The 109,606-nt window shown below is 41.9% G+C and overlaps 4 protein-coding genes and 2 non-coding genes across 14 annotated transcripts; 4 read left to right on the top strand and 2 right to left on the bottom strand.

The window, feature by feature from the left end:
- Positions 1 to 266: 266 nt before the first annotated feature.
- On the top strand, positions 267 to 49,047 carry PPTC7 (protein phosphatase targeting COQ7). Its single transcript, XM_029058824.1, has 6 exons — positions 267 to 520; positions 29,156 to 29,335; positions 36,425 to 36,623; positions 41,381 to 41,504; positions 42,995 to 43,124; positions 45,071 to 49,047. Exons 1-6 carry the CDS (start codon positions 286 to 288, stop codon positions 45,127 to 45,129), a joined length of 927 nt encoding a protein of 308 aa, XP_028914657.1. The 5' UTR covers positions 267 to 285; the 3' UTR covers positions 45,130 to 49,047.
- A 1,473-nt stretch (positions 49,048 to 50,520) lies between these two features.
- Positions 50,521 to 76,222, bottom strand: RAD9B (RAD9 checkpoint clamp component B). 6 transcript variants are annotated; one of them, XM_029058819.2, is made up of 11 exons: positions 76,079 to 76,222; positions 71,803 to 71,873; positions 68,970 to 69,119; positions 68,696 to 68,810; positions 64,614 to 64,713; positions 62,865 to 62,971; positions 59,541 to 59,647; positions 57,304 to 57,368; positions 56,540 to 56,662; positions 55,216 to 55,450; positions 50,521 to 52,235 (listed from the first exon to the last, which is right to left on the bottom strand). In XM_029058819.2, exons 1-11 carry the CDS (start codon positions 76,110 to 76,112, stop codon positions 52,104 to 52,106), a joined length of 1,239 nt encoding a protein of 412 aa, XP_028914652.1. In that variant the 5' UTR covers positions 76,113 to 76,222; the 3' UTR covers positions 50,521 to 52,103. The 6 variants fall into 6 exon arrangements, with proteins under 6 accessions (XP_028914652.1, XP_039766390.1, XP_028914651.1 ...); XM_039910456.1 differs by lacking the exon at positions 76,079 to 76,222 and adding an exon at positions 73,787 to 73,861; XM_029058818.2 differs by lacking the exon at positions 76,079 to 76,222 and adding an exon at positions 73,511 to 73,592.
- LOC114809372 lies at positions 66,060 to 66,199 on the top strand. The gene has a single exon (XR_003757159.1). It is a non-coding gene; the product is annotated as a small nucleolar RNA SNORA7 (small nucleolar RNA).
- A 123-nt stretch (positions 76,223 to 76,345) lies between the features above and the next one.
- VPS29 (VPS29 retromer complex component) lies at positions 76,346 to 84,260 on the top strand. 4 transcript variants are annotated; one of them, XM_029058827.2, is made up of 6 exons: positions 76,374 to 76,443; positions 79,816 to 79,827; positions 80,804 to 81,138; positions 82,373 to 82,564; positions 83,083 to 83,318; positions 83,770 to 84,260. In XM_029058827.2, the coding sequence occupies exons 3-6, from the start codon at positions 81,115 to 81,117 to the stop codon at positions 83,885 to 83,887; spliced, it is 570 nt and encodes a 189-aa protein (XP_028914660.1). In that variant the 5' UTR covers positions 76,374 to 76,443; positions 79,816 to 79,827; positions 80,804 to 81,114; the 3' UTR covers positions 83,888 to 84,260. The 4 variants fall into 4 exon arrangements, with proteins under 4 accessions (XP_001505645.2, XP_007653506.1, XP_028914660.1 ...); XM_007655316.3 differs by lacking the exon at positions 80,804 to 81,138 and having other exon boundaries at positions 76,367 to 76,443; XM_029058825.2 differs by lacking the exons at positions 76,374 to 76,443; positions 80,804 to 81,138 and adding an exon at positions 77,220 to 77,447.
- Positions 84,261 to 90,386: 6,126 nt separating this feature from the next.
- LOC114809550 lies at positions 90,387 to 90,524 on the bottom strand. Its single transcript, XR_003757327.1, has one exon. It is a non-coding gene; the product is annotated as a small nucleolar RNA SNORA7 (small nucleolar RNA).
- Positions 90,525 to 94,079: 3,555 nt separating this feature from the next.
- On the top strand, positions 94,080 to 109,386 carry GPN3 (GPN-loop GTPase 3). The gene is made up of 8 exons (XM_016225489.2): positions 94,080 to 94,179; positions 97,544 to 97,652; positions 99,667 to 99,834; positions 100,287 to 100,411; positions 101,767 to 101,882; positions 102,213 to 102,309; positions 108,121 to 108,249; positions 108,931 to 109,386. The coding sequence occupies exons 1-8, from the start codon at positions 94,132 to 94,134 to the stop codon at positions 108,991 to 108,993; spliced, it is 855 nt and encodes a 284-aa protein (XP_016080975.2). The 5' UTR covers positions 94,080 to 94,131; the 3' UTR covers positions 108,994 to 109,386.
- Positions 109,387 to 109,606: the final 220 nt, after the last annotated feature.

The following is a 109,606-nucleotide window of genomic DNA, read 5'->3' as shown; positions in this document are numbered from 1 at the left end:
CGGGGCCGCGGCCGAGGTCAAGCCGCCGAGCCGGAGGGGCGGCCGGCTCTGACCCCCTTCTGCCTTCGGTCCTCGCCCGGCAGAGCGTGGGAGGAAGGCGCGGACGCCTGACAGCCGGGGAGGGCGGCGGCCGGAGGGGCGGCCCCGGCTCGGCGCTGCTCTGAGGAGGAGCGCGGCGGCGGCCGAGGAGAAGAGCGCCGGCTCCGGGCCTCCTCCTCGTCGTCGTCGTCGTCGTCCTCCTCCTCCTCCCCGGGCGCGGCGGCGGCGGCGGCGGCGGCGGCGGCGATGTTCTCCGTTCTGTCGTACGGGCGGCTGGTGGCCCGCGCCGTGCTGGGAGGCCTCTCGCAGACCGACCCCCGAGCCGGGGCCGGGGCCGGGGCCGGCGGCGGCGGCGACTACGGGCTGGTGACCGCCGGCTGCGGCTTCGGAAAGGACTTCCGCAAGGGCCTCCTCAAGAAGGGAGCCTGCTACGGGGACGACGCCTGCTTCGTGGCCCGACACCGCTCCGCCGATGTGCTCGGTGAGGGGGTGAGGGAGGGGACCCCGACCCCCTTCCTTCCCCGATCCCTCCCCGGGGATCCCCCCCCTTTCTCCTCCCCTCCCCCCGGGACTTTCTTGCTCTGGGGGTTCCCTTTTTTTTCATTTTTTCGCCTCCCGTTGCTCTGGAGCCGGCAGAGACCGGAGTCGGTCCTTCCACCCAGCCCTCTCCCCTCCTACCCTGCTGACTGATAGCCCGGCGACTTGCTCGCCCCCGGGGGGTCCAGGTCGCCCACTCCTCCATCCCGGGGCCCTCCCCGCGAGCAGATGGGATGAGAACAGTGTTCTTTGTCCCTGGGGCTTATCCGTCATTTTGGGGACTGGAGGGGGGGAGGGTGTCTCATTCAATTATTTAGCTCCAGGGACGTCCAGTCGTTTGCAGGACACTTCTGGGGTCACTTCTTGCCTTTCCATCCTCCCAAGCTAGGATCGGCGGTGAGGTCCACAACGTTGCGTTCATTCCCTAGCGGGAGAAGCCACAGGCCGGTAAAAGATGCACAACTCTGTCTATACATACGTACATCTGTATGCATCTTGTACGATTTCCCCCTCCCCACGTTGTCAGGAAAATGGGGGAAGGGAGCGGTTCAGAGTAATTTAACTCCCAAGGTCATCTGGGACCCTGAAAACATGAGATTTTACCGAAAGGAAGAGGTTTACTAAATAGTATATTGAGGATTGCCTCCGTTTTAAGTTCAAGCTGGGTAGAAAAGCCACTGAAAATTACCTAGGTTCCACTTTACAATCGCGGGAATTATAGATGCCCCGGGCCTGCTCCTCTCTCACCTGTAACTTCAAGGCCTAGTGCCATATCCATGTGCAACCAGAAACTTTCCCCGAATTTTTTGGCCAGGCAGCTTGGGATATTTTTACGATACTCATATGTGCCATATGTTTGATTCAATATCACTTTATTTTGAAAATTGAAGAACTTTCTTACCCAGTGAAGGTCACAGTGACATTGAGTTTGAGTTCGGAGGTCAAATCTGTGGTTTCAGCTCAGAGTGTGAGGTTGGGTTTTTAATGTCCCTGACTGATGAAAGAACGTGCTGTTAGAGTAACTCTTACTTACAGAGATGTAAATCTCATCTCAAGGGAAAAGTCACAAATTTTCTAGTTCCTCTTTAGAATCCAGGGGCTGGAGCTCTGACTTTTTAAACAATATTTTGCTGCCGCTTCATTTAAACTAGTAGTGATAAACGGTCTTAAACTGGTGGATTGCCTGCACGTGAACAGTTAGCAAAATGCATGAAAAATGAACCTTTCAATAAAAATATTAATTTAGATCATCTGGCTGTTTTACAGGGCCATGACAAAAATTTTGAGTGGCTATATTTGAGAATTGGTAGAAGAGTGAACTGTCAGTAGCTGTTCAATTTATGAGTGACCCATTACCTAATGTGAAAATCATTACTTAGTGTTATGCAACAGGTTACCGTTAACCTTTAAGGAAAAAAGACCCCCAGACAATGTAGGAACTTGCAAAGAGATACAGAAATCCGATCTGAAGTCAGCTAGTCTCCGAAGCTACATCTTTTCCACTAGGGCTATTAAGGAGTCCTCTTCCAATTAATTGGCTACTGCTCTATGTTGCTTTTTGAACATATATGTACTGCTTTTCCAAGTTGTAGCCATCGTAGGTTAACAGGTGATATATAAGGGACTTGAATTTTGATATTTTTTAAAAAATCACTGTACACTGTATAGGTGTCTTAATATTGGCTTCCATTTCTTTACCTGAGCTTCAATATTTTTGCAACCTTTTTACATTCACCAAAATAATTGGTATCTAAGTGCTTTCTAGGTACAAAGCACTGGAGTAGATACAGTATATGCAGATTGGACACAGTGCCTTTCCCCAGTGGGGTTCAAACAGATGAAACCGAGGCATAGAGAAATAATAATAACAATTCTGGTATTAAGCACTTACTATGGGCCGAACACTGTTTTAAGAGCTGGGGGTAGATACAAGGTAATCAGGTCAGACACTGTGACCCACGTGGGGCTCACAGTCTTAATCCCCGTTTTACAGATGAGGTAACACAGGCACAGAGTAGTGAAGGGACTTGCCCACGGTCACCCAGCAGATATGTGGCAGAACCGGCATTACCCACGTCTTCTGATTTCCAGGCCCGGGCAGTTTCTGTTAGGCCATGTGGCTTCTCACTAGACCTCGCTGCCAAGGTCACAGCAGGCAAGTGGCAGAGCTGGGATAGAACCCCGGTCCTCTGACTCCTAGGCCCATGTTCTTCCCACTGAACTCCGAATTAACTTGAGGTTTCTGAATTTTTAACTTTTACAGAGTGACTAATATGCTGGATAAATTAGATTTTAGTTGAGTAGAGTTTTCACTGGGGCTCCAAAAGTGCAGTTACGGTTCATGAGTCAACCCCCGTCTTTCAAAAATAAAATTTAAAACCCCATGAATCTCTTATGTCCTGTCAAAAGGATTTAAGAATTTTCTAACTGTAATTGTGTCCTATCTTGAAATAAGAGAATTGTACGTTTTGGAATTTGACTCTCTGAAATAAGCATTATCATTAGCAAAAGTAGCAAAGAACCATTAAGGTATGGGTGAGCACTCAGTCAACTCCAGAAATGCAGGGTGTTAAGTGAAAGAGCATTATCTAAAGGGGCTTCTCCTGCCTAGCCTGTGCAGAGCCACCTTTATGCCCGAGCCGAGTCTGGAGGTGAAACTGCCTGCCTGCCATATTGTTATTTTGTACTCTCCCAAGTATTTAGTAGAGTGTTCTGCCCACAGTAAGGACTAAATAAATACGATCAACTGACGGCTGGGGCCCCTCTGGATAGGTGGCTCGTGCTCCACTCCCAACTGTGATTCCCAAGCCCCTAGGCTCTCATCTCCCATCCCAATCACAGCTACGACTCCTGCTTTACCTCCCTGGTCGCTTCCCACCCCACCTGCCGTTGAAGCGTTGCTGTGGGCTGCTTCATTCAGCACACTGGGATTGGAAGAGGCCAGGGCATTATTGTAAAGTCAAAGAAGAGCCATAGAGTAACCATCCAATCCGGGTTATCTCTTACCGGTATGCCGCAGTCTCATTTGAAGATCATTAGCTGTATAAAAGGTATCTGTCTATGGCCTGAATCAGTGGTTCACAGGCCGATTATAGTTGTTAACCTTTTAAAAATCTGACACTATTTTTTGTATGCCTTATCCCCCAAAATGGATTTACTCCTAACAGATGATCAAATGGGAGAGTGCACTAACCAGGACTTGTGGGGATTTTCTTGGGAAATCCAGCTGCCCGTTGTGCTTGCTAAACTTCTGACTGCTAGGTTAGTGGAGAAGTTATAGAAGGGGTCATTTGAAGGGTAGAAGATCTTAGGGAGGGGTTGAAAAAACAGGACAAGTATTTGCCAGTTTGAGAGGAGCTTCATGGCAGCTTGAAACCAGAAAGTGCCAGAACTCACTCCCTATTAGGTATTAGCTGAAGCATGTCACTGTGCTCTGGTGTTGAGTTCTTTTTACAGTCAAGAAGCCTCTGTGAATCATAAAGTAGGAGAGCTGGAAGCCACCAACTCCGGAGAGATGATCAAATAAACCATCCAAGACAGAAAGTTTTCTCTTCTTTTATAAAAAGCCATTAGAGCAGAGAGATCTCTCCCTGATAGCCTATACCAGTTTTATCCCCTTGATACTGGAGAGATTCTTCCACACAGCCTCAAATCTCCCCTGTTTAGTATAAGACCATTCCCTCCTGAACTCTCTGTCCAGATTCTCAAACAACTGGCTGGAACACTCATCAAGTCCTTCATATTTTTGAAGTCTGTTACTGTTACCCTTCATTCTCCAGACTACATAATCTAATTTCCTCAACCTTTCTTCAGTGTCTCTCTCTTCCATATTTCCCGTACCTTTATAGGTCTTTGGCCCCTTTTAGTTCTATCGTACTAAGGAGTGATAGGGAGAGGATGTGGGCCAAAGAAGGTGGCTTAGAAGATGAACTGTCATCAGAGTGTGTGAATTAGCTTTGCTCTCTTGCTGGGTTTGCTGTGAATGGGTGAATTTGTGCAGTGCTAACTTTCTTGTTTTGCACTGATTTGAGAACATCAGCTCACAAGCTGTAAAAGTGACAGTAAATGTTGGTTCTTGATATTGCAACTGAATTGAAATGTTCAGGCGTGATTAAGAAGAAGCTCCATATTATCTACCTTGAGTCTTTCAGCCCCTAGGGCTAATATATTTAAATGGCGGGGAGGGATACTCTTATTTTAAGATATTAAAATGCTTCAGTAACTGCAGTTGTTCACCTTAGTCATCCAGGACTTGCTATTTTGGAGTGGAAGTCAAGTCATTTTTTTTTCCCCAGGTAGAGATAACGGTTTGTTTCTTTTACATAAAAAATTGCTTGTCCTTGTCTATTAGTCATTCGGGGACTAAAGTGTGCCAGAGTACGTGGCGTTTTTGTTTTTACAGAAAGTCCTTATGGGGTTTAATTTAGGAAAAGACAGTCAATTTGGGCTAATTGTACCACACCCAACACAACCCCACCCATCTCCTGGAAAATGGGCTTGGGCAGTTGCTCTTCCTTAGTTCAAACCAGAGTGATCTAGAACTGGTACATTTGCTTTTTCTCCTTCCACCCTGTGGTTAGTTCTATCGATTTTTTAATAAAAAGTACAGTTCTTTTATATTAGAAGTGTTAGAAGTTAAAAATAATGAAATAAGAAAACAGCCGTTCCCATTCCCTTACTTTTGATGTTCTCCTTTCTCCCTTTCTCCCTCCATGTTTTCCTAGCGTCTGCTACCAGTTGCATGACTCATAATTGAAATGCAACAAATCCCTCTGCGTCCTACAACATCAAGAAACTTGCTATTCCTCTTTTCCATTGTGGCAGGATAGTATTCTCATAAAGCACAGAAGATTGAGTTGGAAACCATTTGTGCAAGCCTGGAAGGTGTATCATTTAAAAATCTTTTCGACCTCTAGAATAATCACGCGAAGACGTTTTTACACAATGGCGTGCTCAACCATTCTGACTCACTGTGAGTGAGGCTTATAATTTTGCAGTACTGAATTTCACTTGTTTGGCGGTTAGTCTGAGTTCAAAGACAGTCATTGTGTAAGGTTTGGAACAATCTGAATGTTTAATAAAGAAGTTTATTTGAGAGGTAATTAGTGTTGTAAGGTAGTACAAAATGGGCTTTTCGCCTTTTTTAATATGGCAGAATAAACCAGGTCGGTGGTTTTAAAAAAAATCATACAGTACACTCACAGAAAGGCTGCTAGTCACTTCACTGGATTGGAACCTAGTAGAAGGGGAAAAATAAACAACAAACTAGAATGATGAAGTGTCAGCTGTGTATCTGTTAAGTGAATACCATTGTCTAGTTGACGGAAATATTAGGGGTTAGGCAGTGTTCTACTTGACGAGTTACTGTGTGGCTGTTTGTTTGAATCCTTTGTCATCCATCGCTATGACTACTGAATTTTTTTCCATTTTATTTTTATGGTACTTGTTAAGCGCTTATTAAGTGCCAGACACTATACTAAGTACAAGCCCTTAGTACGGTGCTCTGCACAAAGTAAGCACTCAATAAATATGATTGAATGAATACTGAAGTAGATACAAGCTAATCAGATTGGACACAGTCCACGTCCCACCTAAGGCTCGCAGTCCTCATCCCCATTTTACAAATGAGGTAAGTGAGGCACAGAGAAGTTAAATGACTTGCCCAGGGTCACTATCCACTAGGCCATGCTGCTTCTCAAAGTTAAAGTTCAGTGTTGATAGCTTTTCTTAAAAGCTTTATATATTTTTTATGTAAAAAAATTTACATTTCTTGATATTTTCCTGATTTAAAATACTTAAAAAGATTGCTTGTTTTAGGAAATTTGGCTGTAGGAGAATAAACCAGCTGTTTCTGACTTTCTAAACTTTTGCCCTGCTTTACTGTAAGCATGCAAAACCTAACCTGAGTATTTGCAATAGTATCCAGATGGAGTTTGTCCTATGGGATGACTCAAGAAACATGTCAGGATATTTGAGATTATGACCTTCAAATGTAAACATTTTTCTTTTGTCAAGTTCAAACTAATGTAAAATTGACACATTCCTACAGAGACCTTATTATTGTAGGGCTTTACGTGGTATCTGTTTGAAATAAACCAAAAGGAAATCTACTCTTAAAGTAACTCATTTTTCATTCATTCAAGAGTACTTATTGAGCGCTTACTATGTGCAGAGCACTGTACTAAGCACTTGGAATGTACAAATCGGCAACAGAGACAGTCCCTGCCCACTGACGGGCGTACAGTCTAATTTTCCATTAGGGTGGATGAAATTAGTGGAAATTAAAAGAGGGTTTCTAAAATTTGCTTTCCCCGAAACAAAGAATTCTTCCTTGAGTGAAGATTATTTTAATTTCTTTTACTGTAAACAAAAGATTGGATTTTCTTGGTAAAATATTTTGCACCAAGTTGTTGGTAAACATTTCCTGTAGTTTTGGTTAGTGGATTTGATGAAGAAATCTCTGAAAGAGTAAATTAAGCTTAACCCCAGAAAGCTATACTTCAGTGTGAGAAAAGTCATTATCTGATATCACTTCCCCGTGAAAGTGTTTGATTTGAGACTTTCAAAAAGCCCGTGCCTGTTTAGAATGCCCTTTGTTATGCTACAGAAAGTTACTAGCCCTACATATACATATATATATATATACATATATATATATACATGTTCAATAAGCAGGCTTAACAAATGGTTTTTGTTTTAGGATGGGATTTTATCTTGGCTTGTTATGTTTCAATAAAATAGTTTCAAAAAGTTTTTCACTTACTAAGCAAAATATTTATAATAATAATTGTGGTAGAGCGCTTACTATGTGCTCAGCATGGTTCTAAGTGCTGGCTTCTATACAAGACAATCCGGTTGGACAGAATACCCTTCCTTCAGTGGGCTCAGTTAACAAAAAAGGAAACTGAGGCACAGAGAAGTTAAGTGACTTTGCTCAGGGCAGCCATGTCACCCAACAAAGCCTGTTCTTCCCCGAGCTGTTCCTTTTTGTGGTGGCTTCAGCAACCCTGCTCTTAGTCCTGCTTCAAGTAAGACTGCTGCCCCCGACACCAAGCTAAGCCTGCTTCATGGGGTTTCCTGTTGCTTTTTGGCTTAGTACAGAGCAGTGTACTAAGCACTTTGGAGAGTACAACAATAAATGGACACATCCCCTGCCCACAATGAGCTTGCAGTTTAGAGGGCAAGACGTAGAGAAGCAGTGTGGCTTAGTGGAAAGAGCACGGACTTGGGAGTCAGAGGACATGGATTTTAATCCTGGCTCTGCCTCTTGTCTGCTCTGTGACCTTGGGCAAGCCACTTCACTTCTCTGTGCTTCAGTTACATCATCTGTAAAATAGGGATTAAGACTGTGAGCCCCAGGTGGGACAACCTGATTACTTTGTATCTATTCCAGGCATTAGAACAGTGCTTTGTACATAGTACCTGCTTAACAAATACCATAATTACTATTAATATTATTATTATGAATAAATAAATTACAGGTATGTTGCATAAGTGCTATGGGGCTGGAAGGGGATAAAGTCAGGGTGATGCAGAAGGGAGTTGGGGAAGTGAAAAGGAGGGCTTAGTCAGAGATGTTCTCTTTGAGGAGATGTGCCTTCAGTAAGCCTTTGAACCCCCAGGAGAGTCGACGTCTGTCGGGTATGAGGAGTAAGGGTGAGACGTCGACGGCGAGATAGATGAGATCAAGGCACAGTGAGGTTAGCATTAGAGGAATCGAAGTGTGCCGAGCATTCGTACTAAACGCTTGGGGAGTACAATATATCAGAGTTGGTAGACATAATCAGGTGTATTGAGTGCTTACTTTGGGCAGACTACCGTACTAAGCGCTTGGGAGAGTATAATAAAACAGTTGATAGCAGAGTTGGTAGACATGTTCCCTGCTCAGAAGGAGCTCACAGTCTAGAGGGTGCTTTTCAAGCATCTAGTGCAGTGCCCTGCACTAAGCAGACCTGCAGTAACTATTAATAGAACTGGATGGTCAGTTTTCAGTGAAGAAGCAAATCATTGGTATTTATTGAGCACTTCATGCAGAGCACTTTACTGAGCAGTTGGGAGAGTATAGTACAGTTGGTAGACACAGCCCTTGCCCTCAAGGAGCTTACAGTCCAGTGGGGGAGACAGACAGTAAAATAATTAACCGGTAAGGATAACGAGTCCAATACAAGGCTTTGTATTTAGATGCTATGGGGGCTGGTGGGTTGAGTACCCAGGGACTTAGGGAGTGGGATGAAGTGTGTGGGTGAAGCATTAGGGAGGGAAGAAGCAGGTGGGAGATTGGCAGTATAGTGAGGAGAGATTGTGTTGGAGATATGATTTTAGATGGACTTTGAGAATGGGGGTATTTCTCTTCGGGGTTCCAGGCAGGAGGAAGGTTGTGAGCAAGGGGTCAATTGCAGGTGAGGCAAGAGTGAGAGACAAAGTAGGTTGGTATTAGAGGAGCTGGGCTGTAGCAGGAGAGGAGTGAAGAGGAGAAGTAAAGGGGAGAGAGGTGCTTGCCTTTTCAAAGCCCTTGGCAAGGATTTTCTGATTGATGCAGAGATATGTCTGAGGAGCAAGGAGATGAGCACAGAATTTTTTTTTCTCCCAGGAAAATGATACTTAGACTGTGAGCCCCACATGGAATAGGGACAGTGTCCAGCCTGATTATCTTCTATCTACCCCAGTACAATGCTTGGCACGAGGTGTGTGCTTAACAAGTACCATTATTATTATAATCATTATTACCCAAAGAGTGAAGAATGTACTGGAGAGGGGAGATCCTGGAGACAGGGTGCTCAGCGAGGAGACTGATGTGGAAGTTGAGAAGGGATGTGGCAAGGGGTGACCTGGGGGGTAACAGTTTGGATGGAGAAGGGCCAAATTCAGGAGATGTTTTACAGATAGAAAGGATAAGATTTAGTGACTGACGACTGTGTGGGTTGAAGGAAAGAGATGACTCAAGGATAATGCCAAGGTTGCAGGCTTGTGAGGCAGGAAGGTTGGTGATGGTGTCAACAATGATGGGGAAGTTTCTGCCTTTCTCCCTGCTGCCCACTGCTCTTGCTGTTGGATCATGGAAGACCTCTAGACTGTAAACTCCATGCTAGATTCTAAGCTCGTTATGGGCAAGGAACGTGTCTCCTAATTCTGTTGTATACTCCCAAGTGCTTAGTACAGTGGTCTGCACATGGTAAGCACTCAATAAATATCATTGATTGAGATGAAGTCTGAAGTTAAGCTAACTGAAACACAGAGAGCAATGGGATGGCTCAAGTGCAGTGTGAAAATAATGATGGCACTTATTAAGTGCACACTTTTTGCCACATATTGGGGTAGATAGAAGATAATCTTATCTGGCCCAGCTGGGACTCACAATCCGTGAGCTAGGAAAAGGAGGTATTTTCTCCCCCTTTTACAGATGAGGAAATGGAGGGCCCAGAGAGGTTAAGCAACTTGCTGAAGACCATATGACAAGTTACTGGCGGAACTGAGATTACAACCTTGTTCACCTGACTTCCAGTCCCACATTCTTCCTCTAGGCGAAACTCCCTTCCTGTGCAGAAATTGAAAAGATATAAAAGTTTGAAGTGCCAGTTGAATAAGATGCAGAAAGAAGATGGATAGGCCAAGTATCTTGCTTGGCAGGCAGCAGAATGGGCAAATCTCTTGCCTAACAGATTAAAGCCTAAGAAGGAAAAAGAATCTTCAAGGGAGACAGTACAGGCTGGTTAAAGATAAATGTAGCATTCTCAGATTAGAATGGGATGTTTTCAGTTTTTGTTTGTGGAGAAACAAAGATGAATCAGATAAATGGATATTGTTTAACACCATCATCAGTAGTATTTATTGAGTGCTCACTATATACAGAGCACTCTAGTAAGTACTTGGGAGAGCACAGTACAACAGAGTAGGTAAACAGGTTTCCTGCCCACCATGATCTTACAGTCTAGAGGAGGAGATAGTCATTAATATAAATAAATAATTTATAATGTAGAATTTAAAGATATATACATAAGTGCTTTGGGGTTGCAGGTGGAACAAATATCAAATGCCCAAAAGTCATGCATCCAAGTTCATAGATGACACACAAGGGAGAGGGAGCTGGATAAAATAGGGCTTATTTATAATTACCATTATTAACATTAATACTTAAAATTTTATGGCACTTGTTTTTCCAAAGGACTTTCACATTTTCATTTTATCCTCAACATCCCTGTGAAATAGTGAGAAAATTTATTTTCCCATTTAACAGGTGTAAAAACTGAGATTGAGAGGTTGTGACTTGACCAAGGTTTGTTAGGCTTGGAGAAGAGTTAGGACTAAAACCCAGGTTTTCTGACTCCCCTTGTGTTCTTTTGACTAGTTCTCATTTTATCTATAACAGCATAGTAAAAGTTAATAAGTCCATCATGAAACATTTAATAATTTAGATAAATTAGCCAGCATTATTCCACATCAACTTAAACAAGCTTATTTGCCATCTTTTAGCAGAGTTCATGTCCAAATCAAAACTCTACAAACCCAGTCCCTGTCCTCCCTCTGACTTTCCCCGTCACTGTAGACAGCACTACCATTCTCCCTGTCTCATAAGCCCCTAAACTTGGCATTATTCTCAACTCTTTTTTTTAAAAATGGTATTAAGTACTTACACTGTCTCAGGCACTGTTCCAAGCAGTGGGGTAGATACAAAATGATCAGGTTGAACATAGTCCCTGTCCCACATGGGGTTTATAATCTTAATCCCCTTTTTACAGATGAGGTAACTGAGGCATAGAGAAATGAAGGGACTTGCCCAGGGTCATGCAGAAGACAAGTGGTGGATCTGAGTTTGGAAGCCAGGTCCTTCTGACTCCCAGGCCCATGGTCTACCTACTAAGGCCGTGCTGCTTTTCTACCCACATATTCAACATGTCCCCAGATCAAGTTGGATCTGCTTTCACAACTTGCTAAAGTCTGCTCTTTTTCCTGCATTCAAACTGCTGCTGCACTTGTCCAAACACTTATCCTCTCCCACCTTGACTACTGCATCAGCCTCCTTGCTGACTTTCCGTCCTCCTCTCTCTCCCTACTTCAGTCCCTAGTTCACTTTGCTTTCCTAAAAAATTTCAATCTATATTTCCCCACTCCTCAAGAACCTCCAGTGGTGGCCCATTCACCCCTGTATTAAACAGAAACTCCTTGCCATTGGCTTTAAAGCCCCTTGCCCCTCCCATCTTGACTCACTGATTTCCTACTACAGTCAAGCACACTCATTTTTCTTCTCTAACACTAACCTATTCATTGTATCTCAGTCTCGTCTATCTCACTGCCGACTCCTTGCCAACATCCTCCCCTTGGCCTGGAACTCCCTCCTCCCTTCATATCTGACAGATGGTCACTTTCCTCACCCTCAGAGCCTTATTAAGATCACATCTCTTCCAAGAGACCATCCCCGAATAAGCCCTCATTTCCCTTACTCTTTCTGCCTTCTGTGTCACCCTTGCAGTTGTGTACCCTTTATTTACCCCATCCTCTGTCCCTCAGCACTTATTTACATATCTATAATTTATTTTAATGTCTCCACTTCTACACTTAAACGCCTTTTGGGCATGGAACAAGGAGCGTGGCATAATGGAAAGAGCACAAGCCTGGGAGTTAGACCTGGGTTCTACTCTCAACTCAGCCACTTGTATGCTGTGTGATTTTGGGTAAATCACTTAACTTCTCTGTGCCTCAGTTCCCTCATCTGTAAAATGGGGATTAAGGCTGTGAGCCCAGTGTGAGACAGGGACTATGTCCAACCTGATTATCTTACATCTACCCAATGCTTAGTACAGTGCCTGGCACATAGTAAATGCTTAATGAATACCGTAAAAAAAACAAAACTCTGTTATATTGTACTCTCCCAAGCAATTGGTATAGTGCTTTGTACACAGTAAGTGCTCAATAAATAGAGTTGATTGACTAATTGAATTTTTGTAACATTTTTGTCAGGGCTAGTAGTAGAAGAGTAGAAGATCAGTAGAAGTAAGTTCTGTGATTGCTTTTCAGTCTTTCTTGATTTGTCATTCAAATCAGGATTTTGCTTACCTAAAAATGGCATTCTTAGTAGTCTCAACCTATTTTTAATGGAAACGGTAAAATCCAAAACACAGGTTTCCTGTATTTGAAATCCATCTGTGATCATTTAATGTTGTCCGTGATTAAAAATGTAAGCATATCTGGTTGACCATCCCATTTTTAAAACTCCCCTTTCATTGCAGTGCATTTTTAAACAGGACTTGGATTTTCATATGGACTCTCCTGTCATGACAATACAGCATAACTTAAGAACTTAATGTTTCTTATTGACTAGCACAGGGACTCTACACTGTGAAAATGGCTGCTTCATCTTGGTTCCCGTCCATTGAGAGACCCTGTTATCAGTATCAGTATAATGTCATGAGCACTTTAATGCCTACCTCAGCCCCACAACACTTAAGTTCAGATCCTTGGACTCTGCTGTTTCTCTGTAATTTATTTTGATACATGTCTTCACCCACTAGATTGAAGCTCCTTGAGGGCAGGGATTGTATCTTCCAAATCTATTGTACTCTTCCAAAGACATAGTAAACTGCTCAGTTTATAATACCATTGATTGATGATATTATTTAGGATAAACACTATATGGTAGGTGCAGATTTCTAATGGTTTGCTAACCATTAGGTGTCAGTTCCTTGTGGGCAGTCACCCCTACAGTTTTTTGAGCTGTATTCCCAACTTGACTCATCACAAGTCTTGGAAAAGATCCAAAATTGTGTCTTTCTGGCCTATTTAGCTCTTGGTAGCTTGCCTCCTCCCAGCCCCTATCCCACCTATCTCCCTGCACCCTACTACCCCATCACTCAACATATAAAGTTAGGACTTGCAACTTTTTGGCCTTTTAGAGTTCCTACCCCCAAAGGGTGACCTCTTTAGTTAGGCAGTCCTGACCCATTCCTGACTTAACCATTAAACAGGCCCACCTACTTTACTGCCTGGCAATTGAGATGGTGGGTGGTACGTGGGATGGGAATAGTGATCAACACCGTAATCAATCCCTACTCTTCCCACCCTGTGGCATCTTCACAGAGCCAATCATTGGGAGAAGTGGGGAAAGTAGGAGAGGAGCAATTGTCCTGTGTTGGGGAGGGGTCGGGGTCAGATTTATCAGTGGAACTATTCCCCATTCCCCCTGGCTGAAAGAAGTGTTTACTGGGTCCTATTGTGATTTTGTGTAGGAGGCGATACTAGATGTTTGGAAATATGCCAAAGTAAAGGACACCATTCCTGTTCTTGGAGTTCACAATCTAATGAAGGGGACTAGAGGATGTAAATTGCTGAGTATACAAAAGGCAAGTAAGGGCGAAGATACAGTTCATTAAGGAAGCCTAATGGAAAGAGTGTAGGACTTGGAGTTAGAAGACTCCTGGGTTCTAGTCCTGGTTCTGCTGCTTTCCTGCCATGTAATTTTGGGCAACTTCTTTAGCTTCTCTGTGTTTCAGTTTCCTCACTTGTAAAATGGGGATAAAGTACCTGTTCACCCTCCCACTAGACTACTGAGACCTGTGTGAGACAGGATGCGTGTCCAATCTGTCTTGTATCTACCCCAATGCATGTAACACAGTGCTTGGTTCTTGATAAATACAATCATTATTCTTATTTCATTACCTAAAAAAATAGCATGTAGATATGAGCACTAAGGTGGTTGGTGGCCCAGTAGGATCCATTTGTTTTCCATTGACATGGCTCCCACTCTGGCCCAGGCATTTGGCTGATCTCTCTTCCTCCATGGGGAAGACTGGAGAGTCTCTCCCCTGACAAGTCCATACTTCACTCTGCTCTCTGATCATTATTAAAATACCGTTTGGCACATGTCTTCTCAGGCCTCCAAAGCTTCCAGTGGTTGCCCATCCCTCTCTGCATCAACCAGAAACTCAGGACTATTGACTGTAAGGCAGTAGATAAGCCCTCACCCCCTTCTTGCCTCCTATCTTCTCCCACCACACCCCAGTTCGCATTCTTCATTCTTCTTAAGCCCACCTACTTATTCTCCCTCATCCTCCTCACTCAGTACTCCATGACACCACTTCCTCACACCATCTCCCTTCATATCCAAGCGCCTACACAGCACACAGTAAGTGCTCAATAAATACGATGGAATGAATGAATATCTGACAGGCCAAAGCTCTCCCCATCTTCAAACATTCCTTAAATCATATTGTCATGAGCTACGGCTGGGGAGCGCTCCCCCACAGTATCAGTTGCTTTCAGCGGAAAGCTTTATTTTATTAAAACAGGGGTTAGGTGTGCATGCACCGGCACACACACAGCATAACACCTATAGTTACCAATCCAACTGGTTTTCCCCAAGTCTTGGTGAAAATGAGCCCATGTTGGAGGAGTTTCAAGTCAGACTGCTCACAGCTTGTCAAAGGTGTCTTAGTGCATGGCTTAGGTGGTTCCACGAGGGGCAGAAGGCCACTTCTTTCCCCCTTATATCCATTGTTCTTGAGGGGAGGTTGCAGCAAGGGGCCTGCTCAGGATTGCTTGCTGTCTTCCACTTGTTACTGGGTAAGCCAGAGGGGAAGGCAACTTCCTTCCCCCACCCCCCACCCCTCTCATTCCCCCACAGGCATAGCCTCATCCAGCAGTCTTTTTCCCCGCCCAGCAGAGCAATTTAACCCCTCTTTAAGCCCTCTGCAAAGCAGTTCGGTTCCTCTCCAACAATTCAGGCAGGTCCTTAGAAGTCCTCAGAAAGATAATACAGTTTCTCCTCTAAAATGTCCTTTGGCCTTGTTGCTCCCCGTGTCAAAGCATACAAGATAGTCATCTTGTCACCACACATATCTTCCCTAACAGGTCTTCCTGGTCGATTTCCAGTGTCCCCATTTTATATCTGCACAACTTCCACCTCAGTACTTTCATATCTCTTTAACACTGAATATCACATTGGCCCCCAGCACTTATGTATATATCTTATAAACTTTATTTCTTCCTCCTATGTATAATCTATTTTAGTTCATGGTCCATCTCTCTCCTCCCCATCCTGTCATAGTTGTCATCCACCTCCCCTCCAGATTGTAAACTCCTTGAGGACAAGGATTCTATCTACTAATTCTATTGTTCTCACAAGTGCTTAGCACAGTGCTCTGCACACAGGCCCTTAATGCTCGTAATTGATGATCTAGAAGAAGGACTTTGAGAGCCTTGGGCCTACCTGAAGTTCCATGGGAATCCTCCCTGCCATTATTGGCAGACTTTTTTGGTAATAACATTTTGCATCTGCTTTGTTCCTGTCATATTTAGGATACATTTTCATTCATTCAGTCATATTTATTGAGTGCTTACTGTGTGCAGAGCACTGTAGTAAGCACTTGGAAAGTACAAATCAGCAACAGAGACAATCCCTACCCAACAAAGGGCTTGTGGGAGAGCTGATGGTAGGAGGTTCCTGGCAAGTATGTAATTGGCAGTGTCCCTAGAGTCCAGTTTACTATACTCTCATTCCTCTGCTTTGACCTTTTGGAATCACTGACTCAAAGTTGCCTTTCACAAAATCGTGTTTTTTCCAAGTGAAGGAGGAGAGTCCACTTTATTTAGACAAAAAATAAGTGTCTTTTCAATTAGCCAAATTTTGTAAAAATTGTTGGTTCTCTTAGGCAATCTAGACTGCTGAGTTATGTTGTTATACTTGTTTATTTTATACTCTTAAAATACAATTAGTGTTGCTGAGTTGCTTTGTAATTAAATTGCATGCCTTCCCATAATGAACTGAGCCACATCTTTTGTATTAACATAAAAGTGCCAGGATACTTAGTGCTAATTCTAAACATGACTTTTGACCTATTCCAGAGATTGATATTTTAATTCGGACCAGCTCTTGTATTTATAGAGGGAAATGAGGAAACCAGGGAGAAGAAACCTCCTTTTTGGAATCCAGTCAGAAATACAAGGCGTGTTTGTCATAAATAGGTTAACCTTTAGGTGCTGAATTCTGAGTTGATTCTTGTAAGCAGAAGGTAGGGTTGACACTGAAATGCCAGTTGTTACTGTGCCAACTTAAAGGTCCAAGGGTCATATACAAGTGGGTGACTCAGCTTCAACTATAACTACCATTATTGATTTTAATTATCCAATACAATAGTACCAAATCCATTTCCCAAATATCCTGGTACACCCAGTTTTGTCATTTTGAGTATTTGAGGAACCCCTTTTGACTGGAAGCGATTAGAGAATGTTCCTCTGGCAGCAAGAGCCTATTGGGGCTTGACCTGCCCTGTTCATAGAAGGAACTGTTTCTGCATTAGAGCCTGTCGCCGGGCCGGGTGAGTACTACCGTGCCGGTTTTCCTTTACCCCAAGTTTTGCAAGAATAGAGCCCTAGTGATGTAGAAGAACTGGGAGTGTCTCCTAAGAGATTATCCTCAATTTTGCTCCAGGCTTTTGTCTTTTATGAGATTCAGCTTCAACCAGTGGAAGGAACCTAGGCCTGGGAATCAGAGGATTTGGGTTGTAAATCTGGCTCTGCCAATTGCCTGCTATGTGACCTTGAGCAAGTCACTCAACTTCTGTGCCTCAGTTTCCTCATCTGTAAAATGGGGATTCAATTCCCTGTTCTTCTTTCTACTTAGACTGTGAGCCCCATGTAGGATTATCTTTAATACAGTGCTTGGCACAAAGTAAGCACTTAACGAGTGCCTGAGTTGTTGTTAAGTTTGGATGGGCACTAATCTCCCTCCATCACCATCAGTAGAAATGGCGTTTGTCAAAGGCCTCCTTGGGCAAATTATAAAGAAGAAGCGGCATGAGAAGCATCTTAGTGGAAAGAGTACGGGCTTGGGAGTCAGAGGAAGTGGGTTCTAATCCCAGCTCTGCAACTTGTCTGCTGTGTGACCTTGGGCAAGCTCCTTAACATCTCTGTGCCTCAGTTACCTCATCCATAAAAATGGGGGTTGAGACTGTGAGCCCCAAGTGGGACAACATGATTCCCTTGTATCTACCCTAGCACTCAGAACAGTGCTTGGCACATAGTAAGTGCATAACAAATACCATTATTATTATAATTATTATAAAACTAGCACCAAAGAGAATTACTAAAGAAAAGGTGAATGCTCCCTGTTCTGCTTAATTTTAAGCAAATTTCTTCCAAAACTTATGCTGAACATTGGTTCCTCTCAAGATGTTGGAATGGTGAGTTGATCTCCTGAGATCTTGACTAATTCTGACGGCTGGGAAACAGGAAGTTTTCCTGCTCCATCTGGGGTTTTCCCCTGTCTCTGAGCCAACACACCTTAATTAATTTCCTTCTGCTTGTGGAGTACAATCAAACTGCCTCTTTCCTTAATTCTCTCCTGATTCAGAGAACACTTCCTTTACTCTTCCGGTCTTTCGTAGGTAAAAAGCTTGGCTCAGTGGAAAGAGCACGGGCTTGGGAGTCAGAGGTTATGGGTTTGAATGCCGGCTCCGCCACTTGTCAGCTGTGACTGTGCACAAGTCACTTAACTTCTCTGTGCCTCAGTTACCTCATCTGTAAAATGGGGATTAAGACTTTGAGCCTCACATGGGACAACCTGATGACCCTGTATCTACCCCAGCTCTTAGAACAGTGCTCTGCACATAATAAGCACTTAACAAATACCAACATTATTATTAAAAGCCTCCATATTTGGGGAAGGGGCAACTTCACAGTATTCCTCCCCCCAGTTGCAAGAAAAGCAAATTAACTCATTAGTCTATGTTTATTTCTCATCTAGTGATCAGTAATGCCACATTGAGGAAAGAGATCTGTTGAGATCTTGTTGCAAGGCAGAGAAATGACCTTTTCAGTGTCTTCACTTTCAACAATTCATGACCTCTGAGGAATTAAAGCCAGCAGTCCACATGAACACCAGGACATCTCTGTCTCTCAGTTTTGCACGCTACCAAAGTTACAGTTGAACTTTTAGCAGATGATTCCATTCTGGAATTGTGGTGCCTAAGCAGAAGAACTCTACTCAGATTGTGGCCGGGTTGACCTTGAGACTTCACTGTCTTCTCACTTTATTTAATTTTGAATTTGCTCTGAATACTGTAACCAACTTTTAAATGGTACTTAGCAATCTGAAGATTACCAGGCTCCGCTCCTAGCCAGTGTGGCCAGAGCCGTTTTGTTGAAGGTAACGTAGTGCTTTAAAATGTGAGGGTGAAGCAGTTTATATAGCTTTTACATCTGCTGAACTGTAATAGAGTCGTAGTTTTTGGCTGAGAATCCAGAACCAAAAATGGTAGCTGTTCCTGCCATTTTTTTCTTCTTGCCTTTCCCTTTACTATCTTACAACTCTAATTTGGTGTGCTTTAGACTTTCAATCATACAAGTGGATTATGCCCATTCTCTTTTGATTTTTCTCAGAGTTTGTGTGTGCTCATCCTTGGATTATGTTCTGCTGTGAAATTTTTCTAAGCATCCTTGATGTAGATTTAGTCATTGAGGGACTTGAAGATGACAACTTTGTGTGATTAATGCACAGAGGAGGTAGCCAGGCAGGATCTCTGGGGAAATTTCTTTGGCAGTGGGAATACACTATTTTCTTGTTTTTAAAACAAGAGGAAGGAAGTCTCTGTATTTTTACTTCTAGAGAACTTAACTCGGCTATCAATCAGAATAGAATTTCTGAAGAAGTTTCTGTTTTTTCCATCTCAGTGATACTCTTTTAAAATATATACCTTTTGGTACAATTGTCTGCAGGGAAAACCTTTCACAGCCTCTCTTGCGTGAATTCCACCTGTCCCTGAAGTGCTCTTGAATATTAGTATCGCTCATAGATAAAGAAATGCTTGCATAGGTAATGGTCAGAATTGTATCCCCGTCTCTGGAAGACCATAGAAAAACAGTCTTTATTTGTTCCTGCTGGACAAATAAGACAGACCTGGGCAATCCTGCAGATTGGGAGCCTGCAGAAAAATGAATAGAGAGCCCCCTCATAGATTGTGAGCCCCTTGAAGGATAGGATCCTGTCTTATTCCCGTTTGTATACTCTTTCCCAACACAGTACAGTGTTCTGCATGCCATAAGTGCTTAATAAATGATATTACTACTGCGACGACTACACATCTCACTTCCTGTTTAGTCACCTAAGCAATGTCGTAGATGTAAAACAAATATCTTCATGCTTAAGGGCTTCTGACATTTTAAGATTAATTCTGGTGAGCTGGCCAAATTCCTACTCAGTTAATTGTTCTTTTCACTCAAGCTCTTCTCTGAAGTTTCGGTTGGCTATCAAGTGCCCATTCCACTTGACAGGAGATTGCATTTCCCTGATGGCCAAAGTGATCCCTTTAAAACGTCTTCACCAAATGTGAAGTTTAATGTTTGTCATGTGCTTTGAGATCATCAAAGTTGCAAGAGAAGAGCCTGTATTTGTTACACATAATACTACCTGAAAACCATCTGTCTCTTACCTTTAAGGTGTTTTTAGAAGAAACAGTAGATGCCAGAGACCACAGTTGAAGGTGCCAGCAAGTAAACTTGAAATTAAGTTTATTTCTAGAAAATGGGACTGCTGTTAACACCTTTGGGGTGGGGTTGCAGGGGAGTGTTTTGCTGAAAGGATGAAGTTAATAAGCAGAAATTATTAAAGAGCCTGATGCTGGGCTGCATTTAGTTTGTCAGGTGTAGTGGGAAGGAGGCTGATGTTTTTAGCTGAAATTCGAAGTTATTTTGCTGCTGAAATTTGAGTGTTTTAATCCTCTACAATACATGGGTAGACCACTATGTTTATGTGGAGGATTGCATTCGTTTTAAGTTGTGTGTAATTCTCACTGCTAATTAATTGGTGTTTTATTTATACCCTTATTACTTTGGCAGACACTGCTTTTGCCTTGAAGTGAAAGCATTTTCAAAACTGTAATTGGCTGTGGGTATTAGGTAAAGAACACGTGATTTTTAACACATTTTAAATGCCGTTTAGACGTATTTAAAAAAAATAAAGCTACTGTACTGTCTTAATCTGAAAATGGCTGTAACGAGCTCGCAATTAGAAGTATGAAGACTAAAGATAGTTATTGTGGATTTAAATTGATTCATGCTGCAACAAACTCTTTTAAGGGTAATTGAATTCATAGTGTGAGGGGTATGTGCTGCTACATGGAGAATGAGCAAAGGATATTTTTGTTGGAAAAGTTTCTTGAAGGCAGTGATCATGTCTTGGACTGCTGTTCTACTCTCCCAAGCACTTAATGTGGTGCTATTTACACAGTACGCACTCAATAAATGCTATTGATCGAAAGACTGATGGATTTCGAAATTAGTATTAGTGTTTGCTGAAGGTTTTAGCGTGGGAACGGTCATGAAGTTTCATATAGGGCTCAATAACCTCTCGTCTGCAGGATTCAAGTTAGATTCTTTTTTTAGGACACAAAATCCCTCCTTTTACAGAATCTCCAGTGGCAGTAAACCCATATTGGCAGGTGAAACTTGTCCAGATTGCTCTTTTAACCGGAAAGATAATGAGGAATAATAGAAATCAATTAATCTAATTGCTTCGCTTAATTTTTTTTTGACAGGCAGAAGGGAATATTGGTAAGAAAGCCAAGGCCAGATACAGCTAGTAATTTTGATAAAAGACAAACTTCCTTATAATGGGAGCTCCAGAGAATATATAAAATATAAAATATAATTGATATTGCACCTGTTTTCAAGTTTGTGTGTTAATGTATGCATTTTAAAAGCCAGTTTTCTTTTGGTGTCTAGGGTTTATGTGCTAACTCTTAGGCATCTGAATGTAAACCTTTGCTAATGGACACATCTAGTTGGACACATCTCTTCTCATTTGGCATGCCATAGCTAGATTAATGCTAGACGTTGCCACTTTACAGTTCTGTTCCCACTTAGAGTGAGGTGAATAATCCATCCATAAATCAGGGGTATTTATTGACTACTTACTGTGCGGAGCCCTGTATTGAGTGCTTGGGAGAGTACCATAGAGTCAGTAGATACAATCCCTGCCCTTATAAGGTCAGAGAGACATTAAAATAACTTACACATGGGTATGGCCATAAGTGCTGTGGTGCTGGGAGAGGGGTAAATATAACTGTGCTTAAGGGGTACAGACCCAAATACATATGACATGCAGAAGGAAGGGCTTCGAGAAGCATCATGGCATAGTCAATAGAGCACGGGCCTGGGAATCAAAAGGTCACGGGTTCTAATCCTGGCTCCATCACTCTCTACTGTGTGACTTTGGGCAAGTCGTGTCACTTCTCTGGGTCTCAGTTCCTTCATCTGTAAATTGGGGATTGAAACTATGAGCCCCACATGGGACAGGGACTATGTCCAGCCCAATTTGCTTGTAGCCACCCCAGCGCTTACTGCAGTGTTTGGTACATAGTAAGTGCTTAACAAATACTGTCATTATTATTAGGGAAGGCTTCTTGGAGGAGATATGATTTTAGTCTGACCCTGAAGGTGGGGAGAGTGGTGGTTTGACAGCTATGAAGAGTGGTGGTCTGACAGCTATGAAGGGAAGAGGGAATTCCAGGCCAGAAGGAGGAAATGGACAAGGGGTTGATGGAGAAAAGGACAAGATGGAAGTACAGCGAGTAGGTTGGTACTGAAGGAACAAAGCATAAGCCGTCTTTGGGCAGGGACTGTCTGTATCTGTTGCTGAATTGTATATTCCAAGCCCTTAGTACAATATTCTGCACATAGTAAGCGCTCAATAAATACTATTGAATGAAAGTCAGGGTTGTACTGGGGAGAAGCATGGATAGGCTGGAGGAAGAGCTCGTTGAGTGCCTTAAAGCGGATGGTAAGGAGTTTTTGTATGATGCTCATTTCTACTTTTATTTTAAAACAGTGTTGAAGAGATTCAAAATACCCAGTCCACCTCCCTTGAATTGAGCAATTTTCTGAAGATGCTTAAGATTTGTTGCCACTAATACCAAGATTTTGGCCACTGGCCAAGTTGTTTTGCTATCTCTGGAGTCTATTCCTGATAATAATAATAATTGTGTATTTGTTAAGCACTGATTATGTGTCAACCACTAGTGTAGATATTAGATACTCCCTCACTATAAATAATAGGCAGCATATAGTCCTCTGACTCCCAGGACCGTGCTGTTACTACTAAACCTCGCTACTTGTCAGCTGTGTGACTGTGGGCAAGTCACTTAACTTCTCTGTGCCTCAGTTATCTCATCTGTAAAATGGGGATTAAGACTGAGCCCCACGTGGGACAACCTGATTCCCCTGTGTTTACCCCAGCGCTTAGAACAGTGCTCTGCACATAGTAAGCGCTTAACAAATACCAACATTATTATTATTATTACTTCTCACTCGGCTACGCTGCCTATTATTTATGGGGAGCATTTGCAAAGCGAGTCCACTGATGGTGAAAATAAAGCATGCATAAAATGATTTTGGAGGACATGTAATATAAAGATGTATCCCCTATTGGAGGTCAAGAGGATGCCCAGTCCTGGTTCTCCCAGAGCTAGATAGAGGTCTAGTTGAGAGAAGATGGGCAAGCAACTAAAAAAAAACACAGAAACATGCTTGCAACTATAAATATGCACCCATTTCAAATGGGGAATTGTGCATGGAGTTGGAATTGGAGAGGAGTAGTCATGTTTAAAGCCTAGTGGGATTTCCAGAATGTCAACCTCCCAGCTCCAAGGTTCTGGCCTCTAAACCACATGCTGCTGAGTTTGCTAAGTCCCTGGAAGGACAGTTGCTGTAGGAGATTGATTAATTCAATGACATGAAAACCTGAAGCCACAACACTCCCTCTGACTGAAGGGCCTAGGATGTAGCTGAACTCTCCTTACCTGGTGGAGTACATTTTCATTTTTTAATTGTATATCTATAAATTCCCACACACAAGTAACCAGTACTACATTGTTCTAGGCAAAGTACAGGTGTAGATCATGCTTTTTAAATGGTATTAGTGCTTACTATGTGTCAAACACTGTTCTAAGCACTGGAATTAGGTACAAGTTAATCAGGCCAGATTCAGACCTGTCCCACATGGGACTCACAGTCAAGTCAGAGGGAGAACAGGTATTCATACAATCGTATTTATTGAGCACTTTCTGTGTGCAGAGCACTGTACTAAGAGCTTGCAGGTATTGAGTCCCTATTTTACCATTGAGAAAGCTAAAGCACAGAGAAGTGAAGTGACTTGACCAAGATCACACAGCAGGCAAGTGGTGGAGCCAGGATTAGAAACCAGGTCATCAGGTTCCCTGGTTTGTGCTTTATCCACTTTGCTGCTATTTGTCAGGATGCCACACTTCCACTCATTGTAGCTGGGGTCATCCTTCACTCGCATTTATTCATTCATTTGTAGTTACTGAGCGGTCACTGTGTGCAAAGCAGTGTACTGAGTGCTTGGGAGAGTACAATATAACAACAAACACACACAGTCTTTGCCCACAGCGAGCTCACAGTTTAGAGGGAGAGACTGAAATTAATATAAATAGATTACAGATCTATATGGATATATACATATATGCTGTGATATTTACTTTAGTGAGGAATCAATGGAAGGCATTCTGCACCATAAATGGAACTTCTTAGGATGTTCTGTATTATTGGCAGTGATACATTCAGGCCTAGGGGTAGGACTATTTCTTCCCACAATGGAAGTGTAAAAGCTGCTTGGACTCAGAGTAGGGAATTCAGTCATTCTAGGGAGAGGGAACCTACCAAATGCACTTAAGAGTTCAAACAAACAATTTTTTTAGTATCCAAAGATGGCAAGCATGAGGACATTGCCAAGGACATTAGCCCTCTCATGGTTACTTTCTGTTGAAGTACACCTATTGGGTGAGGCTGAACGAGGAATACAAGTTGACCATTGACCTCTTGAATTCAGGCAGGATCGCCCTTTCCCTCTTTTAGGATAGTAGTTCTCGGGATCATTTCTGCTTTCTCCTTTTCCTCAGGGCAAGAGCAGAAAACGTAACTTCCCTTAGCAAAATCAGAGCCAAAAGATACTTTGGTTTGCCCATCCAAGACAACTCTGGGGGCTTAGTTCCACCCAGAACAACCCGGTACCCCTATGCAATGTATTGAATTAATCCCTTTGCCTACTGAGGAATGTAGTTTCTCCTTCCCTTATAACTCCTTATAACAGGAGCTTTGGATGTTTAGAAATCACTCAGATCTCACTAAAGGTTAATGCAATATGGCACAGTCAAACAAATTGCTTAAAACAGGTAAAAATGGTTAAAAGAAGTTTTGCAGTGATCTATACATGTAATAAATGCATTTTCTTTTGTAATAATGATGATATTTGTTAAGTGCTTACTATGTGCCAAGCACTGTTCTAAGCACTGGATCCTTCCCCGCACCCTCTCCTTGTCATACCCATTTTCTTTCTTTTATGGACAGTATCCAACTCATAATAATTGCACTATTTCTTTAGCACTGGAGTAGATTCAGGGTCATCAGATGTGACACAGTGTCTGTCATTCAAAACGTTTACAGTCTTATTAGGAGGGAGAATAAGTATTGAATCCCCACTTTACAATTGAGGAAACAGAGGCACAGAGAAGTTAAGTGACTGCCCAAGGTCAAACAGCCAGTAAGTGTTTAGAATCCAGGTCCTCTGACTTCCAGACCCATGCATGATCAACCAGCACACACTGCTTCCCTACTCCTGCCATTACATTTAATTAGGACCATATTTTTTTCACTTATTATTCACTTACTGAATGTTAAAAAAAATGTTGCATAATGTAGGAATATTTTATTAAAAATGTTGTTCATATTATCTTGGAACTCTCTACCCTACAACCCATTAATTCCCATAGAATCAATGGTTACTCTAGCCATTGTCTCCTTCGCAGGCTCCTCCTCTCCCTCCCATCCTCCAACTGTTGGGGTTCCCCAAGGGTCAGTTCTTGGCCCTCTTCTGTTCTCCATATACACTCACTCCCTCGGTGAAGTCATTCACTCTCACGGCTTCAACTATCATCTCTATGCACATGATACACAGATCTACATCTCTGCCCCTGTCCTCTCCCCCTCCCTTCAGGCTCGTATCTCCTCCTGCCTCCAGGACGTCTCTACCTGGATGTCTGCCTGCCTCCTAAAACTCAACATGACCAAAACTGAGCTCCTCATCTTCCCTCCCAAGCCCTGTCCTCTCCCTGACTTCCCTATCACCGTGGATGGTACGACCATCCTTCCCATCTCTCAGGCCCGCAACCTCGGAGTCATCTTTGACTCGGCTCTCTCGTTCACCCCACACATCCGATCCGTTCCCTAAACCTGCCGGTCTCACCTTTATAATATCTCCAAGATCCGCCCTTTCCTCTCCACCCAAATGGCTATCTTACTGTTACAGGCTCGCATAATATCCTGGCTAGATTACTGTGTCAGCCTGCTCTCTGATCTCCCTTCCTCCTCTCTCTCCCCGCTCCAGTCTGTTCTTCACTCCGCTGCCCGGCTCATCTTCCTGCAGAAACGCTCTGGGCATGTCACTCCACTACTTAAAAACCTCCAGTAGTTGCCTATCAACCTCAGCACAAAACAAAAACTTCTCACTCTAGGCTTCAAGGCTCTCCACCACCTTGCTCCCTCCTACCTCTCCTCCCTTATCTCTTTCCACTGCCCACCCCGCACGCTCCGCTCCTCTGCTACCCACCTCCTCAGCATCCCCCATTCTCGCCTACCCCGCCGTTGACCCCTGGGCCACGTCCTCCCGCGGTCCTGGAATGCCCTCCCTCCTCACCTCTGCCAAACTAATTCTCTTCCCCTCTTCAAAACCCTACTTAAAGTTCACCTCCTCCAAGAGGCCTTCCCAGATTGAGCTCCCCTTTTTCCTCTGCTCCCTCTACCCCCGCTTTACCTCTCTGCAGCTAAACCCTCTTTTCCCCCCTTTCCCTCTGCTCCTCCCCCTCTCCCTTCCCATCCCCTCAGTACTGTACTCGTCTGCTCAACTGTATTTCATTACCCTGTTTATTTTGTTAATGAGATGTACATCACCTTGATTCTATTTATTTGCTATCGTTTTAATGAAATGTTCATCCCCTTGATTTTACTTATTGCTATTGTTCTTGTCTGTCTCCCCCGATTAGACTGTAAGCCCATCAAAGGGCAGGAACTGTCTCTATCTCTTACCGATTTGTACATTCCAAGTGCTAACTACAGTGCTCTGCACATAGTAAGTGTTCAATAAATACTATTGAATGAATATAACACATTTTTTCTATAACATAGGGAAGCTTCTTGAAGAAGTAGTGTGTCCTAGTGGAAAGAACTCAGGCCTAGAATTCAGAAGGACTGGGATGTAAACAATCAAAGTTTTTTGAGCACTTACTGTGTGCAGGGCACTAAACTATGTTCTTGGGAGAGTACAGTACAACAGACTTGATGGGCACATTCCCCGTCCACGACAAATTTATAGTCAGTCAGTCATATTTATTGAGCTTTTACTGTGTGCAGAGCACTGTATTCAGCGCTTGGGAGAGTACAACACAATAAACAGACACATTCCCTGCCCACAACAAGCTTATGGCATAATGGATAGAGCTTATGGGCCTGGAAGTCAGAAGGTCATGGGTTCTAATTCCAGCTCCACCACTTGTCTGCTGTGTGACCTTGGGCAAGTCTCTTCACTTCTCTGTACCTCAGTTACATCATCTGTAAAATGGGGATTAAAACTGTGAGCCTGGACAGGGACTGTTTCCAACTTGATTTGCTTGTATCCACCCTAGTGCTTAGTACAGTGCCTGGTACAAAGTAAGCGCTTAACAAATGCCATTATTATTATTATTATTAGAGAGACTAGAGTACAAGAGAAGATGAAAACCCTGCCCACAAGGCGCTTATAGTCTTGTAGTCTTGTGTACAAAGCAGTCTAGAGGTTCTAATCCATATCTGCCACTTGCCTGTTGAATGACCACCGGCAAGTCACGTAACTTCTTTATGTTTCAGTTTCTTCATCTTTAAAGTGGGGATTCGATACCTGTTCTCTCTCTCTCTCTCCCTTAGACTGTGAGCCCTATATGGGACAAGGGGACTGACTGTGTCTGACCTGGTGATCTTGTATCTACCCCAGAATTTGGCACAGTTTGGTGCTATAACATTAATTAATATCATTATTATTAACTCAGCTTCGGCTTAACGATAGAACTGAGTGGTTTTCCTTACAGGGTATATTAGGAACATTCAGTCATTATCCCCCCAAGGTCTGATTTCCATTTGAATTATTTTTTGTATAAGTGTTAATCTCTGTTCTTGACTATGCATAACACTCATGATCTGAAGTTCTTTTCTCTAGTGAGTAATACTTAAAGATATAAAATAAAGTCAATGTAAATTCACACCTATATTGATATGAAGTGGAAATTAAAGATAGTGCAGGAACAGATTTTCACGGTATTTGTGATTTAGGCCAGATTTTTAACATTTGGCAAAAATCACGCATCTGTGCCATCCAATTGCCATTTAAATGTTGAATTCTTGTTCATGGCAGATTAATTTTATATAACTATGGCTGAGAAGCAGTGTGGCCTAGTGTAAAGAGTTTGGGCCTGGGAGTCAGAGGACCTGGGTTCTAATCCTGGCTCTGCCACATGTGCTTGCTCTGTGACCTTGGGCAAGTCACTTAACTTCTGTACACCTCAGTAACCTCATCTGTAAAATGGGGATTCAGTACCTATATTTTTCCCAGTTAGATTTTGAACCTTAGGGGCTGTGTCTGGCCTGATTATTTGTATCTTCCGTAGTGTTTAGAGCAGTCACTGTTCAGCAAATGCCAGAGTTGTTATTATTAGAACTGTTATTGTGTTCAATAGCCTTTATAATTGTTCATGAAATATAGGTCATATCCAGATTCCTTTCAAAACTAACTTTTCAGAAGTAAAATGTAACTGAGAATCACTTTGAAGAGTATGCTTTTTAGGCTTAACTTTTAGACAGACTGTAACCCTCCCCACAACTCCCTATTATGTAACTTGTTCTCCAGGAGATGACAAAAATGTGGGTGGGTTTTCAAATCCGGACCTAGATTCTTTTAAAATAATTTTATAGCTTTCAGTGTCCTCTTGCTTGAAAAGATTCTAGTGGTGGGATCTTTCTGTTTTACATGGACTGTTTTAAATATACATATAGAAAGCAAACAGGTGCTTAAAAGGTTGTGCACTATTTTAGGAGAAATCTTATTAATGTTGATGGGCTGTCCCAAGTCTAGCTGTATCCTGCTGTCAGATTACATAGTTTGTGCCAAGGACAGGTCTAAATCTTGTCTCTGTTTCAGATTTATTTATTTTTTTAATGTGAAGGGCATTTGTAGATGGAGTCAATTTGCATTTACATATAAATTAATTTTGATTCTTTGATTAGAGATCTGTTGTTTTTTAAACTTGTCTTTGAGCAAATTATGAATATGCTCCCCTATAGTGGCTTTACAAAATGGTCATAACTGCTTGGTAAAAAAACAAAACTGAATGGTATCACCTTGATTCTTAGATGGACTGGGCATTTCTTTCTACCTTGCTCATGGAGCATCTACAAAGTATATTTCATTGCAGTAAAATGACTTTTTTCTCTAGTAGAAACCTTTCTACTTAGAGTAACTATCTTTTCTATCTCTTTTTTTTTCTTCTTTTAGGTGTAGCAGATGGTGTAGGAGGATGGAGGGATTATGGAGTTGACCCGTCTCAATTCTCAGGAACTTTAATGCGAACGTGTGAACGTTTGGTAAAAGAAGGACGGTTTGTACCAACCAATCCTGTTGGAATTCTCACCACAAGTTACTGTGAGCTGTTGCAGAATAAAGTACCTTTGCTTGGTAAGAATAGCTGTTCCTTACAGACTTAGTCAGACTTAGTGTATTTTCTAAAACCACCAGGAATAAATTGTAAAAACAAAATCCAGACCACTCATCTAGCTTTTTTACGCTCCCCTTGAATGCCCCTGAAACTTGGCAGAGAGATGTGACTTTGTACTGAGAGGAAGAGCTATGTGAGGTCAGAGTCAAATTATTGAAAATCCAACTACCTGCCTGAATCTGAAAAGCTACTTTTAGAACGAGGAGAATCCAGATTCTGTTGTCCATACCTCCCATGGAATGCATAGAGACTAAGACAATCTGTATGACTTTTATAAACTCTGCGTTTTTTAGTTAGAACCATTTGATTCTCACTGAAATAACCTAACATGGACTGGTTGAGAAGCAGCAAAGCTTAGTGAATTGAACATGGGCTTGGGAGTCAGAATGACCTAGGTTCTAATTTCAGCTCTGGTACTTGTTTGCTGTGTGACCTTGAGCAAGTCACTTGACTTCTGGGCCTCAGTAAAATGAGGATTAAGGCAGTGAGCCCCATTGTGGGACTTGGACTTTGTTCAACATGGTTAGTTTGTGTCAATCCCAGAGCTTAGAACAGTGCTTGACACAAAGTAAGTGCTTAGCAAATACCATTATTATTATTACTATTATTGGTGTCTGAGTAAGGTTTCTTGATGTCTGTATTTGAAATTCTGAAGCAAAATTCCCTATTTCTGATCTATTACAGGAGTATTATTCCCTAGAGGTACAATGTTTATTTCATGACTTACTGGGAACTTACCCAACAATTGAAAGAGCACTTCAGAAAAGATATCATTAGCTTTTTGCTAATTGCTAACATCTTCTTATGACTCTGGAAGGCTACCCTCCCACAATCATTGTAGAAATGTAAATGCAAAATCATCTTCTGCTCATTGCTAATGGATGATCTCCAAATTGCAAAATATTTCCCCTCAAATTAAAATCCTTTAGGGAGAAGGGGTTCATTTCTAAGTGCTGTCATCAACTTCCATATGAATAGTACCAGGATATCTGTTTTATTTTCCTTCTGTGCAAAGGAGGGCTCCCTTTATACTGTTTCATGATATCCCTTTAAGATTCATTTTTTAAAATCTTCATTTGGGCAGATGTAATATAGATCATGGAGTTGGCATGGAGGAATTCAGATTCTATTTTCAGCACCTCTGCTGCCTTGCCGTTAGACCTTGAACAAAGCATTTAACCTCTTTCTCCATTTCCTCATTAAATGGAATTTCAATAAAGGCTCACAGGTGAAAGGTCCTTAAGTGTAATACTAGCAAACAGGGTTCCATTAAACACAGATACCCTCACTGAATTTTGAACTTTAATTCTTTGTTTGGAAATAAGTAATTATTTAAAGGAAAAGCTAAAAGTGTCTTTTAAAATTCTACCTGTAAGCCTTGAAAAAATTTCTTCTAAAGCAGCTTCTCCTTATACACGCCTCTAATATGATGATGGTATTTATTAAACATTTATTATCCATTAAGCACTGGGATAAATACAAGGTAATTAGAGTGTGTATGGTTCCTGTCCCACACAGGGCTTAGAGACTAAGAGGAATGGAGATCTGGAATCTTATCCCCAATTTACAGATAAGGAAACTGAGACTGAGAGAAAGTTTGAGTTTAAGTTGCCCACAGGCACACAAGGGGCAAGTGGCAGAACCAGGAATAGAATCAAGGTCTCCTGTGTCCAAATCCTGTGCTCTTTCCACTAAATCACATTGCCTTTTATTTTTAAAGGTAAGGATTTCTCAGAGAAAGCAGATCAAATATGACTAAGGCCCTGTTTGTTCAGAACGGAGTGTAAATGAGTATGCCTTTAGAGAAAGCATTACTAGTTCATTCAGTCATATTTATTGAGCACTTACTGTGTGCAGAGCACTAAGCACTTGGAAAGCACAATTCAGCAACAGAGAGAGACAATCCCTGCCCACACCGGGATTTCAGTCTAGAAGGGGGGAGTGTACTAGTGTACTTACTAGTGTAAGGAACCTGTCAAATGATGGAGGAACAGTAGCAGTGAGGATAGTAGATAGGTCAGGGCCTGTGGTGGCGAGGGGAGTAGTGGGGAGAGGAAAGGTGCAACAAGAGGGATATTGGGAGAATAGAAACATCTAGCCCAGGGGAGCTTGGGAGGAGAGTCAAGAGGGCCAGTTAGAAGCTTAGTCCAGGCCCACTTTGGTAGCAAATTCCTCAGTCCCCTTGATCCCATTTCTCTCCAAAGCCCTTGTACTTCCCCTTGTAGGGAGCAGCAGGATGTTGGTCTTTTAGACTGAAAGCTCATTGTGGGTAGGGAATATTTCTACCATCTCTGTTATTTTGTAGTCTCCCAATGCTTAGTGCAGTGCTCTGCTCACAGTAAGCGCTCCATAAGTACCATTGATTGTTTTATCAGAAACTTGATGGAGCCAAGAGTTGGTTGGTTTTAGTGTCAATCAGAAATCCCACCTGAGTTAATATAGATTTTATTTGGTCCTATTGCATACATACTACATGGCTTTGGTCCCAAGGTGCGACTTGAATGAGTGTTTTTCACCCGCTGCCTCCACTTCCTCTCCTCCACTTCTCTCCTTGATCCCCTTCATTCTGGCTTCCACCCCCTCCACTCAGAGGTCACCACTGATCTCCTTCTTGCCAAATCCTAATCCTCCTTGACCTCAAAGCTAACTTTGACACTATTGACCACTCCCTTCCCCTGGAAATATTATCCAACCATGGCTTCACTGGCAGTGTCCTCCCGGTTCTCCTCCTCCTGTCTCTCTGGCCACTCATTCACAGTCTGTCTCTCAAGCTCCTCTTCTGCCTCCCACCTTCTAACTGGGAGTCCCTCAAGACTTAATTCTGGATCCCCTTCTAGTCTCCATCTATATCCACTCATTTGGAGAAGTCATTCGCCCCCATGGCTTCAACTACCATCTCTATGCGGATGATTCCCATATCTACATCTCCATCCTTGATCTCTCTCCTCTGCAGTCGCATATTTCCTCCTGCCTCCAAGACATCTCTCCTTGGATGTCTCGCCAACACTGCAAACAGACCATGTCCAAAACAGAAATCCTCATCTTCCCACCCAAATCCTATCCTCTCCCTGATTTTCCCATCAATGTAGACAGCACCACCATCCTCCCTGTCTCTCAAGCCCATAACTTTGTTATTATCTTCATCATGTCTCTCATTCAACCCACATATCCATCAGTCGGTCATTCAGTCTGTCACCAAATCCTGTCAGGCTCAATCTTCACAACATCCATTAAAATCTACCCTTTCCTCTCCTTGTAATCTGCTTCCACGTTAATCTCAACACATCCTATTCTGCCTTGATTAGCTTCCTTGCTGATAACCCGGCCTCCTGTTTCTCCCTACTTTGGTTCCCACTTCGCTCTGCTGCCTGGATTAATTTTTCTACAAAACAGTTCAGCCTGTGTTTCCTCACTACTCAAGAAACCTCTAGTGGTTGCCCATCCACCTCGACATCAAACAAAAACTCCTTACCATAGTCTTTAAAGCACTCAATCACCTTGCCCCCTACTACCTATCTCTGTTTTCCTATTACAACCCAGCCTGCACATTTTGCTTCTCTGATGCCAACCTGATCACTGCACCTTGATTTCATCCATCTCATCACAGGCCCTCCACCCCATCCTGCCTCTGGCCTGGGACGTCCTCCCTCTTCATATCAGACAGATGATCACTCTCTCCACCTACAAAGCCTTATTAAAATCACGTCTGCAAGAGACTTTCCCCAACTAAGTCCTCAGTCCATCATCTCCCACTCCCATCTGCATTACCCTTGCACTTGGATTCACACCCTTTATTCATCCCACCTCCAGTCCTCCAGAACTTATATCTGTAATTGATATTAATGTCTGTCTCCCCCTCTAGACTGTAAGCTCCTTGTGGGAAGGGACCGTGTTTACCGACTCTGTTATACTGAACTCTCCCAAACACTTAGTATAGGGCCCTGCACACAGTAAGTGCTTAATAAATATGATTGATTAAGGTGGCTTCTTTGCCTAAACAATTGACATGTGAGACTAGAGTGTAATGCACTAACATGAAATATGGTAATCCTCATAATTGTAATGATCAGACCAAACTAAGATGGTCCTTGTCTATTTGGTGCATGAAAGCCCCACCTGTTCAAAAAAGAGAAGACAGTCAAGGTGGGGTTCCACTTCAAGAGATGAGAAACATCTCCAAGGGCTGGCTCAAGAACAGCAGTAACAGTAGTATTTATTGAGCGTCCACTTTTTATGATGTACTGTACTAGGCCTCAGGCAGTTCAGAATAAAGAAGTGACATATTCTCTGGACACAAAGAGCTTACACACTGAGACAAAAACATTTATTACTAGAGTGGTCAAATTAAATAATTAAGAACACATATATTCATGGGTGCTAAGGGTGGGTTTAAATTAAGTTTGTGAATGTCCGATTGTTGAGACATCTTGTCAATTTAAGTGGTTTTATTTTTTCCCCTCATTCTTAGTCACTCTTTTCTTTAACCTATTTATCCTCCTCAGCAGCAGAATTTTGTTCCTGCTCTAGGTCCACCGAACACTCCTTTCCCTTCCAATGCCTGAACCAAATGGTTGATCCACTAGGAATAAGAAAGGTGTGTTTGTTGCTGATTCCTAGTAACTTCCTCACAGTATATGATAATGTGAGAAAAACATTCTTTCACTCCAGCATCATTTTGGGGTTAGCCCCACTCGTAATTCACCTGACATTTCTAATTGGATCTCAATTTGCAAGTAGTGATTCAACTCATAATGAAAAGTGTATGTCTTTGAAAGCTAGTGGACACTGCCAAATCTAACGAAAAGGCTATATGTACTCAATTCCTTACAGATTTTGTAAATTTCCCCCATCGGCTGCCATTTCCTATTTACTTAACAAGGAATGGTAATTGTAGTAGAAATCCTTTCCGAAGTAGGAGAATATTGCCAAGTGTGTCCCTTGGAAATATTGTTGTGACATATATAGAATTGTTACTCCCAATTCTGATTTTTAAATGTGGTTGTAGGTCCTTCTGTCTCAAATCTTATTCAGGCAGTTGGGTAGCTAAAGATGGTAGGGAAAAGGCAACCCTCAGCTGGTATTTAAATCTAACAGTTTTACCTTATCTTAACAACAAACAGACCAACTGAATTAGAGACCAGTATAACCCACATTTTTACCATTTTACAGGTATCCGCAGCAACACTGTGGATCGGGTGTGGGTTTAGGTTGGGTGCCGATAGTTAGGAAATAGATTCAGTAACTAACTAAAAGGGCAGCCACTGTCAGAATGCCTGTGGTATGTATTGGCCGGGAAATATAGAACAGCCCATTACAAGGTCCTGTCTCTTCCATGTTTTTTCCCTTTCTCTCTCCCACTTCTGTCCTAGGGGAGGATGATAGGATGTCTACCCTGCAACAAATATCCACAGTTTACCCTCCAGAACTCGTGGATATTGGCTGTAAAGTTGTGGATCAGACTAGATTAGTAAATTTTTGTGGGGGGCTACAGGGTGTGCATCTTCCTCAAATGCTGTCGAGTCACTTCCAGCCCATAGGGTGTTACATGGGCATGCCCTCTTCAGAACGTCCCATCTTCTGTCATAAAGTCGATCTGGTATGGGTATCCATAGGGTTTTCTATGAATCGATGCTTTAAGGTGGCAGGAGAGTTTGCATATGCTGTTATAGCTTAGAGCTATGCCGTATAAGGCTACCCATCATGAAAAGCTGAAGCATCAAAGGCGATTTGCCTGTGCTAGGCAGCGGGAAAGAGTTAGCAAAAACAGGAAGGGAAACAGAGTGGGAAAGAGTTAAAGGCAGGTAATCAAATGATCAAAATGTAGATCAAAGACAATGGGTTTGTACTTCCCGGAAGAAGGCAATGGTAAACCACTTCCATATGTCTACCAAGAAAACTCTATGGATAAACAGGGTGTGACTAGGTGCTACATTATAGTACCTGTGCAGTTCTCAATCTTTAAGTTCATATTTATTAACCTTTCAGAAATATGTCAAGTAGATTTTAAGAAATAATTTTCAGTTCACTACAAAAATAGTCCTATTTGAATGCTATTTTCATCTGAGTTAAGTGAAGTCATTTTTTTTTGGAGGGGTAGGAAGGAGAAAGGAGGGTAAAAAATTTGATCACTTTTAATAATAGTTTGTTCACATTGTTATGTCAGTGTAGCTAATCTTTTCAGTGTAATTAGTGTCCCTCTGTCTACATTGTAAGTATTCATTTCTTAAACTATTCTGCATTAGTTTTAATAATACGACAATTATTAAGCACTTACTCTGTGTTAATCACCAAGGTAGATACAAAATTATGAGATCGGACACATTCCCTTTCCCATACAGGGCTCACAGTCTTCTCTCCATTTAGCAGATGAGGAAACTGAGGCCCAGAGAGGCTAAGTGACGTGCCAAAGTTCACACACAGTCAGTGGCAGAGCTATGGCTCAACCCGATCGCCTGACTCTCAGCCTCATGCTCTTTCCCTGCTGCCTCCCCTATTGTCACATACAGTTAGCAAATTAAGCAATATATAAAAAGTTAAACCTTTTGGAAACATTAACAAAGCCTTTATTATTAAAAATAATAATTGCGGTATTTAAATGCTTATCATGTGCCAAGCACTCTTCTAGGCACTAGGGTAGATCCAAGGTGATCAGGTTATCCCACATGGGGCTCAGAGTCTCAGTCCCCATTTTCCAGATGAGGTCACTGAGGCACAGCGAAGTTGTGACTTGCCCATGGTTACACAGAAGACAAGTGGCGGAGGCGGGATTAGAACCCTCAACCTCTAACTCCCAATCCTGTGCTCTTGCCAGCAGACCATGCTGCTTCTCTTTTGCTCCTACTTTTGAATAGTAGTCTTTCTTGCTAAGCAGTATTTATCCTTTTGCCAAATTGTAGACATCTGATTATAGCAGACAGGATAGAAATAAAAACAATCCAAGAAAATACCAGTGGTGAAAAATGTTACTTCTTGAACAGCATTAATAAAAGGAATGTCCTGAGAAATCTGGATAAGGAATGTAAGTGGAACTTTTTTTTTTTTCTTTCCAGGAAGCAGCACAGCCTGCATAGTAGTTCTGGATAGAACAAGTCATCGTTTACATACAGCAAATTTGGGAGACTCTGGATTTCTGGTAGTTAGGGGAGGAGAAGTAGTACACCGGTCCGATGAGCAACAGCATTACTTCAACACTCCATTCCAACTCTCAATAGCTCCTCCCGAAGCAGAGGGAGTAGTCTTAAGTGACAGGTAAGTTAATTACCGCTATGTGATGAGAGAATCTGGAATGAAGAACTGGGAGTCAGGAATTTTAGATTAAGCTCCACTCCACTCGTATGAAAGAGAATAAGTCTCTTCTTCAGTGTTCCCCCTTTGTAATACAGTGTGATAGGCCTCTTTCGGGGCTCCAGGAAATTATCTCAGGTAATTTTTCTCTTTATAGGACTTCACTGTTGTCTCTTAATAATTACTGGTTAGATATTTGAACTACGCTTATACCCTTATACAAAAAAGTCAGTAAAACATATTTCTGTAGTATAATTTTAGAGGTTTCTTCAATTTAACACCGAGAGGTTTGGATTTGGGTGCTGGTGAAGGGAGTCAGTGTGCTAGCTTGCTGTACCTCATACAGTTTGTACCCTGAAATCTTTTAGTTGATTTCTGCTTTACTATAATAATTTCAAAAATTCAGGGCACATTATGTGTATTAAAGCTGAATTTTAGTATTGCCATAGTATGCCTAAGTATGCCTTGGAAAAGAAAAAAAATGGCAAAAAAGAATAGCAGGACACTCACAGAAAATACCTTGATTGTTTCTCATTAATAGGAGTGTGCTTTATGAGTAAATGCTGATATTTTTCCAAGTTTCCCTTCCCCTAAGTCAACTTCGCAAAAAATTCAACAAGAAAAAACTGGAATTTATTATCTTATCTTAAACTTCACTGTGCAAAGGCTAAGGCTTGCTAAGCCATTGCCTAAACTTCACTGTGTGGGTGGTAACAGCACCTCACTTGGACATCAGTTCCAGAGTTGACTGAGGCTGAAGTTGAAGTTGAATGTCTCCACCCAAACAGCTACCTTACTGCTACAGGCTCTTGTTATATCCCGGCTAGACTACTGTGTCAGCCTTCTCTCTGATCTCCCTTCCTCCTCTCTCGCCCTGCTCCAGTCTATTCTTCACTCCTCTGCCCGACTCATCTTCCTGCAGAAATGATCTGGGCATGTCACTCCCCTTCTTAAACAACTCCAGTGGTTGCCTATCAACCTCCACTCCAAACAAAAACTCCTCACTCTAGGCTTCAAGGCTCTCCATCACCTTGCCCCTTCCTACCTCTTCTCCCTTGTCTCTTTCTACTGCCCACCCCGCACGCTCTGCTCCTCTGCCGCCCACCTCCTCACCGTCCCTCGGTCTTGCCTATCCTGCCATCAACCCCTGGGCCACGTCCTCCCATGGTCCTGGAATGCCCTCCCTCCTCACCTCTGCCAAACTAATTCTCTTCCCCTCTTCAAAACCCTACTTAAAACTCACCTCCTCCAAGAGGCCTTCCCAGACTGAGCTCCCCTTCTCCCTGTACTCCCTCTACCACCCCCCCTTCACCTCTCCACAGCTAAACCCTCTTTTTCCCCCATCTCCCTCTGCTCCTCCCCCTCTCCCTTCCCATCCCCTCAGCACTGTACTCATCTGCTCAACTGTATATATTTTTATTACCCTATTTATTTTGTTAATGAAATGTACATCGCCTTGATTCTATTTATTTGCCATTGTTTTTATGAGATGTTCTTCCCCTTGACTCTATTTATTGCCATTGTTCTTGTCTGCCTGTCTCCCCCGATTAGACTGTAAGCCCGTCAAACGGCAGGGACTGTCTCTATCTGTTGCCGATTTGTTCATTCCAAGCGCTTAGTACAGTGCTCTGCACATAGTAAGTGCTCAATAAATACTGTTGAATGAATGAATGAATGTCTTGTAGAGGATTTGGGCAAATTGGTATACTGCCTTTGGTAATGTTTATCAAGCCAGATCTTAAATCCAGACTGAAGAGTAAAATCTGTTGATTTGCAACAAGTAAATGCGTTCTTCTTTTATATCTCTAAGACCTGCTGGCGACTCTTAGGGAAACATTTGAGTTTTCTGACTTTTTCAAACTGGCATATAACCGTATTTGGAAACTAGGAGACTATGAGGAAGCAGAGTGGCTTAGTGGATAGAGCACAGGCCTGGGAGACAGAAGGACCTAGGTTCTAATCCCTGCTCTGCCACATGTCTGCTCTTGTGACCTTGAGCAAGTCACACTTAATATCTCCGTGCTTCTGTTACCTCCTCTGGAAAATAGGGATAAGAATTTGAGCCCCATGTGGGACAGGGATTGTGTCCAACCTGATTAACTTGTTTCATCCCCAGTGCTTAGAACAGTGCTTGGCTCATAGTAAGCACTTAAGTACCATAATTACTATTATTAAGTATGGTATTAGAAGAATAGGCTCTTCTAAACTCCAGAACTAAGTGATTGGTCACAAGGTTAGATGGTGAACTTGGCTAATGAATTTGGGGGTGGTGAAGATAGTGCCTTGGTTTCATTCATTTTGTTGCACCTGTTTCCCCCTCTTCATATATTGAGAGACACCTTAGCCGTACTGCTGCTCTTTATCTTTGGGAGCGATCTCCTTGGGAAACCATGCCATCAAGCCAAGGTTGCTTTCCTTGGCATACATAGTAGGCTAGCAAGCTAGCATGTGATAGCAGCTTATGTTTCAGTGTAGTCGAAAGTTTCCAGCAGCACAGTATGTTCAATCAAAATGGGCAAAACTACATTTGGCCGAACACCAAGCTCAGAGACGGGAGGGTTAGGAGAAGAGAACAAACTGTCCAATGGTAATAGGCCTTTCACCGGCAGATCAGTAAAGGACTCCAGTGGAGGGGAGACAAAAAAAAAAACAACCCAGTCCCAAACCACACTTTAGTGCCAGTCTGGTCATTGATCTAATTTTTTTTGAAATCCAGTTTGTTACAAAAGACTAAGCAAACATGAAATATCAGACTTTTTCTCTTTTAATTCCTCAGGGTGAGTCAGCCTGCTCCAGGGTAGAATTTTTTATTGCGGTAAACAGTTGGACATTCTTTCCAAAGTTGTCATTTCATGCAGTTTTATTTGAGTACAATTTCACATCAAATTAGGACTTTTCTGTTAATTTTAATAGTAATCATTTTAAATACCCTATATTGCTCCCGCTCTTAATTGAACATCAAATAAATTCAAATGCAACTTGGTCATTCTGTACATTCAGTAGCTAACTTTGCTCTGATCCTTCCTCCATATTTCAATTGAGAAATGGGTTGTGTTGGACGCTTTTGTTGTTGAAAAGATATACCTGGGTAAGGATTTATTTGCAAGGGGCTATTTACAGTAAGTAAAGGAGACCAAGGAAAGATGAACCCAAAACATCTCTCTGTACTTTGTGTAAATGTCAGTACTTTTTTTAAGAATTCTTGTCAACATAGTATACACAGTATTATATCCAGTCTTTTTGTCTTGACCTTCAAGGCTCTGTACTCTATGTCCTTGCCCTTTAGTTTCCCTCCTTCGGATCCCTTTTTTCTGGCTAGTTTCCTAACCAGTCAGTCCTTTTATTTCCCACTCTCCTACCCATTAAGCTCTAGATAATGTCTTTATTGTTGCTTTTTTCAAGTAACTTCTGAAATCCTACTATTGTCTTGCAGCCTTTCAGCCAGAGCACATCTGTTTCCGAGCTAAATCCTTTTTCATCTAAAATATACTTGCATCCATGTGAAGTGCATTGTGGGATTTGTGAGCTTTGGGGTACTCTGTATGTTGTGTAACCCAATGTAGTGTAATAACAAATAGGGTATTGAATTTTCTTTGCTTTTCAACAGATATGTGATTTGAATAAGAATTGTGGTATTTGTTAAACGCTTACTATGTGCCAAGCACTGTACTAGGGTACCGTTAGTCCCACAAGGGACAACCTGATTACCTCGTATCTACCCCAGTGCTTAGGACAGTGCTTGGCACAAAGTAAGCGCTTAATAAATGCCATTATTATTATTGCCAGAAAATCAGTTTGGACACAGTCCCAGTCCCACAAGGGCTCACAGTCTCAATCCCCATTTTCCAGATGAAGTAACTGAGACACAGAGGAGTGAAGTGGCTTGCTCAAGGCCACACAGCAGACAAGTGGTGGAGCTAGGGTTAGAATCCCTGACCTTCTGACTCCCAGGCTCATGCTCTATCCGTTATGCCATGCTGCATCTTATTGTAGATTTGAAATGCTTAACTTAGAAATGCTTGTTTAAAAAACTGAGTCATCTAAAATAACATTCTGAGATCCAAATTCTGTCCCCTACTCCCACCCTTCAGTGAAGTTAGTGGGAGTTGAACATGAGTAAATGAGATTGGAATTTGGCTCTCAAAATTTAGGAAACACGAAAGCAACACTCATTTTTACCAGGAATTTAGAAGAGCACTAGAATGCGATCCATCTAAAGCAACCCTTTGTTCTTTTGGAATCACATGCTTAATTGTTAAATTAGTCTTGTTAGATTTTAAATTGGTGTGCTCTGAGCTTTATGCTTTCTAAAAAAATTTGATTTGATTAATGACTGAATCTTGAGCTCTCAGTATCTTATTAAAACACTACAGTTGCAACTGTTTACCACCCGTTTTTACACAGTGAAATCTTATGTAATAGATCAGAGGAGTATTGGTAGAACCTTTAACTCAATCAGTGGTATTTTTTGAGCACTTAATGTGTGCACAGCACTGTACTAAGCGCTTGGGAGAGTACAGTTCAGTAGAATTGGTAGACATGATCCCTGCCCTCAAGGAGTTTACTTCAAGGATTGAATCAAAGTTTCCAGGAATCTGTTGACAGTTAGGAATTTTTTATAAGTATAATGGTTGGTTTTCACCAGTGGAATCCTGGAGAATAGTTTCGATCATTCTCCCCGCTCCAGGTCTCTAATTGTTACTGTTTAATTATTTTCACAGCCCAGACGCTGCCGATAGTACGTCTTTTGATGTCCAGTTAGGAGACATTATCCTGACAGCAACAGATGGACTCTTTGACAATATGCCCGATTACATGATACTTCAGGAGCTGAAAAAGTTAAAGGTAACAGAAGAGACTTATCCAGTTCAATGCAGACTCTCTATCGGTTTTGACCAAGGTGATTGTATCCTCTCTTAGGCCTAGAGAATTACGGTTTTTCCAATTCTTGAAGAAAGAAAATGTATATTTTTGGAAATACTAAGTAGAGGGAGTGAATCTAATGACTAGATATTGGCTTGTTTCACTAAACCTAAGAAAACCATGCGAAGGGCAAGGAAACACACTTTCTGCTAACCCTTAGTAGTAGAGTTGGAAAGTGTTAAGAAAAAAGAATGAAAGAATTTTCTTTCCCACGTATTTCTCCACACATCTCCTTTTCTCGTCAGCATTGGTAATTGTATAGGGGGTGAAGTCTAAGAGCTGCAATGGAACCTCCACAGAGCCTATAGGATTCATCCATAATGTGCATCAGCGTGGCTCAGTGGAAAGAGCCTGGGCTTTGGAGTCAGAGGTCATGGGTTCGAATCCAGGCTCTGCCACTTGTCAGCTGTGTGACTGTGGGCAAGTCACTTAACTTCTCTGTGCCCCAGTTACCTCATCTGTAAAATGGGGATTAACTGTGAGCCTCGCGTGGGACAACCTGATGACCCTGTATCTCCCCCAGCACTTAGAACAGTGCTCTGCACATAGTAAGTGCTTGAATATCAACATTATGTAGACAAGCCTTGTAAATAAATACCAAACTTTAACCTGCTCTGAGTTTTTTCCCCCTTCCTATTGCTGGTAGTAGAACTAATAAAATTACCAATCCAGTAAACTCTGGTTCTAATACGGGGGTTTTTTTTTTAGAACAGTGCTTGGCACTTACTAAGCACTTAACAAGTACCATAATAATTAAGGTGGAGACAGTAGTCCTTGACTTATTTTTACTCCTCCCCCAACATGAAATGTTAACTCGCCATGGTGAGTGGCTATATCCTCGATTAATATGGGCTCTTTCAAAGTAGTTTTTAGAAGGCACCTCTTGATTGATATGTAATGAAGAAAAGATGTTGGGAATTCAGCAAGTACCTAGAAAATAACCTGGTAGAATTGAAGGTGACCTTGTGGATCTGAAGTGTGTCTCTTGTTCTCCTTTGAAGCTGTATGGCTGACCTGGGCTAGCATGGATAGAAATAGTTTTTCTCAAGCCAGAACATGTGGGAAGAAGAAAGATTTTGAAATCCCAATGACTACGAATCCTCCCTTTATTGTTCCAACCAAGGTTTTCCAGCCAGAATGTCTCTAGGGTAGAAGGATTTAAAAAAGAAGCCCAAACTTAAAGGCAGTAATCACAATACCCATAGGGTTTTTCAGTTAACTTCTTCACAGCCAAAACATTCTTTTACCTCAGACTACTTTAAAGATTAGTCAGGAATGATGATTGAATATTTTCTTGGCTTAAACAAAGAGTCGAAGGCTTCCTCAGTGTATCAAAGTTTAAGTTACATTCCCCCCCCCCAAAAATTATTTTTTGGGGGCCATCACTAACTCTAATTTTCCCTTTGTTGCAGAACTCAAATTATGAGAGCATCCAACAGACTGCGAGAAGCATTGCTGAACAAGCTCATGAGCTGGCATATGACCCAAATTACATGTCACCTTTTGCACAGTTTGCGTGTGACAACGGATTGAATGTGAGAGGTACGTGTTCTTCCCAGAGCATAAAAATCTGAAGCTGCTACAGCCTCGGGGACGGTGGCAGGTCAGAGTAGTCATGGCACAGTGCCTTCCGGGTGGTAATGTGTAGGCTACCATCATGGGGCTTGACTGCAAACATGACTCTAAGGCCATCGAGACTTTACTGGAAGAAAGCTAGGCCATCAATGTTTGGGAAGTTGAGGGCAGGAGAGTTGCTGTCTCTTCAATAGATGTCTTTCATTAATGCCCTTGGTTGTAGAAAGCAAGGTTGACCCGACTTACTTGATTGCCACAGTTTGCTGTTTTGGACTTGAGCCTGCAAGGCTGACTAGACATCCAGATAGTCTACCATTGTGTCCTTCCCGGTTTTGACACTCCACTGGCTCTTTTGTCACCCCAAGCTCTAGTACAGGCATGTCAAACTTATGGTTGTTGGGCTTGGCCGTTAGGTTCTGGGTGGGCGTTGGCAGGGGTAACCATTCAGCTGCAGGGATACCCATGGAGAGAGAGCGAAACACTGAAGCTACCTCTCCCAACTACTAACTCCGGCCTGGAGGTGCTTAAACTGTTTTGGGGGCTGTTCAACTGTATTTGAGGCACCCCGCAGGGCACTTCCTTCACTGAAATGTTCTAGGGAGCAGCCCCTGGCAACAGCAGCCTAGGTAGTCCAGAGCAGGAGCCTACAGCCCTACCTACCAGCAGGGGAGAGATGATCTTAGCTGCCTCTTTTTATCCACTCCTGCCACCCAGTTGACCCAAGGGGAAGATATCTGAATCTGTGCACTCCCCTTCCCTCCTGCCTGGCGAATGCCCCTCGATTTATCCCGAATCCACAAGTTATGAATAAAACGGATCTATTCACCAATTACACTTCCCTTTGTTCCTTAGGTTAATAATTGTACTAGTAATTTGTGTCTCTTAAATTGGAGCCCCAATAATTATGCTTAACCACCAAGGTGGCCTGTCCACAGGCTTGTGTTTGACCTGCCTGCTCTGTTATCACCATTAGCCTGCTTATTTGCTCCTCTTTGTTTAAAAAAAATAACAAGGTAATGGTAAATTGCCCTTGCAGGCATTTGGATCCTGTAATTGAAGGGTTACGTAATTGTATCATCATGACACAGTAGCTCTGTCTTGGAGGAATTCGATGTGTCAGGGCATGCATGTCAGGGATGGATGGCCTTCCACAGTAAAAAAAAAAAAATAAAAAATAAAAAAATTCCACTTGAATGGGGCGTGTAATCATAGCCGCTTTGCAAATCAAATTCAGATTTGTTTAGTTTGTGAATATTTTAGTCTATATTATAAATCCAGATGGAAGCAATATTTGTTTTTTTAAGTTGAATGGACGGGGGTGGTGCATCTATATAAATAAGGCACTGGGTCCTGAATGACCAAAAAAAAAAAAAAGGCTGTACTTGCAAGATCTCTTTTAAAGTAAATATAAAGTTTACGGATGCAGCTATGGTAACTGCTGCAACTTTCTGTACCTGTGGGAGGAGCAGTTAGGTTATCCTCATCTCTGCTGCTTCAGGGAGGCACTCGCTGGTTATTGGGAGTGCAGATGTCTCCTGTCATCAGCAGTCTCTTCCTTGGGCTCTCCTGAAAGCCTTGGAGGTGGTGTCCAAGTGCAAGGGATAATATGCACAGGGGTACCTGTTGTCATTTCCATGTGATGGCACTGCCTCTCCTGCATCCCAGTTTGGCAGAGACTCTTAAAAAAATGAAAATTACCCACTGTCCTGCTTTTGAAAGCTCAGTTAAGCATCAATGTCTCTCTGTTTTAAAGCAAAATCTTGTAGTTGTCTTAATCAAATATAATTGATGTTGCTGCTCTTCTTAGTACTGAAAGACAAAATGTGCCTCTCCATTGACATTTTGGGCCTCATTGCTTTATTAAAGTATCTTCTGTAACAATCAATGAAATATAATTTTCTTTTACATTTCAGGAGGAAAACCAGATGACATCACTGTCCTTCTTTCCATAGTAGCTGAATATACAGACTAACTCACCAAAATGTCCACTTTTTTCTTCATTGTCCCTGAGTTCTTCCCTCCATGTGTACTGTTCCTGCTGGCAGGACCACATTTTTCTTTGCCGTTGATCTCAGTAGCCAGTGATTTAAGCCTGTTGCCTGTCTTTTTAAAGACCCAGTTGAGACTTTAAGAACCACTATTGGATATACTAGCTCACATTTGCCAGCAAGAATTGATGACATTCAAGACTTGAAGTTTGTCCTGCATTACTAATAATCCTTTCCAAGGGAGGAACCTTCAGAGCCATACAGGGCTGCTACATTTCAGAAATCACTGGTTGAAGTATCAAAACTGAATTATGTTGGTAGATTATTCAAAACGAAATATATGTAAAAGTGATTAAAACAAAACACACCCCAAATCATATTCTACTTCATCTACTAGAAAAGTCCATTATTCATTGAAGGAAATGTTACAAATATGCCATCATATGCATAGTCTTGTTAAGATAAAAGGGTGTATGTGTTTTTCTGTTATAAGCTTCAATTTTTCAGAGGCTTATAATTGTGCTGTAAAAATAGTTCTGGGTTTACCTTAAGATACTGAAGTGTTGAACCCAAGAGCCCTTTTTTATTCCAAAATGAGCAGAAATGATGAGTTTATGTTCTAAGGGTGCAAATGTTTTGTGCTTTTAAAAAATATGCTTGTGTTCCTATGGCTAAGATTTTGGCAGATCACTAGTCTAGTCCATGGGCTAGTGGAACTGATTTCTTGGAATGTGCAGTGAGGGGAGAGAGACAGTTTTTAAAGAATAATGAGGAAATGATGATAAGATTGTGACAACTCCCGAAAGCCTGGAGATTTGAAGTTGTAGCTTAAAAAAGGAAAAAAAAAATATTCAACCCGCTTCATTATATTACAGAGAAGAGGGATGAAAGGAGAGAGAAGTATAATGATATAATATCTTGTGAACTTTGGACCACAGATAAGATGGGTAAAGAACAGACAGCTGTAACTTTGAATTTCCTTGGCTTTCAATTGACATCATAACCTACATATTAATGGGATTCTAATTTTAAGAAAATATGCTGCAGCATCATTCAATTTAAACGTGACCTGACTTTATCAGAAGAGAGTACTTCTCCTTGTGCTGTGGCAGCAACACTATATCTGCAAGTGGAAAAATTAGTAATATTTGCAGGTGTAGTAAATGACATATAAGGATTACTGAATCAAGCTTAATAATGTTTACAATTATCCAAGAGCCATTTTACAATCTACCATTTCCTTAAATTACCTGAAATCGAGTTCCCCATTATCATGGCGCTCCTTTATTTTTAAGGCTCATGTAAAAGGTGACTGCTGTAAAGATATATATTTTTGGTCCATTTTGCCCCCCTTAACTTCTTGGTGGTAGAAAAATATATTATTCTTAGAAATACTTAAATTAAAGCCATGTTTTATATATGTCAAATACCATTGATGTTTAGATGAGGATGCAGTCAAGACTGATTAGTAAGGATTGACTTTAGGAGGATATTGAAAGCCTTTCTCTGCAAACTAAGATCTTACTACCTGGTTTGTTGTAGTAAAACTATTATGTCTGAGGTTACCTCAACCTGTTTTAGAGGATTTTTTTTTTTTTTGGTGAAATTGTACTGTATATTTGCATAACTGTATGTCAAAGCTTTTGTTTTATTTAAAAATCATTTAACATGTACCATGTACATGTCATTACTATATTTCAATGCATCATGCTTGTAACAGGCATTTCATTTATGATGAGAATGAGTTATTCATTTGTAAACAGTTCAGTAATTTATCTACTATTCCTAAATTGGCATAATTTTAGCTATATATTTTGAATCACCTTTAATTACGTGTCAGAAGGCCTTAACTACCTTAACTTGACAAAATAGAATTCTTTGGTAAGAATGTTGGGAGTGGGAGAGCGAAATCATGTTAGTGTGATTAAAACATTGAACAGCGAGTGACATGTGGTGGATAATTATTTTGCACAATGTATTTGCAGACTCTGGGTAATAATTGTAAAAGTAAATTAAGTTGCATCCAGATGGATTTTTGGGAGGAATATATATGTATTCCTCTAGATGTGTGTATATATACTTCAAGAGGACACCACTGACCGTGAATTTCATCTATGGGTGCACGAGGAAGGACTATATTCCTCCTTAGGCATATGACTTCATTTCTTTTGTTTTGGTTTTTGTTAAAATGGTATTCTTCAAAATATTTAACCTCAACCTGATACCCTCAGCATTAATTTTCCAATGCCTACAGTTTACATTTTTAATGAAAGCAGAGGTAGTAAGTCATTGGTTTTCCTCTGTTCTCATCTAACCCGGCACAATCTGTCCAGAACTATACTGATATTTAGGCAGATGACTTAAATTAAAATCTTCCTTGAATAACGGCTCTTGCAAAATGGACAAACAAAATCCCCTTTTATATTTGTTCCAGAAAAGGAAGGAGCAGAAAGGTTGTAACGTGCAGTTGTCCTGAGATTTCACCTGTAGACCACAAATCGTTTCGTCATTGTAGTCCTTCACCAGCCTTTCTTATGTCGTGTACTATGTTTTGTAATTAATACGTCGTATAGGGGGCTGTGGATCAATTCAGCGTACGGAACAAGTGCTTTCCCCCATTCTGCTCAGTTGTCACATGCTTTGGTCGCCCCTCAATCCAGAGTTTTGGAATCCTAAACGGTGAAATGGGAGCCTCTGTGTTGGGGACTGAGCTGTTCCACCCTTGGGGCCATCTGATTCTAACCCTATTGTTTGTGCTAATGATGTTTGAAACCAAGCGGGATAAATAAAGCCATTTGCCTCCTGGGATGGATTTTTTATAACAAGTTAAAAAATTTGGATTTTTAATTTACGAATGGCAAATTATCGCTCACTGGATGCACCAAAGACCAGTAACGTTTATAGCTTTTTCCATCTATATTTATAAAGCAATACTGTATTATAAAGAAGTAATATTTTTTATCATATGCTTGAGAATTTTATTTTGTTCTGTTTGATGATGTGCACTCTAAACATATCAGAACCTTATTTCTTCCTATGAACTTAAGCTGCCTGCGCACAGAAAAAAATAATTGAATGGAGATAGGGGAGTCTGTATACTTAGGAAAAGAAGATTGAGCTACGGTTGAGGAAAGAAACGTAATTTGCCCTGAGCTAGATAAATTAATGACATGACGGGCACTAATTTACCAAGAATCTATTCCAGGAATATTTGTTTTGGAGTTAAGCTTGCATGGATTTCAGCCGAGCTTTACTTGCCAGAGAGATTTTTGCTCTTTGCGGTAATTGCTCTGCGGGGGAGATGAAACAACATTAAAGCCCTAGCTATTAAACCGAGTAATAAGACTGCAGTTGTGGGAATTTGCAGAGGAATATCTGAGAGAACCTGAATTTAAGTAAGTAGGGCTGAGACTACAAAATGTCTACTTGTGGATAAGTTCACGGTTCCTTGTTACCATCTTACTAGCTATAATCAACAGAGTTGCAGCATCCAGATTCCCTGAAAAAATGTGTCTCGCCATTAAATATACGAAAAGGGATTTAAAACGGCAAAATTCAATACCGGACTGATGTGTTCAAAACACTAAGTGGGATAAGAAAATTTAACAAAGATGATTTGAATTACAATCATAAAACACATCAGTGAGTTCTCAACGGAATCAGCTGTGTCCATGTAGAAAATTCAAATTGTGTTAGGTAATTTGTGGCAAAAATAGCTGAAATGATGAAGCAAACCTAAGTGTTAACTAAAAAGGATGCTTTTTTGTGACTGTTGTTACTTGTCTTACCTAAGAGGTAAATTATTTGAATTGGATGTCTGAAATATAACTTATGCAGGAATAGTTCTGTAAATACATTTAAATAAACTGTAAAGCTATTTAATAAAATAGTATTTATACTAAGTTGTTTCTCTTTACATTTGCATTCTAACTGGTAATGCTTCACGAAAGGCCAGTGACACTGGAGGATATGTTATTTGTCCTCAGTGAATTGATGACGTTGATGTGTCCCCCTCTTGCCGGTTGCTGCTAGGGTTGAGGCCATTGGGGAAGGGCTGCTTGAGACACTGCCGGGGGTCCAGATCCCAGAGCTTCAAACCCTTCTTCCTCTCTCCTCTACCGCTTTCATCAACTAGTTGAGCAGATTGATCGATTGGTCGGGGGAGGGAGGATTGACGGAAGTGGGGCTGTGCCACATCACAGAAAAGTCCGGGCACGACCTTCCTTCTGCCATATGCAGTATGAAAATGGTTTATTGGTCATAATGGAAAATGAAATGAAAAATGTCATAAATATAATGGTGGTATTCATTAAGTGCTTTCTATGTACCAAACAGTATTAAACACTGGGGCAGGCACAGGTTGGACACGATCCCTGTCCCATGTGGGGCTCATAGTCTGAGTAGGGAGAACAGTGGGCAGGGAATGTCTATTTTTATATTGTACTCTCTCAAGCACTTAGTACAGTGCTGTGCACAAGGTAAACAGTAAGTATGATTGAATGAGTGAATGAATATATTGAATCTCCGCTTTATAGATGAGGAAACTGAGGCACAGAGAAACTACATGACTAGCCCATGGTCAAATGAAACAGGCTGCCAACCTATGGTAGAACCCAGTATATATTTACATTACCCTATTTATTTTGTTAATGAAATGTACATCGCCTTGATTCTATTTAGTTGCCATTGTTTTTGCGAGATGTTCTTCCCCTTAACTCTAATTATTGCCATTGTTCTTGTCTGTCTCCCCCGATTAGATTGTAAGCCCGTCAAAGGGCAGGGACTGTCTCTATCTGTTGCCGACTTGTTCATTCCAAGCGCTTAGTACAGTGCTCTGCACATAGTAAGTGCTCAATAAATACTATTGAATGAATGAATGAATGATTCCCAGGCCCAAGCCCTTTCTACTAGGACCACGCTGCTTCTCAGGAACGTGGTCTTTTATTCATGTTATAACTCCTAACACTTTTTCTGGTTTTAATTTCCCATTACACCTCAGCTGCCTTCTAAGTCTATCACCCAAGTGAATGAGCTAATACCTACTCACTTTCTAACATGAATGCAGATGGTATATTAGATGAAGTACATAAGTACTTCACTTTCATATCATTGTGGTGTCAAGTGACCCTTAGGAGAGCCTTGAGCTGCGGTTTCAAATTTGGCCATATGTTACTTTCTAGTAAACCACTGGATTCATTTTGGAATACAGCTATCACATGTGACTTCCTATAAATAAATAGCCTAGTTTTATGCTGCATTTTGAATACATTAGCCACAGAAGTACCAGTTCAGTTATTTCAAGTCTAGTGATGCCTTCCAGACCCCAACTGCTGCTTAGATTGGCACCATTTTTGAGGAAATGAAGAAGTTTGAAGTTCACAAAAACAAAATGGTTTATTGTAACATTGGCCTATGTCCAATATATTCCATTTTTCAAGAACATCCACAAAAATCCAATATTTAATGTTCATTTACAAAGTTCTGTACTTTGCTATGACCTTTTAGAATCCAGAACATGCATTGTCAAAACACTAAAATTAAACTATTAGGCCAATAACCAAATGCACTTTGGCCTCAGAAATCTATTCCTAATTATCATAGCTTTCCAAATCACTCTAGCCCATTTTTTTCTGTAGCCTTCACAGCTGAAGTACCTGTTATGTTTCTTTGTTGTGACTGTTGGTTCATCAAAGCCCTCACTCTGATATATTAGCAAAGGTTTAGTTTGTCAGATTATAAACTACGATAAATAAGTTTGGGGAAGGGAGATGCCAACAAAGAAATATTACATTACAGAATGTTTTGCACCAGAATTATGATGACAGGGTGGGTTAGTTTCTCAATGGGGACAAAGAACGAATAGTTATTGTCCTAACCATTCCTTTCAACTTCTAACTCAAATGCACTTTTCATTGTGGTAGCTATTATTGCAGTCTTTGAGTACAGTCAGTGCTCCTAGGCAGCATGTTCACACTATGTGTGTTGGTAAACTGTAATGAAAGAAATTAGGAACACGCTTCCTGACAATGTGTCTGTTCTGGATGGGGCATGATCCAGAGTCAGAAGAAATTGTGTACATGTCTGTGGCATCGGCCAAGGCATATGTTTTCCTTAAATGTAGTATTTTACAAAAAAACCCTCCACCCACTGCATTATAAGAGGACTGACTGTTCAGGAAAATACATTTCTTTGGAATCCAATTTATTCCTAGTGGACCAGTGGTCTTCATTTTTCCATCTTGCAGTCCTTGAGAAAGGACTAAATAGAGGCTAAAACTTTGTCATCTTTAAAATGGATGCTTTTTATTGTCTTGAAGTGTAGTGGTCAGTGTGAAAGAGCTTGCTTTAAAAGCATGTTCCCTCAGGACTTAATTTTAAAATATCCCAAAGCAGGTACAGTAATAGAAGAAGAATCTGCATTACAGGTTACTTCTTTAGGTAATTCAACTTAAATATTTGCTTAACTACAAAGGGAATCCACAAATTGCAAAACTACCTTTTGTTGCAATAGATGCTGGCTGTACGTCAAATGTTTGTACTAATTCCCAGAGGTTGTAATATCTGGAGAAATTTAACATGCATTTATTAAACTGACAAGGAAAACAGTCTCATTGTGAAAGTGTCCTGAACTAAAACAGGCACTGTATGGTGTTTTTTTCCCACAATCGAAGAGGGAATAATTCATGTTTATAGCACCCCTGTCTACTCACTTAAGAATTAGAACCTCCCCCAAAAAAGTTTGAATCATTTTCTTACACTGTACAATACTCATTTCTAATCACAACTGTTTAAAACGGTAAATATCATAAAGTGCTTCAGACACAAGGGGTTCCACACTTCTGTTTTCCTGGAAAGTGCAGGCAGATTCCTCTGAATTAACGATGTCAGTAGATGTTTGATGTGAAGGGCAGCTAGTTATGATCCTAGTATCAAAGCTCGCCTTGCTACATCACTGAACATTAGAAAGTTTGGGAGAGCTGCCCATTACTGAGGTCATCTTCGTTGTCACTCGGTGTTACCAGACTACTAAACTCAGGGTAGAAGTTATTTTGCAGCATAGGTGAAATTGCTCCAAAAAACAGGGATTGGAACTGGAAGAAACAGATGCATAATTTACTTCAAAGCCAATGTTAATACTTCTTAATCAACCCTTCTCATCCAAAGTAAGTCTGGTGGATCACTTAGACTTTGGTTAGACTACTCTGTTGCCATGAAGTGTCAGGCAAAGACTGATTTAAGAAAGCTCACAATCAGGAAGTCATTGGAGAGTAAAAATGCATAGGATAAGTGATTGGATGTCAAGAAATCAAACCGGGAAAACTGTTTTGAGTGTCCAAAGCAACAGAGTGCTTGGGAGAGTACAATCCAACAGAGTTGGTAGATACGTTCTCTGCCCACAGTGTACTTACAGTCCAGAGGGGTTGAGGACTGTAATCATATTGAAGCGTGGTTCCCCCTGGCAAATGGAAAATTAAATGGACAATGGAGACAAGTAGAATAGGGGGCAGAGAGTAACTGAGGCCTGTGAAGGATGATCTGAAATCCTCCCACCCTCTCATTTAATCCTTGCAGAGCAGCTCCCTGCCCAATTAAGTCATTTGGTGATGCCGTTGTTTTCAGTGCCAGGGAGTCAGCTTGACCAGTCAATAGTAAAGGAATTTCCACTAGCACTGTCCTTCCTGCTGGAATGTTGGCATAAGGAGTTGCTCCTTAAATCAGGTGGAAGGAATGAGTTGGTAGATTAAACCATCAGTTCCAGCCAAGTCTCAGGGTGTTCAGTTGCCCGAGCCCTACTCCACCTGCCACCCTGACCAGAGGATATGTAAAGCATTTGTTTACATATCCCTATACTCGGAGGCTTCCCCCCACCCTACCCCCTTTTATTCAATGGTACTAGTTAAGCATTTACTACATTCCAGGCACTGTACTCAGTAAGCACCGGGGTAGATACAGGCTAATCAGGTTGGACATGGTCCCAGTCCCACATGAGTCTCACAGTCTAAATTAGAGGAGGAGTTAATCCCCATTTTACAGATGATAAGCACAGAGAAGTTAAGTGACTTGCTCAAGGTCACACAGCAGATAAGTGGCAGAGCTGGGATTAGAGCCTAGGTCATTTGACTCCTGGGCCCATGGTCTTTACACTAGGCCATGCTGCTTCTCCTAATTCATTTCAATCTTTCTCCCCTAGTAGATCATAAGCTCCTTTAGGGCAGGATTGTTTCTACCAACTAATATTAACGTGTGGTATTTGTAATTGTTAATGATAATTGTGGTATTTGTTAAGTGGTATGTGCCAAGCACTTTACTAAGTGCTGGGGTCGATACCAGTAAATCAGCTTGGACAGAGTCCCTGTCCCACATGGGGCTCACCGTCTCAATCCCATTTTACAGATGAGGTAACCAACGCACAGAGATGTGAAGTGACATGCCAAAGTGACTTGCCGAAGGTCATACGGCAGGTAAATGGCAGAGCTGGGATTAGAACCCAGGACCTCTGATTCCTAGGCCATATGTTTTTCACGCTTTTCCCCACTCCTCAAAACCTCCAGTGGTTGCCCATTTTTCTCTGCATCAAGCAGGATCTCCTGACCACTGGTTTTAAGGCATTCAATCATCTTTCTACCCCACTATCCTCTTCTCCCACTACATCTCAACTCACACTCTTCGTTTCTCTCAGTACAACCTACTAACTATGCCTTGTTCTCTGCAGCCAACCTCTTATTCTCTTCAGCTGGAATTCCCTTCCCATTAGACTTGTGCTCTCTGCATCTTCACAGCCCTTTTGAAATATCTCCAGGAAGTCTTCTCCGATGTATAAGAATATTCATATTCTGTTACCAAATCCCATCCATTCTTCCTTCACATCTCTAAAATATGCATTTTCCTCTCCATCCAAATTGCTACCATACAGGTCCAAGCACTTTTCCTATCCCACAAGTGCTCAATAAATACAAGTGATTGATATTGCATCAGTCTCCTCGCTGATTTCCCTGTTTCCTGTCTTTCCCCACTCCAGTTGTCATTTCACTCTGTTGTCCAGGTTATTTTCCTAAAAAAAACATACAGTCCATTTGTCCCCCCTCCTCAGAAACCTGCAGTGGTTGCCAATCCACCTACGCATCAAACAGAAACTCCTTCCCATCAACTTTAAAGCACTCAATCATCTTTCCCCATCCTCCCTTACTTGGCTAACTTCCTACTACAACTCAGCCCACATACTTCACTCCTCTAGCACCAACCTACTCACTGAAGGTCAATTTCATCTCACCACTTGACCCCTTCCCACATCCTCCCTCTGGCCTGTAATTCTCCCCCTTCATTTCTGGATCCCTGGCAACGTTTCAAGATCTCTAAGTCCTTCTTTTTTACATCATTTCTAACCCCCACCCCCTTCTGGAATCTCCCATATTCACAATGGGAAGCAGGATTTTTCTGAAAGAATATATGTGTCAATTAATTGGAGAATAAAACACACACATTTGATGTGACTAGAGATGTTAGTTTGGTTTCTATGTGCAAGTGTGGGTAATGGCAGGCAAGAAGGGAAAAAATGGACTTTAGAATGGATTGCCACAGTGAATTTTACCAATATAGTTCTATTCACAAAGCATGGAGAATTTCTTAACTAATGGTCATTAGAATGGATTGCCACAGTGAATTTTACCAATATAGTTCTATTCACAAAGCACGGAGGATTTCTTACCTAGCATTCACTCGGCAGGCTTTGAGTCTAAGAAGCTCTAGCTACCAAATCAATAACATGCCAGAACTTAATTGAGTTTCATCTGGGTAAATAAATTATTATAAAACACTAAACAAGGAGGTATGGTAAACATTGCCCAGGAAGTAATAAAGTATCAAGAGTGGACTGCTCAGTATTGCACTTTCTCATCTCTTTTCGATCTAATACTGCATTTGATTTTTAAAACTTGCAGAAAGTTTGAAATCATTCTGTTGCAATGATACCCATGGGAACAAAAATAATTTGAAGTTACTTGGGGGCAAAAGTAGGGTTAGAATAGAAAGTCTCAATATGGAATTAACCTTGGCTCAAAATTCTCCCTTTACCTTTCCATAACCTGAAGCCTCTGACATCATATCCTCCTCCAGGTCTTTATTGTGGTCCTCTATTATTCTGGAGTCATGTGTTTCAGATCTTGCCACAGCAGCACTTCTCAAACTTGCCAATTCTGGGGCATCACTCTGCCTCTCATTATAGTAAGGCCTCTTTGACGCAGCCCCTTCTATGGGAGGTTCTTGCACTGTGTGCTCAACCTCTGAATTGGACTTTAACAGATGTGACCTGAGGAATAAATAGACATTCAACTCGGAATTTTTGCTGGCCCGGCCTGACGAGAGAAGGGGATTTTGTCTCCTTCGGGAGTCCTTGGTTCTCAAGAAAGGAGGAGAATTTTAAGAGTCAGGTGAAAAATGTGGAGACAGAGCAGGGAGAACTTGAATTTGTATTTGTGTGTTTAGACTTACTTGGAGAGAGTATTTGGGGATTTGGGGAAACAGTCTAACTTACTGAAACATTCCCGTTTAGTGCTGCATCTTACTGGGGATTTGTTCATTTACCATAGTTGGGCATAAATATAATTTGGAACTATCTATATGGCCAGCTGAGAAAATGTCCTGTGCTTATCTGGGTCATGATTATTTATTTTAGAAAATATTTTTGTTCCATGTAGATAGAGCCAGTGACTACCCCCATCTCTCAGAGAAGGATGTTGCAACTGTTCAACAAGGAAAAAACCATAGAGAAACTAGTGAGTAAGGAATCCTGGAGAAAATTCATAAACAACATTGAAGTGAGTCACATAGTTAACTAAGGCCATTCTGGTACTAAATACTGGGGAAATAGTTGGTCGGGGAGGGAGAGGAGATACTTGACCTTGGATCACTTTTCACATCCAGGGGCACTAATCTTTGCTGATTTTTCCAGCTTCAGCTTATTTTTTTCCAATTCTATATTAATTTGCTCCTCCTCTGCTCCTAAATGAATGTCACTGAAGAGTGACAGAAGAAAAGCGTAACTTCTTTAACGCTTTAGGAAATCCAGAAATATCAGTTTTATGACAAATAGTCACTTAAAGGCCAGGGATCTGCAGAACCTCATCTTCTGGGAGCTGTGATGCTGGGAAAATAAATCTAGGCTCCTCAGGGTTCATGTGGACTAGAAGGAGCCTGGGAGAGTGAGATGGCAAAGGGGGCAAAGAAATCCAATTGTTATGAACTTACCTTGAGGGAGAGCCACCACCTCGCCCTCTTCAACTTGTACAAAACTTGGAAAATCAAGGCCTCCACCTCAACTTCAACCACCTCCCAGGAAGGGTGTTCAGTGGATCACTGATCCCTGGCCACTGCTTGGTTGCTGGGGCAACGACATTACCTTTTCAATCTTTGTGAATAGCAGAGAGATTGTGGAGAGGATGTGATATTCTGAACAGCAGCTAAAGTGGCCAGAACAAAGCTGGCTTCTAATGCCATATCGTCAATACTGAAAACTACGGGCCTGAAAATGCAAATCAGAGTATGAGTGACAGGAAGATTCTTCGATATGTACATAAAAATTTGACTGCTTAGAGACAGGTGCTCAATTTTGCCTATCAATTTAGGCAAAATTTTTGTCTATCCGAGAAGCAGTGTGGCTCAGTGGAAAAAAGCACGGGCTTGGGAATCAGAGGTCATGAGTTTGAATCCTGGCTCTGCCACTTGTCAGCTGTGTGACTGTGGGCAAGTCACTTAACTTCTCTGTGCCTCAGTTACCTCATCTGTACAATGGGGATTAACGGTGAGCCTCATGTGGGACAACCTGATTACTCTGTATCTACCCCAGCGCTTAGAACAGTGCTTGGCACACAGTAAGCACTTAACAAATACCAACATTATTATTATTAATTTAGCAAATTTTTCTCTTTAAAAACCTGCAGGAAACTTTCTTTTACAAATCATTATTTCCACCCCTTCAAAAATGCCACACGACATATTTTAAATAACGAGCTATGATGGAAAAATGTCACATAGATTCATATTGAATAGGGTAACCAATATTCTACTGAAAGGAGTTTAGCTTTAAATGCTGAGTTTTCATTTGGGGCAGATATTACCAAAGTAAATTAACATGATGCTTCTTAAAGTCATAGAGCAACCTACTTTCCAGGTAGGGCAAAGTGAATTGTAACAGGAGAACTTGTAGCCTCTGAAAATGCCAGGAGTCCCTAAAGAAAAATGAGAACTTCTATGAGAACAAGAAACTCAACCTCCCACCCAACAAACAGGGCAAATGTTTCTAAAAATGCCTTGAATCTCTAAAGAAAAATGAAAATGTCAATGAGAAGAAACTAAATATAAAGCCTGGCTGGTATGGGGCAAAGGAAATTTCTGTGTCCATTCAATACCCTCCCCCAAGCAAACAGGGCAAAAGGCCAAAGATCCTCTAGCAGTCACTAAATTCCTGGATATCTCTAGAAAGGGGACTAATGGACCTTGAACGAGATAGTGCTTATTTCCCCTCTCCTAGCAGCCACCAAACCAGAGTAATTCTACCTACCCTCCATCAAACAATATAATCAACTGAATTATATACCTCCTGGAAGGGAATACATGGACATAACTAAATTGTGATAGTTATTACATATTTCCCAGGCCTAAGCAATTTAAAATATAGCATTTTCTGAATGTAATGGGTTTTTACACTTTCAATATTAACATAATAAAAATATATAACTGAACAGATTTATAATCTTGTATTGAAATACATTTGTGTTCTGGATTTTTCAATCCAGAGCATTTACTGACAAATGATAAAGGCCGACCTGTTTTATTTTTTATCAAAACCAACTGGAAAAGACAAAAAAAAGATACTGTGTCAAAACTGACTCAATTCTAATAAATTTCAGGAATAAAACACAGCCAACTTCATAAGCACCCACAGGTCCTCCTGAGTGTAGGGGCTAAAGGTTATTGAGCTTTTAAAGTGAGGCGAAGGAAGTAGGACGGGGTTTGGGAGTGCCGGGTAGGCTTTAAAGAGTTAGCAGGCCCTTCTTTTCAGTCTTGCTTATAAATTCTCAGGGCTTGTCAGAGAACTGGAATGAGAAAGGCTGAGAATACAGCCCCAAAAGTCATGGAGGGTGGAAACAATAGTTTTGTTCCAACAACAGAAAACCCAAGGGGGACAATAACCCCCATCAAGGTGGTATCTCAGTTATTCAGGGACTGATCACCTAGGCTCTTTGCTTCTCCTTCTGTGGCTCAACTTTGGGGTATTTTCCTGCTCACTTTTGGTGATAGTAGCAGTGGCAGTAGTAGGACCTGGGTCCCAATCTCTGATCCACCACTTGTCTGTTGTGTGACCTTGGGCAAGTCACTTCACTACTTTATGCCTCAATTACCTTATCTGTAAAATGGGGATTAAGACTGTAAACCCCATGTAGGCCAGGGTCTCTTCTGATCTGATTTGCTTGTATCCACTCTAGGGTTTAGTACAGTGCCTAGCACATAGTAAGTGCAAATACCAAATTATTATTAGCAAATACCACAATTATTATTATTAGTAATAGTAATAGTAGTATTGGTATTTATTAAAGGTTCACTTTGTAAAGAACATCTCCAACAGTGGATGATCAAGAGAATGGAAAGGAGACAAAACTCAAATCAGTGAATTTGGGTTTTGTAACACTTTTAAAATATTTTGGGACTAGGAAGTTTAAAATAATAGTTAAAATGAAGTCTTCTATTAATTCATAGATTTTATTATTCATGTTATCCTTTTCTCCAATTACACTGGCAATCAAGTTAGCTGCTCATTTGTTTTGTGTGATGAAGACTGAACTCTGTCTGACTAAAGAGAATTAATAATATAGTCTTTGTTAAGTGCTTACTTAAGTATTGGTCTAAGTGCTGTGGTATATACAAGTTAATTCTATGAGAAAAAGTTCCTGTCCCACATGAAGTTCACAGTCCAAGCAGGTATGGAATCTCGATTTTGCAGTTAAGAAAACTGAGGCATAGAAAAGTTAAGTGACTTGCCCAAGTTCACAAAGCAGGCAAATGGAAGAGTCAGAATTAGAACCCAGGACTTCTGGTTCCCAAGCCTCTTTCCACCAGTCCATGTTGCTTCCCAGCTTAATGCATCCTCAATCGATGAGTGGTAATTATTGAGCACTGAGTGCAACACACTGTCTTAAGCATTTGGGAGACTACAACAGAAACAAGGCACATGTTTCCAACCCAAAAGGAGGATTTAATCTAATGAAGAATTTACAATCTAATAATTCAAGAAGGGTTATTATTGAAACCTGCCAACAGTGAGGCGTCCTTGGTCAAAGCAGCATGAACCAATAATTCTAATGATCAATTTTAGCATGAAGCAAATACTTCAGTATCTTTACCCTCAGTTGTTTAAGGCAAAAGGTTATGTTGCAGTCAACTCCAACTTGAAAGTAGTCAAACTCATCTGGATTAAGACACATCTCAGTGTGCACAGTCTTGGTGAAATCTGTTCAAATATTTGAAGAAAAAGCACAGATAAAAAAAGTTATAACTCCAATTGTTGCACTTAGATTTCAATTATTAAAGTATCAGGAGTATCAGAATCCAGGGATCAGAGCATTCTACTCATCCTCTTCAAGACCAATCAGCAGGGAACATGAGAGTCTCTTTTGTTGCCCATGCTTTTGAAGGCAGTAGCATATGCATGCCCCAAGTGCAAATCGATCCATCAATTGTATTTATTGAGCACTTACTGTGTGCAGAGCACTGTTCTAAGCACTTTCATTCATTCAATCATATTTATTGAGCGCTTACTGTGAACAGAGCACTATATTAAGCACTGGGGAAAGTACAATACAGCAATAGAGACAATCCCTGCCCACAATGAGCTCTCAATCTTGGGGGGGGCGGGTGGAACAGACATCAATACAAGTAAACAGATATCCTTATAAATAAATAAAATCACCAATATACACATAGATGCTACAGGGCAAGGAGAGGGGGGAAGAGCAAATGGAGCAAGTCAGGGTGATGCAGAAGTGAGTGGGAAATGAGGAAAAGCGGGGCTTAGTCTGGGAAGGAATCTTGGAAGAGATTTGCCTTCAGTAAGGCTCTGAAGAGAGGAGAGTAATTGTCTGGCAATTTGAGGAGGGAGGACATTCCAGGCCAGAGGCAGGATGTGGGCTAGGGATTGGTGATGAGACAGGCGAGATCGAAGTACAGTGAGAAGGTTAGCAGCACCAGAAGAGCAAAGTGTGCGGGCTAGGTTGTAGAAGGAGAGAAGAGAGGTGAGGTAGGAAGGGTCAAGCTGATGAAGTGCTTTAAAGCCAACAGTGAGGAGTTTTTGTGTGATATGGAGATGGATAGATAACCACTGGAGATTTTTGAGGAGGGGATGACATGCCCTGAACATTTCTGTAGAAGGATAATCCAGACAGCAGAATGAAGTATGGACTAGAGTGGGGAGAGGCAGGAGGTTGGGGGGTCAGAAAGGAGGCTGATGCAGTAATCTAGGCAGGACAGGATGAGTGATTGTATTAACATGATAGCAGTTTGGATGCAGAGAAAAGGGCAGATTTTAGCGATGTTTTGAAGGTGAGACCGGCAGGATTTGGTGACAGATTGGATATCTGGGTTGAATGAGACAGCGGAGCCGAGGATAACACTAAGGTTGTGGGCTTGTGAGATGGGAAGAATGGTGAGGCCATCTATAGTGACAGGAAGGTCCGGGGGAGGACAGGGTTTGGGTGGGAAAGTAAGGAGCTTGAGAGAAGCAGCATGGCATAGTGGATAGAGCACAGGCCTGAGAGTCAGAAGGTCATGGGGTCTAATCCCTGTTCTACCACATCTGCTATGTGATCTTGGGGAAGTCACTTCACTTCTCTTTGCCTCAGTTACCTCATCTATAAAATGGGGATTGAGACTGTGAGCCCTACGTAGGACAAGGACTGTGTCCAACCCAATTTGCTAAGGTTTAAGTAGTGATTCAGAATATACGAGCAGTGCATCTGGAATCAACTTAGTTATCACTTTGTTTAGTTTAGAGCAATGTACATGAAAGTGTAAAATAAATTTAATTCATGATGTTTGGTGGCAATGCAGATGATGGAGTAAAGTCAAACCCTAATTATGTCTAAAATCGGAATTTAAGCATTAGCAAGTGTTAATCCTTACTGAATTAATATTTCAAAACTGCGAAATAGGAGGAGCAACATGACCTTGTGAAAAGAGCACAGGACTGGGAGTCAGAGGACCTGGGTTCTAATCCCAGATCTGCCATGTGCCTGCTGTGTGACCTTGGGCAAATCACTTAACTATTCTGTGCCTGTTTCCTCATCTGTCAAATGGGGATTCAATGCCTGTTCTCCTTCCTGCTTAGACTGTGAAACCCACATGGGACAAGGACTGTGTCTGACCTAATGAAGCTGAATTTACTCAGTGCTTAGAAGAGTGCTTGACACATAGTAAAGGCTTAACAAATAACAACAACAATAATAATAATAATGTGAGTTTAAGAATTAGTGTTTTATGTCCTGCAGAGCAATTAATTTCTATAAACCACAAAAAAAATTGCTTTCACACCTACTCTTTTAGGGTATCAGGAAATACCTAAACTTTGGAACGGACTGCAATTTTTAGATGATAATTTAAGCAAGTGACTATCGAGAAGGGGAGGGAGATGGTCTTGCAGAACTAAAGTTTCCCTCCCCCAACAGATGCCTCTGGTCCTCTGACTCCTATACCTAGCCCAAGACACCAACCATCCCTGCCCTTGGTGCACAAGACCTTGCCTTCAACACCACCCTCTCCACTGAACTCCTTCAAACCGCTGTCCTTTCCTCGTTCCCCCAGCCATGGATCACCCCTGCACTCCTGTCAGATAATCATGCTACATCATCAGCACTATGCTGTGTTCACCTTGGCCATAAATGGTCCTGCATGTAAAAAACCTTCACGTGCATTTGCATTACACTGCACCTTTCCCCACCCACTCTACAATTGCATTCCATGCTCGAGTGGCAACATGACTAGCAGAGAAGAGTGGGAGAGATACTGCACAAACAACCAGGATTCTAATCAATTCCTTTGCCCTAGGTACTTGATCCTGAGCCTGAGGCTCATCGGTCATTCTTGACAGGAGAAGGTGTGTTTGTGTGTGTTTGTGTTTGTCTTTCACGCTCAAAGAACACGGCTAGTGGTGAGGAATTCAGCTATGAGTTCCTGTGTTGCTGAAAAGGCTAATTCAAGAGCCACAGCCCCAATTAATTTCAATTAGTGGCCCTCCTGAGGCTCCACAGGGCCCACATCATCCCTCCATCAAAAATAAAAGTGCTTCTGAGGGAAGGATGAACTCTGTTAATACCTTTCACTTTTCAGAAATAGCCCAATGTCTCATTTACACACAATCTACATAAGATTAATGTTAGTTATATAGGAGAAGCTCTGACTGAAAAGGATGTGTAAGGACAAGATGACAGATAAGGAGAGAATTAGATCAGACGGGCATGTGGGGCGCTAGCCTTAACATGTGATGCTAGTGCTGAGAATGAGCTGTTCTAGTTACACCACTGGGTCTCAAACTCTTCCTCAGAATACTTTAGTCAAAATCCCCAATTGATTAAACCCTCTCTTGATTTGAAAACATTACATAGAATTTGCAGCCCATCAATTTTACAAAATCCTTGTGAGATACTATTGAGAAAATACGGAAAAAGCATTCCTACCAACAATTTCCTCGGAATAGCTCTTGAAGCATGCTTTCATTGGAGTAACAACTAATGTAATTTCCTCTTGATGTGTTGGAAAATGAATCATTATATCAGCTATCAGCCTAAGAAACATTGTCAAATGAAAATCAAAATAAGTGGGGTGTTTTTGCCTAAAGTTTTGAATATTTCAGAAATATCTTGTAGATTTTATAACACTACTTTATTAATAAATTTATCTCAAATCTTTATCATTGTTTTCTTAATTGTTCCTTTAAGCACAGTAGAGTAAAATATATCACCAGTTAAAATATTTTAAAAAGAAACAGCAGTATAATTCAAACATAAGGGAAAATATGGTACCAAACAATAAGTTCATCCTTATTGTAAGAGCCAGATTAAAAGTACAGGTCAGGCATCAACCCCTAATAGTCAATAATGAGAAAACACACATTTTAAGTTATTCTGCAGTCAGCATTTATATTTCTACGCCAATGCTTCGGCTAAGAACTTTTTCAATATCACCAGAATGTCTAGTATGTCTAGAATGTCTAGTTAGTAGAAAAACTGAAACCTTTGTTCCAGCAGTGATTGCCCATTTGTGAAAAATTTACTGCCTCATCATTTATTGAATTCAGAAAGTTCTACATCATTAATTTTTAATAATAATAGATGTTTTTATTTGAAAATATCAAACATGTATATCAACCAGAGGGATTTCCTTGTGGGCAGGAAAGAGTCCACTAACTGTTGGATTGTACTCTCCCAAGCATTTAATACAGTGCTCTGCACACAGTAAGTGCCCAGTAAATATCACCGATTGACTAATTTGTTATTTGAGGACTGGTCTTATTATGGCTGATACAAGTCAGTAAACATTTCTGTGCTTCATTTCCTCATCTATCAATCAGGGAGAAAATACCTGTTCTCCCTCCCTCTTAAACTGGGAGCCCCATGAGGAATAAGGACTGTGTCTGAACTGATTATCTTGTATCTACCGGAGTGTTTAGTAGAGTCCTTGGCACATAGGAAGTGCTACATAGATAACATCATTTTTATAGATAATTAGCCATGATCACATTCCAATGTGTGCATCCTAATTAGCCTAGGATTCCCCCCTTTTGAAAATGCTTAGTATAGTGTCCTGCACACAGTAGGTACTCAATAAATACCATTAATTGACTAATTAACTGGAGCTAGTGGTATTCAAAAATGCTGATCTTGTCTGTAGTGCTATCCCACTACACTTGAGTACTTCTATCAGCCAGGCTGGATCTTCGAAGGTTTAAGACCGAACTACATTTTTCTACAGAAAAATTATCTTAAAAATATACATGTGAAGGGAAGATAAAGCACTAGAATGCTCTAAAATCCAAGAGAAGGTGCCAAAAAAGACCAAATTATTATTGGAATTTTTTCCCCTTTCATAAACCAACTAAGATTACTTATAAAGCCACAATTAAGATTATTTTTAAGACTTTCTGCCATGGGCTATTATGCCTCCATTAGGTAGCTGTTATATGATTTAATCCTCCATAGAAGCTCTTGCTTGACCCTATAGCTCTAATTTCCATCAAAAAACATAACTTATTTAAAAGTTCTAGTTTGATTGCCCTACTTTTAGTAGCTCTTTGTGGGCAGGGAACACGTCTGCCAACTCTGTTAGACTGCATTCTCCCGAGCACTTGGGACAGTGCTCTGAACACAGGAAACACTCAATAAATACGATTGATTTTAGTATATTGTTCCAGGCAAATATTAAATTACCTTGCTGGGATTTTCAATATATTAGGACACATATGTTTTGAGATAATTGCTTGGAATGGTTCACATTCTTCATAAACCAGATTATGTGTTTTTATAATGCCTAAGAAGAATAGAAAATTGACTGAAATTGAGCATTTAGAATGCAAAATGAAATCTACGATGATGTTCAGACATAAACTTGAAATGCCCAAATAATGCCATATGAAATTTTTTAACATTTAGCATGTATAAGAAAAATAAATGTTCAAAGCCCTCGGACATTAAATTACTATTGTAATAAGGACTGCGTTGTAAAAATCATTAATAGCGCATTTAAGCAAACACAGCATTACTTGATTTATGAAGTGTGATTAGCACTCTCTAGTGGATACTATGGAAAATGACAACCCAACTGATGAGTTTGCCATTATTACGTACATAATACTCAAATTCCTTGCGAGAGAAATATATGGCAGTTATACATTCACTATTCATAAAAGGTAAAAATCACATTCAAATGTTGAATGCATTTTTACACAAAGTATAAACCAGCTGACAAAAAGTGAGGTCAGTAGGTATGTAATAGTTATTAGTGTTTCCTCTGCACACAAAAATTAGTAATAGAGTTGTTGCTCAGTTCCAAAATGACACTACCGACCATGAGTAAAAGGGTAGGTTAAAATTCCTACAAATAACAGTATTTACAGTTATGCATTGGACTGGGAATTTACCACTTCACTCCACACTTATATTCCATTTCTCTACACAAAATAATGTTTTGTTACCACATCTGCTTCGTAAGACAATGGTGGTTATCAATCAAGCAATCATAGCAATTATTGGGAGACTACACTAGAGTTAGTAGAAATGACCCCTGACCTCAAGGAGCTTACAGTCTAGAGGAGACAGACACTAAAACAAATTACAGGTAGAGGGAAACAATAGAATTTAAAGAAATCAACGGTACTTATTAAGAATTTACTATGTGCAAAGTATTGTACTAAGTGCTTGGGAGAGTACAATGGAGTTGGCATAAATGTTTCCTGCCAACAAGGAGCTTACAGTCTAAAGGAAAAGTTTAGAGTCTAGAGGTAGGAAGAAGAGAGATTAACCCAGGAAGGTCTCCTGGATGAGATATGATTTTTATGAAGGGTTTTGAAGATGTGGAGAGCAATTGTTTACAGCAGAAAGAAATCGATAGCCTTTAGAGGTATTTGAGGAGTGGACAGATTTGTACTGAACAATGTTCTGGGAGGTGATCTGTGTAGCAGTATAGAATAGAAACTGAAGTGGGAAGAAGCTGGATGCAAGGAGATCAGAAAGGACATTTTTACAATAGTCCAACTGTGATTTGACAAGATATTGGATCATGGCGGAGGTTGATTGGGTGGGGAGGAGGAGGGGGATCCAGGAAATATCGGAAGAACTGACAGGATTTAGCCTTTGAAATAATGTAAGAACTAAAAGCACCTCTCAGGGTCACACCTGGAGAGTTTCCAATACTCTACCAGTCTCAACTAAGGGAGGTAGAGTCAAGCAGAGAGGCATATCCCTTCTGTTCCTAGCTTGGGCAGTGGCTAGTGAGGGGAAGACAATCTGCTACAAGTCAAAACTCACCTGTGTTGGGCAGCAGTGGGAGGGGAGAAAGTCGAGGGCAGAGGTAATGGTAAACTGCTTCCTTATTTATACCAAGAAAACTCTGGATACACTACCAGAACGATTGCAGATGGAGAGGGGACATTCTGAGAGAGATGTGTCCATGGCGTAGCTATGGGTTGGACACGGCTCAACAGCACAAGACAACGACAACAAGGAACTGAAAGACAGTGGATTATGCCAGGACTGTGGGCTTCTGAGAAAGGGGTGACGGTGGGATTATCATCAAAGCTGGGAAAAAAACGAAAGAATGTGTTTATTATGGAAAACAAGCGGCTAAGTTTTAGACAAGTGGAGTTTGAGGTGCCTGTGGAACGTCCAAGATTTTCTGGAGATGAGAGGAAATAAGGGATGGTAGATAAAGTGAGACATCAGGTCAGGAGAGGTAAAATTGAGGGTCATCTGTATAGAGGTGATAGCTAAACCCATGTGAGCAGGAGTATATCCCTATTAAGTGAAGATAGAAAAAGAAGAGCAGAGTCTTCTGAGATACCCACTGTTAGGGAATGAGATGTGAAAATGGATCTAGCGAATGAGCCTGAGGAGCATTTGTAAAGGTAGGAGAAGAATCAGGAGAATGCTGCATCAGACAGAAAAGCATTTGAAGGTATTTTAAGGAAGAGGAAATGGGTCAAGAAAGCTACACCAGATTAACCCACTGGACTAGGCTATGAGGGGGGAGATATGATGTTATTAGGGATTTGAAGATGGGGGAGAGCGGTGGTCTGTCAAATGTGAAGGGGGAAGGAATTCCAGACAGAAGGGTAGATGTGAGCAAGAGGTCAGTAGCAGGAGAGATTAAAATGAGGCAAAGTGAGTAGGTTGACTTGAGAAGAATGAAATGTATGATGTGTAACGGGCGAAGAGGAAGGATAAGTAGAAGGGAGAGTGGTGACTGAATGTCTTAAAGCCACTGGTCAGGAGTTTCTATCTGACATGGAGAGGAATGAGTAAACATTGGAGGTTTTTGAAGAGTGAACAGAACCATGTTTAAAACATGATCCGGGAAGCAGAGTGGAGTATGGACTGGAAAAAAGACACTGGAGGTAGGGAGGTCAGTAGTTAAGTTGCAATATGATCAGGTCTAGACCATTCATTCATTCATTCTATAGTATTTATTGATCGCTTACTATGTGCAGAGCACTGTACTAAGCGCTTGGAATGTACAAATCAGCAACAGATAGAGACAGTCCCTGCCCAATTGGTTTACAGTCTAATGTGGGGAGACAGACAAAAACAATAGCAATAAATAGAATCAAGGGGATGTATATCTCATTAAAACAATAGCAATAAATAGAATCAAGGTTATGTACATCTCATTAACAAAATAGAGTAATAAAAAATATATACAAATGAGCAGACAAGCACAGTACTGAGGGGAGGGGAAGAGAGGGGGGAGGAGCAGAGGGAAAAGGGGAAGCTCAGTCTGGGAAGGCCTCTTGGAGGAGGTGAGCTCTAAGTAGGGCTTTGAAGAGGGGAAGAGAATTAGTTTGGCGGAGGTGAGGAGGAAGGGCATTCCAGGACCGCGGGAGGACGTGGCCCGGGAGTCGACAGCGGGATAGGCGAGAACGGCGGATGGTGAGGAGGTGGGCGGCAGAGGAGCGGAGTGTGCGGGGTGGGCAGTAAAAAGAGAGAAGAGAGGAGAGGTAGGAGGGGCCAAGGTGATGGAGAGCCTTATAGCCTAGAGTGAGAAGTTTTCGTTTCGTGCAGAGGTCGATAGGCAACCACTGAAGGTTTTTAAGAAGGGGAGTGACATGCCCAGAGCGTTTCTGCAGGAAGATGAGCTAGGCAGTGGAATGAAGAATAGACTGGAGCAGGGAGAAGACAGGAGGAAGGGAGATCAGAGAGAAGGCTGACAAAATAATCCAGCCGGGATATTATGAGAGCCTGTACCAGTAAGATAGCCGTTTGGGTGGAGAGGAAAGGGCAGATCTTGGCATTATAAAGGTGAGACTGGCAGGTCTTGGTAGCAGTTTGGAAACAGAAGAAGGGGTGGATTTTGGAAATGTGTGGAAGAAGAACCAAACCATTCAAGGAATATGGACAGGAAATGGAAAAGAGAGATACTAGCAGGTGGAGGAAGTAGTGAGATCCAAAGAGTAAAGGAGAACTTAAGTGTGACTGAAGAGGCGAAGGAGCCATTTGAGAGATGCTTTGAATTAAATTATTTTATTAAAGATTAAACAATATTTCAGTAACACTTACAATTACTGTGTATGGCACATATAGGAATTTCATGTTCGTTTACAAGAGATTCTGGAATAGATTTTAATTTATAATAACCTATAGGGAAATGTATACCCATGACACAACCATGTTTTCAAGCAACATATCCCAGTTGTATCTTGGGGTATGCCTATATATTTGGACAACAATTTTATTGACAGTGCATTCATTCAAATATTAAAATGAAGAGTATTTTGAAATAATTTTATGATTTCACATACCATGTTTGCAGAAGAGTTGAAAAACCACTCTGCAGTTATTATCACTGATAAAAATACTGCACTTCTCCACATTTCTTTCAAGTGTGTTCAGAGATCGAAATATGGGCAGAACTGACTGGAATAAAAATGCAGCATAAAATTCATACTGTAGATTTTAAATTGTTGTTTGCAAAAATAATACATGAGCGAAAGCACATAAACAAAAATTCACTAGTAAAAAATATTTTAATTTTGATGTTGTAAAAGTTATTCACATTAGTCCACTAAAATTTACCTTTATTCCCAATTTATATTTTAGATGCAATGGTATATATTTCTCACATCCTTCAGGAATAGTTGTGCTGTGGTACATTTGAAAAAAAATTGGTGGAAAGAAGACACATGCATATGCTGATCTAGAAGAATTCATTGACCTTAAAGCAAGCTGAAAAAAATGATATTCATTCAGTAGTATTTATTTTGTAGTCATAATTATTTCTGTAGCTGAGAAAATATAGGCACAGGTCTAACCCAGGTTCCAATGACCACAGTACTTGAAATGGGACAATACATCATGCACTAATTGCTGATGGAGCCCAGGATTTGTAAGCCCTATCCAACATTACATCTAAACATTCCAGGAGATTCAATTTCCTCCCTTTTCAACTTATTCTGCTCCTCCCAAATGACAAACTAATTGCTAGCTTTCTGTATTATCCAAAAGATGGAGTGAATCTCAGCCCAGTAAAAAAGATTATCTGAATCAATAGATCACTCAATCGTACTTAGTGAGTTCTTACTGTGTAGGGTATTGTACTAAGCAACAGGAAGAAAACAATACAGTAGAATTAGTAGAAATGTTCCCTGCCCACAAGGAGTTTACAGTCTAGGGGGGAAGAGGCATTAAAATAAATTATGGCATTGAAGGCTATTGAATAGTGCTATGGCATTGAAGGCTATTGAATAGTGCTATGGCATTGAAGGCTATTGAATGAATGAATGAAGGAGGGGAGAATATCAAGTGCTTAAGGGGTCAGATCCAGGTGCATAGGTGACACAGAAGGGAGAGGAAGTAGGGAAATAAGGACTTAATCAGGTAGGTCTCGTGGAAGAGGTGTGATTTTAATGTCTTTGAAGAGTGGTGATCTGTCAGACATGATCAGAAGGGAGTTGCAGGCCAGAGGGAGGATTTGGGCAAGGAGTCAGCGGCAAAATAGATGAGATTGAGGTACAGTGAATAGGATAATAATAATAATGATGATGATTACGGTATTTGTTAAGCACATACTATGTGTGAAGCACTGTTCTAAGTGCTGGGAGGGACACAAGGTGATCAGGTTGTCCCATGTGGGGCTCACAGTCTTAATCCCCATTTTACAGTTGAGGTAACTGAAGCACAGAGAAGTTAAGTGACTTGCCCAAAGTCGCACAGCTGACAAGTGGCAGATCCGGGATTAGAACCCACGACCTCTGACTCCCAAACCTGGGCTCTTTCCACTGAGCCACGCTGCTTCTCTGGCAATAGGATGGCCTCATGAAGCAGCGTGGCTCAGTGAAAGAGCACAGGCTTTGTAGTCAGAGGTCATGGGTTCGAATCCTGGCTCAGCCACTTGTCAGCTGTGTGACTTTGGGCAACTCACTTAACTTCTCAGTGCCTCAGTTACCTCATCTGTAAAATGGGGATTAAGACTGTGAGCCCCACGTGGGACAACCTGATTCCCCTGTGTCTACCCCAGCGCTTAGAACAGTGCTCGGCACATAGTAAGCGCTTAACAAATACCAACATTATTATTAGAGAAGCAAAGTGCAGGCTGGATTTAGTAGGAAATCAAGGAGGAAAGGCAGGTGGGAGAGTTGATCGAGTGCCTGAAAGCCGATGGTAAAGAGTTTCCGTTTGAGTAACCACTGGAGATTCTTGAGGAGTTGGGAGATGTGGACTGAACTTTTTTTAGAAAAGTTTTTTTAGAAAAATTATCTGGGCAGCAGAAAGGACTGGAGTGGGACATATGTCAGAGATGTAGTAGTGATGGCCAGATATGATAAGTGCTTGGATCAATATGGTAGCAATTTGGATGGAGGAGAAAAGGTGGATTTTAAAGATATTGTGATGGTAGAACAAACAGGATTTGGTAACAGTGAATATGTGGGTTGAATGAGAGAGAGGAATCAAGGATAATGCCGAGATTAGAGTTGTGATATACGAGGGTGGTGGTCTTATCTACAGTAAGGGGAACGACAGGGAGAGACAGAGGTTGAGTGAAAATCAATCAGTTGTATTCACTGAGCGCTTCCTATGTGCTACTACTAAGTAGTAAGAGTACTACTAAGCACTTGGGAGAGTACAATAAACAGAGTTGGTAGACATATTCCCTGGATGAGGGGTTCTGATTTGGACATATTTAGTCTGAGGAGTCAGCATCCAAATAGAGATGTCTTCAAGGTAGGAGGAAATGAGAGACTGCAGAGAAGGAGAGGGGTCAGGGCTGGAGAGGTAATTTGGGAATTCATTCATTCAATCAAATTTATTGAGTGCTTACTATGTGCAAAGCACTGTACTAAGCACTTGGGAATCATCCATGTAGAGGAAGTAGTTGAAGCTTTGGTAGTGGGTGAGTTCTCCAAGGCAGTAGGTGTAGATGGAGAATAATGGGAACCCCAGAATTGAGCCTTTTTTTAGACATGGCCTCCATTTGGCTTAGTGGAAACAGCACAGGGCTAGGAGTCAGGGGACTCAGATTCTAATCCCAGCTGTGTGACGTTGGGTAAATCATTTAACTTCTTTGTGCCTAGAATTCCTCATTTCATTCATTCAATAGTATTTATTGAGAGCTTATTATATGCACAGCACTGTACTAAGCGCTTGGAATGTACAATTCGGCAACAGAGACAATCCCTGCCCAATGATGGGGTAAAATGGGGATTAAATACTTGCTCTCCTTCCCCCTTAGATGGCTGACCCTTTGTGGAAAAGGAACTGTATCTGATCTGACTGCATTTTATCTACCCAGCATTTAGCATAACGCTACACAGCACACACTTAACAAATACCACAATTATTATTATTGTTACTAAGGTCTTTGATTGAATTATTTTGCCATTAAATGACCAATAAAGTAAAATTTACTTACCCCTTTTTCACTTGGGTCAAGCCAGAACTCATCACTAATTCGTGCTAAAGCATGGATTGCTCTCCCAAATACTGTGGAGGAAGAAGGATACAGTTCTTTGAATTCTCATTTGTGGCTCATATTTAAAGCAGAAAGAATGATACTACGCTACACTTTTCAAGGAACCAGTTGCATTTCTCTGGGTTTAATAGCAATTCCCCACCAAATCCAAGAAGGAGTTTAATTCTGCACCCCCACTTTTTTAAAATTACAAGTCAGTTAAATAGTACATTCTGAAATTGTTCAGGTTTGACAATAAGTGGCATTAGAAACTTAGTTATACTGAATTCTCCCAAGCGCTTAGTACAGTGCTCTGCACACAATATGTGCTCAGTAAACAGGATTGATTGATCAGAAAGCGGGGCTGCTCTGTGCCTCTAAATGGGTTTTATAGCTGAACTGAGCAAAGTTGAGCTGGAAGAATCCCAGTTGAAGGGAACGTACCACCACCTGTAGTTGACTTAAGCTACTTGAGCCTAGAAGTCAGTGGACCTGTTTTTTAATAAATTAAAAAACATTATTAGGATAAGTTTGCGTAGTAGGTTTTAGCACTTATAAAAAGGCTGGTTACCATGCCAAGAACGTCATCTTCACTTTAAAAATAACCAGTGTCTCAATTCCCTTCAGAAAGCCTCTCAAACTCAAATCAATAATAAAGTTAATATTTAGCCCAGGTTTGTGAATCCCTGCTAGATAATCCTGCCTGTCAGCAAGGCAATCAGAAAAGCAGATTCCCAGAATCCCTCTGATACTAAAAACACAGAAATGGTAGTCATTTCTTCAAATGTTTTACAAGACTACGGATTTCTGTAATTGTAAAGCTCCCAGGAAAATCATTTTGTTTGTTACTCTTCAGAGGTTCATCTCAATTCAGTGGCAAGATTCAGAGTAAAAGCTACTTTGTTCTTATATTTGCTTAATATTCTTATTACCAATTGCTATTGGTAATTCCCTCATGCAACTAATTGACATTTTCTAGAAGGGCTCATGACATTGATGTTCAAAAGGATCTTTTCATCTGTCGTTAAGCTTAGGTGGGGCAAAACGCCATCCAATTGATCAATGGTGTTTAATGAGCTCTTACTGTGTGCAGAGCACCATACTAAGCGCTTGGGAGAGTTCAATACAACAGAGTTGATACACATTCCCTACCCACAAGGAGCTTGGCTACTGGGGTGGGGGGAGTCAAACATTAAAATAAATTTTGGATGTGTTGTGGGACAAGGGCTAAAAATTACTCTATTAAGACACTACAAGCTGCCTCTGGGCCCTGGCACTGCTATAAACCCCCCCACTGGTGGAGGAATTAGTACAAGAAATGAGGAAATTAGGGTGGAGCTGTCCCCTTCACCTTTCTTCACGTATATGAATAAAAATAGGACTCAAAACTACACCTTTTATGTGGTTGCTTCCAATTAAACATTGCATCGTGTCACCGAGGGGGTGAAATCCTGTCAGTCTCCTCAGAAAAGGATGAAAATTTCAGGTCCAACTCAAGGAGAGGAGGCTACCGTCGGGGCATCGAACCAAGTAGCCAGGATGTTCCCTGCTCTTTTCCAGCCCCACCAACTCCCGCCTCTCCCCGGCCTTCTCGTGCTCGTTATGTTGGGCTTCCTTTTGAGGTGCAAAGTCCACCGAAGATGAATGAAAATAGGACTCAAAACTACACCTTTTATGTGGTTGCTCCCAATTACACATTTCATTGTGTCAGAGAGGGGGTGAAATCCTGTCAGTCTCCTCAGAAAACGAAGACAAATCTCAGGTCCAACTCAAGGAGAGGAGGCTACCGTCGGGGCATCAAACCAAGTAGCCAGGATGTTCCCTGCTCTTTTCCAGCCCCACCCACTCCTGCCTCTCCCCGGCCTCCTCGTGTTCATTACAATGGGCTTTTCTTTGGGGTGCAAAGTCCACTGAAGATGAATGAAAATAGAAGTCAAAATTGCACCTTTTATGTGGTTGCTCCCAATTACACATTTCATCGTGTCAGAGAGTGGGTGAAATCCTGTCAGTCTCCTCAGAAAACGAAGAAAAATCTCAAGCGCAAGTCACTGGAAGAGGGGCCCCTTCGGGGCATCGAACCAAGTAGCCCGGATGTTCCCTGTCTTTTCCAGCCCCACCCACTCCCGCCTCTCCCCTGCCTCCGCGTGCTCGTTATATTGGGCTTCCTTTTGAGGTGCAAAGCCTACCGAAGATTAATGAAAATAGGACTCAAAACTGCACCTTTTACGTGGTTGCTCCCAATTACACATTTCATCGTGTCAGAGAGAGGGTGAAATCCTGTCAGTCTCCTTAGAAAACGAAGACAAATCTCAGGTCCAACTCAAGGAGAGGAGGCTACCGTCGGGGCATCGAACCAAGTAGCCAGGATGTTCCCTGCTCTTTTCCAGCCCCACCCACTTCCGCCTCTCCCTGGCCCCTTCGTGTTCATTACAATGGGCTTCGCTTTGGGGTGTAAAGTCCACTTAAGATGAATGAAAATAGAACTCAAAATGCACCTTTTCTGTGGTTGCTCCCAATTACACATTTCATCGTCCATACCTTATCTCACCTTGGCTTCACGGACTCTGTCCTCTCCTGGTTCTCCTCTTACCTCTCTGGCCGGTCATTCTCGGTCTCCTTCGCTGGAGCCTCCTCCCCCTCCCATCCTTTAACTGTTGGAGTTCCTCAAGGGTCAGTTCTTGGCCCTCTTCTGTTCTCCATTTACACTCACTCCCTCGGTGAACTCATTCGCTCTCACGGCTTTGACTACCATCTCTACGCAGATGACGTGCAGATCTACATCTCCGCCCCTGTCCTCTCCCCCTCCCTTCAGGCTCGCATCTCCTCCCGCCTCCAGGACGTCTCCACCTGGATGTTGGCCCGCCACCTAAAACTCGACATGAGCAAGACTGAGCTCCTCATCTTCCCTCCCAAACCCGGTCCTCTCCCAGACTTCTCTATCACCGTGGATGGCACGACCATCCTTCCCGTCTCTCAGGCCCGCGATCTCGGTGTCATCCTTGACTCGTCTCTCTCGTTCACCCCACACATCCTATCCGTTACCAAGACCTGCCGGTTTCACCTCTACAATATCGCCAAGATCCGCCCTTTCCTCTCCACCCAAACGGCTACCTTACTGTTACGGGCTCTCGTTATATCCCGGCTAGACTACTGTGTCAGCCTTCTCTCTGACCTCCCTTCCTCCTCTCTCGCCCTGCTCCGGTCTATTCTTCACTCCGCTGCCCGGCTCATCTTCCTGCAGAAACGATCTGGGCATGTCACTCCCCTTCTTAAACAACTCCAGTGGTTGCCTATCGACCTCCGCTCCAAACAAAAACTCCTCACTCTAGGCTTCAAGGCTCTCCATCACCTTGCCCCTTCCTACCTCTCCTCCCTTCTCTCTTTCTACCGCCCACCCCGCACGCTCCGCTCCTCCGCCGCCCACCTCCTCACCATCCCTCGGTCTCGCCTATCCCGCCATCGACCCCAGGGTCACGTCCTCCTGCGGGCCCGGAACGCCCTCCCTCCTCACCTCCGCCAAACTGATTCTCTTTCCCTCTTCAAAACCCTACTTAAAACTCACCTCCTCCAAGAGGCGTTCCCAGACTGAGCTCCTCTTCTCCCTCTACTCCCTCTGCCATCCCCCCCTTTACCTCTCCGCAGCTAAACCCTCATTTTCCCCTTTTCCCTCTGCTCCTCCACCTCTCCCTTCCCATCCCCACAGCACCGTACTCGTCCGCTCAACTGTATATATTTTCGTTACCCTATTTATTTTGTTAATGAATTGTACATCGCCTCGATTCTATTTAGTTGCCATCGGTTTTTACGAGATGTTCTTCCCCTCGACTCTGTTTATTGCCATCGTTCTCATCTGTCCGTCTCCCCCGATTAGACCGTAAGCCCGTCAAACGGCAGGGACCGTCTCTATCTGTTGCCGACTTGTTCATCCCAAGCGCTTAGTACAGTGCTCTGCACATAGTAAGCGCTCAATAAATACTACTGAATGAATGAATGAATCGTGTCAGAGTGTGGGTGAAATCCTGTCAGTCTCCTCAGAAAACGAAGAAAAATCTCAAGCGCAAGTCACTGGAAGAGGGGCCCCTTCGGGGCATCGAACCAAGTAGCCCGGATGTTCCCTGTCTTTTCCAGCCCCACCCACTCCCGCCTCTCCCCTGCCTCCGCGTGCTCGTTATATTGGGCTTCGCTTTGGGGTGCAAAGTTCACCGAAGATGAATGAAAATAGGACTCAAAACTGCACCTTTTATGTGGTTGCTCCCAATTACACATTTCATCGTGTCACAGAGAGGGTGAAATCCTGTCAGTCTCCTCAGAAAACGAAGACAAATCTCAGGCCCAACTCACTGGAAGAGGGGCCCCTTCGGCGCACCGAACCAAGTAGCCCGGATGTTGCCCGCGCTTTTCCAGCCCCACCCACTCCCGCCTCTCCCCTGCCTCCGCGTGCTCGTTATATTGGGCTTCGCTTGGGAGCGGAAAGTCCTTTCGGGGCCGCCGTAGGGAGGCTGGGCCGGGCTCCCCTTTTGATTGGCAGCTGCGAGGTGGGCGGGGCGTGGAGAGGCTGAGGAGGAAGAAGAAGGCGGCGGAGCGGATCCCGGTGACAAGATGGTGAGGGCGGCTGAGGCGGAGAGGAGCCTTGCTCCGTACGCTGAAGCCTGAGGCGTCTCTAGGGCAGTGGCGGGGCCTGGGCCTGGAATCGTCGGGAGGGAAGCGGCCCGGCGGGGAGGAGGGGAAGGGTTGGGATGGGGGAGGGCGGTCCCCCGACGGAGGAGAATGCCCGCTCCTCATGAAGGAGAGGCCCTGGACGACAGCTGAACCTGTCAGCTGCTCGCCGGGGTCATTCATTCAATCCTAATTATTGAGCGCTTACTCTGTGCAGAGCACTGGACTAAGCGCTTGCAATTCGGCAACAGAGAGAGACCATCCCTGCCCAATGACGGGCTAAACGGAGACAGACAGCAGAACAGAACAAAACAAAACATCATCAAGATAAATAGAATCAAGGGGATGTACACTTCATTAACAAAATAAATAGGGTAATAAATAATATATACAAATGAACACAGTGCTGAGGGGAGGGGGTCATGAGACCGCAGGGTGTCCGCCTCGGCCTTCCGACACTGAGGCGTTCATTCAATCGCGTTTATTGAGCGCTTACTCTGTGCAGAGCGCTGGACTAAAGTACAGTTCGGCAACAGATAGAGAGAATCCCTGCCCAACAAGGGGCTCACAGTCTAGAAGGGGGGGGAGACAGAGAACAAAACAGGTAGACGGGCAGGGGGCTTGGGGTTTCTCCCATGACGTTTCGAAAGGCCTCGATCCCAAGCCATTTCTTTCATTCATTCAGTAGTATTTATTAAGCGCTTACTATGTGCAGAGCACTGGACTAAGCGCTTGGAATGTACAGTTCCCCTCTAGGTTCCAAAAAGTGGGACCTTTTTACCTCCGTCCTGCCAGGCGAGTTGTCGTTTGGAGCTTCCCACTGCTCTTCCCACTGCTCTTCCCACTCCTCTACCCACCCCTCTTCCCACTCTCCTTCCCACTTTCTTTCCCACTCCCCTCCCACTCTCTCCCCCCGGAAAACCAGCCATGTTCCTGAAGGAAGACTTTGGGTAATGAATTCATCTTTGCAATTAGGTCGTTGGCCCCTTTGACACTTTCAGCAATTTAAAGTGTTTATCAGAGTTCATATTTCTTGTAGAATGCTAGATTTTTTTTAAAGGAAGTCATTCATTCATTCAGTCGGATTTATTGAGTGCTTACTCTGTGCAGAGCACTGGACTAAGCGCTTGGAAAGTATAATTCGGCAACAGGTAGAGACAGTCCTTGCCTAACAATGGCCTCACAGTCGAGAAGCGGGGCGACCGACAACAATACAAGTAGACAGGCAGGGGATTTGGGGTTTCTCCCAAGATGCTCGAAAGGCCTTGATCCCAAGCCATTTCCCCTCCCAGTTCCAAAAAGTGGGTCCTTTTTACCTCCATCTGCCGGGCGAGTTGTCGTTTGGAGCTTCCCACTCCTCCTCTTCCCACTCCTCCTCTTCCCACTCCCCGCCCCCCAGAAAACCAGCCATGTTCCTGAAGGAAGACTTGGGGCAATGAATTCATCTTTGCAATTAGATCGTTGGCCCCTTTGATACTTTCAGGAATTGGAAGTGTTTATCAAAGAGTTCATATTTCTGTAGAATGCTAGCTTTTTTTAAAGGAAGTCAGCTTCAAGATTGTATAGAGAGCCCAAAGTTTTACTCTTGGCGAAATGTGATGTTCATGATGAACTAATTCGTTTACCTTATTCAGAATGGCTTTTAATGGGTTTCCCCCCCAAAAGTGATTTCCAGCTAAGTATTTTTGTCCTGAATTCAGACTTTTGTTAGTGAATTAACAGAAGTACTTGACTTCATAAGGAATCTTAAAATGTTCTGTCAGTGTCTTTTAAAAGATGGAACTATCTGAATAACAATAAAGATAAGCAGTAGTACATAACAGGCAACCAAGTATTTGTGGAAAATTCAGATTTCAAATGTGTGAATTGTTTGATCCACTTAGGGAGCTTCCATTTCCAAGGAAGTTCTCTGCATGGGAGGAAAGATCAGACTGGGGAGAACTGAACCCAACACTACAAGCCGGATAAACTAATCTTCAAGCTCCATGTATAAAAATTTATTACTAAAAATGCTGCATCAGTGGTACAGTGCTCATGTTATATCTGTGAACTATCATTGTGGTTTGCCACTTTCCAGTGCCCATAAGAAAAGGGCAGCTATTATCCAAATGAGAAGTAACAAGCCCTAGTGGAAAGTTCACAGGATTGGGAATCAAGAGACATAGATACAAGAAGCAGCTCCACTGTTTGTCCCTGGACAAGTAACTTGACCTGTTTCGGCCTCAGTTTCCTCATTTGTAAAATGGGGATGTGATAGATGGTGAGCCCCAGGTGAGGCATTCATTCATTCAGTCGTATTTATTGAGCGCTTACTATGTGCAGAGCATTGTACTAAGCGCTTGGAATGTACAATTCAGCAACAGATAGAGACAATCCCTGCCCAGTAACGGGCTCACTGTCTAAATAGGGGAGACAGACAGCAAAGCAAAACAGAACAAAACAAAACAAGTAGTCTGACATAGATATCTTCAAGATAAATAGAATCATAGATATATACACATCATTAACAAAATAAGTAGAGAAATAATATATACAAATATGCACAGTGCTGAGGGGAGGAGAAAGGGGAATGGGGAGGGGAGGAGGAGCAGAGGGGAAGGGGGGGCTCAGTTTGGGAAGGCCTCCTGGAGGAGGTGAGCTCTCAGTAGGGCTTAGAAGAGGGGAAGAGAGTTAGTTTGACAGAACTGTGCCTGATATGATAATCTTGCATCTACCCCAGGGCTTAGCACCAAGCAAATGTTTAATAAATGCTATAATTATAAATTCAAATTTGTGAAAGAGCTTACTGCAGCTGGAGGTATTTAGCAGTGTCCCAATAATTAAGGAATTGTTTGCCAAATGTAATGATAATTAGGCAATTTGTTTCCACAGAAAATATTTAAATCAAGTGTTATGTACAAATATACTGCATGGTTGATCATATGAGCAGTACAGTCAGAAAAGTTTTCCTTCACTTAGAAATATTTACAGATTGATGTATTAAATTGAAGTGAATGTAAAGCAAGTGAAAATAAACTTGCAACTTTGGGGTAGGGAGAAATATGACAAAGTAAAGAGAATTGGCAAGAAAGAGTAGTTTAAAATTAACTTCCCCAAATTTTCATTTCATTTTTATTTGTTTTCCAGTATTGTTTGAACTAAGATGACTTTTAACATTTTTCTTCCTAACATTCAAATTCATTAACAGCTAATTACATTTTTCATTTGGCTGAGGATTTTTTTAATTTCTTTTCTGTTGCTTTCTTTTGTTTAACATTGGCCATGTTTCACCCTGTTTTTCATCCCCCTGTCTGCAATCAACTTCTTCATTCCAATAAGGCTGGGCACAGAGTAAGTTTCTTCTATTAGCTTCTACTAACACTGGTGGTGGGTAGCTTACAGGGCATCTTTATGAGGTGTTGGGTTCTGAACTTTGGGTATTTTTGTCCTGGATAGCCTTCCCCTGTTAAGTCTGTAAGGGAAAAAAAAATCTGAATTTCATAAATGCACTTTGATCCATGTTTTTGATTTTTTAAAAAAGTGATTCTGGTAAATGATAAACTACTGCAGCTGACTTGCTGGTTTAAGACTTTTATATTTCTAGTATTGATAAAGAAGGCTTTAAAGGTTAGTAACCCAAGGGTTAGGGTTAGTCCCAAGTTTTTTTGATTATTTATTAAAAAACCCAACCAAAGAGCTGGCATGATGAGCCCCAGCCAAAAATCCCATTTCAGCAGTGGATAGTGTTAAGCAGGCATGAATGGTAGTTCCAGACATATTGTAGTTTTCATCTGGTCTGCTGGGACAACAACTCCCCTTAAGTACACAGTAGCACCTCTTACGTGTGAGTTCCAGAGAACCTCCGGTTCAGCACAGGGTTACTTCCAGGCCCAGTCAGACTAGATTGTCCTTGGATATCCCTGTCTGCATCACTCATTCATTCTGTTGTATTTATTGAGTGCTGCTTACTATGTGCAGAGCACTGTGCTAAGCTCTTGGAAAGTACAAATCAGCAACAAAGAGAGACAATCCTTGCCCACAACGGGCTCCCAGTCTAGAATCGGGGAGACAGACAAGTAAACAAATAGAATTAGAGATATGTTTATATAGACATCAAAACAAGTAAACAGGCATTAATATAAATAAATAGAATTATAGATATGTGCATAAATACTCAAGTGCTGTGGGGCAGGGAGGGGGGTAGGGCAAACAAAGGGATGGGGGGAGCTGAGGAAAAGGGGGGCTTAGTCTGGGAGTCTCTACTTGGGTGAGGTCCCAGATTTCTAGCCTGGGCTAAGCTCTACCATAAACACATTTTTATCTTCAGGTGTGAAGACGGACAAGAACCTATAACTTTTGGAAGAGAATAAGAGGAAGAATTGGGGAGTGTGGCATAAAATAGAGAGTTTCATTTTTACATTTTCTTGAGTGTTTTAATCCAAAGTACTTCAACTTTGACCTACAGGGATCACTACCTTTAAAGATGAAGATAGTTTGTTCTACCTCAGAGTATGCTTAAACTTGGCACTTCGTGCAGACTACCAATAACAGTGACAATTGCTCTGATGGTGGTTTTTTGTTGTTGTTGTGTAGCCAGTCATCTACTACAATAACTTCTGACTCTTAAGCAGGCACCATATGTTAAAACTTCTTCTGAAAAAGGTGAAGTTCTACAAAAAGTGGTTCGCATGTAAATACTGTAATCATCACTCTGCTTCCGGTAGTGTTCTTTTGCTTTGCAATCACTGAATTTTGTCACATAATTTTTGTTGCAGGCTTGCTCTTTAATCACCATAACTTGCCTGTGAAAGGTTCTATAGCATTGCACCATAGTTTGAGTTTCAAGTGAGAGGATTAAAGTTAGGATTGAGGGAAGATGCTGCAGATTGTCAGTTGGCCTCGAATATTATTGCTTTGTTTTTATTACTACATTTACTTTTCCTAATTCACTCATTTTGATCCTCATTCTAAACCACGTTATAATACTTATTCCAGTATTTCCTTCAACAGCTGTTACTATGAATTGTTTCAAGGGAAGTAATTAAAAATTGAAGGCTCTCCAAAGGTTATTTAGGAACAGATATCTAAATTGGGGGAATTGGGTATATTTAAGTATATCGTCATCAAATAATGAGGCTTTTTAGCTTTAGAAAGTGGCCTTTGAGAACAGATGTGGTTTTCATTTTTTCCATCGAAGGTCTTTTTGACTCTGTAAAATTACTGAAATAATGAGTTAATGTGAATTTTTTGGAAACCCAGAGCAAAGCATTGTGAATGGCTTTTCTCCAGTCTTCGTGGTATTCTTTATTAGTTGAAGAGTAAAGTATTATGTCACCAAACTATACCACAGCCTGAAGTATTTGTGAACATATAGCTGTAGCTCACCACTTTTTTGGTAACTTCTGAAAAATTCTGGCATCTGTTTCACATTTGGGAATTCTAACTGAAACCAAACAGCCGAACAGTATATAATCCATAGTAGTATTTCACAATAAGATTGTCACATTCTACTTCGTAAAATTTCGCTCCAAAGATAAAGAATTCAATAGGGGCTAATGATGAGTGCAAAATAAAGACTAATTACTATATTATCCATGTAGTTATCGTTTGTAGATCAGTCTCCAAGGCACAATTGATTAAAATTACACACCTGTTTCACAGGTACCAAAAAAAAAATTCAGTTCACTTTGGAGCTGAGTTTAGCATAGTGATCATGTCCATATCGTGACATAAAGGCATCATTTTGCATTTTCTTAGGTCCTAGGATTGTGTAGATAATAAGGGGATTAGAGGAGGAGAATATGAGTTTATAACTGTTTACTGGTAACTTTTATAAATCCTGTGTAAGTTCTTGTTTAATACCTTATATTATTTTTACACCCTGACACTTAATAAGTTGGTGTTAGTATTAGGAGATCTGCATATCCCACATCGCTGCAACAGCCTGCCAGCCAAATTCAAAAAACTGCTGGTGCCTGGAAAAATTCAACACATCCTCTGCACTGGAAACCTTTGCACTAAGGAGAGTTATGACTACCTCAAGACTTTGGCAGGGGACGTTCACATTGTTAGAGGGGACTTTGATGAGGTGATGTATTTTCATTATTTTCTTTTGTTGGATTTAGGGTTGGTTTTTTTTTTTTGATGGGGGCAAATGAACAAAATGATTTTGACTGAAGAATGTTTGCTCATTATTGTGACTAATAATGGTAAAAATGATTAACGTATTTCTAAAGTGCTACTATTCCACCCCAAAATGGACAGATTATATTACGTTGCCGGATAATATAGAGAACCTTTTTGTGAAATTTCATATCTGATTGGTTCTGATAATTTTCTTGTGAGGCTAAATTCCCTTGGTTGACTTGAAAATATTCCTCAGTGCATTTTTTTGTTATTGTTTTTAATACATAGAATGTGTTTTAGAAGACTTTCCCAAGTGGCGCCAGGAATCATTCTAGTTGAGCGCTATCCATTTTCAAGTAATTAACAGTCCCCAGGTTGACCGTGCTATGCACATTACCAGACAGCGTTTCATGGACAGATGTGGACTGTGAAAGTCTTAGTCCTCTAACATGCGTTCTGTATGTCTTCCTCTTATTTTAGAACCTCAATTACCCAGAACAGAAAGTTGTGACTGTTGGACAATTCAAGATCGGTTTGATCCATGGGCATCAAGTGATTCCATGGGGTGATATGGCCAGCCTGGCCCTGCTCCAAAGGCAGTTTGATGTGGACATTCTTATTTCAGGACACACCCATAAATTTGAAGCATTTGAGCATGAAAATAAATTTTACATTAATCCAGGGTCTGCCACAGGAGCCTATAATGCCCTGGAAACGTGAGTAATAATCTTACTGGAGAACCTGGTTTAAATGTTCAAGAATTGAACATAAGGTTGAAAATTTGGTAGTCCTCTAGTTTAAATTTGGATCATCCCACTTCTTCCTTTATTCCTTGGAAATTTCTATTATTAACTATTAAACTATTAAAATGTTTCCCTTATTTTAGTACAGTTATTACTTCTCTGCTAAGTTACGCTATGGAAATCAGTTCTTTTACAGTATGTTTTAAGCAATTTATAAGTTAGCTTCTGCTACCACTCTTTTTCTTGGATTTTACAGTTCCTAGTACTTTCCTAACACTTAAAATGTAGAATAGTAATTTTAACAAGTGATGATTATGTCTGAATGACAAACTTTAAGATGTCTTGAAAAATTTGAAAATGAATTATAATTCAATTTCCTAATAGGTTATAAACCTAAACTAACATTAATTTTTTTTCTTTCCAGGAACATTATTCCTTCATTTGTACTGATGGATATCCAGGCTTCTACAGTTGTCACTTATGTGTATCAACTAATTGGAGATGATGTAAAAGTAGAACGAATTGAATATAAAAAATCCTAAAACCAGTCCTGATTTTGTGAATTTTTTTCATTCCCTTGTGCAAATCAAATAATTAAGAGTTCAGAAGCTATCCAATTATGACATTTTTATAGTATTTTGCATTAAAACTAACTACCTTATTTGCTAAAAATTAACTGCTATAAGCTTATTGTACACTATAAGAATGTAATTAATTTACCAAACAATGCTTGAGAAAAAATGTGCCAGGTGGTAAATGAATTTGTTTAAAAAAATTTGCCTTGTAAATATCTTCATTGTTTAAATTTGAATCCTTGTACTCAAACTTGTGCATGACCAGATTCAAAACTCCTTTGTTGCATACACTGTTCTACTCTTCATGCTGTAATAAACACTTTCCTCTCATTTATACTTCCCTGATGACTTGCGTTTTAATATGGAAACATAAAGACGAGGGCATGCTAATGACATTTTCCTTCCCATCATGCTAGAAATTCAGTTATTTCAAACAGATTACATGTGTTTCAGTCTCTGGTACTAAAAGCTTCAAAAAAAGTAAGAACCCACACTTTTAAAGTGGTAGGAGTAAGTCTAATTGTAATTTTTATCCATGTTGTATGGGTCCCTGACTAAAAACATAAGCTTAGATTACAGTTGAGTTTTTACTGTTCAGATGCTACTGATAAAAATATATTTTTTAAATGAACCAAAATGATCTATTAAGAACATAATATTCATCATTTTATGCTAAAGTTATTTTATGAACTAATATTAACCGCCCTCTTTAGTAGATGAATTAGTAAAACTCTGGCAGTATTAAAACAGTGCTTGTAAACGGTTAAGTGCTTCACAAATACCATATTAATATTAAACATGAGATGGGAATACTTTTCAAAACTGCATTTTTGCCGCTGTGGATTTGGACAAGTGTTCACAAAATCCAGGGTTTGCCTGAAACCTATTTTTACTTCCCACTCAACTTTTACTAGTATGAGTAATAGTATTTATTAAGTACTTACTGTGTGCAAAGCACTATATGAAGCCTGGGGAAAGAGTAGATGGGTGGCAGGTTCCCCAGCCATTGCATCCTGCCCAAATCGTAGTTTTATGGATGCAAAAAATAATTGTGGCATTTAAGTGCTTACTATGTGCCATTCATTCATTCATTGAATCGTATTTATTGAGCCCTTACTGTGTGCAGAGCACTGTACTCTGAGGCAATCCCTACCTAACAACAGGCTTCCAGTCCACAAGGGGGTGGCAGCCAACAAAACAATACAAGTAGACAGGCATTAAAATAGAGTTATATATAAAAATGTATATATCATTAAAAATAGAATAATATGTACAAATATGTACATATGTACAAGTGCTGTGGGGCGGGGAAGGGGGTAGGGCAGAGGGAGGGAGTAGGGGGAATAGGGAGGGTTTATTCTGGGAAGGCCTCCTGGAGGAAGTGAGCTTTCAGGGCTTTGAAGAGGGGAAGAGAGTTCGGCAGATGTGAGGAGGGAGGGCATTCCAGGCCAGAGGTAGGATGTGGGCCAGGGGTTGATGGCGGGACTGGTGAGAAAAAGGGAGAGTGAGGAGGTTAGTGGCACCAGAGGAATGGAGTGTAGGAACTGGGCTGGAGAAGGAGAGAAGGGAGGGAGGTAAGAGGGGGGAAGGGGATAGACAGCTTTGAAGCCAAGAGTCAGGAGTTTTTGCTTCGTGCGAAGGTTGGTAGGTAACCACTGGAGGTTTTTGAGGAGTGGGGTGACATGCCCAGAGTGTTTCTGTAGAAACATAATCCAGGCAGCAGAGTGAGGTTTAGATAGAAGTGGGGAGAGACAGGAGGTTGGGAGATCAGAAAGGAGGCTGATGCAGTAATCCATTCGGGTTATGATGAAAGATTGTATCAGCAAGGTAAAGGTTTGGATGGAGAGGAAAGGGTGGATCTTGGCGATGTTGTGAAGGTGATACCGGCAGGTTTTGGTGACGGATTGGATGTGTGGGGTGAATGAGAGAGCAGAGTCAAGGATAACACCAAGGTTGCAGGCTCGTAAGATGGGAAGGATGGTAGTGCCATCTACAGTGATGGGACAGTCAGGAAGAGGACAGGGTTTGGGAGGGAAGATATGGAACTCAGACATGTTAAGTTTTAGGTGGCGGGAAGACATCCAGGTGGACACATCCTGAAGGCAGGAGGAGATATGAGCCTGGAGGGAGGGGGAGAGAACAGGGGAGGAGATGTAGATTTGGGTGTCATCTGCATAGAGATGATAGTTGAAGCCGTGGGAGCAAATGAGCTCACTAAGGGAGTGAGTATAGATGGAGAACTGAAGGGGACCAAGAACTGACCCTTGAGGAACCCCTACAGTTAGGGGATGGGAGGGGGAGGAGGAGCCCGTGAAGGAATCCAAGAATGAACAGCAGAGAGATGAGGAGAACCAGGAGAGGATGGAGTCCGTGAAGCCAAGGTTGGATAATGTGTTGAGGAAGAGGGGATGATCGACCGTGTCAAAGGCAGCTGAGAGGTCGAGGAGCATTAGGATAGAGTAGGAGCCATTGGATTTGGCAAGAAGGAGTCATTGGTGACCCTTGAGAGGTCAGTTTCGGTGGAGTGGAGGGGACAGAAGCCAGATTGGAGGGGGTCCAGGAGAGAGTTGGAGTTGAGGAATTTGAGGCAGCAAGTGTAGACAACTTGCTCTAGGAGTTTGGAAAGGAAAGGTAGGAGGGAGATGGGGCTATAACTGGAGGGGGCAGTGGGATCAAGAGAGGGTTTTTTTAAAATGGCGAGACGTGCGCATGTTGAAAGGCAGAGGGGAAGAAGCTGTTGGTGAGTGAGCAGTTGAAGATAGAAATTAAGGAGGGGAGGAGGGAAGGGGTGAAAGTTTTTATAAGGTGAGAGGGAATAGGGTCCAAAGTATAGGTGGAAGAGGTGGCACTTGAAAAGAGATCTCTGAAAATTCTGTTGGGAAGGGTGGGAAAGTAGAGGAAGGGGTCAAGAGTGGGGGAGATGGAGAAGGAAGAGGGGCACTGTACTAAGCATTAGGGTAAATACAAGTTAATCAGGTTAGACACGGTCTCTGACATACAAGGGGCTCACAGTCTTAATCACCATTTTACAGATGACATAACTGGCACAGAGAAATTATGTGACTTGCCCATGGTCACACAGCAGACAAGTAGCAGAGCTGGAAGTAGAACCCAGGTCCTTCTGACTCCCAGCCTCTACTAGGCTATGCTGCTTGCCCCTGCTTCTGGCTTTCCTGTCAAGATGGTGCAAAGCAGGAAGGGATCACAGGCCCTGGATGAGGCAGCAAGGATATCCGATGGGTCGGAGGCTGGGGATGCCGCCCTGATTTTGCTTTTACTATTTCCTTTTCTGCCCTCAAAAGACCTAATAGCATGGCCATCTCTGAAGTGAGTACATTTTTAATACAAGTTTCCATTCCCTTGCTCAAATGAAATAATTTTGGATTCAGGAATGACAAGATTGTGTTTTTTTTATGGTATTTTGTATTAAAGTGATCAGTCAACCAAACCTCAGTACGCACTATTGTTTAGCCAATTGTGTACAGACCCCTATACAAAGCATTTGGGAGAGTACAATAAGAAGAAAACACAATCCCTGTCCATAAGGAGCTTGCCACTTAATGGGGAAGAAAAACAGCATAATTTACACACAAAAGGAAGAAACTAGTAGAATATGTCATTAAATATGTACAAAAATGGTATATGGATTTCTGAGTGCCTGAATACTCTAAATTAATCAACTCTTCCCTCTTAGGGATCCACTCCCCCCTCTCTTCCCATGCCATTCCAACTCACATACTTTATTCCTCTCAAGGCAACCTACACACTATGCCTTGTTCTCTCTCCTAACACCTACCTCTTGCTCACAACCTCCCTCCTGCCTGAAACTCCTTCCACCTTCACATCTTGTGGACAACTCTACTTTCAAAACCTTTCTGTAATCACATCTCTGGGAAGCCTTCCCCAATTTACTTCTTGGAGAAGCAGCGGGGCTCAGTGGAAAGAGCATGGGCTTTGGAGTCAGGGCTCATGAGTTCGAATCCCAGCTCTGCCACTTGTCGGCTGTGTGACTGTGGGCAAGTCACTTAACTTCTCTGTGCCTCAGTTCCCTCATCTGTAAAATGGGGATTAAGACTGTGAGCCCCACGTGGGACAACCTGATTCCCCTTTGTCTTCCCCAGCGCTTAGAACAGTGCTCGGCACATAGTAAGCGCTTAACAAATACCAACATTATTTAACATTATTATTCTTATATATACCTCGACTTACACATCACCTAAGAACTTGGGTGCTCACAATGTCGTTAGCATATGGGCACATAGCTTTATACTCAGCTTTCTATTTGTAAGGTGTTTTAGTGTCCCTTCCCACCCTGCTAAGTTGTAAAGTACTAGAGGGCAGGGATAATGACTACTGATTCTTTTTTTGTCCTTCCTCAAGCATTTAGAACAGGGCTAGACACACAGTAGGAGCTCAGTCGATAATATTGATTGGTGGCTGAGGTGATGAAAAACTGCTAAGATGATAGCTGGGAGGATGTGATCTAGGGAGAAAAAAATTATCAGGGAAAGCCTCCTGGAAGAGGCGGGATTTCAGAAGGGCTTTGAAGATAGGAAGGTTGGGCAGATTTGAAGGAGGAGATTCCAGGCAGGAGCATGTACAGCTAGGGGTCGGAGGTGGAAGAGTCAAATAATCAAGCACAATGTGAAGGTAATCTGGGGAGGAATGGAGAATGTGAGCTGCAATGTAAATACAGTAATATAATGTAATGTAAAGAGAGTAAATAATGTAGAAACAAAAATAGTGTAGGTCTGAAAAAGTGCTAGTAAGAAATTTGGGGAAAATACCCCAGTAGAGATGTGTGAACATATTATAAGTACTGTTGTTTCCCTCAAAAATGGAACTAATCTTACCATAATTTGAAGTGACAATTTAATACTCTTCTTCTGTAGAGTAATTTAAGTAATTTAATTTAATACTCTTTCTCTGTATAGACCAAGCCTGGCTCTTCAACTAACCTCAGAAAGTACAACAAAATAAAACTCTTATATTCCAACATAGTTTAAAAAATAATTTTAATTTCCTTGTTCCATGTGAGAGAGAGTAACAAAAAAAGCAATTGAAGATAAACTCACAAACTATGCTAATCTAAAAACATCTTTGAGTTCATACTTTCAAGAAAATTGTCTTCCTTGAACTCTCGTAATTATACTTATTATCTACTCCAAATGCAGCACTTACCAGAACATTTTGGATTCTGGTAACAGTGGTCCACAGCTGATCTGTTAAAAATAAACTGTATAAATAACTATAATTATTAGCAGTTTTTTAGGAATCTGAAGGAGCAGAATGAAAAGACAAGGTCACTAAGTTCAATTCACTTTCAGTGTTTTACTTTTCATATCTCCTTGTTAGTCTTCACCCACACCTTATTCTCCTAGCAAGGAATTCTAAATGGAAATGAATGTTCATAAGCTCTTTCCCATTGGTTAGTTTCAAACCTCATGTTCCTAACTGTTCCTTTAAAAGGATTTTATTTTAGAACACAGTTAGTCCTCTCTGTGTAGCCCACCAGATTTCCAAAATGTGCACTTTCAAAGAGTTCCCCTTTAATCAGCAGTGGTAGGAGGAGAGAGGAATCAGAGGGACCACGGTCCTATCCATCAGACTTACTTCCCCACATCTCATTTCCACAGAAAAATTGTTGGTTATTGTTTTTAGCAATGAAGTGCCAAAGGACCTTACCATTTTTCATTTTTTAGTGATTTAAAAATATTTTTAATATTAAAATATTTCTGGTATTGAACTTTTAAAAAATATATGACTTGAGTTGGACAGGAGATTTGGGGCATTTGTAGAGCCACCCTCACCAAAAATTGAGGTTTTATTCTTAAAACAATCGATAGTATTTACTGTGCACTTATAGTATGCCAATAGTCTAATAAGCACTTTCCTCTTCCCTTCACACACCCCAAGGAGGATTTCCATTGGAGGATAAAAGGGATTTAAGAGGGATAGCAACCATCTCCAGCCATGATTTTCCCAGTTCCCAGGCTGAGGTGAGATGCCCCTGATTACTGGGAGTCACTTTTGCCCAGAGGAGATAGTGGGCAGCAGAAGAGGTGCCGTTTCTCTCCCACTCTTCCCCCTGCCCCAATCAAATGTTTCCCTCAACTCTATACAAACCAGCTTCTGTCACCACTACTGGCTGGCTGATTTTTATATATCCACTAAGTCCAAAGGGTTTCACACGAGGAAATGAGTCAAACCGACAACTGCTCTGGCAACATGAGCATGGCTGTCTTGTCTTGTCTTATGCTGTCATCTCCAACCCATAGCGACGCCATGGACACATCTCTCCCAGAACCCCCCCACCTCCATCTGCAATTGTTCTGGTAGTGTATCCATGGAATTTTTTTGGTCAAAATCGGGAAATGGTTTACCATTGCCTCTTCTGTGCAGTAAACTTTAGTCTCTGGCCTCGACACTCTCCCATGCCGCTCCTGCACAGTACAGGTGAGTTTTGACTTGTAGCAGATTGCCTTCTACTCACTAGCCACTGTCCAAGCTAGGAATGGAATGGATATGTCTCTGCTTGACTCTCCCTCCTGTAGTCAGGACTGGTAGAGTACTGGAAACTCTCCAGGTGTGACCCTGAGAGGGGGAGCATGGTTGTAGCTGCCACTATTTCATATACTAGCTCTTTTCCTCATTGTTATTCCAATTTGCCCTGCAACGAAGGGCTATGTGGGAAAATAGATTGGTTTTTGTGAGCACTCATTTTTTCTTGGTGTATGCCTCCCTCAGCCTCCTTCTGTCCCTTCTTCGAACACACCTCCTTTTCTTCTCTCCCTTGGGTATATTCATTCATTCAATAGTATTCATTGAGCACTTACTATGTGCAGAGCACTGTACTAAGCGCTTGGAAAGTACAAATCGGTAACAGATAGAGACAGTCCCTGCCCTTTGACAGGCTTACAGTCTAATTGGGGGAGAGGAACAGACAAGAACAATAGCAATGTCTATGAGTACATTCAGTTCTCCTTTAACACGAGGCTTACGATCTTGTCCATTAGCATTTCTTCCAGTATCACACTACCTGGTGACCAATAGGCTCAAGTTCTAGTCGAATATTTCTTAGTTACCTAACAACAGTCAGACAAGTCATAAGACTAATGGCAGAACTGAGTGCACATTAATGAAACATTCAATGAGGAATATGTACATTATATGATTTATTGCATAGAAGTTGGAATAAATAAAATCAAAGTCCTAAACATTATTCCTCATCATAACAATTAAATCAGTAGGGTTAACTGTCAGCTAGAACAATCAGTGGTATTTATTGAGCACTGTGTGCAGAGTACTGTACTAAGCACTGCATTTCTACTATTGCATTTGCATTTGTTGCATTTGTTTCATTTGTTGCAATGTTACTGTTGCATTTGTGAAGCACTATGTACCAAGGACTGCGCCAAGTTCAGGGGAAGATACAACCAAGTTGGACACAGTCCCTGTCCCATGTGGGGCTCAGAGTCTAAGAAGGAGGGAGTGAGTCCAGATATTTAACCCCCATTTTTACAAATGAAGAAACTGAGGCACAGAGAAGGTTAGTGACTAGCTCAAGGTGACCCAGCTGACAAGTGATGGAGCTGGGATTGGAACCCAGGTCTCCGGAGCTCTTTCTAGTTGATCACACTGGTTTCACTCCTGACTAGATTAAAAAAAATAAACAGATTATAAGTTAATAAGGAAAGAGTTAATAAGGCTTACTTGATTAAATATAGCTATTCAAGAAAATTAATGAAATTTTCAAATCACTCCTCTTGATGGAGTAACTTGTGCTAAGATAAATTGATGAAAATATCATTTACAAGTATTTAAAATTAATTATTTTCCCAAAATAACAATAAAATATTTAAAAAGCCAATAGGTAAAAAATATAAAATAAAAGCAGGGCTTCCCAAGTAACCAAAATACATTTTACTGGGATTTGGAACACGAAAACCAATCAGTGCCTGAAAGTGTGATGGAAAGTTGGGCATGTATTTGGGAAGGTCCTAAAAGACAAAATACATGAAAGCATACAGATGTCATCAACTCAAATATCAGAATAATAAATTACTGAAGCAATGAGGGTTAGGAGTAGTTGAAAAGTATCAGGTCCTGACGTTTTTGTCGTTGTTGTTTCAAAGCGTCTCCCTCAAGAAGTTCATAATAACAATAATAATAATAATAATGGTATTTGTTAAGCGCTTACTATGTGCCAAGCACTGTTCTAAGCACTAGAGGGGGATACAAGGTAATCAGGTTGTCCCACATGGGGCTCACAGTCTCAATCCCCATTTTCCAGATGAGGTAGCTGAGGCACAGAGAAGTTAAATGACTTGACCAAAGTCACACAGCTGACAGGTGGTAGAGTCAGGATGAGAACCCACGACCTCTGATTCCCAAGCCCCATGCTCTGTCCACTGAGCCATGCTGCTTCAGCCTCTAGATATTTCATGAAACTATTACATACAAGTATTATATAAGCCAGAAAAAATACCTGGTTTTGAGAGCTATGAAACAGGTCTCCTTTATCAAGATGACATACTCAGATCCCCAGAATGAAGTGCAGAATGAGACTGTGCATGCCTAGAGAAGCAGTGTGGCTCAGTGGAAAGAGCCCGGTCTTGGGAGTTAGAGGTCGTGGGTTCTAATCCTAACTCTGCCACTTGTCAGCTGTGTGACTATGGGCAAGTCACTTCACTTCTCTGGGCCTCAGTGACCTCATCTATAAAATGGGGATTAAGACTGTGAGCCCTAGGTGGGACAACTTCATTACCTTCTATCTATCCCAGCGCTTAGAACAGTGCTTGGCACATAGTAAGCGCTTAACAAGTACCAACATTATTATTATTACCCAGCGCTTAGAACAGTGTTTGGCACATAGTAAGCGCTTATCAAGTACCAACACTATTATTATTATTATTACCCAGGGCTTAGAACAGTGCTTGGCACATAGTAAGGGCTTAACAAATACCAACGTTATTATTATTACCCAGCGCTTAGACCAGTGCTTGGCACATAGTAAGGGCTTAACAAATGCCAACGTTATTATTATTACCTAGCACTTAGACCAGTGCTTGGCACATAGTAAGGGCTCAACAAATACCAACGTTATTATTATTACCCAGCTCTTAGAGCAGTGCTTGCTACATAGTAAGAGCTTAATATATACCAACGTCATTATTATTATTATTATTATTACCCAGTTCTTAGAGCAGTGCCTGGCACATAGTAAGGGTATTATTACTCAGCATTTAGAGCAGTGCTTGGCACACAGTAAGGGTTTAACAAATACCAACGTTATTATTAGACTGTAAACCCGTCAAACGGCAGGGACTGTCTCTATCTGTTGCCGACCTGTTCATCCCAAGCGCTTAGTACAGTGCTCTGCACATAGTAAGCGCTCAATAAATACTATTGAATGAATATTATTACCCAGCACTTAGAGCAGTCTTGCCACATAGTAAGGGCTTAACAAGTACCAACGTTATTATTATTATTATTACCCAGCTCTTAGAGCAGTGCTTGGCACATAGTAAGGGCTTAACAAGTACCAACGTTATTATTATTATTACCCAGATTTTACAGCAGTGCCTGGCACATAGTAAGGGCTTAACAAGTACCAACGTTATTATTATTATTACCCAGATTTTACAGCAGTGCCTGGCACATAGTAAGGGCTTAACAAGTAGCAACGTTATTATTATTATTACCCAGATTTTACAGCAGTGCCTGGCACATAGTAAGGGCTTAACAAGTAGCAACGTTATTATTATTACCCAGCTCTTAGAGCAGTGCTTGGCACATAGTAAGGGCTTAACAAATACCAACATTATTATTATCATTATTATTATTACTCAGCGCTTAGAGCAGTGCCTGGCACATAGTGAGCGCTTAACAAATACCAAATTGTTATTACTAGTAGACCTCGCAGCCCAAGAGGAGGGGCTTTCTCTACATTTGCGCAGTCAGTGTTAGGGGCCGGCGGGACTTCAGCAGCAGGAGCAGGAGCAGGAGCAGGAGCAGCAGGAGCAGGAGCAGCAGCAGGAGCAGCAGCAGCAGCAACGGCTGCGTTCGGACAGGCCAGGTCGAGGGGGTAATTTTGGGTGCTGCGGGCATCCGTAGCGGAGGGCGGGAGCTTGGCTCCCATTGGTCTTTCCGTTCCAGAAGTCAGACCGTCCTGGGGGGAAGGAGGCCGGAGCCCGAGCGGCTGGTCGACCATGCCTCGCTTCGCCCAGCTGGTCATGGGTCCTGCGGGCAGCGGAAAGGTAAGGCCCTACGGGGGGCCAAGAGCCCAAGGAGGACAGGAAGCTACTATTCATAAAATAATTATCATTAATAGGTGCTGAGCATTGTTCTAAGCGCTGGGGCAATAACAGTAATGCTATTATTATATAATATATTATATTATTTATGGTTATATTTATTATTATTTAGTGTTTATTATTTGATTATAATATATTATGTTACTGTTAATAATAATAAGGTTGGTATTTGTTAAGCGCTTACTATGTGCAGAGCACTGTTCTAAGCGCTGGGGGAGATACTGGGTTATCAGATTGACCCACGTGAGGCTCCCAGTCTTCATCCCCATTTTACGGATGAGGTCAGTGAAGCACAGAGAAGTGAAGTGACTCGCCCACAGTCACCCAGCTGCCAAGTGGCAGAGCCGGGATTTCGAACCCATGACCTCTGACTCCCAAGCCCGGGCTCTTTCCACTGAGCCACGCTGCTTCCCGTAATGTTGGTATTTGTTAAGCGCTTACTGTGTGCAGAACACCGTTCTAAGCGCTGGGGGAGATGCAGGGTCATCAGGTTGTCCCACGTGAGGCTCACAGTCTTCATCCCCATTTTATGGATGAGGTCACTGAGGCACAGAGAGTAATAATAATAATGTTGGTATTTGTTAAGCGCTTACTATGTGCAGAGCACTCTTCTAAGCGCCGGGGGAGATGCAGGGTCATCAGGTTGTCCCACGTGATGCTAATAGTCTTGTTCTTAGGGAAGCAGCGGGGCTCAGTGGAAAGAGCCCGGGCTGGGGAGTCAGAGGTCATGGGTTCGAATCCCGGCTCTGTCACTTGGCAGCTGTGGGACTGTGCGCAAGTCACTTCACTTCTCTGTGCCTCAGTTACCTCATCTGTAAAATGGGGGTGACGACTGTGAGCCTCTCGAGGGACAACCTGATGACCCCGTATCTACCCCAGTGCTTAGAACAGTGCTCTGCACATAGTAAGCGATTAACAAATACCAACATTATTATTATTATTACAAGATGATCTGGTTGTCATGGGTCCTACTTGGAACAACCTGATTTCCTTGTATCTCCCCTGTGCTCTTTCCACTAAGCCACACTGCTTCTCTCGTTATTAAACAGTAACCGGAGGAGACCAACCGGGAAGGAATGCCACGGGAACAATAGTCATAATAATATTGGAGGCATTTGTTAAGTGCTTACAGTGGGCAAAGCACTGTTCTAAATGCCGGGGAGGACACACGTTGATCAGGTTGTCCCACGTGGGGCTCACATTCTTCATCTCCATTTTACAGATGAGGTCACTGAGGCCCACAGAAGTGAAGTGGCTTGCCCAAAGTCACACAGCTGACAAGTGGCAGAATTGGGATAAAAACCCATGACCTCTGACTCCTAAGCCCAGGCTCTTCCCACTGAACATGCTGATAATGTTGGTATTTGTTAAGTGCTTACTATATGCCGAGCACTGTTCTAAACGCTGGGGAGATACAGGGTAATCAGGTTGTCCCAGTGGGGCTCACAGTCTGAATCACTATTTTACAGATGAGGAAACTGAGGCACAGAGAAGTGAAGTGACTTGCCCAAAGTCACACAGCTGACAGGTGGCGGAGCTGGGATAATAATAATAATGACGGTTGGTAAGCACTTACTTTGTGCAAAGCACTGTTGTAAGCGCTGGGGAGGATACAAGGGGATCAGATTGTCCCAGTAGGGCTCACAGTCTTAGTCCCCATTTTCCAGATGAGGTAACTGAGGCACAGAGAAGGGAAAGGACTTGCCCAAAGTCACACAGCTGACAAGTGGCAGAGCCGGGATTAGAACCCATGATCCCTGACTCCTCAGCCCGTGCTCTTTACATTGAGCCACACTGCTTCTCTAAATGGTATTTGTTAAGTGCTTACTTTGTGCCAAGCTCTGTTCTAAGCCCTGGGGTAGATACAAGGTAATCAGGTTGCCCCCCCCCCCATGGGTCTCTCAGTCTTAATCTTAGAGAAGCAGCGTGGTTTAGTGGCAAGAGCCTGGGCTTGAGAGTCAGAGGTCATGGGTTCTAATTCTGCCTCCACCACTTAGCTGTGTGACCTTGGGCAAGTCACTTCACTTCTCTGTGCCTCAGTTCCCTTATCTGTAAAATGGGGATTAAGACCATGGGCCCCATGTGGGACAACCTGATTTCTTTGTATCTCCCCCAGCGCTTAGGACAGTACTTGGCATATAGTAAGCACTTAACAAATACCATCATCATCATCGTCATCATCATTAATCCCCATTTTACAGATGAGATAACTGAGGCACAGAGAAGGGAAGTGACTTGCCCAAGGTCAAATGGCAGACTAGTGGCAGAGCTTTGAAGCTGGAAGCGAGGGATAAAGGGGTTTTGGGGAGAGGAAGTGGGGGCCATAATAATAATAATAATTGTGGCATTTGATTTGAGGATTTAGATAGTCAAGAATTTGGGGAAAGACCATAAGCTCGTCTGTGGGCTGGGAATGTGTCCACCAACTCTGATTGAGACAGTGAGCCCCACATGGGATGGGAACTGTGTCCAACTTGATTTGCTTGTGTCCACCCCAGCACTTACTACTAATAATGGCATTTATTAAGTGCTTACTATATGCAAAGCACTGTTCTAAGCACTGAGGGGGGTGATACAAGGTGATCAGATTGTCCCACGTGGAGCTCACAGTCTTAATCCCCATTTTACAGATGAGGTAACTAAGGCACAGAGAAGTGACTTGCCCAAAGTCACACAGCTGACAAGTGGATTAGAACCCATGACCTCTGACTCCCAAGCCCCTGCTCTTTCCACTGAGCCGAGGGTCTGGGACATAGTAAATGCTTAACAAATACCATCATTATTATTATTATTCTCCCAAGCGCTTGTCTGCCACTTATCTGCTGTGTGATGTTGTCAAGTCACTTAACTTCTCCGTGCCTCAGTTCCATCATCTGTAAAATGGGGATTAAGACTGTGAGCCCCGTGTGGGACATGGACTTTGTCCATCCTGATTAGCTTGTATCTACCCGAGTGCTTAGTACAGTGCCTGGCACATAGAAAATGCTTAAAAAATACTATTTTTAAAAAGTGCTTAGTATTGCAATCTGCACACAGTAAGCGCTTAATAAATATAGTGTTATTTGATTGAAATTGAAGTTTGTATGATGTAGCCTTCAGATTTACATTTATAAAAACTGGTGTTCTTTTGTACAAGATAGCATTTCATCGTGTTATACCCATTATTAATTTAGCAAAAGTTTGTGGGTCACAGAAATCTTCTCTAGATTAAGCTGTTTGAAGGCTAGAATATGTATGTTTATGATTGACATTGATCTCTGGGTTTTTAATAATTGCCATCTACTCATCTCATTTATTTTACTTTTAGAGTACTTACTGTTCTACAATGGTACAGCACTGTGAAACCCTTAATCGATCAGTTCAGGTTGTTAACCTGGATCCAGCGGCAGAACACTTCAATTATTCTGTGATGGCTGGTGAGTTCAAAATGAGATTATTTAATTTCTCTTGGTGAAAAACTCCAAGTGAGAGAGTGGTAACTCTCCAACAAATAGGCAGCTGGATAATTATACATCTTGACTAGATCATAGGATAGAAGATATGTTGCTTATTGTATAAAACAAGAAGTACAAAACACTGGTTTAAGTATGCTCCTCAGTGTTCCATATGTTGAGGCCTTTGAATATGGGGAGAGCAGACATCTGTGGGATGTGAAGGGAATGAAAAGGGGAATGAAAAGAGGATGTGAAGCATGAAAAGCAGCATGGCTTAGTGGAATAAGCACGGGCCTGGGAGTCCCAAGACCTGAGTTCCAGTCCCAGCTCTGCCACTTTCCGGCAAGTCATGTAATGCCTGTAAAATGGGAATTAAGACTGAGCTCCCTGTGGGACATTGATCTTGTCCAACTTGATTATCTTCCAGTGCTTACTCCAATGCCTGGTACATAGTAAGCACTTAACAAAAGCCATTTATTGAAAGGGAGGGAGGGAGGCAGGCTCGAGGAAGAGGTCAGTGGCTAAAGAGACCAAAACAAGGGCGAGAAGCATGTTAGCTGGGTGCACTGGGAAAAGAACACAGAGAAATAAGGGAGTAGGAAGCTGACTGAGTACTGTAAAGCTAAAGTTCTGAAGTTTCTGCTTGATGTGGAGAGGGGTGGGCAAGTCAGGTGAGAAGATGTGTATCAAATGATATTTGAGAAAAATGAACCAGGCAGAAAAGTGAAGTAAGGACTGGAGAGGGGAGAGATTAGAGACAGGGAAATCAGAAAGGAGGCTGATATAGTAGTCATGGCAGGATTTGACAAGTGCCTTGGAACAGCGTGGTGGGAATTTGGAGAGGAAGGGTTGGATTCTGGAAATGCTGTAGACGCAAAAGTGGATAGGAATTGGAGACAGAGAATGGGCCTTGAAAGAGGGAGGAGTCAAGGGTAATGTCAAGGCTTGGGCATGAGAGAAAGGGTGGATAAGGTGGGTTTGCGATAGTTAATGAAGAGTTTAGTTGTGCAATGTTGAGCTTGAGGTGTTGAGATAGGCTGAAGGCAGGAGGAAATGTGAGATTGCAGAGAAGAGAACTGGATTTTGGAATTATCTGCAGAGAAGCATTGTTTAAACTTTGGGAGTGGATTAGCTGTCCAAGGGAGTCACTGTAGATTGAGAAGAGAAGGGAACTCAGAACTAAATCCTGAAGGACCCCAAAGTTAGGAGTGGGCGGCTGCAGAAGAGCTGGGGAAAGAGGCTGAGAGGATCAGTGAGGAGAGAACTGCATCAGAAAAACTAAGGTTACAATGTTTCCAGGAGAAGAGAAATCACTGACGTTGGGGGAAGAAAGGGACCTTACCCATAGCAGCTACCCCTGTTGTCCCTACCAGTACTGCCAGCCTCTAACCCTGTCTGAAGGGGACCAGCCACGACAAAATTATTGAGAAGCAGCATGACCTAATGGAAGGAGCTTGGGTTTGCCACTGGTCTGTGTAGCCTTGGACAAGTTATTTAACTTCTCTGGGCCTCAGTTACCTAATCTGTAAAATGGGGACTGACTGCCAACAATATGAGGGAAAGGGTCTGTGTCCAATCTGACTATGTTGTATCTATCTCAGCATTTAGTACATGCCTCACACTTAGTAAGCACTTAACAAAAACCATTAAAAAAATAACCCATTAAGCAAAGTAGTTGGTATGTGGGATAGGGAGAAGAGGGAAGCCATGAGGACAGGCAGGGTTTCATGTATGTAGTGTAGGAATTTGTTATAAAGTTAGATTCGATTTGATAAACACAAAATAGGGTGTAAATTTTGAGATGTTCTAAGTACATTCGTCGTGAATTTGGAGGGTCCCTATGTCAATGCCTGATTTTTCCTTCTGTTGAACAGTATTTCTTATACCCCAAACAGGTATGTGTAGGAAAGATAAGTCAATGCACGTGAGCTTCTCTGAGCTTCCTGGTTTATTTTAGGAATGCTGTAATACACTCTGGAAATCTTGGTTATTTCAGATATCCGAGAGCTGATTGAAGTGGATGATGTAATGGAGGATGGTTCCTTAAAGTTTGGTCCCAATGGTGGTTTGGTATTTTGCATGGAATACTTTGCTAATAATTTTGACTGGCTTGAAAACTGCCTTGGACATGTAGAAGATGATTATATCCTTTTTGACTGTCCAGGTAAGCAGACATCAAATACTTTGGTTCATTTTTCACCTCCTGGGCTATAGTGATGATATTTGAAGGTAGAAAATTGAATTGTAATAAGCATTTGGGGAGCCAGTGTTAGGGCTGCTGTATGGTTTCCTGCTGTTATTTATTAGAATGATTACTTGGGAAAGAATCTAGGTGAGATTGTTACCCTTAATTGATGGCACATCTACCTAATTTTTAAAATCTTATCTTCCTGTTTCATGATTATATTGATAATTTTCTGCATATCCATAAAAGGGCCTAATGAAAGGTGCCAATTTTTTGGCTTGTGAACGGGGATACGTAACAGGCAGGAGGGATTTTATCGGGACCTGGAGACTTGGAGGGGACAAGCTTCAAGGAGCTCACAGGTCTGAGCACCACCTTTGCGTTCCAACACCTTTTTTTTCCTTTCTAAAGTTTTGTCTGGATGCTTTTAGGGCAGATTGAACTATATACTCACCTGCCAGTGATGAGACAGTTGGTTGAACAATTACAGCAATGGGAGTTCCGCGTCTGTGGTGTTTTTCTGGTGGATTCTCAGTTTATGGTGGAGTCATTCAAGGTATAATTTGTAAATGATTCTAAGAGCAAAGTTCCATCAGTTATAGCTGAAAATAAGCTCCATGTACTTTACCGCTTCTGTCTGTTTCTGAAATTTTACCTTTGTGTGTGGTCTGACGGTACAAATTATTATTAAGCGATAGACTTAGATTATAAGGATTGTACTGAAGAAAAATATGGTGGATGTAATTTTGTGGTCATGCCAACTCTGCTTTTCAGGGCTGATTTTTCCAGACTTCCTTACTCCCACTTTTCCTTCTTTCTGATTTCTTTTGGATCATTTCATTGCTCTTTAGCAACTCCAAAAGGGGTGATGGGGTAAGGAAAGCAGCAGGGAGCAGAGTAGTCTAGTGGAAAGAGCATAGACTTGGGAGTTAGTTGACCTTGATTGTAATCCCCGTTCTGCCACTTGCCTGCTCTCTGACCTTGGGCAAGTCACTTAGGTTCTGTGTGCCTCAGTGACCTCATCTGCAAAACAGTTCAATGCCTGTTCTCCCTCCTACTTAGACAAAGAGCCCCATGTGGGACAGGGACCATCCAACCTTTCCTTCATTCATTCAGTTATATTTACTGAGCGATTACCGTATGCAAAGCATTGTACTAAGTGCTTGGGAGAATACAGTATTACGTTGCATATGCCCTAGTGCTTAATATAGTGCTTGGCATATAGTAAGCACTCAATAAATACCTGTAAGGAAAATGACATTTAGGCCAGTTTGCTATATATGTTAGCAGCTCTTACTTAGGAAAGGAGGTTTCTGGATTATTTGTTTATTTCCTCATCAGCCCTGATAATTTAGAGTTGACTGACCAATCAGTGATATTTAATGAGCACGTTCTATGTGCCGAGTCCATGCTAAATGCCTGAGAGAGTAGAATATACTAGTGCTGGTAGATACATTCCTTGACTAGTATGGTATTATCTCGATTAACTAGTGGGGGCTGTTCTTCTGTTGCAGATTAATTTTGCTCTTCCATCTGTCTCAAGTAGCCAGAGCCCCCTAAAACAGAGGTCTACAGCCTTTGCATAAGATAGAAATCTTTTGCCCAGAGTGTGCCTTCGTGTCTGGACAGCTTTTCTAGCCTAGAAGAAATTCTAGGCTTCTCGTAAGCTGGAAAACTCTGGTTGTGCATACTGCCCAAACAGCTGAGACCAAAAAAAAAAAAAATTACCAATCTTCACTGCGAGAGGCATTTTTTTAATTTTCCTTCTTTACGCTGTTCCCAAACAAGAGGTCAGGTTGGATAATCGAGCCTATGTGATATAATGCTTCCCTAGTGGAAACCCGTGATTACAAAGAACTTGGTCAGATAAAGATTTTCCTTTGATATTACTTTTGTTGTTTCCTCCTTCAGTTTATCTCTGGTGTCATGGCAGCACTCAGTGCAATGGTGTCTCTAGAAATTCCTCAGGTCAATATTATGACCAAAATGGATTTGCTGAGCAAGAAAGCTAAAAAGGAAATAGAGAAGTAAGTTCTTAACATTATTCTGTGGTGGGGGGGAGAGTGAGTTCAGGGAGGTGAGGCAAGAAGGCTGGGGGGAACAGGGTGAAGGGTGGGGCAAGGGGTGGAAGGAATTTAGTTTCCTGCAGCGATTGGACGAAACACCGGGGCCTGGTGTGAATTTGCTGGGGTAAGTAGCAAACAGTACAGGTCACAGTTTGGGGCAGACTGTAGTGAGAAACAGATCCCCACTAAAAAAAAAGGCAGTATATTTATTAAAATGGTAAATAATATAAAAACATTTATTTTAAAATTTTACTTTCTCACCCTTGATTACCCCTCCCTTTTGACTCTAAGGTTTCTTGATCCAGATATGTATTCTTTGATAGAGGATTCTTCAGGTGTCTTAAAAAGTAAAAAGTTCAAGAAAATGACTAAAGCTATATGTGGATTGGTAAGTTTCAGTAAAAATATAATCTCTAGAAATTTAAGTGCTCACAATGCTTTTGTTGCCATATTAAAATGTAGTAATAATGATTGCGGTATTTGTAAACACTTAGTGTGTGCCAAGCATTGTGCTAAGTGCTGGGGGAGAGAAAAGATAATTAGATTGGCCACAGTTCCTGTCCCACGGGAAATGCACAGTCTAAGCGGGGGAAGGAGAGCAGGGATTTAATTCCCATTTTACAAGTGATGAAACTAAGGGACAGAGAAGTTAAGTGATCTGTCCAAAGTCACTCAGCAGGCAAGTAGCAGAGCCGGGTTTAGAACCAAGGTCTCCTGATAGCCAGTCCCATGCTTTTTCCTCCATGCCATGCTGCCTCTTAAAGTCTTCGGTGTAGTGGAAGGAGCATGGACCTGGGAGTCAGGAGACATGGGCTCTCTTCCCAGCTCCACTGCTTGCCTGTTCCATGACCTTGGGCAAGTGACTTCACTTCTTCATGCCTCAGTTTCTTCCTTTGTAAAATCTGGAATAATAAATGTGGCATTTGGTAAGCGCTTACTGTGTGCCAGACACTGTACTAAACTCTGGGGTGGATACAAGCAAATTGGGTTGGACACAGTCCCTGTCCTACATGGGGCTCCTAGTTTTCAATCCCCATTTTAAAAGATGAGGTAACTGAGGCACAGAGAAATGAAGTGACTTGCCCAAGGCCACACAGCAGACAAGTGGCAGAGCTGGGATTAGCTGTGATTGGATGACCTTCTGACTCCCAGGTCCTTGCTCTATCCATGCTGTTTCTATAAGAATAAGATTTCTATTTTCCCTCCCCATTAGACTCTAAGCCCCATGTGGGACAGGCACTATAATAGTATTTATTGAACACTTACTTTGTGCAGAGTAATGTACTAAGCACTCTATCTGCGTCTTTCTCCCCCTCTAAACTGTAAACTCATTATGGGCAGGGAACCTGTCTGCTAATTCAGACAGGTGCTAAGAAGCAGCGTGGCTCAGTGGAAAGAGCCTGGGCTTTGGAGTCAGAGGTCATGAGTTCGACTCCTGGCTCTGCCACTTGTCAACTATGTGACTGTGGGCAAGTCACTTCACTTCTCTGTGCCTCAGGTCCTTCATCTGTAAAATGGGGTTAAAAGTGTGTGAGCCCCATGTGGGACAACCTGATTACCCTGTATCTCCCCCAGTGCTTAGAACAGTGCTCGGCACCTAGTAAGCGCTTAACAAATACCAACATTATTATTATTATTAATTCTGTTGTATTGTATTCTCTCAAGCACTTAGAACAGTGCTCTGCCCTTTGTAAGTGCTCAATAAGTACGATTGATTGATACAGTACAGTTGGTAATATCCCTGCCCTCAAGAAGTTTACATTGTATTGGGGGAAATGGATGTTATTTCTCATCTGTATATACCTACCCCAGGGTTTAGTACAGTGCTTGACATGTAGTCAGTGCCTAACAGCTATCTCAATCATTATTATTACTTGAAATTTACAAGACCTTATGGTTTCAACAAAATTGTGCCTTCCAAAAAAGAGGTTCTGAGTTTTTGATGGGATTAGCTTTTGTGTTTATGGGTTTTGTGGGGAGGAGGGTGAATTTGGTAGAAAAGAAAGGCTTTTCTGCCGAGAATGTAGTCAACGGAAAAGTAGGATTTTTTCTGATACTAGAGGTGAGAGAGGACAGTGGACAGAAGAAGCAAAATTTTAAAGGGACTGGAATTTCATCGGGCAACCTGCTTGGTACTCGGTGTTTGAATTCTCTGCTATATCTGAAAGGGAAGTGGCGTGGTGGATGAATCTAATCACTCAGTAGTATTTAAGCCCCTGCTGTGGGCAACAGAGCTATATTAAGGGCTCTGGAGTGTACAATACAAATAGAAGACACAATCCCTGCCCTCAAGAAATTCACAGTCTAAAGGAGGCAAACATACACATATTTACAGATAGGAAAAAGAGAGTGGGAATATGTCTATGTGATAAGTTTATTGGTCAGAATAGTAAAGTGATATTTGCATATCAAACTTCAAGTGGTGAGTTGTGTGCAAAAGTGCAGAGATGATAGCAGAGAAAGGCAGTGACATGGAGCGAAGAAAAATTAATTGTGGAAAGCCTCTTGGAGAAAGTAAGATTTTATAATGGAGATGAAGCAGAGTGGCCTAGTGAAAAGAGCACGGGCCTGGGAGTCAGAGGATCTCATTCACCCCACACATCTAATCCGTCACCAAGGCCTGCCGGTCTCACCTTTATAATATTGCCAAGATCCTCCCTTTCCTTTCCATCCAAATGGCTATCTTACTGGTACAGGCTCTCATAATATCCCGGCTGGATTATTGTGTCAGCCTTCTCTCTGATCTCCCTTCCTCCTGTCTCTCCTCGCTCCAGTCTGTTCTTCATTCTGCTGCCCGGATCAATCTTCCTGCAGGAACGCTCTGGGCATGTCACTCCCCTCCTTAGAAACCTCCAGTGGTTGCCTATCGACCTTCGCCCAAAACAAAAACTTCTCACTCTGGGCTTCAAGGCTCTCCATCACCTTGCCCCCCCCAACTCTCCTCCCTTCTCTCTTTCTACTGCCCACCCTACACGCTCCGCTCCTCTGCCGCTCACCTCCTCACCGTCCCCCATTCTCGCCTATCCCACCATTGACCCCTGGCCCACGTCCTCCTGCTGTCCTGGAATGCCCTCCCTCCTCACCTCCACCAAACTAACTCTCTTCCCCTCTTTAAAGCCCTTTTGAGAGCTCACCTCCTCCAAGAGGCCTTCCCAGACTGAGCTTCCCCTTTTCCTTCTGCCCCCTCTGCTGCCTCTCTGCCCCCCTTCACCTCCCCTCAGCTAATCCCCCTTTCCCTCGCTTTCCCTCTGCTCCTCCCCCCTCCTTTCCCCTCCCCTCAGCACTGTGCTCATTTGCTCATTTGAATATACTTTTAACAACCTATTTATTTTGTTAATGAGATGTACATCCCCTTGATTCTATTTATTGCTATTGTTTTTGTCTGTCTCTTAGACTGTAAGCCCGTCAATGGGAAGGGATTGTTTCTCTCTGTTGCCGAATTATACATTCCAAGCGCTTAGTACAGTGCTCTGCACATAGTAAGCACTCAATAAATATGAATGAATGAATGAATGACCTGGGTTCTAATCCTAGCTCTGCTGGTGATTTGCTCTGGGACTTTGGGCAAGCCACTTAAATTCTCTGTGCCTCAGTTACCTCATCTGTAAAATGGGGATTAAATCTCCCTTCCTCCAGTTTAGACTCTGAGCCCTATGTGAGTCAGGGACTGTGTCCAACCTGATAATCTTTTATCTACCCCAGTGCTTAGAATAGTGCTTAACAGATACCATTTAAAAAAATAGATGGGGAATGCTGTGGACTGGGAACTCTGAAGGTCAGTGTCAGGGAATCCAAGGTTAGATAAAATTTCGAGGAGAACGGGGTGGTCTACAGTGTCAAATGGCTGAGAGGTCTGGGGAGGATTAGGATGGAGTGGAGGCAGCCAGATTTGGTGAGGAGGAGGTCATTGGTTACCTTAGAGAGGGCTATTTCTGCAAAGGGGCGGAAGCCTGATTGGAGGGGGGATCTAGGAAAGAATTGGAGAAGAGGAAGTGGAAACAGCAGGTGGAAACAACTCTCTCCAGAAGTTTGGAGAGAAATGGTAGGAGGGAGATGGGGTGATAACTGGAGGGAGCAGTTGGGTCAAGGGAAGGTTTTTTTAGGATAGGGGATACATAAGCATATTTGAAAACAGTGGGGAAGAAGCCATTGGAAAGTGAACAGTTGAAGATGGAAGTCTCTCTTCCCCTCTTCAAAGCCCTACTGAGAGCTCATCTCCTGCAGGAGGCCTTCCCAGACTGAGCCCCCCCCCTTTCCCTCTGCTCCTCCTCCCCTTCCCTCTCACCCTCTGCTCTTCCCCCTTCCCCTCCCCTCAGCACTGTGCTCAATTGTATATATTATTTATTACCCTATTCATTTTGTTAATGAGGTATATATCTCCTTGATTCTATTTATCTTGATGATGTTGTCTTCTTTTGTTCTGTTTTGCTTTGCTTTGCTGTCTGTCTCCCCTGTTTAGACTGTGAGCCCGTTATTGGGCAGGGATTGTCTCTGTTGCCGAATTGTACATTCCAAGCGCTTAGTACAGTGCTCTGCACATAGTAAGCGCTCAATAAATACTATTGAATGAATGAATAAAGTCAAAGAGGGAAGAAGGGGAAGGGGGAGTATTTTAAAAGGTTTGAAGGGATGGGATCAGTAGCACAGATAGAGGGGGGAAGATTTAAAGAGGAAGAGAAAGATTGAGTTACTGCAGAGAATATAGGGAGAATTGAAGAGAGTGGAGGAGGGGTGGGGATTGGAGAGGAACAGGGGAGATTTTAGGGAGATCACACTTAACGATTTCAGTTTTGTTGATGAAGTATGTGGCCAAGTCATCAGGGGAAAGAGGTGGTGGGGAAGGGAGGACAGGAGGTTTGAGAAGGGAATTAAATGTCTGGAAACTGATGGGGGCAGGGGATGGGAATGAATTAGGAAGGAGGAGTATGGTCGTCGGGCAGTGGAGAGGGCTGAATTGAAGCAGATATGAATGAATTTAAAGTGAACAAGGTCAGAGAGGCGTCTGGATTTCCTCCAACAGTCCTCCGCAGCCCAGACACAGGAGTGGAAGAAGTGGACTATGCAGGGCTGTCGGTCAGTGGTACGAGACTGGTGGAGGGACAGGGGGACAAGGGAGTTTAGTGGAGGGGGTAGTGTCGAGTGTGTCAATTTGTGCATTAGGAGAAGGTATCTTGGGTATGGAAACCAAACGGTAGGATAGGATAGCTATAGAATATTGGAGCTGATCAAAAAAACAGAGGTCTCTATAGGGGAAAAGGACAGTTTTGCAGGGGGGTGGGTATATGGGAAAAAGCAGGTGAGGTGGTGCTCTGATAGAGGAATTTCAGATTGCTGAGGGTAGATATCGTACAGTTACCCGAGATTATAAGATCAAGTGTGTGCTCAAGTTGGTGAGTGTGTGAAGTGGGATGGAGCAGGATTTTCAATGGAGTATAGAGTGAGAGAAGGTGGGCAGTGGAAGGATCATCGGGGACATCCATGTGAATGTTGAAGTTCCCGAGGATCAATGTAGGGATGGAGAATGAGAGAAGGAATGTGAGAAAGGGATCAACATGGTTCAGAAAATTGGAGGAGGGGACTTGGGGGGCATAGTAGGGGACCTACTATGCGCAGAGCCCTGTACCAAGTGGTGGAAAAAAAAGGGAAAAGAACAGTTCTGTAGGGGATGGAAATGAAATGGCAGGTTGCAACTGTAGTTGGAAATGAGTAGTTGGAAATGCTTATGGGAAGCAGCATGGCTTAGTGGAAGTAGCACGGGCTTGGGAGTCAGAGGACACGGGTTCTAATTCCAGCTCTGCCACTTGTCTGCTGTGTGACCTTGGGCAAGCCTCAGTTCCCTCATCTGTAAAATGGGGATTAAAACTGAGCCCCACGTGGGACAACCTGATTACCTTGTATCCACCCCAGCACTTAGAACAGTGCTCGGCACATAGTAAGCGCTTCACAATTACCATAATTATTATTATTATTAAATGAGAATTTTGTCTGCTTGTATGATTCTGGTCCCAAACTGATGTGTCTATCAGCCACTCCACCCATAGAGTTAGATAAGCGTTACCCTCAAAATTAATTTTCCCACGTTCTTACTCTTTTCAAACGTGAAATTGATTAAATGAGAAATAAATTTTGGCAGGAACGATAACCACACATTTTATTCAGAAACATTAGGGTTCTCCTCTCTGAAATCCCTATCATTTAGATTGATGACTACAGCATGGTTCGATTTTTACCATATGATCAGTCTGATGAAGAAAGCATGAACATCGTCCTGCAGCATATTGACTTTGCTATTCAATATGGAGAAGACTTGGAATTTAAGGAGCCAAAGGTATGTTTGATTTTTGTGTTGGGATTTTTTGGTCTCAATCATCTTTTCCTTCTAAAGACAAAATGTCAAATATTTTGGGCATTTAAATACCCGTAAACCAGACACTGGCTTTTGACTTACGAAATCCAAGTTGTTAAGTACTTTATTCTTGATGGGAATATCTTCTGTGGTATGATGCTTTATTTTTAATTTATTTACTCCCTCCTTAGCACTTGTATGCATTGGTGCAGTTTTTCATTTAAAGGGGGGAGGCAAACATAAAAATAACTAGAGAGGTCAAAAGAGTTAATTGGTACATACTAAGAGCCTAATTCAATGAACCAACCGCACCATGTGGGTGTTCAATAAAGTTTTCTACAACTACTTGGACTTCCTAAGCCTAAGCCACCAACAAATTGTGTTATAGCCTACACTGTTTAAAAAAACCTTTAACATTAACACTATACCGAAAGGAGTTGTGCTGAGTTGTCTTGTGTTCTCTTACCTGAAGTAAGTCATGTAAACTGACATTCGCAAGTTAGTATGGTTAGTAAGTCAGGTTCATGTGAGAATGAGGTGAGAATGAGTTTCCCACTGTGTTTTATCTTGCCCAGTTGATCAGAATATCCCTCACTTAGAGGTACAAAAGAGAAAAAAACTCAGAAGAGGCAGCCCAATAATAATCTTTTTTTTTTATGGCAGGAATCTGAAGAAGATAGATCATCCATGTTTGATGAATTTTTTCAGGCCCGAGGGGATGAATGAAGACTTTCCAAAAAGTGTGCTTATGAAATGTGAAGAGCTTATGGGAGCCTTGAGTTATTTTTCCCATAGGAAGCTGTTTGGGTCAAGGTGATATTGAACTTCAGTTGGAAAGAATACTTGTTCCAATGTGATTTGCTCAGATCAGTAATCCAGAGTTCAGTATTTAAAAGCTAACAATCCTCCCTGCAAACCTGCAGCTTCTTAGGAACTAAATTTTGAGTTGGAAAGATTTGCTGTCATTTATGGGCAGTAAGATTTAACCTTTTTTTAATTGTTGCTTTTGCTATGTACATTAAAAGTAGCTGAATTTCAAAATTTAGGGTTTTTTTCATTGGTTTTCCAAATTATTGTAAAATTGACATACAAGAAAAAGTCATAGTCTTTTCCCAGCTATTTAAAAATCATTGTTTTCTGGTCTCATTGCACCTCCGCACCCCCTCAGCCCCCTTTTTTGGGATTGGGAGGTTGGCTGGAGTGGGGAGGGAGGCCTAATGTGTGGAAGAGTATTTGAAGGATGAAATGTATTAAATATATATTTTTTTATAAAAGCAAAACCCTTTTATAAAATAGAAAATGCAAAGTTGATTCTGAACTACACTTGCCCCTTTCTGGC

Source organism: Ornithorhynchus anatinus, chromosome 2 (assembly GCF_004115215.2).
Source record: "Ornithorhynchus anatinus isolate Pmale09 chromosome 2, mOrnAna1.pri.v4, whole genome shotgun sequence".
Classification (NCBI taxonomy): Eukaryota; Metazoa; Chordata; class Mammalia; order Monotremata; family Ornithorhynchidae; genus Ornithorhynchus; species Ornithorhynchus anatinus.
Note: the sequence above shows the minus strand (reverse complement) of the source record. Positions and strands in the feature narration are given on the sequence as shown.

Coding starts and splice junctions, on each gene's coding strand:
- PPTC7 (XM_029058824.1), top strand. CDS start 286: ATGTTCTCCGTTCTGTCGTACGGGCGGCTGGTGGCCCGCGCCGTGCTG. Junction 36,624..41,380: donor GGAGTAGTCTTAAGTGACAG/GTAAGTTAATTA, acceptor TTATTTTCACAG/CCCAGACGCTGCCGATAGTA. Junction 43,125..45,070: donor CAACGGATTGAATGTGAGAG/GTACGTGTTCTT, acceptor TTTACATTTCAG/GAGGAAAACCAGATGACATC.
- RAD9B (XM_029058819.2), bottom strand. CDS start 76,112: ATGAAATGTGTAATTGGGAGCAACCACATAAAAG. Junction 64,714..68,695: donor TCAACTCTTCTGCAAACATG/GTATGTGAAATC, acceptor TATTCTTCTTAG/GCATTATAAAAACACATAAT. Junction 56,663..57,303: donor CACTTTGCCCTACCTGGAAA/GTAGGTTGCTCT, acceptor TTGCATTTTCAG/GCCCGTAGTTTTCAGTATTG.
- VPS29 (XM_029058825.2), top strand. CDS start 77,235: ATGTACAGTTCCCCTCTAGGTTCCAAAAAGTGGGACCTTTTTACCTCC. Junction 82,565..83,082: donor TTAGAGGGGACTTTGATGAG/GTGATGTATTTT, acceptor CTCTTATTTTAG/AACCTCAATTACCCAGAACA. Junction 83,319..83,769: donor GCCTATAATGCCCTGGAAAC/GTGAGTAATAAT, acceptor TTTTCTTTCCAG/GAACATTATTCCTTCATTTG.
- GPN3 (XM_016225489.2), top strand. CDS start 94,132: ATGCCTCGCTTCGCCCAGCTGGTCATGGGTCCTGCGGGCAGCGGAAAG. Junction 99,835..100,286: donor TATCCTTTTTGACTGTCCAG/GTAAGCAGACAT, acceptor GGATGCTTTTAG/GGCAGATTGAACTATATACT. Junction 100,412..101,766: donor TTATGGTGGAGTCATTCAAG/GTATAATTTGTA, acceptor TTCCTCCTTCAG/TTTATCTCTGGTGTCATGGC.